Raw genomic sequence first — 106,004 nt, 5'->3', positions numbered from 1 at the left:
TGAGTGGTTAAGATACCAGTTAACAGGAACAATTAGGCTGCTTGTTTAATTACAATGTAAATGTTAAATGTCACTTGAACTCATCTGGTCTGATATTCACCCCATACTTAATTTTCGTTAAACACACCAAAATAGTAGTAACGACTACAGATGTGTCATTAAATGACTAGCTGAATGACACTGAACAGAAACGCAGCATGTGAAGCGGCTCGCCCAAGTTTCATTGGCTGAAATTAAAGATCCCTAACACTTTGCATATGAATGTTTACATCTCTGTTAGTGAGGTTATCTATTTTGTCATAATAATCCTCCCATCTGACACGTGTGGCATAATCAAGAAGTTGATCAAACATTACTATTATTACACAGCTGTACCTTTTGCTTGGGACAACAGACCTCCAATCTAAAAATCTTTTGCCAAACAACACAATGACACAATTGGCATTCTGACTGCAGAAATGTCCGTCAGAGCTGTTGCCAGATACTTCAATGTTAAATTGTCTACCATAAACCACCTCTAACAAATTACAGAATTTGGCAATTTGTACATTCAACCGGCCTCCCAACTACAAACATCCTTACCAGGGTCTTGACCTGACTGCACCAGTGGACATGCTTACCTTTGATACATTTTCGGGAATCCATTTTGGCTCAATTGCATCACGTTTATTTTAATAGATTATACAATCTTAAAATTTTTTACATGTTGCGCATATATTCTTGTTCAGTCTACATTTAGTTTACAATACCAAACTGGTGTGTCAATATACTCTAGGTAAGACTTGCACTAATTGGAAGCTATTCCCTTGTTTCTAAAGATGAGGTGTTATACTTGTGACAGGGACTATTCTGATCTCTACCTGTCTATCACTAACTGGTGTACATGCCCCTGGCTTCTGAGTCCTGGCAAGCTTCCAGCTCTCTGCTGAGGCTTTCCAAATGGACCAGCAACACTAACCTCACTCCACACTGCCCCTGTGTGGATAAAAGAGGAAACAAGAAAAACAAAAAATGTGAACTAAACCAAGTTTTCATGCATGCATCATGCATTCCAGTAGAATGGAATTGGTCCACTTAAATACATCTTACAAATAATTGATCCTTTGATCAATCAAATGCAGACCTGTTTATGAAGCCATTTGACAATACAGTGAGTGTCTCACCACTAGAGTCCCTATGCTTTTGTATCTCAGTGGCTTTATAGCAGTGGACACTTGGTGTAGATCTATCTCTCATCAGGAAGCATAACCATGCCAAGTCCATGTTGGTACTGCAGCTGATGACCCACTCTTGAGAGAATCCACTCAGCTTGGTCACATAGGTCAGGACATCCACTGAAGTGCCACAGAATGAATACAGAGCCACCAAATTAGCTACCGGTCAGCGTTAGTTAAATGTAAAAATGCTAAGTCACTACTGGCCATGTTTCATTCACAACAGAAACCCACTTTCACTAGGGGAAGGGGGTTTATGATGTAATTAATTTTGACAAGACAGCCTCAATCTGAATAAGCTACTCAAGGGGTGGAGGGAGTAAGTAATCCGGCAAGCCAACTGAGAACCAATTCTCATTTACAGTAAAATGAGGACTAGGCCAAATAAGACCAGATAAAACCCAAATACTATCAAAATGACATTGTGTAAAATGCAACAAGCAAAAGATCAATATGTTACACAGAATGATACACATAGAAAAGGTGCATATATCACCATGAGGTAATACAAATACAAATGGGATATGGTGAATTAGCTCTATTCATGGTTACAAATACAGCTGGATATGATCCAGTGATCAGCATCGACAGTTAATAAGGGAATGAAAGGGTCCAGTTGGAAAATCTTTTGCAGCTCTTTGCAAAGTTGTCTTTAGGGATGACCAGTCTTTGGAGTTCACCAGAACGCAGCGTTCGGTAGGTAGGGTGATATTCAGGCGCGCGCAGAGGTAAAGAGGGGATTTGCCCAACAGGGACTTGCAGACAAGCAGGTATCTGTGGGTAGCAAGGGCCAGTTAACCAGTGTACAGATCACAACTATGAATGTTGTAAGAGGAACTGGCGACAGAATAGATGGTATTGTGGCAAACTACATCTAATTCATTGAGGCGAATATTAGCATCAAGCCAGTAAATAATTTCGCAGTCCAGGACTGGGAGACGTCGCCTAGCTAGTTTATACGTGGTAGGGGTTAACCTACATGATTATGAAGACAATTAGCTAGCTGGCAAGCATCCTTACTTGCGAGCTATATTGTGTTCATGTCAGTATCCTTGGTAAATCAGGTCTAGCTAGTTTGCTTCCCACCACCCGTTCCGTAATTGTCATCTGCGTATTTTATGGAGCCAAACTGAGCTCAAAGGTATTGACTGTAAGAAAATAAAAACGTAACTGAAATATTAATAGTATAAAAAAAAAAAATCTCTCGTATGAAAATTTTTTATTCAAACATGGTAACAGTTCTCCAATCCTACAATTAGGTTTTGTTATTTTGGCTGTTTACCAAAACATATTTACGGTACAGTTAAATAATGAATATGGGCTTAAAGTGCAGTCTCTCAGCTTTATTTTAAAGGCATTCCCATTCAAATTGGAGGAAGGGTTTAGGAATTAAAGCTCTAATATGTAGCTCCCTATTTTTCAAGGGAAAGTAATTGGACAATAATTCAAAAGTTGTTTCATAGACAGGTATGGGCTATTTCTTTGTCACTTAAGCAGGTGAAAGGTCTGGAGTTGATTCCATGTGTGGCATTTGCATTTGGAAGCTGTTGCTGTGAACCCACAACATGTGGTCAAAGAGCTCTCAATGCAAGTGAAACAGGCCATCCTTAGACTGCAAAGAAAAATCCATCAGAGAGATAGCAGGAACATTAGGAGTGGCCAAATCAACAGTTTGGTACATTCTGAAAAAAAGGAATGCACTGGTGAGTTCTGCAACACAAAAATCCCTGGATATCTACAGAAGACAACAGTGGTAGATGATCGTAGGATCCTTTCCATGGTAAAGAAAAACCCCTTCACAACATCCAGCCAAGTGAAGAACACTCTCCAGGAGATAGGCATCTCATTATTCAAGTCTACCATAAAGAGAAGACTTCACAAAAGCAAATTCAGAAGGTTCACTACAAGTTGCAAATCATTCATAAGCCTCAAGACTAGATAGGCCAGGTTAGACTTTGCCAAAAGACATGGCCATGCATGGGTTCCAATGGCACTGGGTCACAAGTGTTTATTGATGATGTGACAGATTACAAAGTGTATAGGGATATATTGTCTGCTCAGATTCAGCCAAATTTAGTGAAGTTGATTGGACGACACTTCACTTTACAGATGGTCAATGACCCAAAACATACTGCGAACGCAACCCAGGAGTTTTTAAGGCAAAGAAGTAGAATATTCTGCAATGGCCAAGTCAGTCACCTGATCTCAGCCTGATCGAGTACGCATTTCACTTGCTGAAAACAAAACTTAAGGCAGAAAGACACACGAACAAACAACAACCGAAGACCGCTGCAGTAAAGGCCTGGCAAAGCATCACAAATGAGGAAACCCAGCGTTTGGTGATGTCCATGCGTTCCAGACTTAAAGCAGTCATTGCCTGCAAAGGATTCTCGACAATGTATCAGAATTGAACATTTTATTTATGATTGTGTTGATTTGTCCAATTATATTTGAGCCCCTGAAATAAGGGGACGTGTATGAAAACGGTTGCAATTCCTAAATGTTTCATTTGATATTTTTGTTCAATACCATAAAGGTGAAAATCTGCACTTCAGTTGCATCTCAGTTGTTTCATTTCAAATCCATGTTGGTGGCATACACAGCCAAAATTAGGAACATTCGGTCAGTGTCCAAATATTTCTGGACCTAACTTTATATGGAATTGGCTCAACATATAAAGGAGCACAAAAAAGGAACCAGTCCAGTTGCTAAAATTAACTGTGTTCTTTATACTTTTTCGGCACAAAGCCACATCAGACTATGTTTTCATCATTTAAAGGGACATTTGAGATTGGAGATCAGCCACTTCCAGATGGCCAAGTCTGTTCCATAAGAGACAGGTAATCAGTTACACAATTGTACATTCCGCAAAGAGAGAGAGCATGTTGTGTGTCAGATACTGTAAACTGTGTGTTCTATTCAGAAATATTATATTTTACTAGTATTTACTTTCTGCCTTGGGCAGAAGTCAAAAAAGTCATCACCGCAGACCTCACCTTTTCTCGATGGACTTGATGACCTGGTCCCAAGACTGTTGGAGGTGAAAAGCCACGTCTGGAAAGAAGCAGGCACTTATGAATTTGGACTGCCTTGGCAAAGATGTACAACCGTGCCCATCATTTAAACCCTATATTCAAAAGGAAATAGTAAAAAGAAAACATATCAAATGTTGAAACTGAGAAATGTTATTGTTTCTTGAAAAATAAATGCCCAATTTAAATTTGATACCAGCAACACATAAAAAAAAAATCTGTGAAAGGGGCAACAAAAGACTGGAAAGTTTGGATATTCAGTGCTCTAGGCATCTGATGAGACATTTTTATTTTCCATTTCCAGAATTGTGAGATTAAGCAAAAATTATTGCTCAGAATCCAATTTGGTAAGGATTTGAAATGAACACATGGTTTTCGATACCATTTGAAAGAATAGCACTGAGCCACTGTTGTATTCAGAGATGATCGATGAGCCAAACAGACCTTGATACTTAAAGTACAAAATGCTAGTTAATGCCATATTTTATGGGTCAATTTTTGCCAGACCACATAAGCGGAGCCGGCCAAGAAGAGAAAATGTCTCTTAGTGAGTGCATGAGTGACTGACTGACTGCCCTTTGTTAAATAGTGTAGTGGCTAGAGAAGCAGACTCATGAACTACAAGTCCCAAGTTCGTATCTCCTTGCAGGCGAAGCGAAGTACACATCATGAATTATTCCGTATAGACTGAAGCTTCACTGGCTAAAACCGTTAGTATCTACATTATAGTAAGCCTGAAATAAATCTGTTTATGGTTACGTTGCAACTGTTTCTGGTGGATTTCCAAAGTACGCATCCATGCATGCGTTTTGGTTCAGGATAGACAAACACATTTGCTGGATACAACATACAGTAATGTTATAGTAAGCCAACAAATTAAAAGCTATGAAATGCCTGTGGTTTGAATTAACAGGGTCATATTGTAAGGACAGACAAATGTTAAATGATCTTGAAATAATCTGTATGGAGAAATCCTTCCCAGTGTGTACTCTACAAACAAACAGAATAAGGCTCCGTGCCTTTATCTGGCTAGCCATAGAATACAGATTCAATACTTTTCTCCTCTCTCTGAGAAACAAGTGTTTTTCCTAACATCCCAGCAAGTGTATAATATAGCGAACAGAGATCAACAGCATGTAGGACTACCGTACAGCTAGATTAAATGTTTTGACACTAGAGGGCGGTCAATTCCTTCCTAACACTACCCATGGGAACGAACTATGTGCAGTATCACTGTGTCAATCAAGCAGTGCACACAGAAAAACAAAAACGATCGAAAAGAGTCCTGGCGTCCACTGGGGTGACGTAATGATTTGATGTAGACGTACAAAACGTTCTCTTACGTTGCAGATGGAAATACCCCAAATATCGCCTCAGCCGACGTAATTCCTTATGTCCGATCATGTCAGAGATAAGTGAAGGTTGCACATGGGATTTTTCTATCATATCTGAACTGTCCAAAACGCTGTGTACGTCATAGGTGTTGAACACTGATGGTGTGCTGGTGCGCGGTCAGCCCACGGACTACAAGCATGGATTTACGGAAAAAAATAGGACTTTATTAGGGTGTTTTTATATTTTTCTTCTATTTTATTTACAGTAACATTATATCATTTTGGAGTTCATTTTTATCACATTTCTGAATAGGCCTACTTTTTAATATCGGCATTTGAATCCCTTTTCTCCATCGCTTTACAGTAAGTCACAATCTATATTTATTTTGTTAGCTTCTAAAGAATTAACTTTAAATAAGTTTTACTGTAGTCTGTATTAAATAGCTTGAGTTACTTTTGTTTTGCGACATCGTGGAGATGGGAGAATCTTCAGTGTTTCTTAACATCATGTTGATTATAATGCAGATGATGATGATGATTATTAATGGTAATGTATCAATGTAATGTAACCTTTCCAAGAGATATTCATTACATGGGCCATTTTTTGTTTTGGTTGGCATTGCTAGAGGTTGATCAACTTTTTACATCTTTCATCTTTAGATTAACTGTTATTTTGTTATACTGTTATTTCGGGATGTCAAACAAACCGAAAAAGTAAACTATCAAAAATACATGTGAAATATAAATACGTACGTACATTATTTGAATTGTGAACAAACACATGTTCCAAATACACTTACAAATGTACATTGCCTTAAAATATTTTTTGATGCGCATACAAAATATATTACTTAGCAAATTGTCTCACATCCCAAAAAGTTACTTTATTTCCGTATATTACTATCCAACAGTCTGGATCGAACGACAGGACTACATCTCTGCATTGGGGTGATTTACTTGAATCTGAGTAACTCAAAAACATCATGCATGACAGGACTGTTATGCCCCTTCAGCTGAACCATGGTCATCAGATTTCATCATCACTGGGTTAAACCCTAACACCCTAACTAATCACCATGAGTTGGCGACCAGAGGCCCTCGGGACCCAGCCTGTACTGTCAGTCCTGTGGCCCAGTTCTCAATGCATCACCTCTGGGTTGAGGATGAAGATACAGAGCTATGGTTGACCTCGTCATCACCAGAGCGCAGGAATCCTTTGGGAGGTCTTGTATGTGATCGTTCCATTCGAGAAGTGCTGTATCCATATCGACAACTTGGGAAGGACGCAGGATATCACGTGAAGGATCTGGGATTTGCCCTCAGGGATTACTGAGTTGTAGATATTCCAGGGGTTGGGAGAAGGCTAGAGAGTGGGTGCCTGGCAGTCAGCCTGACATGGAACCACGGGCTGAGGGGAGCCAGCATCAGCACCAGAGGAGGAAGCCTGTGACACATGCACTGGAGGACCAGAAAAAGGTAAGTGGAGTCCACCGCTACGGTGTCTGTCCGTATGCTACCCAGTAATCACCATGTCAGTTGCATAACAATGGCATGAAATGATTGAGTGATGAATGGAATGATTGTAGTGAAAATGACAGTAACAAAGTAACCATATGTTTGGCTAGATTTCATGTGCATATTCCAGAGTTTATGCATCTTTTATGAGCATTATTATAGATACCGTCCCCCATCTGTTCAGGCTTTAGAGCAAGATGTTGTAAGGGGGATCCCTCCAGTAGCTGAGTTCCCGTCCCACCCTGTCCTCATGGCTGCCAGCTGGGAGAGCATAATATTGGTCACGCTTTGGTGAAGCTTCTACACTGAACTGTCTGGCTGTCTTAGGGATTAATTTGATAAGTGTGTGCGATCGCTTTTAACGATGGCCGGAGTGAAAGGCCTGTCTTTCAACAATGTAACGCTCAGTGTTTTATTACATCAGCCCCCTAATTCACGCCTTATGGCAACTAATTACCTCCTGTCTCATTGTTGGCCCTCGTTTAGCCGACCCACTTTTTTCTTTATTTAATTCAATTTTCACTTTAGTCCCAGACAAGTCGTTTTTATGATTCAGTGTTTCTGGATTTGTTAAAGGTACAGGTAGTTTGTTGCTTACTCATTACAAACCTTTAATAACCCCCCCCCCCCCACCACCCCCCATAGTGTTTTTTTTCTGACTTGATGCTTTGGTTTACCTCTGTTTTGAATTATTAATCAGGTCTAGCTGCAGCGATCTGAATAATCTCTGATTGTGATGGTTGTAACATTAATGAATGAACTTCATGCCTGCACATTAGCTGCCATATTAGTAATCCTCCAGGTACAATGGGACAATGGTTACTTAGGTTAGTATCACTGTAGCATGAATGCTGTTGCAGGTATCATTCATTTCCAAAGAGTCACATGAGGCTATTGTTTTTTTACTGTCCACCTGTTCTCCAGTTGTGACCCCCTTGATATTCTTTCCAGTCATTTCAGTAGTAAAAGATAAAGGAGAGCGTTTTGCTGAAAGAGCAGTCGGTCAGGCCTGCTTAGACCGCTGAACCAACCTAGACCACTAAATTAAAACTTATTGACATTTTTTGTCCCAACCAGGTACATATTTTATGACAATTTTGCGTATTGGTTGAAGGCTGTAATTATAAAAGACATTTAACATCTGTTTGCATGTTCCAGCCTTGGAATGCATCTAGTGTACGCTCCGCCCTGCACAGCACCATCCTGTTCATTCTGCTGGTTCTGTTAAGGACCAGTAAAGGATGGTGTGATGAAGTGAATGTGAAGTCTCATGCTCTGCCTGCTCTTCACTTTAGGAACTGGGGTCCTGTCAAGCGCATTAGCTGTAGCCAATGACATTTAACCTAATCAGTTTATGGGGCCCGGAAAGAACGGAAAATTGTCCGCAGTTATGGAGGGCCATCGAGTGATGCTGTCACAAGATGTTAGGCTCTACCCACAGCCAGTCTATCCTCAGCTCTGACTTTGACTTTACGATTGTTTTAATGAAGTCCTGCCAAAGTGTAATGTTGAGGGCTCTGTGAGCTGTTAGATGATGTCATTGAGTATTTGGAGCACTAGAGGTTTACTCCTATCTGATTAGTCTTCTTTCATATTAATATGTAGTAATATGAGTTCTATATATTTTTTTTTTCTTCCACAAACACCATTAGTAATATTTAACTTGACTAGTAGCTAGTGGTTATGGACTAAACAATCACCACATTCCTAGCCTCTCACGTGACAGGCTGGATACATTTTTTTAGCCTAATTAAACCTTTAATTGGTAAATTCCGGGCGTACTTTTGGGACATCCAAGGTCCATAATTCCAATAACTCAGAGAAGTAAGAGTACAGGGCAGGGTGAACACTAAAGCACAGTTCCTCCGCTAGTGGCTAATGTTACCTTGAGGATGCTCTTTATGACTTCACATAAAACAGGTGTGCCCAAAACCAGTATGCTAGATACCTGACAGAGGAGCCGTTTGGGAGGGACGTTGATGTTGTTTAAGATGACACTAAGCCACCCCGAAGATCGTTTCTTAACTGCAGTCGAGGTCACCCAGATTCTCTCGTTTCCTTTGGCTGTAAATCTGATTAGACATCTGTTCTTCTAGTTGGTGTCATTTTCATATTTTTCTACCATGCCCCAGGACTAATCCACCTACACACACACACCACACACACCACGCACACTTTTGTATAGCTTAAATTAGAGCCAGGCAACTCAACTCAGCTTTGAGGGCTGAAACACTTTTAGTGTGCATCCTCTCAATCAGAGACCAAAAATACAACCGTTTTTGCCCTTCAGTACTGAGGCTGTCCACCGTTGGCTGTAAACATTCTCCTCTCATGTAGAATGTGTCTGTAATATTGTCCCTGGTCCCGGGTTGTGGGCACTTGTTTTAGTTAGGTCCTCGCCTGGTCCCCAACACCATCTGCTGCTCTCTTGCTCCTCTCTGGTTTTCTCCAACTCTCACTGAATGTAGACGTGGGCTGAAGAACAGGTGGTGGCTGCCTGGCAGAGGCAGAACTGTGAAGCCAGAGGGAGAGCAGGAGTAATCCCACCACCACCATACCTGTCTTAGTACCACTGCGTCCATTTTGATTTGGGAGAACAACAGACATGTGTAAGTGTGTGCTGAGCGCTAAGTAGCCGAGAGCCTTTGATTTTGTGGCCTCTATGCTTTGTGAACTGCTTGAGTTCTGTTAGTGTTCTGTCGGTTGAATGCGAACCAGGTTATTGTGTGGCTGTGGGTGGGATGGACGGTGCTTTATTCAGAACAACACTTCTATGGGTAGATCTGTGAGACAGTGGGATGGATTTATTAGACTTTGGCCTTAATCCTACAGTAGCATCTCCTAATGGCCTGCTTTCAGACTACATTTCACTGGCACCACAAATTATTACTAAATGGGAATTATGCAAATTATATTTTGATGCACAAATTGGGATGAGAAAGCATAGATTTCTATCTTTGTTGCAGATGGATAAGATGTATAATATAAAAATGTGTTAATTTCTAGTTTTTTAAATCTTTTCTAAGGTTGGTCGGCACTCAGCAGGTGGTCATTTTGCTTGCGTTAACAGAGAGGTTGGGTGAGAACGGGTGAGACAATGGGAACATACTTGTTTCTCATAATGAATAAGATGTGGTCAAAGGTGGCTGTCTTTTCTATTATGTACGGCGCTATTCCCCTCTGGTGTTGAACTGAGGGAGAAGGGGCATTGAGACAGGATGGGGTGATCGGTTGCATACATAGGTGAACATGAGGTCATTACCCCAGACCTCAGATTACAAGAATACATACTCCATCACTGTGCTATTTCTTCTTAGTTATGTCAAATTCCGCAAAGGTCGTGAAGTAGCATTTTCATTAAATTAATAATGGTAACCGGTGTCCCTGCATTTGTGCCATCATTGAGAAATAAATAATGTTACTTTGAAGTGATTAGTGTATTTAGATGTGGTGGAGGAAGTGTGGTGTCATACTGCAGTGAGGAATTCAACTGGGACTTGGCGTTCATTATCTTAGCAACAGTCTTCCTGCACAGGATTTACTGCAGCCACATCCCATTCATAGTGATTGCAAAAGGCCTTTTTGAATGCCACTTGAGGTAAAGAGTTACATTTACAAGGGGTTACAAGGTTTAGTCTACCATTTAAAGGTCACTATGGATGAAATAAAAAAACTCAGTGTTATAAAAAGTCCTCCTTTGTAGGTACCTTTAGGTTCAAGGTAAACAAACCTTAAAACAACAATATGATATTTCCATTGGGTTGAGGGTTTCTGTTAAAATGATGTAACACTGTCTTGGATTGAGCTCCCTGATTGGTGCATTGGTCTGAGATAACTGCTGGCAAAAGCCTCTGGATGGAGAAAGCAGTGTGTACTAAGCTTGGCAAGATGTGCATCAGCAGATGTCTTGATCTTTGTCTGTCTTGCATCTGCCATGGAGTTCATGTGACAAGACAATGCCTTGTCAAGAATTGGATGTTACAAAATTGTGAGTAGAAAGACATCAGATAATGATGAAGTATTTTTTTTAATTAAATGGGCCATATGTAAGACTTATTGTGCTATTAGCATAAATACAACTATAAATGAACCGTTAATGTTTTTAAATTTATGTTTTGAATATTTGTTTCCACAGAGTTGTGCCTGAGATATTAATACATTTCTTTAATATACATGTTAATATACATGTTAGCTGACCCCTCACTCCAAGGAGTGAACAACCTCATAAAACGTAGTTAGCTCGTGAAAAATACTGTTCTCATCTCATGCCGGATTGATTGTCTCAGAGCTTGACTTTCACCAACTTAAGTGTCAATATTATCAAAAGAATCCTTCTTATCACTTAGTACAAGGGAGTTTTTGCTCAATTTCAAGATTGTGTTTGTATTCAGACGACCTGGTTTGGGTTGACACTGTTTGAAGTCCTCTCATTAGTTCCGGAAGTATTTCAGCTGGACTGGGACATCTAATGTAATAGATTCTGGGACAGTGCTTCTGTTTGAGTGAGATATTCTACGAGGGCAACACATTCACTTGTGTCCTACTTTTTGAGATTAAAGGAGTTCAAGACTTGTTTTCCTTGCACCAGTGAGATGCTGTTTTATTTCATCAAATTGCTTTTACAGCAACAACTGGGTCTTATTGTTGAACATAGTTTGCTATATCAGGTTTTGACAAGAGCCAAAAGAGCAAGTAATATAATCAGTCACTGTCATCATGGCTCTTCCACAGGGCTGGAAAAAGAGAGATTGGACCAGATAAACAATATATCTGCATCAAACAAGTTGCATTATCAAGTTACAGAAGACAGGAAAGGAATATACTTACAGAAAGCATGGCTGTGTGTCTGCACACTTTGGGAATACTTAGCTAATGTTTCATAAAGCTCAGCTAACTATTTGCAAATCTGTTTGCCAAAGCTAACATAGGATACAGCTACTCTGGGCTGGAAGATGGTTGTTGAAGTATTCTCAATATAATTCAAGTTAATAAGCCAATATATTATTTTCAGAGTTTTCAGAAATATTCTGTATCTTGCAACATATTTGGATGAGTTACCAGCTTTGGTACTGCTGTCATAACACAATAACTGCACTCCCCTATTTCTTGTTTAACCCCCTGTTTCAGCTACTGTGTATCATTTGGTAGTTATTGAAAGGAGCTTACTAAAGTCATGAACAACAACTTGTAATGAGTTGTTTTCCAATGTATAATCAAAGCTAGACTCACCTGCTGGACGATATTTAGCGTTGGTAATCGGCTTCTGAAGCTATTATTAGAAATTCTACAGTGTGGAAAGTGGCAAACATGAAGAACAATGTTGAACGTGCGATTGTTAGATTCATCTTTTACAAATATTTATATGTTTTTTTGTAAACTTTTGGTTCAGGTGAGAAATGTCTAAATTGTCCATACTAGTTGTGTGAATCAGAATGCCTAGCTGGCTGTTATTCTAGCTTTGTTTTTCACTGTACAGTGTAGTATGCCGCAGCAATGTAGCTCTGAGTTTGCTATTTCCCTGCTGACGTCTTCAGTGTGTCATTATGTCCGGAGCCAAACCCATACTTACCAGTAGTATTTATTCTTGCCCTGCATGTCAACAGAGAGGGGGCGATTTAGTACAGGTTTTTTTTCTTTGATTAATAATTGATTGCTCGAAAGGACCTATACTGTATGGATACTATTCATCATATCAAGAGCCACTTCTACGATGAGGTGGATGGATATTCTTATCCTCTACTCTGAAACTACTGTGTCAAAATACTTGAGTTTTATGAACAACCGTTGTAGCGGGTCGCTTTTCACCCACATAAGCCCTGTAAGGTTGGTGAAGTCGTTTTGAAAGTTGCATAAACACACAGTGTCATAATGATTTTACATTAGAATTGTTTATGGAAAACCCTACTGTACTTTTCTAGAGGCTGGGCAAATCTGATCATTGCAGTGTAATCAGTGTAATGTGCAGCCCCGTCAAAAGCACTTGCTCACTGCTCTTTTGGTGGTCCTTGCTGTGCTTCAACAATTTATTGGTTGTTCTTTGGGTTTTATAGTGGATTGGATATAGATTGACCAGGCTTTTTCTCATTTGGTTTTCGCTAATGTGATTAAAAATGTTTTTGTGTTATTACTTGTCAACAGTCTCTACAAAATATTTTGTAATGTGAGTGTGGAGTAATAATACAAAAAAAGTAAATCAGTGGAAAATATCCTCATTAAATGTGTTGAAATGCAGATATTTGGGAAATGTTACTGCATGTTTGACCGTGTGTTTGAAAAAGACTAGCCAGTGTGGAGGATTTTTAAATGCAGCAAGACACCGGGAGAACCAGGTAGGACTGAATGGCTCGATGTGGCCTTTGTATGGTCCTAGCCCTCTACCTGCCTCAGATTGCTATGTAATGGATTCAGATGTAGAACCGAAACCGTAATCTCTCATTGCCAGATGTTATAGAGGCAGGAGCTGGCTGGTGGACCTGTGGGCTTTAGATACCAAAGACTGATTCATCTAGCTTTCCTGACTTTCCGCTAGGTAAGAAAAACCCACAGATACTGTGGAACAAAATGACGAACATCTGTAGCCTGGAACCGATGTTCTGACAACCCTGTTCTGTTGATCCCAACTTGGTTCTTAGCAGTCTGATGAGCCCTATTCGTCTCCTAACTGTGCCTTCCTGTTGCCTGTGAACTGTTTCAGTAGAGCAGTTGTTTCAGACCACCACATACGTTACTCAGAAGTAGCAGCTAGCTACACAGTTCTTCCACTGTTGTGGTGGGGTTTAAACGCCAATAAACAATTTACAAACTATTACAAGTGGCAATTTTCACACCTTTTGTGAAAATAAAAATTTTCAGTATAGCTTTTCTTCTTTTCTTTTTTTTTTTTTTACCCCAACCGCCATCCAGAGTTAAAGTATATATATATATATTTTACCACTACACCACAAATGTCATTCCCCCCACGACTGTTAATGTCGCTTCGAGTTTCCTTGATTACTGCTTTCAGGAGAGAGGACTCTTACTACATAGCAACCGGGTGTCTGGATGACATCTTCTAATGAATATTTCAATAGGAATAGTACACTGTCTTCACATCGGGTTGCCGTAACTCTGATTGGCTGACTGCTGTGTCTCCGCTGTGGAGGTCCGAGGTCCCCGTGGAACGGCTGTGGTTTAGCTGGGAGCCGGAGAATAGTGCGAGACTGTTCATGGTTCTGTTGCAGTGTGCCAGGTTCTTGTATGCTGCCGGTGCTCACCCTTCAGTATTCCAGTGAATGTGTTGCCCTGAGAGACGGTCACCCATCTCTCTCTCAGTTCAGTTTAGCTCAATTCAAAGAGGCCCTATTGCAATGGAAAATGTGTACATTGGTCAGGCAAGTGGGAAATAATGAGGTAAACATTGGGTGCAAAGTTTCAAAGGGATAAAGTCATTTCCAGTGTTATTATTAGCTATGTTCAATTCTGTAACAACATGCAGGTAGGTCTGGTGTCCTTTGCAAGAGAAAATAAACCGATCAACTCATTTAGTCATGTTTGGCTGGTGATTAAAATGTGCTGCTCATTTTCCATTTCTTTTTTGTTTGCAAAATAGCTTGTTGTCGCTCTTGTTCTCACAGCAACCAATGGTCATTCTCCCTCGATAGCAAGGCTGTGCTCACTAATACTGTTTTCAAATATAATTTCTGTTTTATTTCTTGAAAAATAACTTAGAAATGTTCATAGGTTCCACTTATTACAAATATTTAACTTATTTTCGTAGGCATGCACATGTTATCTAGTCATTGCTGTAGACAGCAATTTTGACACAGGAGAATTTAGCACAGGCTATTCATTTGGTATTAACAATTAACGTAGCTAGCTAACCTTTCAAGCATGTTCCTGAAAATTAAGATACACAAACTTTTAATGTTAAATTTCAGCCCTGTTGGGTTGTACGTTTGCAGGTTTCTCTAATCTAAGAATAAAGCAAAGAAGTGTGGATAATTACACAATAACAATAACTATTAACCTAACTAGCTTGCTCTGTAACCCTTTTGAAAGCATGTTCTGCCCTGCCTGTTTATACAGCTAACAACATTACAGTTGTGTTTCCTGTTCACTTGTCCAGGAACGTTAACAGTGATGCTGGATGTGCATCCTCTATGTGAAACTTGGTAGTTGACCCACACAAGTGAGAGTTGTTTCGTGGGGACCTCAAAGTCAGAGCGCATCAGAGCATCGTTTGTGAAGAGTGGAGGGTCTGGAGGGATTCTACATGGATGAATGGTCTCAGATCCCTTGCTATTTGCTCCACTGCCCATCAAATATTATGGGAGAACGTAGTGCTGTTATCTTAAAAAGGGATAGGTGCGCAAAAAAGTACTACATCTTTGTTCTTTCAACAAATCTCGATTAAAGGTTAGATTTCTCTCGTATTTTTTATGTCATTGAGAGTCAACACAGCGGTCCCAGGTGATTTTCAGAAAACCTCTGAAACCTGCTACCTGTTTAAAGCGTATCAGAAAACATGCAGCCTAGATCAATGGACTTTGTAGGCCACTGTACTGACATTTAAACCGCACGCTTGCTGCTTGTTTATCTTGACTTTCCCCAAAGCCCACATTCTGTTATTTTGTACAGAACCCCTCATGCCAAACAGGGTCCAAATCAGAAGTCACAAAGCATGAAAGGAGTTTGCCTTTTATTTCTTTGTCAATCAGTGTGTTCATATACATGGTCAATCATAGTGTGAAGAAGCCAGCTTGACATTTGCTCAGAATATTGTTTTCCTTTAGGTAATGTTGCTGTCTGATGTTGGTACTGCAAGGGATTCATATAAACAGCCGTCCACGCTGATTTGCCAGGAGCTACTGGGGTAACGAGAACTTGGGTCCAAATATTATGGAATATGCTGTCTCTCTCTCCGCTCTGTCTCTCTCTCCTCTCTGTCTCTCTCTCCTCTCTGTCTCTCTCTCCTCTCTCTTTCTCTCCCTAATCTCTCTCTCTTGCCCCTATTATTATGCAAATGTTTCTTTTTTCTTCCTTGCCACAGATTAGCACAGGGGCTTGTGGCACGGTGACCAGCTGGGGTGGGTGGGGGGTTGGGGGTGTGTGTAGATGACAAGTATTCCCACAAATAAAATTAAGCACTTATATTCTCTGTCAATGGGGTAGAATTTATTTCTTGTGCTCAAATTATGTTTCATAAATAATGTATCCCGTCTCCAACACGGAGGCCTGCGATGCTCTGCGGTAGTGGACTGCTCTGGGCTGAGTCACTTCACAGTTCACTCACTAAAGGCCAGTAGGTATCAGTACCGTTCCGGCCTCGCTACTTAACCACCCTTAGGTGATGTGGCAGGTGGAAAAATAAGACGCATTCGGTTACGTTCCACTCGTTGATACAATCTAAACCGCGGGCGGCTATACCCACTCGTGGTTTTCTATTTGCACATCAACATGTCAATTCACTTGCGATTCTAGTCAGTTTAGGAGAAAATGCCATTTTTCATTCTGAATTAACTAGACCTTAATGCTGCTGCGTACCGGTCATGTTTTCATTTCCGTCTTTGTTGTGATATATTCCCGTATGGTCCAGATGGGGTGGAGCTGGGAAGACACCCACGTTAGCAGCTCAGGCCGGAGTGTCAGGAGACAGTGGATTATGGGTGTAATCTGCCTCATTGGCTCATTTACTCCCTGTAATCTGCCTTGTTGCCTCTGACCTGTCATCGAGATAACTGCCTGTGAAGGAGTTTAGCCGCCATGGGGACGCTCTCATTCACACACCTCTCTCATTTACATACCACTCTCTCATTCACACACCTTTCTCTTTGATTTACACACCGCTCTCATTCGCACACCTCTCGCTCTCATTCACACACCTCTCTCTCTCATTCACACACCTTTCTCTTTGATTTACACACCGCTCTCATTCACACACCTCTCGCTCTCATTCACACACCTCTCTCTCTCTCATTCACACACCTTTCTCTTTCATTTACACACCTCTCTCATTTACATACCACTCTCTCTCTCATTCACACACCTTTCTCTCCCTCACTCTCTGTCTCTGTTTCATTGTCGGGCAGACTCTCTCTGTCCCTTCGGCTCAGAACATGTCTAGAACAACTAAGCAGGGGTTATTCTGTTCTACCTATCAACTCTTTCTTTTCCTCTGTTTCTTGATCTGTGTCCAGTCTGGAGGCTGGAATATCTGTGAGCTCTGTGATACAAGGATGTGGTTTTGATGTGATCTGAGCAGACTGGTGGGGTTGAAGTAGCCTGGCTGTGACAAAGCAGTGCCCCTCCACAGCCCATACTCTGTGTAGTGACTTGTCTCAGGTCCTCCACAGCTCATACTCTGTGTAGTGACTTGTCTCAGGTCCTCCACAGCCCATACTCTGTGTAGTGACTTGTCTCAGGTCCTCCACCGCTCATACTCTGTGTAATGACTTGTCTCAGGTCCTCCACAGCTCATACTCTGTGTAATGACTTGTCTCAGGTCCTCCACAGCTCATACTCTGTGTAATGACTTGTCTCAGGTCCTCCACAGCCCATACTCTGTGTAGTGACTTGTCTCAGGTCCTCCACCGCTCATACTCTGTGTAGTGACTTGTCTCAGGTCCTCCACAGCCCATACTCTGTGTAGTGACTTGTTTCAGGTCCTCCACAGCTCATACTCTGTGTAGTGACTCTTCCTCCTCTTACACGTCCTCTTCCTCCTCACTCTCTGTCTCTGTTTCATTGTCGGGCAGACTCTCTCTGTCCCTTCGGCTCAGAACATGTCTAGAACAACTAAGCAGGGGTTATTCTGTTCTACCTATCAACTCTTTCTTTTCCTCTGTTTCTTGATCTGTGTCCAGTCTGGAGGCTGGAATATCTGTGAGCTCTGTGATACAAGGATGTGGTTTTGATGTGATCTGAGCAGACTGGTGGGGTTGAAGTAGCCTGGCTGTGACAAAGCAGTGCCCCTCCACAGCCCATACTCTGTGTAGTGACTTGTCTCAGGTCCTCCACAGCTCATACTCTGTGTAGTGACTTGTCTCAGGTCCTCCACAGCCCATACTCTGTGTAGTGACTTGTCTCAGGTCCTCCACCGCTCATACTCTGTGTAATGACTTGTCTCAGGTCCTCCACAGCTCATACTCTGTGTAATGACTTGTCTCAGGTCCTCCACAGCTCATACTCTGTGTAATGACTTGTCTCAGGTCCTCCACAGCCCATACTCTGTGTAGTGACTTGTCTCAGGTCCTCCACCGCTCATACTCTGTGTAGTGACTTGTCTCAGGTCCTCCACAGCCCATACTCTGTGTAGTGACTTGTTTCAGGTCCTCCACAGCTCATACTCTGTGTAGTGACTTGTCTCAGGTCCTCCACAGCTCATACTCTGTGTAATGACTTGTCTCAGGTCCTCCACAGCTCATACTCTGTGTAATGACTTGTCTCAGGTCCTCCACAGCTCATACTCTGTGTAATGACTTGTCTCAGGTCCTCCACAGCCCATACTCTGTGTAATGACTTGTCTCAGGTCCTCCACAGCTCATACTCTGTGTAATGACTTGTCTCAGGTCCTCCACAGCTCATACTCTGTGTAATGACTTGTCTCAGGTCCTCCACCGCTCATACTCTGTGTAATGACTTGTCTCAGGTCCTCCACAGCTCATACTCTGTGTAGTGACTTGTCTCAGGTCCTCCACAGCTCATACTCTGTGTAATGACTTGTCTCAGGTCCTCCACAGCTCATACTCTGTGTAATGACTTGTCTCAGGTCCTCCACAGCTCATACTCTGTGTAATGACTTGTCTCAGGTCCTCCACAGCTCATACTCTGTGTAATGACTTGTCTCAGGTCCTCCACAGCTCATACTCTGTGTAATGACTTGTCTCAGGTCCTCCACAGCTCATACTCTGTGTAATGACTTGTCTCAGGTCTCAGGTATTTTAAAGATGGCTGTTATTCACAGTTTTTTCCTTTGCTGATGGGATGCGTGGCACTGGCATAACTATCGGGGGTGCAGGGAGCGTGGCTGTACCAGGGCCTGTGATGGGTGGGGGGGGCCCAAGTGGGCCCGGCTTGACCTCTATGATACATTTTCTTTCGCATTGTTGTTTTATGTTGTGTTATTCTATGTGGCTATGTTCATCAGACGTCAGCTGGATCGGCTTCACCTTCATTTATACCACATCGTACATTTTGGTCGCGGGGGGGTTGTAAGGACATCTTACACCACTGATGCATGGTAAGCGAGTTACGCATTTAGCACGGTGAACAGGTGCGACTAACAATGCTTTAAGAATACTCCCTGCAATGCCTAGAAAGAGATGCCTCAGTCCAAACTATAACATTGAATACTGCTGAGTTGTCTGAATAGATGTTCCTCCCTGCCAAATGAATGTGGAAGGATGGTTTAGGATGAGCACATTATGCTCTTGGCTGACATCTCGGCACATCTCAAATCTGATTGGTTGAACTATTTTTATTATTCATCCAAGTGAATCAGTAATAGTTGTGGCATTGTGGCAGTTCCGGATTACCAATGAGTAACCAAACTGGAATAACTAAACAGAAACAGCTCAATTGCCCAAAACATCCCATACAATAATCAAGCTTTTACAGTTTCTTGAAAACTTCACCCATTTGCTCAAAACTCTTCCTCCTCTTACACGTCCTCTTCCTCCTCGTCCACCACCTCTTACACGCACAGGTCTGTCCATGTAACACTGTATCACAGGCCTGTCCACATAATACTTTATCACAGGTCTGTCCATGTAACACTGTATCACAGATCTGTCCACATAATACTTTATCACAGGTCTGTCCATGTAACACTGTATCACAGATCTGTCCACGTAATACTTTATCACAGGTAGGTCCATGTAACACTGTATCACAGATCTGTCCACGTAATACTTTATCACAGGTCTGTCCATGTAACACTGTATCACAGATCTGTCCACGTAATACTTTATCACAGGTTGGTCCATGTAACACTGTATCACAGATCTGTCCACGTAATACTTTATCACAGGTTGGTCCATGTAACACTGTATCACAGATCTGTCCACGTAATACTTTATCACAGGTTGGTCCATGTAACACTGTATCACAGGCCTGTCCACATAATACTTTATCACAGGTCTGTCCATGTAACACTGTATCACAGATCTGTCCACGTAATACTTTATCACAGGTTGGTCCATGTAACACTGTATCACAGATCTGTCCACGTAATACTTTATCACAGGTTGGTCCATGTAACACTGTATCACAGGCCTGTCCACATAATACTTTATCACAGGTTGGTCCATGTAATACTGTATCACAGGCCTGTCCACATAATACTTTATCACAGGTCTGTCCATGTAACACTGTATCACAGATCTGTCCACGTAATACTTTATCACAGGTTGGTCCATGTAACACTGTATCACAGATCTGTCCACGTAATACTTTATCACAGGTTGGTCCATGTAACACTGTATCACAGGCCTGTCCACATAATACTTTATCACAGGTTGGTCCATGTAATACTGTATCACAGGCCTGTCCACATAATACTTTATCACAGGTCTGTCCATGTAACACTGTATCACAGGCCTGTCCACGTAATACTTTATCACAGGTCGGTCCATGTAATACTGTATCACAGGCCTGTCCACGTAATACTTTATCACAGGTGTGTCCATGTAATACTGTATCACAGGCCTGTCCACGTAATACTTTATCACAGGTGTGTCCATGTAATACTGTATCACAGGCCTGTCCACTTAATACTGTCACAGGCCTGTCCACTTAATACTGTCACAGGTCTGTCCATGTAATACTGTATCACAGGTCTGTCCATGTAATACTGTATCACAGGCCTGTCCACTTAATACTGTCACAGGCCTGTCCACGTAATACTGTCACAGGTCTGTCCATGTAATAATGTCACAGGTCTGTCCATGTAATACTATCACAGGTCTGTCCATGTAAGACTGTCACAGGTCTGTCCATGTAATACTGTCTCAGGTCTGTCCATGTAAGACGGTCACAGGTCTGTCCATGTAATACTGTATCACAGGTCGGTCCATGTAACACTGTATCACAGGTCTGTCCATGTAACACTGTATCACAGGTCTGTCCATGTAAAACTCTATATCACAGGTCTGTCCATGTAACACTGTATCACAGGTCTGTCCATGTAACACTGTATCACAGGTCTGTCCATGTAAAACTATATATCACAGGTCTGTCCATGTAACACTGTATCACAGGTCTGTCCATGTAACACTGTATCACAGGTCTGTCCATGTAATACTGTATCACAGGTCTGTCCATGTAACACTGTATCACGGGTCTGTCCATGTAATACTGTATCACAGGTCTGTCCATGTAATACTATATATCACAGGTCTGTCCATGTAATACTATATATCACAGGTCTGACCATGTAATAAGCAGGGAGTCAGTGGATAGAAGGGGAGACGAGAGAAGACCGGAGAATGATTGGAAGACAGAACAGGGTGGTGATGTCATTACAACCTGAACGGCAGTTCCTTCTAAGAAGCTCTAGTGTGTACTGTAGTAGAAGGGATTCTTATCTCCCCCTTACCTCACGTTCAGTGTCTCCCCACCCCTCTCCTTGCCCCCCCCCCCCTTTCCCTCTCCCTTTCTCTTTCTTTCTCCCTGCTTGGGAGGTGAAAGGAGCTCAGGCTGTAGATGAATAAATGAGTGAGTGTGTGAGGAGACTACTGGCTGAGGACATCATGGTGATGTGTTTTCAAAGGGCAGCCCCCCCCCCCAGGACTTTGCAGTGCTAAATAATAGAGCAGGCCCCTGGGATGCTCCGGAACCAACAGTCTGGTGAGTCTGGGGAAGGACACCAGGTCTGGTTCTCAGACATCCAGTACTCTGACTGCATTTTACTGGCTGTCTGGCTGTCTGATCTCTGAGCTCTACAGGAGGTTGAGTGTGTGCATCTGTGTGAATGTTTTATGTGTCATTGCATTATTTAAGTTGTTATTTTAGTGGGGTGTTTTAGTGCATTATTCAAGTAGTTGTTTTAAGGGGCGCTAGAATGAAAGCCAGGAAGGGTGATTGAAAAACCTGGTTAACCAAAGTGTACTTAAACACTGAAACTGTATTCCTCCAGCAGTAGTGCAGTGAATGGGACCTTTGTGTAAAACCAGCCCTGTGTGGAATTGCTGTTTAACCCAAGGAACCGGTCAGTCCTACTCACTTAACATCACGCAAGGACGTTAACGGGCACACAGCCTGGTGAAGAACCAGGTGTACACTGGTCTATCCTTCGCAACCAGCTGGATTCTAACACAAGGAACCAAAAACAGAGTTACATTTTTGTCACATGTATCAACTTATCAGGCCATTTTAACGTAGATATGTAGAACATGGAGATAGAAATAGCAGTTTACTGGGGGGGGGGGGGGTAATAGGAGTACTGCCCCTTCCTTTCAACCCGGTACACATTTGGGCTTACTGTTGGCTGTGGATCTGATTATTTCAGGACCGTGTCCGTCACGTTCAACGGTCCACGCCACCAGGAACAGTGCACTGTAGTCCAGGCCACTGTTCACCATCCGCTGGGAAAACATGTTTACTGTGCATCATTCAAAAGGACACTGTAAGCACGCACGTTTATTTACATGGCGCAATTCATACATAGAAGCAAGTCAATGTGCTTTACAAAGAATACAAATATAAATAGGAAAAAAACACAAAATAGAATAAAACATACTTGAATGAAAACACATCAAATAGAATAACATTGAAGTGGTGCCCAAGCTTCAGAGCTCAATCACAGGCACGCAAAAAGAGAAGTGCTTTTAACCTGGATTTAAATATTGATATGTTTGGGGCACGTCTACGATCGTCTGGAAACGTATTCCAGCTGTATGCAGCATAACTGCTAAACGCAGCTTCACCATGTTTAGTTTGGACTCTGGGCTCTACTAGTTGACCTGAGCCAATGGATCTAAGAGCCTTACTCAGTGTACTGTAGGCAACTTCCTACACCTAATGCAGTGATGTTTCTTACAGTGCTCTTACACTCTTCAGTCATTCTGTTAGGATTATGTACAATAGTGTGATCATAATCAGTTTAACAAAGTATAACAAAATAATAAAAAAAAAAAGAATAAACACATAGCAGAATGAGGACTTTTATTCAAAAGTCGGACAGAAAAACCAAAGATCCCTAAAAGGTTGGATCGGCAGCCAACGACCAATCCAGTAAAGAAAGAGTGTCACCGACCTGGCAATGTTGCCCACTTCTCTGGCCAGGGGAAGGATTAGTGGATGCTGCCCCCTTCTGGGGTTTTTAGGTAGTGTAGTCATGACAGTGATGACCGATAGTTGTGAAAAACAGTCAGCCTCACCGTGTCACCTGGAGGACCTGGCAACTGGAGCGCCTTGACTGGGTAAAGCAGTTAGACAAGTTCGCTCAGCAGCCAGAGTTGCGTGGCGGGAGTATGCAAATGTATCCACACACTACTTGAAGCCTTTTGGAAAACAGCTTCGGTTGAATTATGTTCATGTAAATGCCCTGTTCTTACTTGACCTCTAGAATATATTTTAAGCACTGCCCATTTCATAACAGCCTGATGTGTCACCATGGTCGTGGTCTAACTGACCACCAACTGAATCGCTGAACGACTCCTCGTCATCTTTTCCTGCCAAATTTGGTCTTCTTGTAAAAGAGGCACACCACAGTCCGAGCATACCGAGTTAGCTCAACATTATTACGTATTACCTAGTCGATTTTTGGATGATGACAGAAGATATTCTCAGATCTGTGTAATATCTGTCCAACCAATGATATTTTATGTTTTGTGTGTTTCCTGCCATTACTGTTATGACCGGTTTTAGTAGTGACTGTGGTGAGTGCATGTTGGAGATGATGGACGACAACTTCCAGGTTTCTGAACAGCATCGGTGAATACTCTGGAACGTTCCCGGCCTTTGGGCGACTATGAAAATCGTGTCTTTTACAGTTGACCGGTTTTACCTTATGTGTTCCTGGTCTTTAACATCTTTCACAGTCCACGTGAATGACCCAAAGCTAGCCTGGGTACCAGTATGCTTCTCCCATCGTTCTGTGCGCTATGTGTGTCTTGCGTGGATTAAACAAGAGCACAACCAGATTTGAGACCAGGCCAGCTCAACCTACCTCTGCCCTGTTGTCCTCATCAAAAAGCTTCCCTGTGTTTCATGACAGCGGGTGAGTTGTAAGGTTTACCAGAAGCGGTGATATCTGATTCTGTAGCTGTCCTCACACCTCTACCTCCTGTTGCCCCGTGGCCTCTCTCACACCACCTCCGTCACCTCCTGGTTTATTTATATACCCGTGATATCAACAGGACATTGACGACACTCCTCACCGTAGAAGCTTTCCTGGCTGGTGTTTTGATCGGAACCAGTCCGGGAAGGAGTCCAGACCTAAATGCACTGGTCTCTGGGGTGTGAAACCTGGTGTGGGGAAGTTATTTGTGTAACATGTCAGTCACCTGCGTCAAACTAATCCAAGATAACCCACAAAGGTGTCGTTTCAGTGGCCGGTGAATCCAAGTGGGCAGAATCTAGGAAAGGAGGTGGACAAAGCCATGCACAAGCCGGCAAGATCCTATTGGGTTATATTGGTTCCATGTTCTAGCATGTTTCTGTTCAGGAAACACCTGCTCTGTGAAGTGTGATAGTGTAAAAAGTAAAACAGTTCACCCTGCCCTGAACAAAGCACTCCTCTCTGTTCGTAACAGATTCATAGGACAAGACAACTGTTTTGATATCAGATCTTTGATAGATCTGAAGAAAGTGGAAATGGCCCAAATGTCAGCCCTGTTCCACCTTGCTTCAACCACTGGGCTGTCTTCTAGTCTAAAATGAAATACTTGCTTAGCAGTGCGTTTGTCAACTTCTCATAGGTTGCTCAGTCTGGTTCAGAGCTACAACTAGACGGGAAAGCATCTGAGAACCACAGCCGAATTCCTGTGGCGGGTCTTCACCGTCTCGGCCTTGGCCACGTGTGTGTGTGCGTGCGTGTGCGTGCTTGCACGCGTGCGCGACCACTGTAAGTGGATTGGGGTGTTGGAGGATGCAGGACAGGTGGTGCACGGGACCTGTCCGTGTCACTTACTGCACCGAGCTCCATCCATTCAGACATTAATCTCTCATGTTATTCCACTCTGCCTCAGAGATTGTCTCTGTCACACTATCAGAGTGGCCCGTTTCTGTTCGCTGATCTACATCCGAAGCAGTCTCCTGTATGAACACTGAAGGCTTCTCTTGAAAGATCCCCCTCCAGACCCTGCCAATGCCCTGGACCTTGGCCAGACGAGGACAGATGTATCCCTGGCTCTATCTAGTTAGTTCTCAAACGCCATCAGTTTGTCAGACTTATTGGTGCTAAATAACATGCTGTGTGCCAGAGGGAAGGGCAGTATGGGATTACACTACACATGGGGTCCCGTGCTTCCTCCTTAATGTGGTTATACGGAAACACAGCCGTAGTAGCTTAATCAGCAGCTCTCTTCGACCTCAGACACTCACAGTGGAAGAGCAGGGGGCATAACCGCGTCTTCTCTTTCAGCACTGGCTCTCTCTCTCTCCAAAAATGTCACCTCTCGCCTGTCTCCGTGCCTGGAGAAAATATCTTTACAAACCAAAAGATGATTATCACCCGCCATCCTCATGATCTGTGGGGATACTTGATGGTTTGGTGGTTAAAACATCATATAGCCCTTCTTGTTAGAGCTCCTGACGCCGAGCAGGCCTGCAGATTAGCCAAGACGACAGAACAATTACGGCGCGACAGGGTACCGGTGAATAGAAGGCCATCAGAGAGGAGCTGAGCTACGGAGGCGACACCGAGCCCTGAGCGACTGATCCAGTGGTGGTAGCACCATCCGGCCCTGCTGCCCTCTGAGCCGCTAAGGGGATTTGACTGCTGACTGGGCACTCATCTGGTAATCTAATCATGGGATTTTCATGAAAGTGGAATAAACAGTGTTGTCAGTGTGCCTTTAGATGCCTTATGCCACATTCCAAACCCCAAATGCCCTGGGTCAGACTGGATGGTGACCTCTGACTTATGATGTCGTTTTAGTGATGGTGGCATTCTCTCTGTTAGATTGTGGTTATTTATGTTCTGATGTAGGAGGCTTAGGCCACCACATTCACAGAGTCAGATGTAATCAATGTACTATAAATCGGCAGACATTAGCAGGCAGCATGTGTGTTTAACTCAGAACAGACTGCTGGCGTGGAGATGTCCTCCAGGATTAGTACATCCCTCCATGTGTTGCTCCCTGCCAGAGACGAGGGTTCAAAACCCTCTCCACCTATCACTTCTGTGTTTCTACATACCCTGTCTAACTCTGATTCAATAAAATCTGAAAATCATTTCTGATTTTAAGCATTTTATTTGATGGTGAAGCTAGGGATATACTACATTTTCTATTGCTATAAATACACGTATCTCATAGGCTTGAATGTATGATGAAATATTAAATTAACGTTATCCATTCCCCTCAAAGGCCAAATATCAACTAAGGCCAAATATCTAGAAAATGTTTGACGTTCAATGACATTGAGCTTGTATAATCTGAACACCGATAACTGGCCTATGAGTCCCATTTACTATTTCAGGAGTTTGTGGTTATCCCAATTGATCAGTGGATGAGCCTGTGGTTTCTTCATGTTAGAGGACTTGTGGAGAACTGTGACTTTTGCTCTTTCAGGCAGGGAGGACAGAGTGTCTGTACAGAGGCCCATGAAAAAGGCTTTGTGTTGACACGTGGCCAAAGGGAGTTGTGTTTGACTTGCACCGGCAGGGATTACAGGTTTCAGCCCACCGGCCGGAGGAACTGCTGGCCACAGCACTATTTGAAACCTCACAAAGCTTCTGCCGGGGCCCTGAATAATAACCCACATCCCAGTCTCGGTCTGCTGAATAAAGTTTATTTGACATTGACAAATAGCTGTACAGACTGACAAAAAAACAACATAGAAAAGCACCTGACAAGCTCATATTTATTATAACGCTCATTTGTATCAAAGTTATTGGTGCTCGGTCTATTTGCTGGTCTGGCACAGTTGAGTTCAAGCTGTGGGGAGCATAATATAAAACCTGGATGGGGGGGGGGGGGGGGGGGGGGGGGGGGGGGGGGGGGGGGGGGGGGGGGGGGCATTAGAACTGGAGCCCCTCCTTTACTGCATAGATCAGCAGAACTCTGATCTCCCTTATACAGCAGCCAGGGCATTGGGCCAATTAGAACAACATGCTCATAGTGTCAGGGCCCCTCTCTCCCACTTCACATTATCAATGTGCACTTATTAGAGAGAGAGAGAGAGAGGGCAGAAAGAGAGAGAGAGAGTGAGTGTTGGTGATACTGTGTCATGTGATGATTGCATTGGACTGCCAGACTGTCTGGCCATTGACTCCCTGACAAGCTGAGGAAGAGATAGGACCGTATGTCCCTCCAAGCTGCCACCCAATGGAATTTAGTCTTTAGAGTCTATAAGACCCATCCAATGACTGCCTGCCTGCCTTGCCCAGCAGAGCTGTAATCTCTTCGAGCTACTTGTGGCATCCAGAGCTGTTCCTTCACCGTGCTTCTGACGTCTTCCTCTCTGTGTTACTCGACCTGTTCTGAGACTTGGCTTTCATTCACCATTTGGCTAATGAAGCACTCGTCCTGTGGTCACTAATGAAGCAGGCATCCAAGGTCCGCTATTGAAGTAGGCATCCAGGATGGACTAATGAAGCAGTCGTGAATGAGGGCCTAATGAAGCAAGTGTCCAGGGGCACTAATGAAGCAGTCATCCTGCGGTCACTAATGAAGCAGACTTCCAGGGGGACTAATTAAGGTTTCCTGAGGACCTAATGATGTAAGCATCCAGGGGTCACTAATGAAGCAGGAGGGACTAATGAAGCAGGCTCCCGGGGGGACTAATGAAGCAGGCTCCCAGGGGGGACTAATGAAGCAGTTATCCAGGGGGGAATAAAGGATCAGGCGTCCAAGGGGGATTAATGAAGCAGCCGTCCAGTGAGAACTGATGAAGCAGGCGTCCAGGGGTAGGACTGAAGCAGGCATCCACAGGGAGCAGTGAAGCCGGTGTCCACGAGGAGCAGTGAAGCAGGTGTCCAGGGGTAGCAGTGAAGCAGGTGTCTGCTCTACTGTATGGAACGCGTTGGGATGGATGGTTCCAGAATCTTGTTAAATCCCCAAAAATGATATGACTTGGCAGCTTGTCAGAGGGAGTCGTTCTCATCGAGTGGTTTGCTTTTGGACCTATGCGTGTGCTGAGTGCAGTACCACACAAACCTTTTTGCAGTATACATGCAGGAGGCTGAGCTAGCCAGCTGTGGAGCCTCTGTGTGACTGGTGCTTTGGCCAACCCTCTTAGAAAAGCATTTGACAGGGAGGGAAAGACAGGGAGCGATTCAGAGAGACGGAGGGAGTTTGTGTGTGGAGTGGTTTCGGGAGAAGTGCTCTGAAAGCGGAAGATGCCAGGCATTCTGGTCGCCTCTAAGATGAAGTCCGGATTACCCAAACCAGTGCACAGCGCCTTGCCCATTCCTCAGCTACAAAACCACGCCGGGTCAAGGACCTCCAGCCCTCACAGGGCTAGCCACCTCCGACACATCCCCCTGAAAGCCACTCATCGGCAGGGAGAGGAAAAGGGAACCCTGACCCCCACCAAAAGCCTCTCAACTACTGAGGAGAGAAGCCAACAGGATCCTCAGGTTAGCCAACTGCTTTTCTCTTTACACGTCTCTATTATGTACTAAAACCACGACTGGAGTAGGGAGTTACACCATAATCTCTGCACCTGTTCTGTACCCAGTAAACGGTATTGGCATTTGAGCTGTGAAACTGTCGTTGTGTGCAGTTAATCAGCAGCAGGTGCTGTTTATGCTGGTGTACATAAGCTAATGGATCTGAGATGTAATGGTTAATGGCGTGCCCTTGGTGCTGTGAACATATGCCACAGGTTAACGCATCAATCAAATGTTGTCGTGCTAGGGAAAGAGGAGGCGTTAATTCTCTAATCAGATGGTAATTCGGAAAGCTATCCTAGTGGAAGCTATCGTGTGGAGTTGAATACACATAGGTGTTTCATTGTGAGGCATTTGTCTTTTCTTAAATGATCCTTTCAGGCATTCTATGCTCTATAGGACAGGAGAGTGGTGACTGATAGATCACAGAGTTTTACTGAAAGAGCAGCGGGTGGGATTTGAACCCATGCTGCAGCAGGACGTGTGGCCCGGGGGGCAGCGGATCAGACTGCTGGAACACCCTGGGACACGTGGGGCTTTTTCTTTTTTCAATAGTTAGAAATGTGTGAGGATTGAATGCTCTGCATGTCTGAGTCTTTCAAACTCCCTAGTTAGAAGGTAGCATACTGAGGCTGCAGTGAAAATAGAAAACCACTGCTGACTTTGGACATAATGGCAATTGCTGGTTTGGGTCTTTCTGGTGGTTTAGTGCTGGATAGGAAAGAGAGAGCACGGGGGATGGAGAGACAGAACGGGAGACAGAAAGACAGATAGAGAGAGAGAGAGAGAGAGAAAGAAAGAAGTGCAAGAGGAGTCTAATTCCCCTTACGTTTGCCCATGTGAGATAAAGATAGATGGGCTTACAAATCTCTTCACACCTGCTCTGGTTGATTTCTTTGAGGTGCAGTAGGCTTATACTATTTGAAAAGGCTTGGATTAAACACATACATAGAATATATCCAGGGGCGGACTGGGTCATGAATAATCAGCCCTGGCACTTTAGCCAGACCAGTCCACATCACCCCGCCCACTCAACCACATCCCGCCATCTCAAGATTTAGCGTTAAAAATGTTAGTTTTCTTTTATTTACTAAGATTTCATTTCATTTCTTTTATGACCTAACATTCTACATGATTATTGCAAACAATCATAAAATGATTTCCTTTGTGCTTGTAGCATTTTAATGGTCATCAGTGCATTTAAATATATATATATACTTTGTATCTACTTTTGTTTGGTCTTGTTAGTCTTGTTTCAAGGAGTTACAAATAGTTCTTGTTGTAGAATTTAACTACTTTGTAGGATTTGTCAACTTTGACACTAAAGGCATCAAATAACATAAACCTTAACTAAAACATGCTTTCTAAAAAGCTTTTCACTGAGATACTAGTTTACTAGTTCCTCTGTAATATCGATTCAAATGTAATTTTTTCTTCAGTTGTTCATGCAGCTCGCCTTTGAACATAATGTGATCTTTTTAACTTCTTCAAAGTACGATTTTCCCATACTTTAGCCCCCTCATACTCTGAACCTTGAAGCCACTTCCACTATGTTTCTTCATTGCAACACTCTAATCAGGGACATATTTAGAGCTGGGACACCAGTTGGGTGCATCATATGAATTATTATTTTCCTTCACAGGTAGGGTAAATACTTTTTCACATTACTGTACTAGGAGGTGGGTAGACTGTGTCACTAAATTGACAAAAAAAAAAAAAATTCACGCAGAGTTGCCAGACTGTGTATTTTATAAGTATATTTAGGTATTAAAGTAGAGTTCTAAGGTATCCTCTTACTTTTAAACCTGAAGGTTCAGGCTCAGTTCAGTTGAAATACTAGAAAAAACTGAATAAAAAGACTAACAAGGGATTCAAACACAAGTCGATATTTTACAATGTTACTAAGCATCAGTGATGATTCAGTCAGTTGTATTTAACTGCATTAAAACTAAATTCCAGGGTATTTCTCAAATATCACAATTGCATCAATTGTATTCCTCTGCATAAATAATCAAACTCTGAGCAAACATCAATGGCCACGCACAGGTGATAATATTATAACATTTACATGAATTATAAGAATACAATTTTGTATTGATATCAGTGATGTAGTGGTTAAAGAAGATAGGTAGTTTGTCAAGTGTGTCGCTGTGTTGTTAGCGTTTTCTATGCATTTTAATGTGGATATAAATCTATATTTATTGATAAGATTAGTAAAAGCTTTTGTCTAGTGAACCCACATCAGCTCAAGCCCCATGTTTGGGAACCACTGTCCTAACCATTCTCTCTGCTTATTCTTTTTCAACCTCAGCTTCACAACTCTTGGTAGCATGCTGAAGTCCGACTCCATTCACGTTCTTCGTCAAAATTCTAGCTGGCCAATATAGCCAGAGACTTTCATAGAATTACTGCAATAGAAACCTTTGTCAGCAAATAAGCTAAGCAGATGACTGATTGACATGTACACTGAACACAAATATAAATTGTTGCAATATGCAACTATTTCTAGGATTTTACTGAGTTCTAGTTCTTATATGGGTATTAGTGAAAACAAGGCCATAATCTAGGAAAAACAATTAAAGCATTTTGCAGTTGCTCACTGGTCAGAAAGCGGTTCTGCACCAATGCCTGATAGAGAAGTTCCGAATAATAAGAAGAAAAATAGAATTACTTGTTCCCAAAAAATAGCTAAATCAGAGACTTCTTACCTATTCTAATGTTAGCTTATGGTTCCTGGTTGCTAGCTATATATAACTAGTCCAAGTCTTCTTTCGCTTCTTTGCAGTTTTTGTAGTGTGTGCTGTAGTAGACAAGGGAGGAATTGGCAGTTTGTCTCTAGCTGGTCTCTAGCTGCCATTATATTTTCTTACAGTAAGCAACATTTGCTCCCTATGGCATACCTATACTATATACACCAATCAGGCATAACATTATGACCATCTGCCTAATATTGTGTAGGTCCCCCTTTTGTTGCCAAAACAGCATGGACCCATCCAGGCATGGACTCCACCAGACCTCTGAAGGTGTGCTGTGGTATCTGGCACCAAGACGTTAGCAGCAGACCCTTTAAGTCCTGTAAGTTACGAGGTGGGGCCTCCAAAGATCAGACCTTTATCCATCACATCCCACAGATGCTCGATTGGATTGAGATCTGGGGAATCAACACCTTGAACTTGTTGCTCATCTGTTGGATCAGACCAAACGGGCCAGCCTTCACTCTCCACGTGCATCAGTGAGCCTTGGCCTCCCATGACGCCGGTTCACTGCTTTTCCTTCCTTGGACCACTTTTGATAGGTACTGACCAGTGCAGACCGGGAACACCCCACAAGGGCTGCAGTTCTGGAGATGCTCTGACCCAGTCATCTAGTCATTACATTTGGCACTTGTCAAAGTCGCTCATATCCTTACGCTTGCCCATTTCTCATGCTCAACTTTGAGGACATAATGTTCACTTGCTGCCTATTATATCCGACCCACTGACAGGTGCCATGATTACGAGATTATCAATGTTGTTCACTTCACCTGTCAGTGGTCATAATGCTATGGCTGAGGTAAAATGCACTTTCGCAAAAAAACCAAAGGAGGAAGGCCCGCCTTGCAGAAGGCGATTGGCTGTAACGCCCGTCTCACAAAAGGTGATTGGCTGGAACAGGATTGCTGAAACAGAAATGGCTGGAAAGTAGTGGCCACTCAAAAATGATATATCGACATTCCACTGGCACTGAACGGTCAGTGTTGCTAAACAACTAGAAGGCCTCATTAGCTTACACAACATGTTGATAGTGGATAAAAAACCATGTTCTAGTGAAGAAACCTAGAGAGGACCCAGGCTCAGAGGGGTGACCAGTCCTCTTCTGGCTGTGCCGGGTGAGATATTAAGAGTCCAATTGGAATAATTAATACATTTCTCTGGGCTAAATCCAGAGGCTATTTGATTTTAGACTAGGTCAGAAGTATGACCAGGTGGACAAGGACAGGGACAGCAACGGGCCCCCCAAACCAGGTACTCCGCAGGTGTGGACCAGGACCTCATCTCCTCCTAAAATTTAAAACTGTAGGAAACTGAGAAAAGTTACAAGTGCATTCCTCATATCCCCCAGCACAATAATATAGCAGCGTAACACCTTGGAACTGAGACGGGGGGGGTCCAGCAACACTGTGGCCCTACCCGGGGGAGGCCCCGGACAGGGCCCAACAGGCAGGAAATCAATCCACCCACATTGCCAGGGATCAACCAAAGGGACACCCACCAACCGCAACCCCACTGAATATTTCTAGTCTTTTATTTCAGCTCATAAAACATTTTACAAACACTTTACAAGATGTGTCTATATTTTTGTTCAGTATATACAGTGCATTCAGAAAGTATTCAGACCCCTTCACTTTTTCAAAATGTTGTTACATTACCACCTAATTCTAAAATGTATTAAAATAAATAAAAAATATTGTATCAATCTATACTCAAAACCCCATATTGACTTAATATGCTTGGTCATTACAGGATAGAGTGTAAATAGAAGAAAATCTATTAAACAATTTTAGAATAAGGTAGTGATGTAACAAGGTGGAGATAGTGAAGGGGTCTGAATACTTTACAAATGCCTGTATTTACAGAACTGTACCGAGATGTACATTTACATTTGTTTCATTAGCTGAGGCTTTTATCCAAACTCCACACTAAGCAAAATTATCTGAAATTCAACATCTTTTCAACCAGAAATATTCATTTTCAATGTCCTGTTCTTAAAGGTTAAGCCTCTTACATCAGTGACTGTATACAATCCTGTTTACTGTCCCATCTGAAAGACAGCGCCCCTGTGCAAGGGAATGTCCCCTTCACCGCCCTGGGATTTGATCTTTAGACCAGAGGGAAGAGTGTCCCACACTGTCCCTTCAACTCCACTTCCAGCAGCCACCAGGCACTGACCAGGACCGACCCTGCTGGGCTTCAGAGGAGAGCAAGCGGAGGGGCTTCGGGGTGCAATGGTGCTGGCCACTCGGTTTCAGTTGAATGGTCACACAAACAACAGTGCCTGTTTAAAGCTGCGCGTCCGTTTAGCTGGCTCGTGCCGTGTGTAGCTTACAGTCGTAGTTCTCAATGTCAGGCCTCCAGACCAGGAGTCCTGCTGGTTTTCATTTTAGCCCTCTAATAAGTGACTAGTTTTGACAAGGCAATTGCAGTTGTCTACTAGTCAGAATAGAAAACTAAAAGTGTTTGTGGTCCCCAGGTATGGAGTGGAGGCCCCCTGGCCTATACCATAATGTACTGTATGTAGTCGGCTTAACCCACTGTCCCAGCAGACAGGCTGCAGTAGCTGATATTCTCCTTCATGTGGTCGGGAGGATTTAATGCACGGCTGCGTGGCCTCTCATTACACTGTTAGTGAGCAGCGGCCAGGGGTTTTTCTCCAGTGCTTTATTTGGAGGAGCTGTGCTGCTCTGTGGCTCAGTGTGCCCCACACTTCAATCCACTTCTCAGTAGAGTGCACAGTTTGCGGAGCTGTGGGCCAGGTGGAGAGAAGAGAAGAGGAAATGGGAACACACAGGCATAGATTCATATTGTCTTATTTCCTGTTTCTTGGCATACCCTAATGTTGTACATATGGTGAAAGGGTAGAAAGAATAGACCCCTTTGTGGGGTTAGTAAATCATGGAATAATGAAGAGTTAGCCTAGCCAGTGTGGTATTTTGTGGTGGAGAAATATGGCTTCTGCAATGAGGTGAGGTAAATGGTATTGGACGTTTGCAATTGGGGTGGGTAAATGTTTTACATATTGCGAAATGTTGGACAAACGGCTGCCAGATCATAGTCATGAACATCCCAGATATTTTCTGACTGAAAGCACACAATGTAGATCAGGAAAACTGAATATTTTTTGCGATGATTACATACACAACACCAAAGGTTTGAAATGGTGAGTAATGCTTTGCAAAATTATTTTTTTTAAATGCACGATCAATTGTAACCTCTCTCTCTCTCTCATACTGGCTGGATACAACAAACACCAGAGATGCTTTTATAAATCAGTTACCAATGCAATTACAACTGTAAACATAGTTTCATACTATTCATTCATGGTTTCAAAGCTCTCGCTTTATAATCTTGAATAACAATGACTCTATTTCAGAATGGAGCGGTCATTATTTTAGATACTTTTTAAAAAGTAGGTGTCGGAGGTTTTTCGGACAATGGGCTGGAACTCAGCTGTCCCCGTATCAAGGGGAGGCTGACTCCACCATTGGGGTAGTGTCGTGGTAAATGCTGTAGCTGTGTTTCGTTAGTCATAGTCAGAGCAGGGTTTTATCTACTGAAGTCAGCCTGAGGTGTTAGTGTCAAACTCTTAACACTCAGCATTTCTATGCAAATCCCACTACAGCAACTTACTGCTGATCGGAGAAAACATTAAAGCAACCTGTGCTGTCCTTCACAAATACACCCTTGCTGTTGTTTATCTTTATGACCTTAAATGGTGTCCATTTCTCCAAACCATCTTTCTCTGCCAGGCTACATTCCATTGTTCACACTGAGCACTACACTACACGAGTCACCTGTTGTGTTTTGTCATTCAAACCCACCGATTATCTTACAGGGATTTTCTGCCCGATTTAAGCTCTTTCTTTGGTCTTTAACCCTCTAACGACTCCCTCTAAACCCCTGCTTCTAAAAGCACGAAGACCCTCTGTGGATCTGGATAATCTTGCTATAACCATGATAATCTCATAAACATTTGGGGTGAACAGTTCACTGTTTGCAGTCAGTCAGACAGACTAAATCTATATGACTGAGGTTTTAAAATGTATGTGCCTGATGACTCAAATGGAGATCTTGCACTGCCCGACTATTCACTAAAATGTCAGTCCGAGATTACTTCTTCCATTGCAGTTATTTTGGAATTGCCATACTGAATGGGTATTTATACAAAACAATGTGATTTCCAGTGGTTCTAAACGGGACCCGTACGTTGGCAGGAATAGGAGATGACGCTTCCCTATTTAGACAATGCCCATCTGTTTTCACTGACAAGAAAGTACAGATGAGTGGAAATCTGACAGGCATAGGGAGACATTAGTCAATTTGCACACTACATGGGCATATGACTACCGACCAAAATCCATCTGTTCTATTTTGGTTTCCGTTCTGTGTGGCTGTGGTCTTACCTTCACGTTTCTGAAATCACATACAGGGTTTGGTCGTTTTTACATCAAGATCAAATTCAGGGGTCGTATTCACAAAACATTTTATCTTACCACTAGGAGAACTCCTAAACTAAAAGATCCTAGCTAAGGGCTTCCTCTTAAAACCGATTCACTACCAACTTTTACTAAGGAATGGGGAGAAGACTTAAGCTAAGAGAAAGGGCGGGGTTGACCCCGTTGCTATGGATGATGTCGTGTTCCTTGAACAAGCTTACTTACTATGCCCCACAATGATTGGCTGATAGGGGTGGGATCTCTGTCAGTGAATTCATCATAGCAATACGTAGAAGGATGTGCCATGTAGCCATATATTGAAATAAATAAATAAAAATAAAAATGTAGGGTGTCACTGATTAAACATGAAACCAAAAATTCATATACTAACTAGTCAAGACATGTTCAGCTAATTGTCAGCTTTCTTACATGTCTGGCAGCTCGTCAAGAAATGCGTTAATCTTTTAATGGTGCAATAATTCAAAAAACAATTATGTCCCATATATAGCACCAACTACACCGGGTGGCCGAGCTATTGCCATGAAGTCGGCTTTGTTTTTTTTTGTAGTTGGCCAACATCGTTTGGAAACCGAATGATTTTTCGGACGATATGGGGTCTGGGGAGGGCATTTATTGTTTGATGTAATCTACTGACAGATGACAGATATACCTAGTTCGTCTGCGGGGCATAGCAGTATTTTACCTGTAGCCAAGTAGTGTAGAGTTGTCACAACCTTGATGTCCGATGTTATTGGGTTGTTTCTGTTTTTTGGTGAAGTATGCATCCCTGACTATCTCTTCTATGATCATAATACCCTTGCGATTAAGGCGACACCTTGTTAAAAGCTCAGTCCTAAATCCTAAAAGGGCTGCTTGCCGGTGTTTTGCCAAAAACATCCCCCGGCCCATTGCTGCGACTTGTTTGCTTGTTGAGAGGACAGTTCATCCTACATATTTCACTGATATTCGTAGCAAAAATCTAAACGCAGCCTAACATGTTCATCATAGGCTGCGTTTCATAAGATTTTTTAAGGCAGGTTGATCGCGTGGGAAGGCACTGTCTGCAGTTTTCTGTTGGCTATTTGTTTCTAGTGTATTACTATAAACAAATCGTTGGCAAAATCGGTAATATCTCCCATTTTTTATTCCAATAGCGTTTTCTGAAGTGTAAGGGTAATAATTCAGCCGTCATTGCTCTAAAATGTTTATTTCATTTTATAAATTATATTTATAATGTGCTCCTATTGCAACTGTAGAGTCAAATTAGGATAAGACTTATTCTTGCCTGCTCTGTAGTATCACAAAAAGTATTTGACTGTAGTCACAATTTGAAGCCAGTTGGGGTGTAATTTCGGCAAAGCCATTATATTGCCTGCCGAAATAAATCCCCCACCCCCAAACTGTCTTAAAATTGTGACTACAGTCAAATACTTTTTGTGGGATACTAGGTGGTCAACATGAGCTACCAAAATGAGAATTGAGGCAATTGAATGGCCTTGCCGAAATTACCCCCATCTACTTGTGGCCTTAAGATGTTTTGTGAATATGGCCCCAGACTTGTTGCTGAGAAGAAAAAAAACATCTGTGGGTGTGGCTTTGCGATTGGCCAGAGTGAGTTGCCCAACACAAGTGAAAAATGGACATCTGCAAATTGTTCTGAATCTATAAAAGATATAAAACAGAAAACAATTCATTGCATAAGTATTTTTTGTTTATGTATTTCCCCCCTTTATTCAATATTTGGTGTAGGAACCATTGGCAGCAATTAGAGCGATGAGTCTGACTGAATAGGTCTCTTCCATCTTTGCACATCAGGACATATGTCAATTTCTTCATCAAGTTGGATGGGAACCTGTGGTGAACAGCAACTCTTTTCACATAATCTCAGTTGAATTAAGGTCCAGCCTTTGACTGGGCCACTCAAGGACATTCACAGACTTGTCCCAAAGCCACACCATTTATTGTCTTGGCAGTAATTGAAGGTCTGTGTGATTATGCAAATTGGTTGTAATTTCTGTCACTTGCATTTCTTCGTAATATCTGTTGAGCAGATTTACACAGACTGGGCCAACCATTATTTAGTGAAGTCAGGCCACAAGCGACTGATCAAGGACTTGCAGCAAGATTTGACAGATGGGGTGCTGCTGGCTGAGATCATACAGGTTGTCGGTAAGGACTCTGCAATTCCATAAATATATTTCATGTTTCTGCATTCATGTATTTGTTTTTATTTCCTTTTCCCATGACAATGCAATGACGACACCAAACCTGTCTTTTCTGTGTAATAACTACTATTATATATAGTTATAATACAGTATCGCCTAATATTACCATGATATCGTTAATATGATGTTACAGTGCCCTCTGTCTTCTTTGGTCTCTGAATCATTGGCCCCCATGGACAACTTAATGGAGAGAGTTGGAGGGATCTTTAGGTTAGAAGGGGGGCTTTTTAATCAGTTTTTCCTGCTTTGAAAGTCAGGAACTATATTCCATCTCTGCTTTTAGCTTCCAGGGTGAATGAGCGGTTGAGCGGCGAAAGCCTGTCATTATTTCCTGTGTGTCTATACTGTACATCATGTTTAAGTGGAGTGAATAAATGTAAGGTGTGGTTAGTTGAAGCTAAATGGGGATCGTTGTGGTGATATTTGACTGGGACGGTATCAGGTGCAAAATACGTCTGGTTCCCGTGGTTATGCTAAATCCTTACTGTTTTTGATAGAGACTGGCATCTTCTATCTGATTTATTACTGTCCCGGGATAAAATAGGATGTGCTACTTCAGCACAAAAATATTTCACTTAATTTTCTTTCTCTTTGAATTTTTCCTTTCCAGCAAACGAGAAGATAGAAGACATCAATGGCTTTCCAAAGAGTCGGACTCAAATGGTGAGGTCTCTGTGTTTAGCCCTGTAACACAGGAGAACCAGTCTTCACCCGCTGAAACGGTGACCCCTACACATTATCATAGTCTAGATAATGACCTGTCACGTGTGATTATTGTGAAAACACCACCAGCTCACCCTTCCTAAATCTGAAATCTTCAAGATGAGTGAAAGCCCCCCGGTGGCATCTGGTTCTTTCTCCAGTATTTCCTGTAAGAGAATGGCCAGGCCTTTCTGATCATGCCCTGCTAACACAGTGGGAAGGCTGTGGATAGGCACTAAATACCCTGGTATCCCACCAAGGGCCATCTGCCACCCAAACAAACCTCTTGCCTACTTTAGACTGAACCAATCTTGCCTGTATCCACATACCAATCCATGGATCTATGTGTTAAACATCTGCTCACATGGATCTTGGCCTAGTTGAAATAATTCTGATGGTCCAAGCAAATTCTAATAGGATTGGATTAATCTATTTTAGTAATTCTGTAGCCCATCTCTTTCTCTTTCACGGTTGGTTGCTTTCAGGGGAAGTCTAATCTGTAATCTGTATTTGTACAGTATGTGAAAATTTTCAGGAAATGAAGCCATTTTTCCGTTACCAAACTTAACATTTTGAAACTACAGTATATCTACCTCTCCTCTGACTCTACCTGACTCACCACTCAGTATAATATATCTTCCTCTCCTCTGACTCTACCTGACTCACCACTCAGTATAATATATCTTCCTCTCCTCTGACTCTACCTGACTCACACCTCAGTATAATACAGTATATATACCTCTCCTCTGACTCTACCTGACTCACACCTAAGTATAATACAGTATATCTACCTCTCCTCTGACTCTACCTGACTCACACCTCAGTATAATACAGTATATCTACCTCTCCTCTGACTCTACCTGACTCACACCTCAGTATAATACAGTATATCTACCTCTCTGACTCCAGCTGACACACTTCCCAGTGTAATACATTATATCCATCAATCCTCTGACTCCAGCTGACTCTACCACCGGCTCACTACCACCCACCTACGGTTAACAACAGACTCAATATTTGTACAGTGGTTTTTCTCTTGTGGTGGGCCAGCAACTGAGAAAAAGTGGTTATTATGTCCATAATGAGTAGTTCTGTGAATGGCAGTCTTTCAGTAAGCCATGTTAGCTCAAACACAACTTTCTGTAATGAAACACATTGCTTTTAGTGAGATGTAATGTGATGTGAATCAGTTTCGACTAAGATTATTCTATTGGTCAAGGTCTTTCTGTTGAATAATCATTGGCTGGTAAGTCTTTCTGTCCTTTGGTTAATGTATGACCCTAACTGCGTCGCTCATAGTTCCTTTCCCCCCAGGTTGAGAACATCGATACCTGCCTTGGTTTCCTGGCAGCCAAAGGTGTGAACATTCAGGGGCTCTGTGCAGAGGGTAGGTCAAGACATTGGCCCCGTATCTGCTGCTCGCAGGACAGCATGAAACATGTCCATGTTAGATGAAGCTGTGGAGGGGAAAACTGTCCCAAGGTACCAACCACCTCTTCGCTCCTCTCTTTGCAGAGATCCGTAATGGAAACCTGAAGGCCATCCTGGGTCTGTTCTTCAGCTTGTCCCGTTACAAGCAGCAGCAGCAGAAGGTCCTGAAGCAGCAGGTCTCTCACCCAGAGCACAGCCCCCAGCCTGGACATAGCCCCCATGGGTCCCCGGCCCCTGGAAATAGTCCCCATGGGTCCTTGGCCCCTGGACATATTCCCCATGGGTCCCCGGCTCCTGGAAATAGTCCCCATGGGTCCCTGGCCCCTGGACATATTCCCCATGGGTCCCTGGCCCCTCTTCACACCCACAGCTCCATGGCACCAGTACATAAGACAGCGTCAGATGTACTGTCCAGGTACAGTACCGTGTAGCAAATCAACCGTCAGTTTCAGTACATAGCAAGAGATCCCTTGGGTGGAGGAACTTAGATTTAGTGGTTATTTAGGAGTAACCAGTCGCCCCTTTTAACAGTCTCTTCTAATATGCACATTTGAATATGAATATATCGTTCATACCGGTTGCTTCTCAAAGTTTGAATTTATGTGGCCATCTTCATCCCAAGTCTGTGATTTTCTTTGCTTTCCATACCTTATTAAAGTTTCTGTTATCCTCTTGGTCTCATTACAGCTACTTCCTGACCTTTGTCTAACATTATTTCTACCTATCTTTCACTTTTTCCTTCATGCAGTCTATCATCCAAGGCCTCGTCTTCTACTCAAAGTAGAGGGCTGAAGTTCTCTGTGGCTCACAGAAAGTCCTCTAGGTCAGCTGTCATGCTGCATGTCTCAAACTCTCCTTCTCCCATTTGATCTTTCTCTTGTTTCTCTCACTTCTTGTTGTTTAGTTTTTCTCCCTGTTTCTTGCTCTTTCACTGTCGTTCTCAGTGTCCCTCTCACTCACCCTCCCTCTAAATCACAGTCACTGCATGCTGCAATCCACTCACACTGTAGATCGGCAAGTTCTCCCAAATGAATGTCATGTGGTGTGTTCCTCTGACTACTTTTACGCATCACCACTTTAGTCTGGTGTGTCTGCTGTGTGCATGGTTTACTAGACTGGAGCTGCGTACTTACTGAAAGCCTTGTTTGACTGTATGTGTGGCATTTTATCGGTTAGAAACGTTTTCAGCCTTACTCGGCTTAAGGAAACACAGTAGCACCACCTTCTGGAATAAGTGTGCAACCACAGGAGTCTTTCTGAGATTGTTTTCCAAATTTTACCTGTACATAGTGTATGTTTAAGACTGACTCACCAAGTCCTGCAAACCCAGAGTCAGTCAGTATTATGTGTGTTCTCTAACAGCAGCTGTCATGCCTTGTCCCATCCACTGGGAAGGGAGTATCTGTGTAATGTGTCTGTGCTACATTACGCGTAGTGAACTAGTATAATCAGTGTTTGTCACGCAAGTATGATTGTTATTTAGGTTCTGGCCTTCGGTGGTATTTAAGGGTTCCCTGGCAACGAACACAGAGAGTGTCAGACTTGTAGTCATCCAATAACAGTTTCAAACCGCCGGTCACTGTTTTCTTTAGATAGTCAAGAGTACCATCTGTAGATGCTCTACAAATGAAGTCTCCCCAAAATGCATGCCTGTTGAATACACCTGTGGCAAAGAAATGGGTAAACCCTAACCCACGGTCTACTGCCTATCAATAACATTTCAGTTAACTATTTACTAAAACTAACCCTAACTTTACACCACATCCTATCCCTAACCACAACAATTTCCCTAAACCTTATCCCTAACACATATCGTAAACCTAACCTTAACCTTAGCAAATATTCCCTTCGTTTTGAGTAGTTTGTTGACAGTATGAATATCGGTAGAGCATGTGCAGATGGTACTGTTTGATTGGCCACAGAATGAACCTGCCGACAGTTTTAAACAAATACGCTGACAGCTCCTTGAAATATTATTTAGTTCCCTTAAAAACACTGGTATTTAGAGTGTTTGTGTGGTTGAGTGCTAACCGATCCTGTCGCTGTTCCCCTGTGGCCCCTAGGCTGCCTGGGCCCCCCATGCGGGCCCCTGCGTCAGGCAGCGAGGGAAAGAACCCCAGGGTCTCCAGCAGCAACCGCCGCAGCCAGAGCTTCAACCACCATGACAAGCCCAAGCCCTCCAACGGTGACCGGGGTAAGTGACCGTGCACAAGGGGCTAAAGCATGTGGTCCTGGAGGCAGAATTCGTTCAGAAATCAGTGTGTGGTTACAACAGAGAAATATAGGACCACTTTTCTACTGGATTCAGAGCAGTTGTGACTGTCACGCAGACCGATGTCTGTGTGCACTGCTTGACTTGGGCCAGTATGGTCCGGAACACCGGTTCAGGTACTTCTAGTTTTAGATAAACAGCGTTCTGGTTCCTTTTTTAAGCAAAAGAGCTGTCTGGGACGTCTGAGATAGGCTACTTTAATGGATCAAGCATACATTTTGATGAACATAGTTTTGTCAGTTCCTGCACTTATTTTATCCCAAGTAAAGCCCTGGTTGCAGGTAGGGTAGTGTTTGTTATCTCCTCTTGGCTGGCAGTGTTGTTTGGGAAGTGGCTGTCAGCCAGTAGAAAAATATTTGTCCACCTCTTTGACTGGAACATTTCCACCGTCAGAGGTTCATGAACAGGGCTCGACCCCCGGGAGTTAAGATGACAGGGTTTCCTAAACCTGGAACACACACATGGATAGAAAGGAAACGGTTATCCTAGATCACACACACAGATATGGAACCGACAGTTACAGTAGAACACACACACCGATATGGAACTGACAGTTACAGTAGAACACACACACAGATATGGAACTGACAGTTACAGTAGAACACACACCGATATGGAACCGACAGTTACAGTAGAACACACACCGATATGGAACCGACAGTTACAGTAGAACACACACACTGATATGGCACCGACAGTTACAGTAGAACACACACACCGATATGGAACCGACAGTTACAATAGAACACACACCGATATGGAACCGACAGTTACAGTAGAACACACACACCGATATGGAACCGACAGTTACAGTAGAACACACACACTGATATGGAACAGACAGTTACAGTAGATCACACACCCTGATATGGAATCGACAGTTACAGTAAAACACACACACCGATATGGAACCAACAGTTACAGTAGATCACACACACTGATATGGAACCAACAGTTACAGTAGATCACACACACTGATATGGAACCAACAGTTACAGTAGATCACACACACTGATATGGAACCGACAGTTACAGTAGAACACACACACCTATATGGAACCGACAGTTACAGTAGAACACACACACTCATATGGAACCGACAGTTACAGTAGATCACACACACCGATATGGAACCGACAGTTACAGTAGATCACACACACCGATATGGAACCGACAGTTACAGTAGAACACACACTCATATGGAACCGACAGTTACAGTAGAACACACACACCTATATGGAACCGACAGTTACAGTAGATCACACACACCGATATGGAACCGACAGTTACAGTAGAACACACACACCGATATGGAACCGACAGTTACAGTAGACCACACACACTGATATGGAACCAACATTTATCATAGAACACACACAGAGAGCGAAAATCTCTATGTGCATGCTTTGTATTTTGTCTTTGTCTGTGGTGTTAGAGAAGCAGGTAATTATTTTACAGCATGGGAGTCGTTAAGGTGAACTATCAATCATTTACATTTAGTCAAATGTTACACAAAATGAAAGATTTAAATGATGTAATTGTCATTGTACATAATGTCTTAACTACAGGTTTTAAATGCATCTCAGACAACCTTTAAGTCATAGACGTTTCTTTCTGGGAAGTGAACAGCTATTTTCGCACCCCAACACCTGTAATTTATTTTGGCTTTGCTCTGAATACCTCTCATTTTTACGACATTGGTTATGTGTGTATTGCAATGTGTTACATTTGGCCTTACAAATGTGCTACTTCCTCTCCTTTGTCAAGTCTATATTTACTGTGTTCCTGTCTGTGTTTAATTATAGTCTGGTGGACATCACGTCACACCCTGGCTTTAGGACTGCAGTGGTGTAAATAAATCTGTCTGAAAACATAGCCTTGTTTGACTTTAAATTATATGTCTGATTACGAATCCCGACTGTACATCTTATTTCTAGATTGAGAGTCTAAATCCTCAATTGTGTAAAGCCAATCAGAACAGACCAGAGCAGGCCTGGCGCCAGGACGTTGTGACTGGGGGGGGGGGGGGGGGGGGGTGGTTGGGTTGGGGGGGCCTTGACGTTTGGCCTACAGCGGGGTCAGACTGGTCCACAATCAGCATGTGTCATGTCGCTTCTGTGTGACAACGGATTCCCTGGGCATTGATTGAACTTGAATTAGTGTCAATGTGGTACAGAGAGGGAGGGAATGGCCGAGAGGGAGGGAATGACCGAGAGGGAGGGAAAGAGGGAATGTCAGGGGGGGGGGGGGCGGAGGGAGAGAGAACGAGGGAACAAGAAATAATCCGAGAGGAAAGGGGTAGAAAGAAAGTGTGGCAGAGAGGGCTGTGAGTGTCATCACTGTGAGAGTCTGGTGAGGAGAAATGGAGAGCTCATTGGGTGTATAGTTAAGGTAAAACAGACACACTGGAGGCTAAAGGAATTGCAAACGTTTAGTGTTTACCTCTTTTAGAGAAATCAAGCATGTTTGGAACTGTACAATGAGCACTCTTATTACTGACCTGTCAATCAAGAGTCATCTGGAAAGGTGAGTGTCTGTGAGCAGCTATTCTGTGGTGGCACAGCAGTGATTCCATTGCCATTGCCATGGCAGCAGTTCTGATGTAGCTGCAGGGGGTGTTTTATAGATTTTTCCTAGGGAAATATGGAAGGATGCTAGTTTAACAATCAAATCTGGATCTAAACTTTGGGTTGTTTATGCATCTGTCTCTCTTTAGCTCTACAAAGGTACAGTTAGTTAAAGTTACAGTAGTGTTCAGTAGAAGTCTCAAGTGATGCTATGGTGAGGTGAAGTTGCAGTGGTTCCCTCTGCATTCAAAATACATATATTTTGGATTTCAGTTCTATGTGATGCCCGAAAACAAATGATTCCGAATTTGGTAGATACTCAGTAGCACGCCATTAAAATATATATTTCAAGTTACAACGGCAGGTAGAACACTGCTATGTAGCAGTGATTGACTGAGGTGGAATGTTGAAGTGTTCCCACACAAACACTATAACCCTAGTCTAGTGAATAGGTGTGTTAACATTTTCTGCCTGCACTTGGCTTTTAGTCCCTGTAGCAGCTGCCCGGTCTGCAGTTAGCAAACCATTACACAGCACAGGGCGTGTTGAGTGTCTAAAGCTGTACTGTGTATGTTGTAACTAACTGGGTGCTAAGTGTTTTGGGCGAACACTTCTCTGTTGCTCTTACTAAATGCCCTGCTACTGGGTCTATGGTTGGGGGAATACAGTAAATATGTTGTGAGTTTACCAGGTGAGGCTGATCATCTAAAATCCTGTCAGTTCTGTATTTGAAGTATAACTCGACTTCAGTTAGTTTTGTTTATGAGCTCAGGTGTGTGTGAGCGCTGTATGTGGCTGACGGTCAGTGTTGAGCTGGCAAGAACAGACCTGCTTTCATGATTGGCTGCCCCTCCCGGGCCCTCTCCCTCTGAAGCTCTGGAAACTGTACACAACCCAACGCCAAAGTTTGGGTTTGAAATTCAAACGTCCGCTAGCTGTGGCATTTCTTTTTTTTTTTAAACCGTTTGGCTTCCATTCTCCACCTCCCTACAGTGATGATAAGAGGAGAGGTTTGTGCCTGGGCTTTAACCGTAGCTGTTCCTGCTTACAGTTTTGTATCGTCTGCAACGGTTTCCCAGCTGGTTGCCATGCAGCCTTACTGGACCTAGAGGTAGGTCAGATATCCATAAAACATTGACGATTGATTTTGTTCTTAATTGATCATTCAGTATCTGAATGTTAATGAATTGTCAGCTGAAGTACTCTGAATTGTGTAGAGAATGATGAACAGTAAAATCTTTTGAAATAAAAGTGTCTTTCTGTTTTGGTGTATTTGATGACTTGCTGTTAACAAATTGTGGAGTATGTTTACTCAGCATGTAATTCACGGTTATACACTGTGATACCCAGTGTAGCCATGGAGGCTAGCATGAGTGAACAGCTAACTAATTTCCTTGGGACAGATCTATGTAAACTGGTGCCGCTGAATCTGTCGGGAAGGAATGGGATGTGTGGAATGACAATCCGCAGTTATTTAAGTGTTGGGGCTAATCATAATATTGCAAGTGTTAACATTGGTTTGGATCATTGGATTCTGGAAGCGTAGGGGACATTTGGCCCCGGACAGAATGTGAAGCTTTTCTTGGTCCCTTCATAAGTTGTGTGGATCCAGAACATTACCCCGTGACGTAAAGTAGTGGTGCGTTCCCTATCGTACTGTTCCCGCATTAAGACGGAGATCTCATTCTACACCCAATGCTCTTCCTTCTCTCGTCTCTGCTTGACTCCACAGAGAGAAGCACCGCGGCCTCTCCTGCCATGATGGAACACTGTGTTTCTCCGGGGCCCAATGGGTCCGTTCTGTCATCCATCGGCCAGCCCAATGCAGGCAACGGCAGCAAGCCTTGGAGGAGTAAGTCTCTGAACGCCAAGCACAGTGCCACCTCCCCTATGCTGTCCGTCAAACAGGACCCGCCCACCAGGCAGTCTTCAGCCGTGCACCCAGAGGTCCCACCCAAGGTCATTGCCCAAAAGTCCATGCTGGAAAAACTCAAGCTCTTCAATAGCAAAGGAGGCTCCAAGGCAGTTGGGGTCCTGACTGACATTCCGACAGGACATGTGAAGGAGGTGACGGAGGTGCACTCCCCCACTGTGGACCGCCTGGAGGAGACAGAGGGGAACTGCCGACCACCCGGCCCCAAGCTGGCCCTGAAGGGCATCGCCCAGCGCACCCTCAGTCGGGCCCTCACCCCTAGGAAGAGTTCTCAGGAGAAAGACAAGGCCCGGCCCGCCGAGAGGGACAAGACCCGTGAGGGTGGCTCCAAGCCGGGGTCCGTCACAGAGCAGGAGGAACCCGGGGACGAGTCCAGGCACGAGGGATTCGGTTCAGACGCAGCAGAGCCAAAGAGGAACACCAAAACCACAAGCCTCATCCCAAAAGGAGGCAAGGCTGGCAGGAAGGAGAGCTCGGCCTCCACCGCACACAGCGGAATACCAAAGCCAGGGTCCAAGCCCGGGAAAACCCCTTCCGGCCAGGACGGGGAGAGGCCCCGGAGTCTGAGGGCCGGGGGGGGCGGGGGCCTCTCGATCCACAAGGGACAGCTGGACCACCGAAGCTCCTGCTCCAGCCTGGCCTCCTCTGAAGGAAGGTGTCACCATGACCATGCCCAGGCAGCGCCACCGGTGGGCCCCACAGCCAGCAACACCTCTAGTGTCCAGCTGCCTCAGCCCCAGCAGCAGTACAGCCACCCCAACACGGCCACCGTGGCACCATTCATGTACAGGTACTTTACCGCAACGTAGATCATTCTTACGAATAACGTCATACGCGTTTCCTGGGGACGGGTGTTACTGTGCTGCCCGTGACTAATGGAGGGGGCTGACCTGGGAGAGATGTCTTCTCCTCATTGTTTTGTCACCCTGTAGGTCTCAGCCAGATGTGACTGGAGGAGACGTGACGATGGAGGCAGCAGGGCCAGCGGAGAGTGGCAGAGAGACTGCAGCCTTCAATAAGTCAGCGCACAGCTCTCTGGAGGACCTGACAGGTAAATAACGTAGTTTCTCTGTCTTAGTTGGGAAGTTTATTTGAAACTGTCGCCCTGCAAAAAAAGATATATACTGTGTAAGGTTCAATGCTTGCTACAAAACAACCAAAATGTGTTTTTTGGGCCAATACCAATTGTCTTTTTTCAAGGTGGTAAATGTGGCTGAAGACCAATATTTAATGCTGATATTCAGTACAATTACAGTACAATCTATAATTTACATCTTTAATATTCCTCATGGAATATTTCTATTTCCTTATTCAATCTATTATTGTTATGACGAGTTTTACATTTCTCTCTTTCTTTGATTAAATGTTTTATTATTATTTTGTTGTTATTCCATTTTTATTTTTCAATTTTCAATTTCTGTAATGCAAGTTCTGGTGCTATCAGTGGAATAACCTCTGTGTAAATGTAACAATCTGCTGATGACGGATAATTCAAGCTCTTGTGCTGCTGTATAGATATTGATGTAGGCTAATATCTCACAAAAGGACTGACGAGTTCATCCAAGCGCTGGAGCGCAAATATTGAGATACAGGGCTGGCTCAGTAAACAGTTCTGGGAACTGTAATTCAGTGAGGATGAATACTATATCCATGTACAGACATGGCATACATGTCCCCCTGGGGACGGCCGGGTAAGACATGGATGCAGACGTTCTCTCACAAAGGCACCGATGGGTTCATCCTAGCGCTGGAGTGCGAGGGCTGAGGTACCGGGGTGGAGAGTCCCCCTGGAGGGTGGTTAGAGAATTGTACCAATCTGAAACGTTTATATTTTTCTTTTCATTGTAAAGCACATTGAATTGCTTCTATGTATGAATAGTGCTATATAAATAAACGTGTTTGCTATAATGCCAATTAGACCTTATATTAGAACATGTATTCACAGATGCTTATGGAAGCAGTTTCTTAGTTGACAGGATGGTACTCTAACAACTCAAATTTTCTACACATCTATAACCTCATTGACAAAACTTCCAGAACAAAATTCAAAACTAGCTATATGTAGCCTATATCAAGAAATTAGCTAGTTGTTACTTAATCAAAACCAGTTATGAGGATAAATTGAGGCTGTGACTTTAACACCTTGTTTGTTTCACCTTTTCTGAATGATAATCAGCAAGCTGTCATTTTAGCTCTCTGATGTCCTAGCACCACCACTTAGCGTCACACATTAAATGGGTTGGGTTAGTCATCGTAGTTTTCAGAGTCAACACTAGAGGGTGCAACTGGATGTGTTATACAGGGACTGTCAGAGAAACTGAAAGAACATGACAGGATGTGTCATACTTGGACTGTCAGAGAGACTGATAGAACACAACTGGATGTGTCATACTGGGACTGTCAGAGAGACTGATAGACCATAACTGGATGTGTCATACTGGGACTTTTAGAGAGACTGATAGAACACAACTGGATGTGTCATACTGGGACTATCAGAGAGACTGATAGAACACGGCCAATGGCTGACAGACCAGAAAAGTCTACACACCCCTGTTAAAATGCCAGGTTCTTGTGATGTAAAATATTGAGAAAAAGAGAAATCATGTCAGAACATTTTCCACCTTTAATGTGATCTATAACCTGAACAATTCAATTAAAAAACAAACTCAAATCTTTGAGGGGAAAAATTTTTAAATAAAAAACTCAATAACCTAGTTGCATAATTGTGTACACCCTTAAACTAATACTTTGTTGAAGCACCTTTTGATTTTATTACAGCACTCAGTCTTTTTGAGTAGGAGTCTATTAGCATGGCACATCTTGACATGGCAATATTTGCCCACTCTTCTTTGCAAAAGCACTCCAAATCTGTCAGATTGCGAGGACATGTCCTGTGCACAGCCCTCTTCAGATCACCCCACAGACGTTCAATTGGATTCAGGTCTGGGCTCTGGCTGGGCCATTCTAAAACCTTAATCTTCTTCTGGTGAAGCCATGCTTTTGTGGATTTGGATGTCTGCTTTGGGTTGTTTTCGTGCTGAAAGGTGAAGTTCCTCTTCATCTTCAGCTTTCTAACGGACGCCTGAAGGCTTTGTGCCAAAATTGCCTGGTATTTGCAACTGTTCATAATTCCCTCCACCCTGACTGAGGACCCGGTTCCAGCTGAAGAAAAACAGACCCAAAGCATGACACTGCCCCCACCATGTTTCACTGTGGGTATGGTGTCCTTTGGGAATTATAGCCAAAAAGTTCAACCTTGGTTTCATCAGACCATAACACATTTTCCCACATGCATTTGGGGGACTTGATGTTTGTTTTTGCAAACTTCAGCCAGGCTTGGTTGTTTTTCTTTGTAAGAAAAGGCTTCCGTCTTTCAAACCTACCCCATACCCCATTCATATGAAGAATACATGAGATTGTTGTCACATAGCACACTGCCAGTACTTACCAGAAATTCCTGCAGTTCCTTTTATGTTGCTGTAGGCCTCTTGGAAGCCTCCCTGACCAGTTTTCTTCTGGTCTTTTCATCAATTTTGAATGTGATTGGTTAATTCTGAACACAGCCACATCCCCAGTTATAAGAGGTGTGTACACTTATGCAATGAGATTATTGTAAGGTTTTTATTTTTCCCCCTCAAAGATTTCAGTTTGTTTTTCAATTGAATTGTTCACATTATAGGTCACAGTGGAAAAAGTTAAAAGTGGGGAAAAAGTGGGTTAAAAGTGGAAAAAGTTCTGACTTGATTTATCTTTGTCTCATTCTTTTACATTACAAAAACCTGGCCTTTTAACAGGGGTGTGTAGACTTTTTATATCCACTGTGTGGTCTGTTCTTCCTTTCAAAAAACCATGCTTGAAGGTGTAAATGAAGAGACGCGGCAGAAAGGAAATGTTCAAACTGTGTTATGAGGAGTCTTCCTTGTGTGTTCTGCTTTCTGAAAATGGTTAAACCAAAACACGGTTTGGCACAGAGATGCAGTGAACTGGGTCATGGATCACCACACCTACAGAAAAGTAAAGACCCGCAAATCCCTGTCTTAAATACTGTCCTGTTTTGGAGGTTTGGGAGAGGACTCTGACAGCTATCATATCCCTACGCAACTAAGCATTAGCAAACAGAATAAATTGTTTCTTCATAAAAAACAATTATTCATAAAACCAAACATGAAATTGTAATTTACAAATCCCTCCTGTAGAAGAAATAAACAAATACCATAAAAGATTGAACATTTAACCAAGAACATTTTGCGTCAAGTCTCATAATCAGACATAAACAAGACGTTGCAAATGGTGGGCCCAGGGTGGAGTGGAGGACGGAGGGGTTTGTTTGGGATTTACTAAGTCATTACAAAGGACAGTTTCGGTTTCTGTACCCAACTGACCCTCAGGCTGGGTTCAACCCTTGGTCCCAGATTCTGTCACAGTATGTACATTTGCCAAGGAATATTTCCAAACAATGTTTAATTAAATTACAACTTCAACTGGATATCTCACTGTTAAATGGCATACTTTCCAAAGAATACAAATATTTTTTTTCTCACACATTGGACAAATTCTCAGATTTTCTGAAAATCTTTTTTAAATTAAAGGGATAGTTCGCCTAAAAATCATATTTATCAAAAAAAATCACTTACCAAAAGTTAGTCCAGAATGGACGTAGAGTAATTATTCAGCTCTGTCCCCGGCTGTAATTAGCGTTCTTAGCATCGGCCAAATTTATGAATGATAACTGTGTGTCCCACTACTGGAAAGCTCCATTGCAAGCGGAAAACTACTCCAAAACACTCCAAACTAAGAATTGTGGTGTTGTTTAACTCAAAGAACATGATGATGTTGTATTCCTCGAAAAAAGTTTCGCGATATATTTGTAATTTCAAATAAACAGGATCTTCCTGTGTTTACCAGTCAGTTTTGTTCTCAATTGGAAGAGGTGTATATGTCACGAAGAGGTGTATATGTCACAATAAACAAAAGGTATTGCTAGCTAGGAAGCAAGTTACCTGTTTCGTCAATGATATTCACCAAAGGACAGTCAACGTTTACCTGCTTGAGCGACAAAGGAAAATACATTAATACGACCAGGAAGAATACTTTTTCCGTGGGATAGAACCTTACTTGTTCGAACAAGAATACATAGAGGATAAATTGACCGAACTAGAATGGCTAGAAGACCAGCAGCTGACGATGGTGAACCAGTTTATCCTTAACCCTTACCCAGAATGTCCGGAGGATGGTGGTATAGCTGTGGATAGTGCAATCTAATGCCAACCGAAATGGAATGCTTTTGTTGCAACGAATGGGAACTATTGATTCCAGTGCTGGAGACCATGAATGACCCGGTCCCTGAAGCTGAACTCATTTCAAGATGTGTGGTTGATCATCCGGATTACGCCCCCATCATAACTCCTGGGGTGCTAGAGCCTTTTTTTTTACATTCCAAAAATTAACTGGAAAAAACGTTCTAGGCCAGAGAGACCCAATGGCCAGCTCTCAAAATAGTAAGTAGCTACCTAACATTAGCAACCAAGTGTATAAGACACTGCTATTTGTTTGGATAGTATATTCCATACACATGCTTTATATTTTTATGCTCAAAAATAAAACTAAATCAGCATACTAAAAACTACACCAAAGCACACAAGCCCATGGGAGTGGCTGTAGGAAATAATTCGCTAGTGCTGGTTTGGATTGGCCAAATTCCGCCAGTTGTCTGGTCATTGTACAGTTTATAAAAATTGATTCTCTCACGACAGTAGTTTTCCACTTGCAATGCAGCTTTGCTGTAGTGGGACGCACAGTTTCCATTCATAAATTTGGACACTGTTAAGAATGTTAATTACAGAGCTGAATAATGGATGGTGGGAAAAAATTACTATGTCCTTTCCGGACTAAATTTGATAAGTGATTTTTTGGATCAATATGATTTTTAGACCAACAACCAAATACTAGACCAAATACCTTTTATGTTTTTTTTGCTTTGGGTTTTTCTCTCACTGTTCCAATGAATCACAGTACTGAAGAAGATTATTGTGAATTGTGAAGCATAAAATTAACTGGATGTTCTGGGAAACCTCATTGTTCCCCATCACAAATGTGGGTCTCTCTTCCCATCTACACATGTCAATACTTTCTAGCGAGGAATAAATTAAAATTCCGCCATGGAGGGCAAAAGCCCCAGTGTCCTGTGGATTCTTATTGAGCCTCTCAGCAATAGATCAGAGATATTGCCTCAAAGTTCACAATGATTTGGCAGGCCCACACAAAGCCTGTCTGAATGCACTCATCAGCACTGTACCGCTGCACTCAGAGGGAGTGGAGAAATGCTCTTGGAAACTCAGATTTTCTCCGCTGGGATGAAAGTGTGTAGCCATTGTTTGCTACTGAGCTACGCTGCCTCTGCCTTACAGGAAACACACTGAAAATACTGAGCTTTGTGAACTGTTAGACAAGTTCAGTGAGTGTGGAGAGAGAGGCTGGTTCTGACTCCGGAACTGACTGGTGGAGTGATGGAGTTTTGTCCTGAGGCAGCCCCGACCCAGGCTCTGTATCTGTGTGTCCTCCCGGGCCGTCAGGAGGGGAGAACGGGCCAGAGTCTGACTGAATTGAACTCCAAGAGCTCATCTGCATGTTAAAGGATGTCTATGTCATGGAGTTACCAAGGCTCCTGACCACACACAAGATGTTTTTGTCTGTGTGTGTGTGCGTACGCGTGCGTGCGTGCGTACACGCCTGTGAGAGTGTGTATGTGTCTGTTTGTGGGTGTGTGGGTTGTGCATGGCTGTAGAGGTCTTTGTGTGAGGAAGGAAGAACCAGTCAGAACAGGGAGACTGGGCAGCTCTGGGGCGGGTTAGGGTTAGTTACATCACTCTCATTACCACTTTGGGGCTGGCGGATTAAACAACATAAAAACAAGCATCTACTCACGCCCTCAGCCGACCCCGATCGTAACGCGTCATGGAGAGACACAGCTGCCACACACACCAGGATGGTCCTACACCTGGAGCGTCTGGTCTGGACTACATGGAGGGAGAAGAAATTATTCCTCACAGTAAGAGTGGTGACAACTGGGATTCTTCACCCAGCACAGCCAGGTTTGGGGAGCCATCACACAGTGGAGCTGAACCCACTATCAGGACCACTGCCTCTCCGGGAGGCTCCAAGCATCTGCCACGCGCCATCTCCACCAGATCGGCCCCAGACAAAACGAGACAGGCAGCCGCAGAGCCCAACACCTCTGAGGAGGCGCCGGGGAACCCAGGGACTTGTGACCCTGTGACCCTGAACTGGACAGCCCCGAGATTGGAGGCCAGAGCCAAACATTTGAACCGGGAGCAGGACTCCCTGGAGGTGTCCAGTCACAGGCAGAGTCGGCTCTTCCAGGTGCACCTGCAGCAGTCCTGTGTCTGGGACGGAATCGCTCAAATCAACCAGGAGATCCTCCTCACTATGCTGGACATGTATGAGAAGCATGATAGTAAGTGTGTGTGTGTTTATAGTGGGGTTGTTTGTGTGTGTATGCGCCCCCTCCACAGCCCTCTGCGTTTTATTTGGCTGCTGCTTACCTTCAAATGTCCCAGAACTGCTGGACTAGACATGCCTTCTTTCAGCTGCAGAACAGTCTGTTAATGCTTTTGAGGCATTCAGGGTATGTTTCCCTTTTACCGCTCGCTAAGCGCCGTCAGCTCTCAATGTTACATCGGCAGGGAAAGTGACACGAATTGGGACTTCCTCGAGGGTGGTCAGCTTTAAAATGGGAGAAACGTTATACAAATGCTCCATCAAAGAGCTGCTCTTAAAGTCTTCCTTGTGAGCTGCCTATAAGGATTTAGTGGTGTTGTAAAGGGCAGGTTTAGCCCTGTGAATGGGCTCATTTGTGCTCCCTTCAAGTCCTGGTGGAATGCCTTGACAGGGAGTGCTGCTCAGCTCTCTTGCCCACATTTCTCTGACGGCTGTGTGTGTGTGTATATGTGCTTTGAGACCCCCTGGCCCCTTCTGATCATAGTAGACAAACAATTTTAATCTGCTCAGCAAAATCCTCACTCACCTACTGTATGACTGGTCTTTATTTGGAAAAAGGCTTTGGTTGAATTAGCAGCCCCGGTTTTCTCCTTCCCAGCACTTCTACTGTACAGCATCAGGAAGGAAACTGACATTAATGGAATCACAAAGCATTTCCTTCAAAGCAATACTAATTAATATAAATACTGTTTTGTATAGTTCTGGTTTGGGTTCTGATTGTCTTTGAGTCATTGTGTGTTATGTTGTATTTAGGAATCTGTGAATTTCTTTGAGTCATTGTGTGTTATGTTGTATTTAGGAATCTGTGAATTTCTTTGGGTCATCACGAGTGTTAATGGATTCCTTTGCCGGTTGAAATCTTCACATTTTGAGGATGTCCTGACAAGCCTGTGCCACGTGTGTTGTTTGACGAAGCAGCTGTTTCTGGATCCTAACCCAGCCAACCCCTCCTGCTGCAGGTGAAGGGCCAGAGGCCAGGCGCTTGCGGACGGTGAGGAACATTGCAGATCTGAGACAGAACCTGGAAGAGACCATGTCCAGCCTGAGAGGAACACAAATCAGCCACAGGTTGGTCCTGGACCTTCTCCACTCTCCACGTCCCTCTGTCTGTCTGTCCCTCTGTCTGTCTGTCTCTCTGACGTCTGTCTCTCTGACGTCTGTCTCTCTGATATCTGTCTCTCTGACTTCTGTCTGTCTCTCCGACGTCTGTCACTCTGACGTCTGTCTCTCTGATATCTGTCTGTCTGACTTCTGTCTATCTCTCTGACATCTGTCTCTCTGACATCTGTCTGTCTGACGTATGTCTCTCTGATATCTGTCTGTCTGACTTCTGTCTATCTCTCTGACATCTGTCTCTCTGATATCTGTCTGTCTGTCTGTCTGTTTCTCTGACGTCTGTCTCTCTGACTTCTGTCTCTCTCTCATCTGTCTCCCTGACATCTGTCTCTCTCTCTGACACCTGTCTGTCCATCTGTGTGTCTCTCTGTCTGTACATAGAGAGATTCTGTTGTATTCATTGCTATATTGGAAGATGTTTGAGTGGCTTGGCTCAATACTAATAGGTGAGCGTGTAACACTTTGCGAAGTAATAAACAACATCTAGTAAAACTAAGGCGTTTCCAAGGATTAAGAAATGGATCAAGATGTTGTCATGAATATTTTCTAAATCTAACAACCTGTGGTAACAGAATCAGGATATTACCATGTATATTATGTAAATGTGACATTCCATTGCTGACAGCGGTGGATATAGTCCTGTAACTGTACATTTTTGTGCATTGATCATCTTTATTGCAAAAATAAATATAGTTCATTAGAAAAACAAGTGGTTTTGTGCTCATGTCAATATTACACTGGTAGCTAATGGTTACAGACCATGGAATCAGATCAGGAATGCAGACAGGCAATATACCTCTATATCAGTTTAGGTGGTTTTCTACCATACCGCCTCTTATGTTGGGTAGCAACTGACTTAAAAAGATGTTATGAAACCTATTTCACAATGACATGAGTTGGTTTGAAGAAATACTGGCAGGCAGGCTACCTGTTTATAAAAAGAAAAATCCTGAGTCAAACAAGCTTGGTGGTGGTGCAAGTGTACAATCTATATATTTTTTTGTTTCAACGTCATAAAGAAAGCTTTTGAAGTCTGTGGAATTGGACAGAGTTTTAGTGCACAGTATGTGGGAAGCAGGCAAGGAGGACAGACCGTCCAGTTCACATTACTTCAGGAGCAGTGCCTCTTAGCAGGATGAGTTTGGATTCTAAGCTATTCACCGACACATTGCTGGAATTACAACACAGGCCAGTTCCAAGTCCTGTGACACCCTGGCAGAGCATGGGTGAAGTTAGCATCTGTGGTGCTTGGGGGGGATTTTCCTTTTTGCCCTGAAATGAAAGCGTGATATTTATTTAGATCGATGTGGGGAGGGCCGAGTCGCATGAGGCGAATTATGTCTGGTATGTGAACCATTCGAATCCCAGCTTGTCTACATGACAGCGTCTTCCAAGGCCTGCAGAGGCATCAGCCTTTTAATGACAAGTGGGAGCGGACGGTCACATGTTGGTCTTGACATCCTCTTTTGTTCCCGGGCCTGATGTGCCGCCTGGTGCCGTGGTCTTGAGCCCAGCCGTGACATCAGCTCCGAGACCCCTGGGGTCGGCCATCACCGCGTTAAAAGCTGCTTTTGTCTCCCAGGTCGATTTAAAAAACATTGAGAAACCGTGAAAAGCACTCCTGGTGGGCTGTTCTGCAATACCAAAAGTGTTTCTAGACTCTGTATGTGGGAGAAGAGAAAAATGCGTATTGTTTGGTCTGAACGCACATCTTCCTCTATGTTGTTGGGTGGTTGGATTTACGGTCTCTCTGGAGGTGTTAACGCATTTGGCTTTTCATGTCGGGGTGGCTGTTCCCGTGGCGTGGACGAAGAATACACACCCCAGCTGTCCTTGTGCATGTTGAGTGCGTCGCTTTGGGTTTTGGGTAATATCTCTAGATTGTTGTCAGACTTAGAAGGCAGTGGTGAATACCGACCTACTCACCCCCGACCCCCGACCCCCCCCCCCCCCCCACTACACACTGATTTGATTGACAGCCGTTGCCCTGGAAAGAGACTTGTTCAGTTTCTGGCTCCTGTCTTAAGCAGCGGGGGTGTTTTTTGTGTTTGACCTTTTGGCATTCCCATGTTTGACCCTGAATGTCCCCCCCCCCCCAACCCCTCCCCTGTCCAGCGCCCTGGAGACCACCTTCGACAGCATCGTCACCACAGAGGTCACCGGAAGAGGCCCACTGAACCTGTGTACCCGCCCCGACCCAGCGCTGGCCTGGCGGCTGGCCCCTCCCAGCCCCCGCCTTCAGGCCGGGGACGCCCCGTCCACCGGGGACGGGTACGCTGCGGCGTCGCGGGCCCCTGCCGGTCGCGCGGCGAGCCCAGAGGGCGGGCTCTACGGCCGCTGCAGGCAGGCGTCCGGTCAGGAGGGCACGGCCGTCTGTGACCTGGACCTGACGGACAAGATGGATGAGCTGGACGGTGTCGCCGTGGAGACCGCGGGGTACATCAGCGACGGAGATGTCCTGGGGAGTGACCTCCGCTTGGAAAATGTCTCCAAGGGGTGGGTGTCCGCAGACGGGGGGTCTAGTGTGGGGGCTGTATCTAAACCCGAAAAACACACAGGATTGCTGGTTAGTTTGTGGTGAACATTAGGTAGCCTTGATCACTGCTTTTCACCCTTTAGCGGTTGTGCGTTTTTTTTTGTATGCAGCTGTAAAGAAGTTGCCTACTTTGAAAGGAGAAACCTCGTTTTGAGTTGAACCGAGTGTCTGCAATTTAGCGATAATTTCAGCTTTTGATGGCTTTCCGACTACTTGTTTCTATTTAGTTTGGCTGCAAACGAGAGTTGTGGAAGCTGCATGGAACCGAGGTCACATCTACACACAGGCACTGAATTACTGGAAAGTGTCGAACTGGCATCAAATGAATAGCCGGTTCTCACTGAAAACCTGTTGCCCACTGAATGGACCACCTCGGATTTCTGTTGTTGTGCCACTAGATGGCAGTGTTGCCATCTTCCCTTGTAATTGTCTGCACTACCGTACACTTGTAGAACGGTGGCCAGGTGTAGCCCATTTGTCTGTGGTACTGACAGATTCCTAGAGACAGCAGTCAACATATTTAATTTCGATGGTAGCTTGATAATGTGCTTGTCTTATTTGGAAAGCGCACACAGAAATATCAGGCTATTAGCTCATAAAGACTCTTCAAATGGGCTTTCACATGCAGAATTATTCTGATTATACTCTATTTATCTATCATCTTATTTATTTTGAACACAAAAATGTTGTCCCCTCCCAATATTGCAATTCTGTCCACAGCAGTCGCGGGTTAGTCAAAACTCACCACCAGGACATTCGCAAAGATCAGGATGTCCCTAAAAGTTTGATGACATGGCATAGAGAATGTTCATCAGGGGAGGCTAACGAATGGCCAAATGCAACAAAAAAGAACGTCCAAACCTGCATATATTTTGCAAGAAGACATAAGGAAACACTGCTGGACACTTCCAGCAAGACACCCGATAGAGTGGCCAACCAAAAGCAAACATCATGCACACTATCCAAACAGGCTATTTACTTGGTATCATGTTCCTTTTTTCTTTGCATTGGTAACTTATGAAACGTAGAAATGATTTCTGGCGAAACAAATACGATGTTTAGATGAACCGCCTCGTACGGGTTATAATGTCAGTCTCTAACATTGTCCGCGCTGTGAATAAAACCTTGAAGACGTGGCGTGTAATGCACAGAGCCACTGTTTTTCGCTCAGAAATAGTTATAGTTAGGTATGAAGCGAAGTTCACAGCAATCAGTTGGTTTGTTTGCATAACCGAGACATTGGACAATCTTTGTCCACGTTTAGCATGCAGAATTGGGAATGGATTCTCCATAGTTATTCTCTTGTGGGACTATGATGATTGTGTGTCAATGGCCCGGCCTAGATTAGGGTGAAGTTAAATCGAGTTTGACTTAAAAATAATCTGCCCTTTGTGCTCTAGTGACAAAGAAGGTCATGGGAAATATTCTCCTCAGCCTTTCCGATGGCTTGAGACAGTAAGAGCTCTCAGAGTGTGAGTCAATATTCATGCAATGTGAATGCTGGTCCAGCGCTGATTTTATGCTCCTCTTTTACTTGGCCTCCAAAGGTCTGTGGTAACACACATTTTCCCATTTACACAGAGTCGACCAAGTCTTACTGCACGCTGAGGTGAATCATGTGACACGGAGCAGGTCAGGATATGTCTGTAGATGATATGATTACTGGTATGATGTGTTTCATCTCACTGGAATTGAAGCAAACAAGATGTTTACTTTTCCGTCATCTCCTGGTCAGGTTTGAACTGGCTCCGGAGGCTACAGATATTGTGTATTGTTCACCACATTAATCTTTATTACGAAATGTCTTCTTGGACCCAGTAGGATGTTGGTGGTAAAATTGTCATTTTTTTACTTTGGAAAGGATTCTTTGAAAAACTTTGACTTGGTCATACTATAGCAAAGTGTGTGAGGGAACACATAGACCTACTGGTAATTCAACTTCTGGATCACTCAAACCAATGCCTCACGTGATCATGAATTCAGTGATTAATGGGAGCTTGTAATGTTACTGTAAAAAAACTGTCTCTGCCCTAACCCCGGCTCTGTTGTTCAGTAACCAGCAGGCATGCAGCACTCAACACAAATGTTGGCTGGGACTCAAACGGGACCTTCAACTGACCAATCTATTACAGTTTGAAGAGAAAGTGACATTTCATGGTTACTTTGAAACGTTTAGTTTAGTTACAGAAATACAGAGGAAATAATACACTTCCCTTTGAAGGCTGAATACGTATTATATACATTACAGCAAGGTAGGAGTGAATTTGACCATGCGCGGGGGCACATTTGATAATTTTCACCAAGTGGTCTTTTTATTGGGACAGGACCACCTGACCTGCTTCTAACATTAGGGGGTTGGGCGTGCCACCCCCTGCTCTTACGCCCCGACTGTAGAATTGACCTACTTTGAAATGGTGTACTGTAGGATATAATTTTTTGCACTGAATTATATATTTTTAAATAATATATATATAATAATTTATAATTTTATAAAGGGGCACTTCACCCTGGTGGGCCCTCAGGTGGTGAGAGTCATGTCTGAGGTATTTTCGAGGTCAGTGAGGTGTGTTTCACACATAATTGGACAGATTTTTTTATTTTAGGTGCGCCAAAAAGCATGTACTATTTTGTCACTGTGTGCGTTGAAGTACGTGCAAGATCTGAAAAATGAACGTTTTGTTTCACTATTTGAAGTTGTGCATTCTTAGCTATTTCTACTGGTGAACCTGTATTTACGTATGTTCGCGTTTTGCCAAGTAATCATAAAAAGGTACGGAATTAGCTTATCAAAAGCAGATTATCAATGGAAACAGTCATTTCTACTGGTAAATATTTGTTGGTGTAAATTGTTGTTTGTTTGTTCTTTAAGTGATGTAAAACGTGAATGTGACCGGTGAGATCTGTTGTAGTTACTTATGGGATCTGTTGTAGTTACTTATGGGATCTGTTGTAGTTACTTATGGGATCTGTTGTAGTTACTTATGGGATCTGTTGTAGTTACTTATGGGATCTGTTGTAGTTATGGAAGACGAAGGAGAATTTTTGTGTTGGCTTTTAATTACTACAGACAGCCACATAACGTGATCAGTGTTGGTGTTGGAAATATATCAATTGTTTAAAGGTGTATTTTTCATCTTCTATAAATGATCATTGTCTCCATTTGCCTTTTTATTGAGGAGCTGTAATCTATATCCACTATAAATACGGGAACTGGTATTTTATATTGGAACTGGTATTTTATAAACAAACCAATACAAAGGAAGTTCATTCCACCGTGAAATACACATTTGCTCGGTCTAGATTGTGTTGAGGATATCCAATGTTTTTATAGCACAAATGTATTATTGCCAACATTAGTAATTGGTGCATTAAGAAGTTGTGTTGTGTCGAAATGCCCCTTTAATAACTCTTAATGAGACAGTTAATGAGTCATTCACTGTGGCGCGTCACATTGCGCAATAAGGTTAATATTTTCCCAATCTGGATGATGAAGTTTGTTCGCAGGAAAGCATTGGGCTACTCCCTTCTTTGACAAAGATTAGGGCTTACCTGTCCAGCATGTTAGTCATCAACTAGTCTGACTCAGCTTTAATGGCTGCCTAGAGAGACAGTCACATCAGTCACCAAACACTCCAAAGAGTTAATCCTAGGAAATGTGGCTGCTATTAAGGGCTTTTGCTTATCAGAGGAAATCAGGCCTTTTTGTTTATGGTAGTGCTGCCAGGGCACTTCTGTACATGAAAGGTGACTGGTAATTAAGGTTGGTGAGTGACTGACTCTAGTTGTCAAAACAGTTGTCAAAATGGATGAAAGCTCAAAAATATAGTTTTAATGTAACACCTGTACTATATTAATAATGGTGACTGTATTATAACACAAACTATGGCATAATGGGGTACCGAATGTCGATGGGATAGAGACATTTTGGTGGGACGGCTGGCCACCTGAACTTGTCGGGGATGACAGTGGTACTGTAGAGAGAGACAAAAAATTATCTCTTTTTCTGTCCCTATGTCTTCTCAGTGTAACAGAAGGTCAATATTGACCAGTATGTCTCCTATATACAGTTTTGAAACGTTAATGATTAGCAAGTTATTCTTAATTCCGTATAACACATTTGTAATTATTTGTATTTTGGGGGTTGTAGTGCCTTCAGTTTAAGACCTTGGTTAAGACGGGTATGCTAATACTAATAGTTACCTCAAACGGGTATGCTAATACTAGTAGTGACCTCAGATGGGTATGCTAACACTAGTAGTGACCTCCGATAGGTATGCTAACACTAGTAGTGACCTCAGATGGGTATGCTAACACTAGTATTGACCTCAGATGGGTATGCTAACACTAGTAGTTACCACAGATGGGTATGCTAACACTAGTATTGACCTCCGATAGGTATGCTAATACTAGTAGTGACCTCAGACGGGTATGCTAACACTAGTAGTGACCTCAGATGGGTATGCTAACACTAGTAGTGACCTCAGATGGGTATGCTAACACTAGTAGTGACCTCAGATGGGTATGCTAACACTAGTAGTGACCTCAGATGGGTATGCTAACACTAGTATTGACCTCAGATGGGTATGCTAACACTAGTAGTGACCTCAGATGGGTATGCTAATACTAGTAGTGACCTCAGACGGGTATGCTAACACTAGTAGTGACCTCAGATGGGTATGCTAACACTAGTAGTGACCTCAGATGGGTATGCTAATACTAGTAGTGACCTCAGATGGGTATGCTAACACTAGTAGTGACCTCAGATGGGTATGCTAACACTAGTATTGACCTCAGATGGGTATGCTAACACTAGTAGTTACCACAGATGGGTATGCTAACACTAGTAGTGACCACAGATGGGTATGCTAACACTAGTAGTTGCGGTTGGTGGGTGTCCCTTTGGTTGATGCCTGGCAATGTGGGTGGATTGATTTCCTGCCTGTTGGGCCCTGTCCGGGGCCTCCCCCGGGTAAGGCCACAGTGTCACCGGACCCCCCGTCTCAGTTCCAAGGTGTTACGCTGCTATATTATTGTGCTGGGGGATATGAGGAATGCACTACTAACTTTTCTCAGTCTCCTCCAGTTTTACATTTTAGGAGGAGATGAGGTCTTGGTCCACACCTGCGGATTACATGGTTTGGGGGGCCCGTTGCTGTCCCTGTCCACCTGGTCATACTTCTGACCTAGTCTAAAATCAAATAGACTCTGGATTTAGCCCAGAGAAATTTATTTATTATTCCAATTGGAGTCTTAATATCTCACCCAGCACAGCCAGAAGAGGACTGGTCACCCCTCTGAGCCTGGGTCCTCTCTAGGTTTCTTCCTAAAATTCGACCTTCTTAGGGAGTTTTTCCTAGCCACTGAAATTCAACACTACTGTTGTTTGCTCCTTGGGGTTTAAGGCTGGGTGTCTCTGTAAAGCACTTTGTGACAACTGCTGTCGTAAAAAGGGCTTTATAAATAAATTTGATTGATTGATTGATAGTGACCTCAGACGGGTATGCTAACACTAGTAGTGACCACAGATGGGTATGCTAACACTAGTAGTGACCACAGATGGGTATGCTAACACTAGTAGTGACCACAGATGGGTATGCTAACACTAATAGTGACCACAGATGGGTATGCTAACACTAATAGTGACCTCAGACGGGTATGCTAACACTAGTAGTGACTGCAGATGGTTCTGGTTACTCCAGTCATGACTTTCAAAACGTCCAAACAAAACCAAGACCAACCCATGTTAATCAGATGTCACAGTAACCTGTTGCTGTGCTTAAGCTTGAAATTCTGATAGTGACGGCTGTACTTGCCAAAGCCATAAATAGACATGCATAAATAAATGTCTCTAATCCAGGCATCAAAATGTAAACATAAAGCGTCTGCACTTTCTGTAAAAAAATAATAATAATTAAAACTCACATGAGAGTTATTTATAGAAAATGCTTAGTGAGTACTTTTATATGCTTGGTAAACAGTCTGTGTTTTATGACTGGTAGTTTAAACTGAGATGTGAACTTCCTGTCACACTTTAAGACAAGCTGACTCTCCTTGTGTCGTCTGGATTAATATGAGACACGTGCTGGGGATTTGGTGGAGTCACTGGGATGACAGTAAAGCCGTAAATTCAATGAATTCATCTCACCCTGAGCTGGTAAGTCTGTGGTGTTGCTATGGGCAAAAACCCAGACAATGGTCCCGTAAATGGGATCAAAACTGATAAGGAGGGTGTATTTAGGTAGTGTTGACTGAGGATGTTTATCTAGCCCTCATCATACAATGCTGAGTTGACTGTGGCACGTTTTGTTGTCTTATATGCTGTCATTCCTTTAGCCTACAAGCCAGCTTTAGTCTGGGAAGAATTGTAGGGATGGTGTGACCATTCTGAATACTGTGCCGTATTTTCAGTATATGTTGACAGGAGATATTTTATTGGTTCTTACTTTTTGATCTTATTAGCATTGACGTCACATGCATAACTTGCAGTAAAGCTAGTGTAAGGAGAGATTTCGACTGAGAAACTTATAAACCCTCAACAATTGTTGTTTATGTTATGAACCAAATTATTTTCTCAGATTCTGCAGTTTTTAGATTACAAACATTATGGTCATCCTGGGGGTCAGGAGGTCCAACACATTATGAAGTACATGACGGGATTGTTTGGGGCTCTAATCCTGTCAGTGAAGTGGATCTGTAAAGCTTGCAATGTTGTGGCCAAGCAGAGGACAGACAGACAGACAGGGGCAGAGACTCAGACAGGAACTGAAATCTTCACTGCCCAACTGCCTCTGTCATTGACAGACCTATTTTATTGTCGGTCTGCAGACACATGACTGATGGCGGGCCGAGCGTGTGCACGGGGCGCCTCAATCGCCTACCAGTCCGGGAGACACTCCATCGCAAAACTTCAAAGGGCCAAGGGGATGCCACCGACAGGTAGGCCACTACCCAACACCCCCGTGCCCTTACCTCACTCCCACCTGCAGGGTCCGTGTCAGACAAGGCTTCCGTACACATCGCCACGGGAGAACCATGGGCCAAACTGAGAGGTTCATCGGAACTTTTGGCCTGGTTCTGATTGGTTGTTGAATTAGATCTGTGCTCCTGCCAGAGGAATGCTGTAGACTGTTGAAATATCTATGGGTCGGATCAGTCTGGAAGCAACAGAAGTGCCATTGTTGGGAGGCAGGCTGACTGGAAACACTGATTGCTTTCCTTGGTGCCACAGGCTATAGATGAGTGTTTGATGGGTTCAAGGCAGACAGTCACAGCCCTTGGTGTCTTCAGCCTGCCAAGGGAAGTGTAGTATAGTCATTTCTCTTCTTTGTGACTGTTACAGGCCTAGGCTGAGTCTCAAATCGCATACTACCTACTACATACTGCAAGTACATACTTCATGGGTGATGGTGAAGTATGTACTGTTTAGTTTAAAGTAAGCTCGTATGCCAGTATTGAGACCGATTGGGACATACTACCTCGTCATAAAATTGCATCTCATTAGATCACTTTGTCAACATTAATGTCACAACAAGTTTGAATATGTAGCTAGTACACACCATTAAGCATTGTGTTAAATTGACCACAAAAAAGTATTAATAATTTACTTCCACTACAGATAGCATCTATGATCTGTATGGCTTTTGCCACTGGCCATTATAATATCTTACAAACCAGTAATACTAATGTCTTACTACTTGGAATAGTTCTAAGAGTTGAGCTCATGCAAGTGAATCTAAACACAATCCTTACGCTACCGAAGCTATTTAATTTCATGGCACACCAACGTTCGTTTTTCTTTCCTATGTGAATGACATTCAGGCAATAACCATCAATATAGGTGGCGATAACTGACTTTTTTGTCTATTGAAAAGACGAGAGAATCATGGTAACCCCTCCTCTTTTACTGCACAAGGAGTTGTGGTCTATATTAACCCAAAAAGCATGCACAGAGACATCTAGAATCTCTAGCTCAGGTCTTCTCATTCTCTCTTTTCCCTGTGCCGTCTCAGGTCTTCTCATTCTCTCATTTCCCTGTGCCGTCTCAGGTCTTCTGTCATTCTCTCATTTCCCTGTGCCGTCTCAGGACCTAATGGAGCCAGTAGGACGGACACACAAAGGAGACCCAGCTGTCTTCCGACACAAAGCGAATCAACAGGGGTCTCCTGAGTTATTAATGATGGCGTCGACAGTTTTGAACAACAGTTTTCACTGGAGAGAGCAACGATACATAGTGTAGGGCCATCCGTTTCTGGCCTACACTTTACATGTGCATCTGGACGATAGAGTCTGGTATGCTACAGATACTGTCTAAAAGCTTACGTTTCCTGGTTGAGAAACTGTATTCTGCCAGTAAACAGATGCATTGTGTTTGTCCTAAGTGGGGGGAGGGGTTATTAATTAATTAACTACATTTACATAACGCAGACTGCCGGACCGCCTTTCCAGTGAAGGTTCCAAACAGCTATCGCATCTAATACAGGATGAGTATCTGAGCTCAAACTGGCACGAATAACAAGCATGAAAACACTGTTGGTAGCATTGGTAATTACACTGACGTGACTGGTGTGTGTCTGGATGCTCGGTGCCAGTGGATCTTGGGGACTGTCCTATTGACAGCCGTCTCCTGCCTGGGGGCAGTCTGAAAGAGACGAGGGGGAACTCAGCACCCTGTCTTGTTACGTGTGTTTCTTGCCCCCCAGCTTTACTGCCGTGTCATCTTTTTTTTTTTAGATGCTGACAACTGCCTAAAAGCAGCGGGCTTGTGGGTTCTGACTATGATTGATGCTCCACTCAACCCGCTGTGTTGGATATATTATTCAGTGTTGATAATATTTTATAGATCATACATACCAGATAAGGATTTGGATCCCTTAAAAGCTCTTTACAAGCAGCCTGTTGAGCTTGTCCACCCACACATTTCAAGTGAGAATCCATCCCTTCAAAGGTACACAGGCAGTGCACTTTGAGAGGGAGGAGTGGAGTGGTAGATTGGGCTCCTGGACAAAAATGCATTAATATTCAGAGGATTTGCCATTAAAGAGACATCCACAACATTAAATGGGGGGGGGGGGGGGGTCGCTACTGTTAAACACCAGATCGTATTAAGGTACCTACTAATGGAAAACACTGGGTAGTATTATGGTTCCACCACTGTTCAACACCGGACAGTATTAAAGTAACACTGTTGTTGAACACAGGATAGTATTAAAGTAACACTGTTGTTGAACACAGGCGAGGACTGAGGTAACACTATTGTTGAACACAGGCGAGGACTGAGGTAACACTATTGTTGAACACAGGCGAGGACTGAGGTAACACTATTGTTGAACACAGGCGAGGACTGAGGTAACACTATTATTGAACGCAGGCGAGGACTGAGGTAACACAATTGTTGAACGCAGGCGAGGACCGAGGTAACACTATTGTTGAACGCAGGCGAGGACCGAGGTAACACTATTGTTGAACGCAGGCGAGGACTGAGGTAACACTATTGTTGAACGCAGGCGAGGACTGAAGTAACACTATTGTTGAACACAGGCGAGGACTGAGATAACACTATTGTTGAACACAGGCGAGGACTGAGGTAACACTACTGTGAGTACAGTAGCAGAGTGAGCAGGAGGTGTTTGAATTTCATGAAAAGGAAAACCAGAGGGGAGCATTATCAATGTCTCACTGCTGTAGCCCATCGACACACATACACACACACACACACCTCAACCACAGAGGGATTTGGCCGGGAGAGGACTTCACTCCAGCCTTTGGAGGGAACACAATGCTGCTAGCATAGACCAGAACACAGAGTCCTCTGGCTTTGTCTTGGTTGTGCTGTGGGCTGATAGTGATCAGATAGCCCAGGTCTGTCTGTCTGTCTGTCTGAGAGAGGGCTGTAGTTGATCAGATAGCCCAGGTCTGTCTGTCTGTCTGTCTGAGAGAGGGCTGTAGTTGATCAGATAGCCCAGGTCTGTCTGTCTTTCTGAGAGAGGGCTGTAGTTGCCACCATGTTGACTGTCTGCCAGGCTGCTTACTTGATCAGCTGTAGGTTGTGTGGTCTCTGACTCTGCTTTGACCTGACCACAGTGGGAATGTGTCTGCTACACATACAGACAAACTGGATGAAGGTATGAACACGCCGTGGAGATGTGGACACTTTTTAGCTGTGAATTTACAGTAAGTTCCTTTAAACCAAGAGGTCCACCGCTTTTGTGTTTTGTTTTGAATGTGATATGCAGGAAAAGTGCTCCGGGTTGGTGTGGCCATCAGTCAGACAGCCAGTCTGTTTTGTATTCACGACTTCCTGCCTTGTGTAATATGATCAATGTGAGTCATTCATTACAATCTCAGGGTGGTCCACTTAATAATGGTGCAATCAAAAAGCGTGAAAGCATTCTGACAGCATGAGCATTTTGTCGGTTCATGGGATTTGGCCCGTTGAGGAAGTGAAGAACATCACATTCCTCTGCACTCTGTGGAAGATATAATGTAGCTGCAACATAACAGCTGCTACACAAGGAGGACGACCTCGTGTGGGATTCACATCAGTAGCTCCTGAAATGAAACCATTCCCTGACACCTTTAAAAGAGTTGTAAGGATACAGGGGACACTGTGTAATATTGACTAAAGTCCAGCAAATCGCTGTATGCTGTGTGAAAACAAAAATAATATCGTTCCATTTTGTAGGAGTTAAAACAGAATGAGCTAGAGGAGCACAGAGTGTCATGAAGGTGGATTAACCTAGCCTAGCAGTGGGTAGCTGGCTGGGTTTCGTGCCCATCCCCCCGGAGCTGTGTCTGGTCTGCTGAGTTTTGGCTATGAGGAGGCTTAGCTAATACACCAATAGGGACCCCTCTGCAAACACAGCGTCTGACAGAGAGAAAAAGATATGGAACACCTCGTTATCTGGTCATCTAGTCAAGGAAGCCACCACTTCCCAGAGCAAAACAAACGATGCTTCAGTATCAGTGAGCACAATGTTTTTGACAGTGGAATGCGGGGCCGATACAATTCAATTATTTGACTGTTATTAAGACACGGTTTGACGTCCAAGCTTATAAGACAAAACAAATCAAGGGTTTAAAATCCATTTTGTAGGGTTTTCTTTGTATTGTCGTTCATCCATCTCAGTTCCGGCCACTTGACCTCATGCGGAAGGGAAGAGAGGCCTTTTCAAACTCCCTGTCCAACTGCTGTGAAATGGAATTACATTTGGCCCTCCATTGTAGGGTTTGAATAGAGGCGTTTCACACCCCAAATAGGGGTAATTAAGTGCTTCAGACAATAGTCTTATTTCTCTTGAGTGGAATAACACCCTGAAGCCGATTGGCATGCAAATTAGCCAGTGAAACAAAACTCTGTTCTGCCACCTCCTTTTCCCTACACCTCAGTATTGACTGGGTTGCCCCAGGAATGACTGATGGTAGTAAATGAAGTGCTCTGTTAATTTCCCTCCATTATTTTTATCTCTCCATAGAACCAATGGAAGACTCAGCGAATGATAACAGAAGAACACAATGCTAAAATGACCATTTCCGTGTTTGCTGTTGTCATATGTCTGAGATGTTAGTCGGTGCGCTGCCTTTGGGTTTTTTCCAGGTTGTGGGTATGTGTGTTCCGGCTCACGTTGTTTTGCCTAAGTGTGTGTGGCGCGCAGGTGTCTGTGTGTGCTGAAAACCACTCTGCGCTTTAACCTGCTAATCCAGAGTTCATCTTCAGCTCACACAGTCTCAGCAGAAAACAAAGAAAGCTTGACTTGGGTTCACGTCAGGCACTGGTTCAAATGTTTTTGCGGAGAGCAGCCAAAAGCGTGCAACCTGAATTTGGGCTACTTGAATGTTCTGCCTGTGCGCACGTGGAGAACAACTTGAATGGGCTAATTCCGTTTTGGTCGGCTTCTCCATTTTTTTTTTCTTTCATTGTTTTCCAGGAGAACATAAATCAGTGGAAATGGTGTGATTTCTCTGCTGCGTGTGTGCTCCACTTGTTTGTTAGACAGCCATTTGCGTGTCGAGGAGAGAGAATCCATAGATATTGTTCTGCTGAATTCCTGACAGTCTTCTGGCTTTACGGCTGCCATGTCATTACACAAGACTGGGTTTCGGCTGCTGGCTGGCTAGCCAGGAAGGTGTCCATCAGACTTGCTCTAAATGCGGATTCTGAATGTATAGCTGTCTGGCTTTATAATGCCAGACAGCAATGCTTTAAATACATCTGCTGGGTTTTCATATGTAAAGCCTGTTTGCTTTAAACAGCTTTCAGGTTTGGCACCATGTTTTGTGGTGCTATACTGTATAAGTAATAGATTTCTGCTCATTAATTGATTTTACATTTTTTTTTGGGGGGGGGGGGGGGGGTTCCATCCGAAGGTACTGCCAGCCTTCCAGTCATTCTGGTGATCTTTACAAAATGCTTGTCACTGGAATTGTCAGTTGGAGAGGTATGTGCATGACCCAGAGGTTAGTTTGGCTTCGTTGCTTAATGTTAATGTTTTTCCCAGAGTTAGCGAGTCAGCCTGGTAAAGAGCCCTGACCCTGGGGACATGACCCTGAACAATCCTTTTTAGGCAAAGCAGGGAAAGCAAGTGAGCCTGGCTGGAATGTACAAATGAGATTGGAATTAGCTCATGAAAACCCAGCAACATGCGTCCCCCTGGCCTTGTTGTTTTTACCCGCACCCCCTAGCGTCCAACACACCGTCCCCCTGGCGGAATAAGGCCAACTGGAAACACTTGGTTTATGCAAATATGGCTTTAGAGCTTCTTTGAGTAGCTTTTTCTCAGATCATGTTTGACTTCTGAGGATTACCTGTGTTTAAAGGGCGCACACAGGTTCAGGTCTGTTTTACCAGCTCTGACTTGGAGGGTGACTCAGAAGCTGAAGTGGTGTATGAAGTGCTTCCCAGGTTAACTCTCTACTCCCCTCCTTGGCTGTTCTGTGGGTGTGGGTGTTTGAGGCCGCACCCCTCAGTGCGCGCGCGTGTGTGTGTGTGTGTGTGTGCGTGCGTGCGTGGCTGGGTAGAGATCAGTCAGCTTCGTCAGTGTACTCAGGCAGAGCACTGAGCAGTACGAGGGAAGCTTACACATGAGGCTCTCCGCTGGTCGCTCCGATTTCAGCGGCTTCCCTCCGAATGCTCCCAGCAGCCCCTGCTGCAGAGAGACAGCACCGTTGGCTGCTGCAGGTACCCGCTCTCTCAGGTACGCACAGACTGGCCGACAGACACATCAGGAGGGGGTTCTAGAGGGTCAGTGGGTTCTAGAGGGTTAGGGGGTTCTAGAGTGCGGAATCTCTGCTCATTCACTGGCTTCTGTTCCCTATCGTTTTATTGTTTGTGTCAGATCGAGATTAGAGAGTGTTTTTGTGAGGTTGTATATAGCTTGTGTGTGTTCGTTCAAATTTTGGTTAAATGTAAAGCAGTTTCAGTTTTTGTTTTTTATTGTTTTTTTGTGACTGAAACCCGTACAGGAGCTCCTAAAAGGGCTTTTCATTGTGATCAAATCTAATGTTGTGCATTGCTTAATATTAGGGGCGCTTGATTTTATTCATGCATGCAAATTGCACTTAAACAGTGGTGCTTCTTCTGAGTGATATTTTATTAATGCAGGCACGTCTTTGTTGAGTGCTGTACAGACAGTGTTTGTAGAGAGCTTGGTTTTGGCCTCAGGGGTGTTTTATCTTCCCTAATCCTCCTCCGTCTGCTCTTGTGGACTGTCAAACCAGCTTTTTATGTCAGCAATCAGCCGTTCTACCAAAGAAGAATCCTCGGTTGTATTTGTCTTTCTATAAAAAACATTTTGTTTGTTTGTAGATTTTTAGCTGTAGTGTGGTTTTATTCTGATAAAATAAAGTCATGCTTGTGCGGCACCAATTTGTCTTCGGGCTAATGACTTGAGCAGCTTGGAGTTAGGTGTTCATTGCTTGGCAACAGCTTTGAATATATTACATAGAGGTGAAAAGTCTAGTGAAAACGAATGGATTGCCACCCTGACCGAAGCAGACGGAAAGGTCCAACAGACAGGCAGGCGTCATTTCCTGCCCTAGAGACTGTCCCATGGTTCTCTGGGGTTCTGCCTGTGTATTGCTACATCAACGACACACAGACAGTAAATGTCTGGGCTTCCTGCTGTGCTCCACTCAACAGACACTCTAGTCTCTGCAATCTAACAAACACGACTGGCTACATGATATTCACATTATCTATTTTATCTTGGAGTTAAGAATGATCCCAACAGAAATTAGTTCAATTAAATTTTTGTTGTTTTAAATGGTCCCCCCTGGGAATTGAACCCACATGTCTGGTGTTGTAATAGCCTTGCTCTACCATACGAGCCACTTGGGGCCCGTGACGTCGGCCCTACACCATGAGGAGCTGTAGAGAGGAGGGGAGGATATAACCTATATGTACAGCTCTCCTCCCCATGCCCTAGAGGAGCTGTCAGTCAACCTCTGAAGGAGGACTGAGAGCTCACTCTACAACCTTGCAACCTCTGACTCCAAACCTAGATAACCCTCAGGTGATCCCCTCCTCCATTTACCAAATAATCAAGTTTGATAGCATAGCAAAGGCTCAACCATAACCTGTCTGAACCTCTGCCCCCAGTCCTGTTCTGGATAGATAGAAGGAAATATGGATTGTTTTGACAACTTTACCTCCCACAGCCCAGTAAAACTGTCCTTATGCTTCCTTGCCAAACCTGTTCGTGCATATATTATGTCAACATTTGGTTCACTTGTCTTTTAAAAAATGTTTTGGTTTTGCCAAAGTCCATGTCACTCACTGTGATTGGTCAAAAACAGTACAGTCGTAGTAGGAGTGGGATCTATGAACAGTATTTTTCAGATAATTTTTGTTTGTAATCAGGTGGGCGACAACTTGTTTTTAGATGAATGTTGCACCAAACATCTTAGTTAATGAGCAGCAGTTAATCTACACAGTCTGACTAGTAACCGAAAGGTGGCTAGATTGAAACCCTGAACAGGATAGATCAAAAATATTTTGTTGTGTCTGAGAGCAAGGCAATTATGGCTAATTTCTCCCAGATTGTTGCTATAAATAAGAATATGTTCTCAGTCCACCTGCAAGGGTATGAAATAAAACAATTACATTAATTACAGATTTCTTGATTTTAATTAAAGTTGATTGTAGTTGTTATGGTTTCCCAAGCGGGAGTGGGACACAGTATTGTTGCCTTATTTGTCTTTATTCAAGTGCTTTTTTTTTTTTAACTATGCGAGACACAGGTGATTCCTAAAAGCTAACTACTCTACCTCATACTGTACTGACGGGTACAGTAGAACTCTCCCGAGCTAAAACCGAACAAAAGGAGACATTTTGAATACTCAGTGTGTGTCTTTGTCTCTCTCTGTGTGTGTGTGTGTGTGTGTGTGTGTGTGGACCTTTTCCAGCTATGCCGCCCCTCCAGCCCTTGGCCTTGTCTTGCATGATTCAGCCCTGGCTTAGTGAAAAGATGGATTGTTTTAAGTGTGGCTGTGTAGATTGAGTTGTGTTGTGTGGGTGTGAAGACCAGTACAGGGAGACAGGCTAGATGTGGCAGCAGAGCATGACTGGGTACCGTGCAGGCAGCTGGCTTCACAATGTGTCTGGCCAGACCTCTGTCACCTACTGGTTTGCCTGGAACCTTCTTCTGGGACAATAAACCTCAAACGGGCCTCAGCGGCCACTTAGCGCAGGCATTCTGTTGATTTCAGTTTGTTAGTGGTTGTCGTTCTGGAGTCAGGGTTAATTTTTGGTACAGTGGTTCGATTAAATGTGAACAGCTACTGTAGTTCTTTTTTATTATTTTTATTTTGGCAAATGCACACTAACCCAGGAATAGATGAGCAACAATTTCCCTATTCCTTTTTTAAAAATGTTTTGTTTAGAGACATTATAAATATAGATACTAAAGGGGGTTAGAATGTCCCACAACGCTTTGACTCCACAGCCATCTTCTTGGTACCTTTGTATAGCTTAAAATGCTGAGCTTCCTGCAGTCTCTCAGACAGTGGACAAAGCTTAGCAGCAGCACGTTGATCTTGGGTCCAGAAGTCCACTAAAAAGCTTACACCACACATTGGGAAATATGGTATATACCCTTAAGCTTAGACATTTTCCCGGTTACAAAACGTTTCTGTAGCGTAGTGGTTTGACACAAATCATAACCAGTAGACAATGATGCCAGATATACATATAGACTACTTTGTAGTGAACTTAAATAAGAACATTGCAACTAGTTTTCATAATCAATAAAAAGCAACTTACATCCATGTCCCTGCATACACCTCTGAGTAGTGATTCCTTATATATATATATTTATATATTTAAATATATGGGAAGTAAATACGTTTTCACATGACATTCTGGAGGTTATGGGGTGTATTTTACATATACACACCGCTCCAAAAAATGAATGGAACACTTAAATCACGCATTGGGTCTTGATGAAAGAAATATATTGAAGATCCAAATCTTTACTGTACGTTGTGTAATACATTGAGAACAAAATGACGTAACAACAGTCAGTGGAAACCAGAATCACCAACCGATTGAGGGCTGGATTCAAACTCACACACAGAAAGTCAAAGGAAACAATTGAAATCACAGGCAGTTCCAACTTCAGTGAATTTCATCACAGCAAATCATAATGTGACTCAGTAGTATGTATGGCCCCCACGTGCCTGTATGCACTCCTGACAATGTCTGGGCATGCTCCTGATGAGACGGTGGATGGTGCCCTGGGGGATCCCCTCCCAGACCTGAGTCAGGGCATCGGTGAGTTCCTTCCCAGTACCTAACAGCAGTCAGGGTACCGTTGGCTAGCACGTAGAGGTCTGTGTGACCATCCTAAGGATATGCCTCCCCGGACCATCACTGACCCACCGCTGAACCCGTCATGCTGGGTGATGTTGCAGGCAGCATAACGTTCACCACGGCATCTCCAGACCTGGTCATGTGCTCAGTGTGAACCTGCTCTCATCTGTGAAGAGAACGGTGTGCCAATGGATGCCCTCCCTCCAATGCCTTTCGGGGGAAGAGTCACTGGCTTGTTGTTGACTCTCTGTTGCGCACTTGTGCAATTGGGCTGTACGCTGCTGGCAATGCTCGGCCCTCATTCAGGGGGGTTGCGGTTGGTGGGTGTCCCTTTGGTTGATGCCTGGCAATGGGGGTGGATTGATTTCCTGCCTGTTGGGCCCTGTCCGGGGCCTCCCCCGGGTAGGGCCACAGTGTCGCTGGACCCCCCTGTCTGAGTTCCAAGGTGTTACGCTGCTATATTATTGTGCTGGGGGATATGAGGAATGCACTTTCTAACTTTTCTCAGTCTCCTCCAGTTTAAAAATTTAGGAGGAGATGAGGTCCTGGTCCACACCTGCGGATTACCTGGTTTGGGGGGCCCGTTGCTGTCCCTGTGCGTGTCCACCTGGTCACTCTTTTAACCTAGTCTAAAATCAAATAGACTCTGGATTTAGCCCAGAGAAATTTATAAATTTGTCCAATTGGACTCTTAATATCTCACCCGGCACAGCCAGAAGAGGACTGGTCACCCCTCTGAGCCTGGGTCCTCTCTAGGTTTCTTCCTAAAATTCGGAGTTTTTCCTAGCCACTGAAATCCGACACTACTGTTGTTTGCTCCTTGGGGTTTAAGGCCGGGTGTCTCTGTAAAGCACTTTTTGACAACTGCTGTTGTAAAAAGGGCTTTATAAATAAATGTGATTGATTGATTGACTTCGCAGTTAGATGTGTCATTGAGTGACCAGGATTAGAATCCTGTTTGTGGGGTGTTACATGGGTGTTACAAAGGGCGGTGCAAATGCATAGTACTGGTTTGGGGGTGTTGTTCATCAGATATGCTTGCCTTGCCTCATCGCCCTCTAGCCACTCCTTGTAGCAACTTGGACCCCTGCTAAATCAAACGTATAAAGCTTCCCATCATTCGTGTGTAGATGCCGATATTAACATCCTGATTGAGCGAGCAGTGTGTACCCATCGCCAATTGAATATGACTAAATTGGGGAGAGTGACAGGAACAAACAAACAAGATGGGGTTTTGCCTTCAGTCGTGAGCCGAAATTCTCTCATGAATGGCTTTGTCTCTACTGCATCCCTTATTAATGAGTCTGTCTGTATAGAATCTCTTATTTATCTATTTGTACAGCGTCTCACTTTTTAATGGCTCTCTGTTTCTCTACTCTCTCACTTCTCTTAGTTCTGTCTTATGTATTCCCCTTCGGTCTCATCATGTTCACTCTCAACTCATAGTCTGTCACTGTGGTCTCCACCTCCAGCTGGGACGACAGCAGCTCAGTCAGCAGTGGGATCAGTGACACAGATGACATCAACACCAGCTCTTCCATCAGCTCCTATGTCAACACCCCGTCGGTCATCTGCAAGGACCTAGAGGGACAGGTAGGTTCAGCCCTAACCACATCACTGCAGGGACCTAGAGGGACAGGTAGGTTCAGCCCTAACCACATCACTGCAGGGACCTAGAGGGACAGGTAGGGTCAGTCCTAACCACATCACTGCAGGGACCTAGAGGGACAGGTAGGTTCAGCCCTAACCACATCACTGCAGGGACCTAGAGGGACAGGTAGGGTCAGTCCTAACCACATCACTGCAGGGACCTAGAGGGACAGGTAGGTTCAGTCCTAACCACATCACTGCAGGGACCTAGAGGGACAGGTAGGTTCAGTCCTAACCACATCACTGCAGGGACCTAGAGGGACAGGTAGGGTCAGTCCTAACCACATCACTGCAGGGACCTAGAGGGACAGGTAGGTTCAGTCCTAACCACATCACTGCAGGGACCTAGAGGGACAGGTAGGGTCAGTCCTAACCACATCACTGCAGGGACCTAGAGGGACAGGTAGGGTCAGTCCTAACCACATCACTGCAGGGACCTAGAGGGACAGGTAGGTTCAGTCCTAACCACATCACTGCAGGGACCTAGAGGGACAGGTAGGGTCAGTCCTAACCACATCACTGCAGGGACCTAGAGGGACAGGTAGGGTCAGTCCTAACCACATCACTGCAGGGACCTAGAGGGACATGTAGGTTCAGCCCTAACCACATGTAATACACCAGGGACTCCCATGTAATACACCAGGGACTCCCATGTAATACACCAGGGACTCCCATGTAATACACCAGGAACTCCCATGTAATTCACCAGGGACTCCTATGTAATACACCAAGGACTCCTATGTAATACACCAGAAATGTACTTTTTTCACCTTTACCTAATTCTTTTGCATCAGTCTGAACACTGCGCTAGGGGCTGAACACTGCGCTAGGGGCTGAACACTGCGCTAGGGGCTGAACACTGCGCTAGGGGCTGAACACTGCGCTAGGGGCTGAACACTACGCTAGGGGCTGAACACGGCGCGAAGGGCTGAAGACGCCGCTAGGGGCTGAACTGCATGCACTGGCACTGCACTTTCAAATGCAGAGGGAAAGAATGAGCAGAGTGAAATATATTACATATGTTTCTGATTTGCAGTATATGTTGATGTGGTTGCTTCAGAGTGTTGATTTATATCTCAGCCAAGCATACGTCATTACCACCCAGTTCAGAGTTAGCTTTGCCCTGACACTTCAACCAGTAGGTACTTATTCTCAAGTATACATCTGCATCTTTAAGAACAGGGATGGGTGCATTTTATTGAAATGGAGGCCACAAAAAATATCAGATTGTTAATTTTTGTATATCAGCCCTTTCTTCTAGCCCAGACTTGGATGGCTACTTGTCAAGTAAGGTGTACCTGCTGTTACTAGGTTGTGGTTGCCCCACCTAGCAATCTTGAATGCACTAACTGTATACTGTCTGATGAATGACTTGAAATGTCATAATGTGAGTAGCAGTTTCTTGGGGTATCCCACATGTTGCTGGCTGTATATGTTAACCGCTAGACTTGCTTACTAACTGAAAACCTTTTTGCTGACGTAGGCTAATTGAGTGACTGTCAGCCAAAACCTGGGACTTGGGAGAAGACTCATCAAATAGTTGAAGATTGCTGTTTACCAAAAGTCCCTATCCAACCTGACAGAGCTTGTGCAATTCTGCACAAGAATAATGGGCAAAAAAATTCTGTGTCCAGATGTGCACTGTTTCTAGAAACTTAACCTAATTGACTCATGGGTGTTATTGCTGCCATGTCCTGGCATGGCAGGCCTGTCGTGCCAGTGGAATCCAATGCCCTCTCTTCTTCATTTGGAGTGCAGTCTCCTATTTGTCTTTATTTACTCCACCTGTGTTCCTCATCTCTGTCCCTGTTTTAGTTCCTCCTTCCCTAGTGTTTGTTGTCAGTTTGGTTTTCGTATCACTCTGACGTTGTTTCTGTTTTTGTTACCTTTTTGTTCCTTGTTGGAAGTCCTCAGTTCTCCCTCTGCCTGGCTCGTGCCTACAGCGTTACAATTGCTGCCAAAGTTGTCTCTACCAGATTTTGAGTCAAGGAAAACAGATTTTATGTTTTGTATTTGTGATTGATTTTGCTTTTCACATTATAGACTTTATGTGTTGATTAGTGGCAAATCCATTTTGCTTTCATGTTGTAACAATAAAATGTGGAAGAGCCAAAGGGGTTGAATAGTTTTGAGGGCCACAGTATGATGCAATCCTTTTTTGGTAGTTCTGTAATCTAAACCAGCTATATCGGATTTTTTAACCTCAAACATCTTTCTGTAGCCTTTGATTCAGGACTCTGTCCTTATATGGGCCGATCACTGAGAGAGCTGTAAGGTGAAAGAAATGCACCTAATTAAAAGTAGGCCTGACCCATGACCTCATCAGACACACTCACTCCCTCACAAACATACATATGTCATTGCTTAAGTTAAAGGCTGTGTGATAGGCTGTGTATTATTTACAGCCAGTTATGGCAGTTCAGGTTACACAAAGTTCCGTACACACTTACAGATTGTTTCTGTTGCATACCCACAACTTGAGTTGTACCTGAAATGTCCCTGATTGCTTCTCATGAAAGAAAATAGAAACTCTTAAATTAATCTGAATTGAGTAGAATATTTCAGTAAAAAAAAATGTGGCTCCACGTTTTAATACCCAAAATCTAATAATTTTACCACAAAAAGAGACAGTGCCTTCTGCCTGAAACACACCATGAACAGCACTGAGTAGGTTTCCTCAGAAATAAAGCTGTTGACACGGTTGTGGTGTAGAAGACTGCAGCAAGATTATTTCTGGTCAATAAGTACATTGTGTAGACAAGAAGAACAACTGTAGCTTTGAAACACTTTTCACTTTTGATTCTCTACTGTTTTTCACTGCATTCTTCCATGCCAACAACTTAACAAGTTAGTGGGCTTTAACTACCAACAGTTGAATGAAGTCGGACCCCAAAACCAGTACTTCATGCCAAAAATCAGTCACAAAGTCTCCTCCCATTTTCTTTGTAATGCTATTGCCTTTTATAGAATGGCTTTGTGTTGCATTTTTCTGCTGCTCTGTAGAATATGGTTTGGATTTATTATTGCGGTTATGGAGATAACAGTGTTTGGGATTCAGGCTGATAAAAACGAAGACCATTAACATTCTTTCCCCAGCAATCATTTTTTATTGGTATTTTCAGTAGCTAGTAGAACAATGACCGGGGCTGATGTAAGCTTGGCTAGTGCTGTGAAAACACACAACTGCACTCCGAACACATTGTTTATTTGTAGGGTGGGTGTAATGGTCTGGCTCTCTTGTCCATGTTTGTCTCTCCCCACTCCCCAAATATTAGATATTTCATTTTGAAGTGGTAATGTCAGTCTTGGCAGGTTTCCGGGAGACCCCCACACCCCCCCCCCCCCCCCCCGCCCCCCAAAGGCCTCCCCTGTAGTCCGCCGCTTGCCCTCCTTATCATGGCCTCGTTCATTAAGCCCCAAACCAAGTGACTGATACAGAGAGAAGCGACCTAGGCTGATTCAGTAAACACAGCTTTTAGTTTTCTGTTCCTTGTCTTAAAGAACGTGAGCCATGTTTGTCAAGGGATTCCTCCACTTGCTACATATATAAAAATAAAAAAACACAGACAGGTTGCCTGGGCGGCATTGACATCAGCCAGTGTTAATGTTCAACTGCACCCCGCGTCACTTCTAAGGTGACAACAGAAGGTACCAAAATTAGACTGCAATCCCCATCATTGTCAAGCACCTGAAAAGCTGTCGTTTTCATTGGTGTTTGACCTGCTCATAATATTTGTATTAAGTATTAAGTGACTTGACGAGCGTCCTGGTGTTGACTGTGTGTTTTCCGACCAGGGCTGCAAATGAGTCATAGAGACACACGGAATTTGAATGTTTACCGTGTCTACAGCGTTTGAATAAACAGAAGTAACACGCTTGAATTTCGTTTCCGCTCAGCTCCAGACGGATATGGAGAAGCACTGTGCCATCGAGCAGAACTCCGCGTGGTCCGGGAGCGACGTGCTCAAGAGGTCAGACGGGGGTTCGGACAGCGGGGTCAAAATGCAGTTGAGCTCCAAGTGGTGCCGCCACCCATCGGACATGTCGGACGAGTCGGACAGGAGCTCCTCGGGTCGCAAAACGCCCTCCGTGTCGCACACAGGCTCCTGGAGGAGGGGGATGAGTGCACAGGTGGGCGTAACCTCGCCCAGGACCAAGGGACCCATCCTGCCGAGCAGTGGCTCGCTAAAGACCCATGGGACAGGTACTTACGCAGCAGGGACAGACAGACACACGGCGGCCATTTTGTGTCTGTCCAGAGCCCAAACAGCCAGTCTCTGCATGGTTTTCTTGTCAGTGTGATCTCCATGTGTTCCTGTAGCAGGTAATGAGGCGGGCAGCAGTCACCCACAGAGAGGGTTTTATCTGGTGAGATCAGAGATCAGGGCCCAGGTTGCTGTGTGATTAAACCACTCTCTGGAGAGGCTTTTGAAGATTTGGCGATCCCCCACCTTTTTTTATATATTCTTTTCCACTTTTAAGTATAAGGCAGCCAGGCCTTTGAGTTCCAACGTGTTGGTACAGCCCAGCAGGATGTTTGATGCTACTGTAAAACTGTGTTGGTCCACGGTTGACAGACTGTGTCTTCACCCACAGGCAAAACAGACGACGCCAAGGTGTCTGAGAAAGGCCAACGTCATCTCTGTCCCCGGACCAGCGGCGCCGTGCTGCGCTCCCCGTCGGACACGGGCCGCTGCAGTGGGGAGGAGTCCAAGAAGCCCCCTCCCTCCTCCAGCCGTGCCCCTGCCACTAATACCTTTGGCTTCAAGAAGTATGCCGGCGTGGGTGTGAGCGTGGTGACGGCCAGCGGGGTGACCATCACCAGTGGCTCTGCCACCCTGGGAAAGATCCCCAAGTCGGTGCAGATCCACGGGGGTCGAGGCCTGGGGCGCCAGGCCAGTGTGGACGACGCCTACCTCCCTGTGAGCTCCCATTCCACCCTGCAGTACCGGAGTCTTCCACGGCCCAGCAGGGCCTCCGGCAGGGGCCGCAGCGCCAACCACTTCTCCAGCACTAGCATCGACTCCAACCTCAGCTCCAGGTCCAACAAGCTCCCTGGCCCCAAGAGCTACGGCCAAGTCCCCAAGCCCGGCGGAGCGGGGACCCCCCTGTCCGGGTCCAACCAGACGGACCGGGAGAAGGTGGGCTCCTCCGAAGCCAGTCCCACGGCTCCGGGCTCAGCGACACTGCCGCCTCAGGGAGCCAGGCTGCCCGGGGGGAAGTACCCAGATGTCTCCTCCCCTACCCTGCGCAGGTAAGGCCTTCAGAGTCGGGACACCTTCCCCTGGCCGTCAGGGACTGCCCTCACATGGTCTCCTCCGTGTTAACAAAATAAAATTTAAAAAAGTTTATTTGCCCCATTTTTCTGACCGCCCAATATCGCAATGTGAAATCGGTGATCCTTGCCTTGTCTTGTTGTGGCAATCTCCACACAGAGGGTGAACATGTTGAGAAACCGTAAAGCTTTTTATCACGCGCTACCTGCTCAACCATGACATTTCTGCCAGTTGAACGGCTTCTCCAGCTAACATCCACATTTGAGCTCGTAAGATCACAAAGAGTCGCTACGGTGCTAAGATACAAGACAGCCCAGTCAGACGTCTACACCTTGCCAGGCCGGGTTTATCTTGCCCTCTGCTGGACCCCACGTCGTTGTACAGTGAGGCAGTCAAGAGAAATGCACCCATTTTGATGGAGGATTGTGACACCCACAACATCCACTGTGCTAGTTTCCCCGTTCCATTTCACCTGTTTATTAAGCACACGTGTTTGCCATTTATAGGCACCCCTTGTCGGTAAATACACACCACCACCACTTGTCCAGTCTTGTTTTTCGTTGTGAGTCCGGACATGTGTTACCATTTACCTGGTGGATTTTTCTAGGTTTTGGTTTTTAATTTAAGTAAACATTGAGCACTTGCTTCCTAAATTCCTGCGTCAAGTGTCCTGAATCGTTACAAGAATGCAGTGATCCGTTGCCTGCTTAAACTGCTGCCTGTAGTAAAGCTCAGTGTACTATGATGAACTCCAACTAACAGCTTTATTGAACTTGTATTATGCAGGTCTGTTTATTTAGATGATGTCACCATAGTCTGGGACCTGCAGGAACATCACCTGAATAATCATCTTTTGACTGAATAATCACCTGAATATTCATCTTTTGACTGAATAATCACCTGAATATTAATCTTTTAATTGAACAGTCACCTGAATATTCATCTTGTAACTGAATAATCACCTGAATATTCATCTTTTAAATACTTAGTGAGAAGCATAAACTGTTTTTATGTAAGATGCCCATTTGTATTCTCTGTTTCTTAATTCAACCAAATGGGTTTTTCTGTCTATTCAAATGCCTAGATATTTGTAAGCATATATTAATAAGAGCACTATCCATAGTACATATGCTTTAGTCATATTAACGCTCTCAACAGAACCGCAGAGACTTTACTTATTAAATGCCATATTACTTAAAATAACACGTAGCAGCCCCTCAACCTAATTTTGCCATATGGGGGAGTATTCGTTGAAATGGAACATCCAATAGTAATCTTGCAGTCAATTAAAAACCAATTTGGCTAATAGAACATCGTCCAGACCTCTGAGGGCAGTGTGACAATGACAAGATTTTTGATGTTTGGCCACGTGAGACTATCTAAGATGAGGCTCATTCCTTGAGCCTGAAAAGCACTACCAGCGTAGCCGTATGTTTCAAGGTCGCTCTACGTCATGTACATTCAGTCACCTTGCTAACTGATTTCATTGGCATAATCATCAAATCACTATTAAAGTAACATTAAAGACAATTTGTACAGTTTTTGGCCGGTCAGGGTTTCGTTTGGTTTGTTGAGGTTTTAAGTGACTTGGAGTCTTAAGCTTGGCTTATCACTAGACTTCTAGAGGGCCTCTCTTCCCCTGTAGCCAGTAAAATAATGGCCTATCAATGCTCATTAAAAGCAAGGTGAAATGGCCCAGACTGAGGGGCCAGTGTTTTCTGTAGCTGGAAATCAGGACTGGTGCCTGGTGTGGCTTTCACCGATACTGCTGCTTGGACTTATGACTAATCGCCGAATGAGGTAATGTGAAAATAGAGCAGCTTATTCCCCCTCAGTAGCCAGTCCTCCCATTTAACCCCAGTTTATTTGATGTTATCGAAACTATGGCGTCTGCAGCCTACACTTCGCCTCATATGAATGGAAATGGCATGTCGGTAAAAGCCGCGGTAGAACATGCGTCATAGCTGATCACATTTATTTATTTGATTATAAAGTTAGTGTTATGTTGTCGTGCCAACGTTATGACGTATCAAAGACAGCTTCAGTGACTCCCTAAAGCAACATACCACGTAACTCTGCTCTCTCTCTCTGATCTCTCTCTCTTTGCTCTCTCTGTCTCTCTGCTCTCTCTGTCTCTCTGCTCTTTCTGTCTCTCTGCTCTCTCTGTCTCTCTGCTCTCTCTCTCTGCTCTCTCTGTCTCTCTCTCTGCTCTCTCTGTCTCTCTGCTCTCACTCTCTCTGCTCTCTCTCTACTCTCTCTCTGCTCTCACTCTCTCTCTGCTCTGCTCTGCTCTCTCCTATCCTATGCCGTGTCCAGACTTTTCGGAGGCAAGCAGGTCAAGCAGCAGGCCTCGGTCGCCGCTGCAGAGAACATGAAGAACTCCACGGTCATAACAAACCCTCATGCCAACTCCGGCCAGCAGGGCGGCGTGCTGGACTCCCCCTCTGCCAGCAGCGGGGGCAGTAGTCCCCTGTATGGAGGTGCAGGTCGTATGGGGCTGGAGGCCCACTCACTGTCCCCTCTGGCCTCCAGCCCTGGTTCGGCCCTGTCAACCCCCTCCCACAGTCTGGCCTGGAGCAGCTCTCTCAGCAGGGACCCCCTGAGCCCAGGCTATCCCTCCCTCAGCAGCCTGGACAGCAGTGAGTCCATCGACGTCTCCTTGGGCAGTGGAGGCCATGGCACACTGCCAGCTTGTGTCAGGAACAACGGCGTCAAAACTGGCTTCTCAGACAGGTGAGGGTGGCTTTAGAAGTTGGTTTTGGTCGACTGGCGTGTGCACATTACAGCAGACACTGGGGACCAGGTGGAGTACTTGTGTTTGGTTTAGGAACGGCCAGGTGTGGCTGTGTCTTTAGTGTCTACTGCAACACTCCGCTCCCAGGTTTTCTTATTTTGTATCTCTACCTTTGAACTGCTGTGTGCATGAGGGGTATATTATTTATTCCCTTTCCAACAAAGGTTGTTTGAGTGTCATTACTGATGATTAATGAGCTGATACCAGGCACACTCCCTAAGGTGGTGTTAGTGTGATGAAAGCACAGATTCTATCTTGATCAATGATCTCTCTGTTTCCCTCCTTTCTTTGTCCCGCTCCTCTTCATGTTTTGTCTAACCCTAACCCCCCTCAGCCTCAGCCCCCTCTCCTCTCCCTCGGCTAGTCCCAAATTTAGCCGAAACACTTTACCCCGGAAGCAGGACAGGTAAATGTAGTCACGGCTTGACGTTTAAACAGCTGTGTGTTGTGCTGTGAAGTGTGTTTTGCACCTTTTTCCTAGCATGCATAGTGCCACCTGCTGGTTATACGAGTAAGGGCAGGGCTGGAGGCTGAAGCTTGAGACATACAGTACATCAAAGCATACTGGGCAATAACACTGCTATAACACCGCTGGGAAGCTTCAGAAGATAAGAGATCTGAATCTGTGTCCTGTCTATCTTTTGTCTGAACGTTCAGAATGGCCACACACCTAGCTACACCAAAACAACAGTGGCCCCTGAGTTTAGGTTTTTGGGTGTCTGTTATTTGGCATGTAGAAAACATATTTAAGGGCAGAGCCCCTAAAATACCTCTTTGTAAATCTACCATCTTCTTAAATATTGTTCTCTGGACAGAAAGAGAGACATTGTGAGAAAAGAAGCAATCAAGTATTGTTTCCACGAACAAACAGAAACATTGACATTCCACCTGGATCCTATGATGCATGTCATTTTGGAAAGCATGCTGTGATGTACATTATAACGTAGCCCAGACGCCCTCCAGTCCATCAGTCCCCTATGTAGTGGCGGTCAACGCGTGGACGCACATTCACAGCATCCCCTGTCACCTCTCCCCAGGTACGGCCACCTGCCGCAGCTGCGTTGTCACGACGACCCTCGGGACTGGCTGCGTTCCCTCTCCGCAGGAGGTCTGCAGGAGTCGCCCGGCAGCTCGTCCTTCTCCGCCGCCCCCAACCTCACCTCGCCCTCCGGACCCCGCTTCAACTCCTCCCAGCTGGGTAGGTTGTAACCGCCTCCTTCACTCGTTGCCGTGGTGACCTTCAACTCCTCCCAGCTAGGTAGTGGTCACCCCTTTACAGGCTGCGATAGTCTCCTCTGCATTCACAACGGCATTTGGTGTCTATGCCGGCGTCTCTTTCAGGTGCTTGTGCTGATAGTAGTGGTGATGTATGAAAAATCCCATTGTATTCATGTCATATTTTGTTGTATACTGGACTTGTAATTTTCCACTCTGGGTAACAGGAGCAAGTACAGCCATAACCGAACAGTGCCATCTGTCTGTATGAAGCCAACCTTAGATCCTTTTTTCTGTGTGGCCTGTGTCCCAGCAGGCAGTCCAACCACAGCTGCACAGATCAACCTGGCCAACCTTCGCATCGGCCTGGCCAATCAAGAGGGGCCATATGACCCGAACAGTGACCCCCGTCTGAGGAACTCTTCCATGTCCCTAGAGGAGAAGAGTCGCACGATAAGCAGCTCTGGATCCTTCAAAGATGGGCTGGAGGAGGGTAAGACAGATTGAAGGACCAAGAAATACGAGTCATTTTCTGTTCATCAAGATTTTCAGGAGGTTGTTTTTACACATTACTTCAAACAATTAAACAAATAGCTTTTTTAAGGAGTGGGGTATTTCAAATCCTTTTGTAAAATGTTTGATGGAAGTGTTGGAACAGGGTTTTAAATCCCAGTGAGATGGGGCTCTGGATTTGAACCCATGTAAACCTGACGTGTGTGATGTCAGCAGATGTGGATTTGAACCCATGTAAACCTGACCTGTGATGTCAGCGGCTGTGGATTTGAACCCATGTAAACCTGACGTGTGTTGTCAGCAGCTGTGGATTTGAACCCATGTAAACCTGACGTGTGTTATGTCAGCAGCTGTGGATTTGAACCCATGTAAACCCGACGTGTGTGATGTCAGCGGCTGTGGATTTGAACCCATGTAAACCTGACGTGTGTAGTATGAGCGGCTGTGGATTTGAACCCATGTAAACCTGGCATGTGTGATGTCAGCGGCTGTGGATTTGAACCCATGTAAACCTGACGTGTGTGGTATGAGCGGCTGTGGATTTGAACCCATGTAAACCTGGCATGTGTGATGTCAGCGGCTGTGGATTTAAACCCATGTAAACCTGACGTGTGTGATGTCAGTGGCTGCTCCTAGCTACTGAAACTAATATGTAAGATTTGTGCCTATAAAAATAATACATTTTAGAAAACAAAAAGAAAAAAACTAAACTATGTCCAAAAGCCCCCTAAAAGTATGTTTGAAAGGTGAAAATAATGCATTTAAAATATATTTTGGGAGGCAATTTATGATTGTGAACAGAATTGACTGATAGTATTTTTCAAGCCTGACATACAGTACATTTGTAAATATATTTTTGGGTGTTCTTTTTTTTTGTGTCATCACACCCACACACACACGTCATAATGTTCAGAGGACCTGCTCATACTTGTTTCTGTCGGGAGTCAATGGGTTGAAATGAATCACTGACTGATTCCTCAGATGAGTGAGGAGAACAGTGTGTTTAAATGTTCAGAGGACCTGCTCATACATGTTTCTGTCGGGAGTCATTGGATTGAAATGAATCACTCAGATTCCTCAGATGAGTGAGGTGAACATTGTTTTTTTGTGTGTTTTTTTTCACTCCAGTCCACGGCTCCTCTCTCTCCCTGGTCTCCAGCTCCTCCTCTGTCTACTCCACGGTGAGCACCACTTTAATTCTTTTTTTGTTGCAGTGTCAATCACAGCAGTGACCATTTTGTTACTTTTTTTCTTAGTAAAACACCTATTTTCCCCAAACTCAAAATCCAACCCATATCCTAACTTTATCCCAAACCGTAAACGCTATATCTTATATTTTATGCCTAAACTCAACCGTCAATCCTTTACTCAAACCCTATAAAACCATTTTAGTGCAAAATGTCCAGTTTTATCTAAATTGGGGGGGAAAGTAACACACACACACATGCACACACACACAGACCAATATGTTTTATGGTGAATATGCAGTAGCATGGGTGAAAGATTTAGCGTTGTTTATTGTTTCTTGGTCTTTGGGGAGTTCTGACATTGTGTTGAAATTTGTCAGGCCACCGCCCATGCATCCTCTGACATATCTAAATGCCCTCTCTCTCCTCTCTCTCCTCTTTATCACAGCCAGAGGAGAAATCTCATTCCGAGGTAAGAATTACTTTGTGTACTTTAGTTCCAATTTGAAACCGTTTATTACCTTTGCGACTTCATACTGTACTATAGATGGACCTGTACCATATTTCGCAGTTATCACTTCCACATACACTTCATACAGTACTATAGATGGACCTGTACCATATCTCGCAGTTATCACTTCCACATACACTTCATACTGTACTATAGATGTACCTGTACCATATTTCGCAGTTATCACTTCCACATACAATTCATACTGTACTATAGATGTACCTGTACCATATTTCGCAGTTATCACTTCCACATACACTTCATACTGCACTATAGATGGACCTGTACCATATTTCGCAGTTATCACTTCCACATACACTTCATACGCCTTAACCCTTCGCTCTACGTCATGTACATAGAGCCTGATCTTTCCTGTCGGTTCTCAGATCCGTAAGCTGCGGAGAGAATTGGACGCCTCCCAAGAGAAGGTGTCTGCTCTGACCACTCAGTTGACCGCTAACGTAAGTGGACTAGTGTGGTTTCCATGCCCTGTACTGTGGTCATTGTGGTACTGGTCAATGTGATGTCTTGGCTGTTCTCAGTGGAACAGATGTTCTCCCAGTGTTGCGTGTGCCCAGCATGTCAACCATCAACCAGTCAAAGCGGTGGGATTTTTGGCTGCCTACACAGCACATTGAACGTGACACTTTCTATTGGCCCCACTGCCTCCTCCCTCTGCTCTCTGAATTGCCAGCAAACACCAAAAGGCACGGCGTGATGAAACCACCTGCTAATGCTATGAGATACATACAAAACCAGTCGTCATACTAATAGGAAAACAAGATAGGACCCTATACTGCCATGGCAACCATAGTTCATGTTTTTCCCCTTTTTACCGGTTCTGTGCCTGTTGTCAAAGGTATGTGCGTGTGAGCAAGACCTTTTCCAAAGACTTTCCTTTGTTGCCCGTTTCACCGCGTTCCCTTCAAATATGTCAGTTGAGAGCGAACAAATAACATTGTCAGTTTGTAAACGTTCCTTATGAATAACGGTTAACCGTTTGTGCGTCTGTATTCATGCAGGCTCACCTGGTGGCAGCTTTTGAACAGAGTTTAGGGAACATGACCATCAGGCTCCAGGGTTTGACCACCACCGCGGAGCAGAAGGTGAGGACTGGGGCTCTGGTCTGTTTCCTCCAAAACGTGTCTGACTCTCCCCGATATGGATCATATAGCTGAATGTGTCTTTGTAAATCGTGCTATTCCCTGGAAGGACTCTGAGCTGAACGAGCTGAGGAATACCATAGAACACCTGAAGAAGCAGAACACTGCAGCCCAGGCGGCCATCAACAATGTCATCAACCTCCCGCGGCTCACCGGCAAACGGGATAGGTCAGGTGAGACGGAACCTCCCTCGTCACCATGGAAATATCGGGACCGCTGGCTAGTGGGGGGCAGCCAACACCAGACGGGTTTCAGTTCTGTGGCGTCATGTGGTCTGTGCCTCAGCTGCTCCTGTCTTCCCCTCAGCTTCAGCCAATGAGAGCCCGCCGTCACAGCAGGACCTGCGTATCCACAGACAGCACTCCTCTGACAGTGTGTCCAGCATCACCAGTGCCACCAGTCACTCCAGCACAGGTAGCAACCTGGAGCTGGACGCCAAGAACAAGAAGAAGAGGAAGAACTGGGTAGGGCTGCTGCTCTGCATGTCTGTCACGCTGTCTGTCACGCTGTCTGTCTGTGACTCCGTCTGGCTGTCGTTCACTATGTCAGTCTGTGACTCTCTTTGTTAATCTGTCTTGAACACAGACTCTGTGTCACAATGTCTGTCTGTCTTTTCTATGTCTGTCTATGACTTTCTATCACTGTCTGTGACTCTGTCTGTTACTGTGTGTCAGTGGATCTGTCTGTCACACTGTGTTTGTGTCTCTGTGACTCTGTCTGTCACTCTGTGTCTGTCACTCTGTGTCTGTCACTCTGGGCCTGTCACCCCCTGTGTCTGTCTGTCCATCTGTCTGTCTAATCTGTAATGTGTTTTCACTTTTCCCTCCACTGCTCATTTTGCCCAGACTCCATGTGCCGGAGCAAAGGTGAATATCGTTGTGCTTATTAGCGAGCTGCACTAGGACCTAGACTTTACGGTGAGAGGTGTGTGGTGTTCTCTTATGGCACGTGAGAAACTGCAGAGAAGTTGCACGGCACTGCGAAATGCTTTGTCGTCTGCAATCTGTTAGTTTGGAGTTGCAGCCTTAAAGCAGGTAGTATGTGTACAGTTTCTGCCTGTAGAGGTGTGATGGTTCAGCAGTGCTCATGCTAACCTACCAAGTCCATTTAAAATGTTTGTGTTCTTTTGTCCTGATATAAAAATGCTATTGCGTGTGCTGGAGGAAAGGTGAAAGACGACTATGTACGCAGGCTGTCCACAGTGCTGACTAGTAGCTACATGTTGGTTAAAAGAACTAACGTGGAGTGATTGGCTGTCTGACCACCAGGGGGCAGACGAGTGTGAACGTGTTAAAACTAAGAAATCTGAGTGTTAATGGTATAGTAGTCATAGTAATTAGTAAGATGTTGTCTGTGATATCCAATATGTTTGTCGCTAGTAGCCTGGTCCTTATTCCCAAAACATACCCCCCCCCCCCCCCCCCCATCGGCTTTATTGTCTCTGATCGAAACGCTCCGACTGATCAATGATCAGGATGTTGTCTGTCTGTCTTCTCCCCACTGTGCTCTCCTACCGTACGGAAGGTTTATGAGGTAAGATGTACACAGCCTGTCAGAAAGGAATATAATTGCTTCATTAAATGGAGAAAGTGAAAGAGTAGGCGTGTATCACTGCTTTGTGATTTAAATGGATTTACTATGCACTCACGTCTGTTCTCCTCCTTCTCCCCGCTCCATGCCCTGGTCCTGGCTACAGCTGCGGAGCTCCTTCAAGCAGGCATTTGGGAAAAAGAAATCGCCAAAGTCTGCGTCCTCCCACTCAGACATTGAAGAGACGGCCGACGGTTCCCAGCCCTCCTCACCCCAGCTAACTACATATAATGGCTCCTCCACCCCCATGGTCCGGACCTCTCAGTCCAACTCTCTGTGAGTCCCTGGGCCCAGACCATTAGACAAATAGCGGAGTCAGGCCACCATCTGGGTGCCTTTTTCAGTAGTGTAACATGGTGAGAGATAAACAAATATTCTGGCATAATGGCCACATGTTGAATTTGACAAGGGATAACATGCTTGTCCATCCCCAAGGGGAATATCTAACAGTGGTCTAAGTTCATGACAGGTGGGGAGAATTACTTTAAAATTGGCAGAGATATTTTAAGTTTAAATTAAGTTTGAGTCAAGTTGACTCACTCTGCCTTGCTATTGTGAATACTGCTCTATGAGATTTTACAGGATATGCTCTAAAGCAGTGGTTCTCAAACAATGGTAGGTGTACTACTGATGGTATGCAGAGCTCCCTTTAGTGGATATATATTCAATGAAATGTTTTCTGAGGTGATACGCGGTGCTAAATGTTTTCTGAGGTGATACGCAGTGTTAAATGTTTTCTGAGGTGGTACGCAATGTTAAATATTTTCTGAGGTGATACGCGGTGTTAAATGTTTTCTGAGGTGATACGCAGTGTTAAATGTTTTCTGAGATGGTACGCAGTGTTAAATGTTTTCTGAGGTGATACGCAGTGTTAAATGTTTTCTGAGGTGGTACGCAGTGTTAAATGTTTTCTGAGGTGGTACGCAGTGTTAAATGTTTTCTGAGGTGGTACGCGGTGTTAAATGTTTTCTGAGGTGATACGCAGTGTTAAATGTTTTCTGAGGTGGTACGTGGTGTTAAACCTTTGAGGACCACTGCTAAATGACCTCCTGAACTAACCAGACGCATGTGTCTCATGTGCAGGATCTCCGAGTGCACGGACAATGAGGCGGAGGCAGTGATGGTGCTCCGTAGTGAGCTCAGAGACAAGGAGATGAAGCTGACTGACATACGTCTGGAGGCCCTGAGCTCCGCCCACCAACTGGACCAGCTCAGGGAATCCATGAACCGCATGCAGGTAAGGGCCAGGTGTTTTTTTCCTGACCTTGTGAGCTGGCACGTGACATCAGCCATCACATTTCTGGTGTGTTCCTGGTCAAGGTTTGCGAAGGAACACCCTTGAAATGTGATGGCCGATGTCATGTGGTCTTAGGTGGTCCAGCGGTCTGGTTCGCTGCCTTTGTTGGACGTATGCCCTGCGCGTGAGTCCGGCCCAACTCCTACTTTCTCTACCCACTTTCCTGTCCAATAAAGCTTAAAAAGTCAATGTGCCTCTGCTGGAGGATGCCAGAGACACATTGATATCAGTGGTAAACCGCTGTGTCCTAACCCGCTGTGTCCTGACCAGCTGTGTCCTGACCTTCTGTGTTCTAACCAGCTGTGCTCTAACCTGCTGTGTTCTGACCAGCTGTGTCCTGTCCTTCTGTGTTCTAACCAGCTGTGTCTTAACCAGCTGTGTTCTAACCTGCTGTGTTCTGACCAGCTGTGTTCTAGCCAGCTGTGTCCTGACCAGCTGTGTCCTGACCTTCTGTGTTCTAACCAGCTGTGTTCTAACCTGCTGTGTCCTGACCTGCTGTGTTCTGACCTGCTGTGTCCTGATCAGCTGTGTTCTAACCTGATGTGTTCTAACCAGCTGTGTTCTAACCTGCTGTGTTCTAACCAGCTGTGTCCTGACCAGCTGTGTCCTGACCTTCTGTGTTCTAACCAGCTGTGTTCTGACCAGCAGTGTTCTAACCTGCTGTGTTCTGACCTGCTGTGTCCTGACCAGCTGTGTTCTAACCTGCTGTGTTCTAACCTGCTGTGTTCTAACCAGCTGTGTTCTAACCAGCTGTGTCCTGACCTGCTGTGTCCTGACCAGCTGTGTTCTAACCTGATGTGTTCTAACCAGCTGTGTTCTAACCTGCTGTGTTCTAAGCAGCTGTGTTCTAACCTTCTGTGTTCTAACCAGCTGTGTCCTGACCAGATGTGTTCTGACCTGTGTCCTGACCTGCTGTGTCCTGACCTGTGTCCTGACCAGATGTGTTCTGACCTGTGTCCTGACCTGCTGTGTCCTGACCTGTGTCCTGACCAGATGTGTTCTGACCTGTGTCCTGACCTGTGTTCTGATCAGGCTGAGATGGAGAGACTGAAGTCAGAGAATGACCGTCTGAAGATGGAGAATCAGGGCAGCTGCAGCAAGGCCGCCTCCCAGCCATCAGTGATGTGTCCCTCAGCAGGCCAGCCCCAGCATGGCCTCCCTCTGACAGAGTCCACAAGCCTCGGTAAGTGGCCGTTTAAACATAGACGACTTCTCCTTGAATGAAACTTGTTTCTTTTTTCTTAATAGCTGTAGATTTCATCTTATTCCAGGCTACTGTTGCAGGTGTCTTTTTCCGTCTCCTCAGCTTTAAACTAACTATTTATGTAAAAGGCTATATTGATTCAGCATTAGTTTCTTTAGACAGAAAACACCAGTCTTCGGGATATGCTGGTGACACTCAACATAATGAATTTTTAGTAACACCAATCCTGACAGTGTACTGAAGTCCCTCCTCACTTCAGGCATGTTATCAGAACAACGTTGCACTGATCTAATTTGCAATTTGGGTGGCGGTGGCATCTCCATCAATTTGGTTCTGGGATGTCTGAACTGGATCCTGTTGGTCACGTAAACTAGGCTTATGTAAGCGAGTGTGAGAGCGTGTGTATGTATGTGTGTGTGCGCGTGCGTGCGTGCGCAGACGTGTGTGTGTGTGGCAGTAGGTAACATCTATGGCCCTTTCTCTGTAGACATGCTGTTAGAAGACAACGCGGACGGTAGCTCATGGAAAGAAGGGCGGCTTGTCAAGGTGGTCGTAACTCTAGATGAGCGCGCCAGGTGGAAAGAGGTGCGTGACTCCTTCAGGACCCCCGCCCCCCCCGGAATTACCACGGATACCAAAAATGTTTTTTAACGTCGACAATATCTCGCCGTCCATTCTTCGGCGTGTCTTATAGGCGAGTAGACCTCGACGCTTCCTGGTTGGTTGCATCGGTGTCAGTGGGAAAACCAGGTGGGACGTCCTGGACGGGGTGGTACGACGTCTCTTCAAGGTAAACCAGCACACACCGGACTGACGTCTGGGTATTGGTCACGCCGTTGGTTACCTCCTGCATCTGATGTTTGATCGGTCCGCGGCCTTTCGTCTGACATGTGTCCTGGCCCTGCAGGAGTACATTAGCCACGTGGACCCAGTGAGCCAGCTGGGTCTGAACTCAGACAGTGTCCTGGGCTACAGCATCGGGGACATCCGTCGCACCGCCGGGGCGGACACCCCTGAGCTCCTGCCCTGTGGATATCTCGTAGGGGACAGTGACACCATCTCGGTCTCCCTTAAAGGTACGAGCAGGAATGGATTGTTCTGAACTTTGGGTTGGTTAGTCAGATGTATTTTACGAGGCACTTTTGAAATCTCCGGCAGTTGTCACAGAGGCAGGGAAAGGCAGGGACCTAGGAAGAAACCTAGAGAGGAGCCGCGCTCTCTGGGTGACCAGTCCGCTTCTGGGAGTGCTGAGTGAAGATTGTAAAAACATGTTGCAATTCCAAGGCTGAATTGTTCATCCTGATATTAAAGACTCAGCTGACCAGCGGCTGAATGGACATAGGCCACGCTGAAGATATGAGGCTTTAAGTTTGAGACACAGTCTGTGTCTTTCAAGTGGATCTGCTGAACATTCCACAAAACAAATGATTCGTAGGGAACTGGCCGTCGTCCAGCTGTTTAGTTAGACGTTCTACGTAGCTTAAGGACCCCTGCGTCTTGTGACAGAAGGGTGAGCTTACTGTGGCAGGACACGTTCTGAGAGATCAATACGTAGTTTGCACTAGTTGAAGTTTGTTTAGTGCCGTAGATCTACAATAATTCGATGCCTAAAAAGTGACCCAGTCCTCTGTGTTCCTGCGCCGCCCCCTGCCTGCAGGTGAATGCGAGCACAGCCAGGACAGCTTGGTGTTTGAGACACTGATCCCCAAGGCCCTGCTGCAGAGCTACGTGTCCCAGCTCCACGAACACCGCAGGATCATCTTGTCCGGCCCCAGCGGTACCGGGAAGAGCTTCCTGGCCAGCCGATTGGCCGAACACGCCGTGTTGAGTGAGGGAAGGGAGGTGACTGCCGGGACCGTTGTCACGTTCAACATCGACCACAAGTCCAGCAAGGTCCGTCACACCGTCATGCCTTCAGTTCGTAGTGTTCCCTGGACCTGTTGGGGCACATTGTACATGGCAGTTACTGGAACATTTGAACAGCTCGACCCGTCATTAGTAATGCACCGCTGTATGGGACATGTGTGTGGCGCGCGTGGAGGTGCTCAGTTTGTTCCTCTGTTGGTTTCTGTCCAGGAGCTGCGTCAGTACCTGCTGAACCTGGCTGACCAGTGCAGCGGCGTGACTCCGGGCCGCGTCATGCCCCTGGTGGTCATCCTGGACAACCTGCACCACGTCAGCTCTTTGGGAGAGGTCTTCAATGCACTGCTGAGCTGCAAGCAACACAGCTGGTAAGATGTCAAAGATGTCACACACACACACATGAAGATGTATCACACACACACACACACCCAAACTTTGTGTTTAATTTCTTGCCTTTTGAATCCTGAATTTGTTTTCTTATTTGTTTCCAGTCCTTATATCATTGGAACAATGAACCAGGCCACATCCTCCACTCCCAGCCTGCAACTTCATCATAACTTCAGGTACGCCATGCACCAGCAGAGAGAACTCAGGTCGTTAGATTGCAACTTAAGTCGTTTGTGGTTTATTGATAATAACACTTGCATAAAAGTATCACCCTTTCTAAAACGAGTTGGTTATCATTTATATTTAATCCTCCAGAAACAACAGCTCAGACATACTGGATTGATTGATAATAAAGGACTGCTTTGGGATTTTTATTGCATTTTCATTGTTAATGTCTCTGCACAATAATGGTGAACTTATATATACATTAATCAATTATACAGTGGGGATAGAAAGTCACCAACACCTTTTCAAAATGCTCACCTTTAGTTGCGTTACAGCTTAAATTAAATCTAGCTTTATTTACACACGGTAACCCACAATAATTGTAAATGAATTCAAATTAAAACAGTAAAATACCCTATTTGAGTAGACTTTGTTTTTCACTTCATTTTGAGGATTACAGTGTGTAAATAATGCCGGAACAAATCTGATGTAATGTGCTTTTATTTCAGGCAACTAAAGTAGAACATTTTGAAAGGGACTGGTGACTTTCTGTCCCCACTGTATTTGATTAGGGTGGTCTACAGCTCCAAGAAGCTGCTTCTGATGCACAAAGCCCGGGTTAAAAACTGACCCGCTGCCCTTTCAGCTAATACTCTCTCCTCTAGATTTCCCCACTGACCCTATCCATAAAGCTTACAAATTCTAGAGGTTGTATTTTATAAATAAATATACTATTTTAACCATGTTAACTATTTTAAGTAGCTTACCTGACAAAGATACTACCTAACAAAGTGGTTGAGGAGCCACAAAATAAAACAAAGAAATAAATGTCAAATTATAATGAATCATTTTGTCATTTAGTGTCGTTGTCATGTAGCCCCCACACGAGGGCAGTATTTATACATTAATATTAAGTTTGCGTTTACGCTGAACTTTGTGTAATAATTATTTCAGCTATGAAAAAGACCACTTAATGGTAACAAAGATCAGAATTGGGAGGCCTGTTTAAACGCGGCCCCACTCTGCCTCAGCGCCATGCGAGTGGTCTATGTTCACTGATCATCTCTGTTGGGTGTGGTTCCTGTGTGGGGCGGTCCCGTCTAGGTGGGTGCTGTGTGCCAACCACACTGAGCCAGTGAAGGGCTTCCTGGGTCGGTTCCTGAGAAGGAAGCTGATGGAGACAGAGATCAGCAGCCGTCAGCGCAACGCGGAGCTGGTGAGGATCATCGATTGGATGCCTGCTGTGTGGCATCACCTCAACCACTTCCTGGAGTCGCACAGCTCCTCTGACGTTACCATTGGTGAGATCCTTTGGAAATACAATTCATTGTTTGTTTTTTTGTTCTGCATTGTGATGCCATGATTTGAAACACTGTTTGAGAGATGTCGATTCAGCGTCGGAGGTTCCTGCTTCCAGTGCATGTGCACCGTTTTAACGTGGGTTCTAATCCACTCCACTGCCTTTTCAGGAAAAAAACTCCCTCAAATGACTTTCCCCACGGTCTCTACCAAATAAACCACAGAAATGCACTCTATCATATAAAGCACAGAAATACACATATACAATATGAATGCATGTCTTTTTTTTGTACATCTGAACATTTTAAGGAAACAACAAATATAATGGACATGTTGTCTTGTCCCCCCCCCCCCAACAGGGCCTCGTCTCTTCTTGTCTTGTCCCATGGATGTGGAAGGCTCCAGAGTGTGGTTCACAGACCTGTGGAACTACTCCATCATTCCTTACGTGCTGGAGGCGGTCCGAGAGGGCTTGCAGGTACAATGAGGAAGCTGAAATGTTTCATGAATATACATTTGCAGTACGACAAGTCCTTAGAACATTTGTAATTGAACAAGGCCTTGGAACACATGTGGTAGGACAAGGCCTTAAAATATTGTATGTTTATAGTTTACAGTTTTTAAGGAAAATCACTGAGTGGTTAGCCTTGTTCTAACCGAGCCGTCCGTCCATCTGTCTGTCTGCCTGTCTCTTCGCTTGTCTCTTCGCCTGTCTCTCTGCCTGTCTGTCTCTCCACCTGTCTGTCCGTCCGTCCGTCTGCCTGTCTCCCCATCCGTCCGTCTGTCCGTCCGGCCGGCATTCTAGCTGTATGGGAGAAGAGCTCCGTGGGAGGACCCAGCGCGGTGGGTGATGGAGAGCTACCCCTGGGCAGCCAGCCCCCTGCAGCAGGAACGGCCACAACTGCTGCAACTCCGGCCTGTCGACGTGGGGTTGGACGGGCACTGCCTCTCTAAAGACGGACACCCTGGCCAGCAGCTTCCCCAGGGAGACACTGACACAGATCCCCTGGTTAGTTGACCTGAGGCATATACGGTTCGCCCTGTAAACTTTGGTCAGGGCAGCCAATTTCCCATTTTGAATATCATGGGCTCCACGACTTGCAGGGATGTTTGGGAGTTCATCAACTAAGGAAGTTAGTCCGTTTTGAAGCATGTTTCGGCCTGTGTTCCATATATTACACATGTTAAGGTCTATGACTTGGGTTGGGGGAAAAACTACAGATCACAGGTCAGGATATTCAGAATGATTTAATAGTGGAATACTTGGAGAAGTTCTTTTAACAATGATCTACTCTCCTTGGAAGGGCTTTATGAGTGTATGTGTGTGTACGTGTGCATGTGTGCGCGTGCGTGTGTGTGGGGCTCAACCTAACTGACCTGGATCATCTCCACAGATGAACATGCTGATGAGGCTGAAGGAGGCGGCCCACTGCTCCGGCAGGGCTCAGAGTTACCACAGCGACTCAAACAGCAATCATGATCACCATGACGACACCATTCTGGACTCATCACTGGAGTCCACATTATGAGTCTCCCTCTGTCCAGTGACACGTATCCTAACTGGAGATACCTTTGATTGCCCAGTCATGTGAATGGAAAACTAATACTATGTCCTTTGTGCAATTATGAATGTACACGTAAGAAAATAGAACTCTGTGACTTCAAATGTTTAGGTTGTCAGAACTTGATTAAATAGCTCCAGCTAACTGCTTAACGCTGGGTTATAATGGCAGAAATGGGTGCTGGTAGCCCAAGATGCGTATCATCGTAAACGTTACGCTACCTGAATAGATTCAAATCGGTCAATTTTCTCTTTTCCGTTTTTTAAGGCTTTGTTTACAATCTCATGCGAAGACAGACAGCCAACCATAGAAACGAATGACGTAATATGTGACACATTACAGTATGTGATATCAAACAAGTTGCCTTGACTGTGAACGGACACAGGCTATAGCTAATGTAGTCAAAACTACATTGACTCAGTTGTACAGAGCTCCGCCTGGGTGTGCATTTCCTCAGTGTAAAGACACAAATCATTTAAGGTGCTTAACTTTCAAAGGATGCCTTGCTACTTTTGTATCAGTGGTGGTGACATGCATTGACAATGCCTTTGATTTACACATTTGCTATAGAGGATGTGTAGTGTTCAGGTGCTTCTATCTTCTTCAGACTTTGAAGGATATATTTCCACATCAATGACAACATTTTCAAGGCGTTTGTTAAGGATTTCTTTGTAGTCAGTGTTACTTTTTAGATTTCTGGTGCTCTGCAGATTAAAATTTGAACTTATTGACAGTAAATGTTTTTTTGTACGACCACATGAGGATTTCAGAAAGTGTCCCAACCGTGCTGACCTATTGTTTGGCTCTAGACAGACCTCCGTCTCAGCATGGAATGTTCCAACCCAGTGTTTCTATGCATAGAGGCAATTTAGACATGTGGACCCACATCTGAAAGGTCCCAACCTAGAAAGGGATCAGAGCGAACGCATGGCTTTCAGGCGGCAGGCTGGCGTGTCCAGTCCTCCTCTCCGGAGAATTAGCACAGGGTCCATTTGCATCAAGTGTTAATGGGACTTTCAGTGTTGCTGTATTGGAGTGACTAGGCTTTATTTCCTCATAAGATGGAGTGTTCTCAGAGTGGCTCGAGCAACGACGAGGTACCACTTTGGGTGCTCCCTCTCACAATGTACCCATTATATACTGTTTATCCTCTGAGTGTTCTCGGTAACACTTTCTATGCAACATTCATTTAGAACTTCACAATGAAACCAAAAAAATATATAATGTGCTTGTATTTCTAAGTATTGCCAAGATTTGTATTGCAGGTGCATTCGTCTGTAAATGTTTTTTGCAGGGTTTTCATTTTCAGGATCATATCTTAAATTTTAAAGGGTGATTGAAGTAGAAATCTAAATGTTTGTCTCTTCTTGGCCCCATAGTTTGGATGTTGGAATGTTGTGAAAAGGAGTTTTATTGAATCTAGTTGTTTAAAAGTGATGAATAATTATTTGATATGTGAATTTTCCGTGTGTAAAAAAAAATGTATTTGTATGTAAAGATGTAAATATATGATCCAAATCCACATTTTGAAAACATTTTATAGAGCTCTTTTGCAGAACTAGACAGTAGGTCATTTGTGTAGTCGGGTTTTCTCCATACAGTGTTGGATTGTTCTTTTGATTTTTATTTGATGTGAGAATGAGATTAACTCTGTTCACAAAACTGTGCTTTTTATCTTTAGAGAAATCAATAAAACAGTGGAAATTTTGTACGCTTTATTTGACCTCCATTTTATTTGTTTTAGATATTGTTCAACAACATTGTGTTACTTTCCCATCAAAGTAGTATCATTGTTGGAAATTGTTTAGTCTTTTGTAAATAATATTTACTATGGTGTTTTGCCCTGTTTTAATGTGAAACCAGGATGGAGGGATAGTTACTGCATGTTATTGTCAGTTCTAAGGCAATAGAAGACTCAGCACTCTTTATACTCAGTGAAAAGCAATGTGTTTTTCAGTTGTTATTTTTTTTTGATCAATTTCAAGTAAGCAAGTTTTCTTCGGTTTCTATTTTTATTTGAAAAAATACTCTCAAAGTACAAACAATTAAACAAAGCATACAAATAATATATGTATTTTTAAGTTATACATTTAACATCTACATAGATTAAAGACATTGCATCTAATGTAAGTCAGGTATAATCATCTTGGTATGAAAATGTCTCTTAAAAAATATGGTACAAAATATAGTACAAAGAGCAAAAGCTGTAAAAATACAGCAAATTTAAATGAATCCCTTAACAAGTACTATTATCTCTTCCACAACCAATACGACTACCTACGTTTACATATACAGTAGGAGGATTGGTTACATCACAGACAATATGAGCTCAAATTAAAGAATGCATGGGTCTCATTTGGATAATGTCAATATATAATATATGTTCAAACAACGTTATACAAAGATAATTTATGTATTATTTACACCTAAGACACGGTAATCTCTTCATCATCTGACTCGGAGAAATCGGAGTGCTTGCTTGAGTTGCAGGGCGAAGAGAGATGAGACTCCACACTGTTCAAAAGTTCGCGCTCTGATGGTGAGTGACAAAATGCCGCGAGCGGGCTGCCCCGGTACGCGTCCACCTCCTCGCAGGACTTCTTGCCCACGTCACTGAGGTCCGGATGAGGATTCGTTTTAGTTGGGAGCGTTTGCTCCCTGCAACCTCCCGACGATAACAACTCCCTCTCTTTTGAATTTCGCCATTTCATTCTTCGGTTCTGGAACCATATTTTCACCTTGGAGGATACATTTATTATAAGGATACATCTAACAATGTTTGACTGTTGTAGCATTATTTTGCATCTCATGTCATTAAAACTATAAAATAGGCTATATTAAGATTACACTTGATTGGAACCCCTAAACGTATGCATTTATTATATTCTACATATATAGGCTACATATACATATATATTTATATACGCCTATATACACCCAAACATATATATATATATATATATATATATATATATATATATATATATATATATATATATGCCTATATACACCCAAACAACAATATTTAGGCTTTACCTGTGAGTCTTTAAGACCAAGTTTTGCTGCCAGCTTTTTTCGGTCTGGTTTGCTGATGTATTTCTGTTTCTGAAACATTTTCTCAAGGGCTTTGCGCTGGACATCAGAGAACACAGCCCGTCGTAACATCCCCCTCCTGGGTTTTCCTCTTGCTGCCAGCGGCCATGAAAAGGTACCCGGGATAGGAACCACTGAAGACGATGCTACAGTAAAACGGAAAACAAAGGTTACGATTAGCATTATATTGTCAATCAAGGAAATGCACACATAGGCAAGTGGTACACTAGTCTTCTTTTTAAAGGTTGTGGGTGTTTAAATGTGTATTAAAGCAACTTATTTTGCAATCTAAAGCAGAGTCTGTACAAGTCTATAAATATTAACAGTTTTATTTTATTTGAATTTTTTGTTCTTTAATGAAATCCGCTTGAATTGCTTCGATGCAGCTAATTAGCACATTGCTTGGTCCCTTATAGCATTGGTATGGTAAAAAGGCAGAGTGGGCCTATCCCTCTCGAAAGCACCAATGAAAGATAGAGGAGCTAATGAGGCGTGAACGGTAATTGTCTAGTAATGAACTAACAGAAAAAAGGCTTAGGACAGGCCGCTAAAGCCATATATTACTGCAACAAAGGAGATTTACACTTTCAAACTAAACACAACTGAATGCCAAGATCATTTTGAGAACAGGCAACTAATGTCTGGGCCCTTTTTCTGCCCCCACATCATTTTTCGTTAAATGAACACGGAAGTTATTCAGGCGGAATTTGGGTTGCTCCCAAAAGAAGCCGTTTTAACCTAGATTATCTGCAATTTATACCATTGCCGTTTTAGATTAATATCACCACGATCTTGTTATGATGTATACAAAGTATGTTTTCATTTGTATTAAATAATATCTAAACATCTTGAAATTTGCCGCATATATTGCGTCATTAGGATGCTCTAAATCTATCATGAATTTGAATCGCATGACTCCAGGCTGCTATGCTATGTTTGCTAACTTTTATCACAACAGAACTATCCATAAACACGCATAACACTATGAGGTCTTGTGAGAATATTGAAAAAGTGAATAGCCCCTAATGGAAAATTAGTCCATGACTGGTAAATGCCTATCAGCAGCATGGTTAAGTCAACGTCGGGTCTGTGTGTGGCTGCCCGAAGGGAGCTGACCAATTGGTCATGGTGCTGAAAGCTTTGTAAGTTATCAGTAGCTAAGTGCACTGGCTCGGTGGGAAAAAGAAGCAGTGAAGAGAGCCAGCAGCTTCCTTGTGAGAGGGGATCCGCCTCAAATTTAGACCATGACAATTCCGGCTAATTTGTAGATTAGGGGAACCGATGCAAAATGTCAGCAGTCACTGCCTCTGCTAAATAGGGCTTCAAATTGGCGAGACTGATTCCACGATGTTCTACGGCTTCCAACCTCTGAACTGTTGGTTGTATTCCCCCTAGGTTCACCAATAAAGGCAGATTGTTCTTAGGCACCACAACACCCGCTGAATACATGACAAATGGTTAAGCGGGTTTACCTGGAAAATATGAAGCTCTGATGAAGGGTTGAAACGATCCATCAAAATACGGCAGAGGGAAGGCTTTTGCGTGCATGGCATGATGCATCGACGGTGGAGACGATACTGTGATTCAAAATAAAACAATACAATACATTGGTTGAATGTTATTTTGTTTTTGATATCCCATAAACAAAAGAATAAAGAGAATAGATCTAAAATATTGACTTAATTGTCATAATGTCCACCATCGCATGCAGCCATGTAACACACGTCCTGTTTATAAATCTAGGCTACTGCGTTAACTTCAGCGTGTAATTTCCTAGCTTACCGTTTCTCGTTGATGGTGCTAGGATGGCATTTACTCCAAACTTAAGGTAGTTGGGATCGTTGTTGATATAGAGTGAGGTCTGAGGAGAACCCGTTCTGGTCTGTGTTGAAGTGATGTCAGCGTGGTTACTGCTGGTCAGCGTGGTGGCTCCGGATGCGGGAGGAGACACGCTGGGTGACGGAATCGTTCGGTGCAAGTAGCTGACTGGCCGGCTGATCCGCAACAGGTCCTCCACCAAAAAGCTCGAGTGAGCAGCAAATGCTGAATGTAAGGACTGTGGCAGAGAGAGAGGAGGCGGCGGTCGACGTAGACTAGGGTACATAGCGTGAGGCGCAAGTGCACTGGGGAACATCATCGCTCCGTTTAGGTGTTAAGGAAAGTTTATTGTAAAGACCCGTTTAATCTAAATGGGTTCGCCTATATGATCCAAGTGGAAAGATTCAGTTCTCTTCTGGCCCTTCCCTCTAGAAGAAGGGTTTTATAGTGGACCGTTAGCAAAGCCCTTTCGAAACTGACAGCCTAACAATGAAGTTCAACAAAGTTCTCGACGTGAGTTTCTTTCATAGGAAATTCAGTGCCCCCTGATTGGTCCGAAGAAGCAATTTATGATTGGATTAGACTTCATAAGCAAGCGCCAGACAATGTCCTTTTAACAAAGAAAGTGTAGTCATCAATTTTGCATACTGACCACTCTTTGGTAGTTCATTGCTTTTAATGTGATAACGGTTGCAACACATACAGGCTAATTAAAAGGCTATTTTTTTTTCTGCCAACGTTGGATTGTCAATAGAGGGGTAATAAATGGAATCTATCAGATGAATTTAAGCTCGGACTTTTGAGAGTAACTGAGCATATGCCGATTCCTTCATTTCTAAGGACGTGTCGCAGGGTGTTTACTTAACCATAAAAGTTTATTGTATTGAGTGATGTAATTATGCTGTTTAGCAATAGATTGCCCATTCCGCAATCTCTTGTATTCAAATATTGTTGTTTTTGGACCATTGGTTTATTATTAGACAATTATGGTTATTTGTAAGATTATATGCCTATTACTGTGTCTGCTTTATATGACCCTTTTCTCTCGTAGTCTTAAAGCTGAGTAGCCTATAAATATTTAGCGAGATTTTATAACCACAATATGCCGTCGTTAACAATTTGTTTCTCTCAGTGAAAAATCTGACAGTTTTCTTGTCAGAGCATATTAAAAGTGTGTTAAAACTTTGAATCTGAGAGATCCCAATTCATGTCGATCGTCCCTGCGCTGAAAATAGTGCAGCACTGGCGGTAGGGCTCTATCCTCTTATCCATGAAGGAGGCCAACTGTCACCCTCTCAACTTCTTTTTCTTTTCTTTCCTTGACACAAATCTTTCTGAAAAATCGTATTATTAAACTTGATTTGAATAGACTGTTAGCCTTTAATGGAAGTGCATTTGTGCAGTGACACAATAGATGAAACGGTTTTAAATTTAATGGCTGAATTTATTATGTAAGTTATAAAACAAAGAACGCTGTGTTCTGTTTCCAAGCTCAAAACGGAAGGCATAAATGATTACTGCGCTTACTTGCAATTTAGTGGGGTTAATTTATTTTATTATAAGTTATATAAATAATGATGAAATTAACCCTTTCTGTATGATAAATATTTTCTAAGCTCGAGGGCCTTAATTTCAATTTAGAATGTATGACAGTTACAGGCGTTGTCATAAATCACCAAAAACAGATCTTTTTGATATAACAGCTAGTTTATCTTGTTATTCGGTTATTATATATTTAAATGATTGATTTAAATAAAAAATTGTAAAAGAACAAATCATATCGAAAAGTCCAATAAAAATAATCTCGGACTCTTCCAAAACATTCTAGGAAATCCTATAGGCCTACTATTTTTTATTGGAATCCTAAAGATATTATCGACTAGGTTGCTTCTGTGAGTATTTGTATTTCTTTCTTTTTATAACTGCTTTTTTTAAAAGAGAGCGACAGGCATGCGTTGTTTAGGTAGGTCAGAACCATGCTGTGCAACACGTGGGTTCATTTAATAGTATGTGGGTTGTTCTTCAAAGGGAAATAAGTGCATGTAATATTCTCGATGGACAATAACATTTGGCTGGGAAAAAAACATGTTTTTTAACTGGAGGGAATGTCCAGTGTTCCTGTACATCTTTGTAATCAATTATTTTCCAGGCAGTAAAATGACAAGACTAAAAAAAATACTACTAAAAAAATATACTATTTTATTTTAGAAATGTCATTATCTCACGTTTGTCCAAGGAGATAAACATATGGACGAATGCTAACGTCTATGGG

General features: G+C 44.0%; 2 protein-coding genes and 1 long non-coding RNA gene across 12 annotated transcripts; 1 reads left to right on the top strand and 2 right to left on the bottom strand.

Annotated features, from left to right (window-relative positions):
• The first annotated feature begins 5,650 nt into the window (after nucleotides 1-5,650).
• On the top strand, nucleotides 5,651-100,537 carry nav2b (neuron navigator 2b). Of its 9 annotated transcripts, XM_034288501.1 has the most exons (42): nucleotides 5,651-5,943; nucleotides 6,492-7,056; nucleotides 38,093-38,210; nucleotides 38,877-38,929; nucleotides 40,283-40,355; nucleotides 40,484-40,814; nucleotides 41,148-41,222; nucleotides 42,463-42,593; nucleotides 46,971-47,961; nucleotides 48,104-48,222; nucleotides 55,649-55,757; nucleotides 57,921-58,301; nucleotides 65,167-65,277; nucleotides 76,618-76,738; nucleotides 80,693-80,999; nucleotides 81,392-82,049; nucleotides 84,388-84,804; nucleotides 85,200-85,271; nucleotides 85,903-86,063; nucleotides 86,394-86,573; nucleotides 87,722-87,774; nucleotides 88,229-88,252; nucleotides 88,678-88,752; nucleotides 89,314-89,397; nucleotides 89,504-89,627; nucleotides 89,761-89,918; nucleotides 90,300-90,320; nucleotides 90,623-90,637; nucleotides 90,979-90,987; nucleotides 91,151-91,320; nucleotides 92,128-92,281; nucleotides 93,374-93,524; nucleotides 94,033-94,130; nucleotides 94,240-94,335; nucleotides 94,453-94,621; nucleotides 95,203-95,438; nucleotides 95,622-95,776; nucleotides 95,900-95,971; nucleotides 97,065-97,261; nucleotides 97,619-97,737; nucleotides 98,065-98,268; nucleotides 98,654-100,537. In XM_034288501.1, exons 2-42 carry the CDS (start codon nucleotides 6,976-6,978, stop codon nucleotides 98,786-98,788), a joined length of 7,008 nt encoding a protein of 2,335 aa, XP_034144392.1. In that variant the 5' UTR covers nucleotides 5,651-5,943; nucleotides 6,492-6,975; the 3' UTR covers nucleotides 98,789-100,537. The 9 variants fall into 9 exon arrangements, with proteins under 9 accessions (XP_034144392.1, XP_034144388.1, XP_034144391.1 ...); XM_034288497.1 differs by lacking the exons at nucleotides 5,651-5,943; nucleotides 6,492-7,056 and adding an exon at nucleotides 27,374-28,816; XM_034288498.1 differs by lacking the exons at nucleotides 5,651-5,943; nucleotides 6,492-7,056 and adding an exon at nucleotides 27,376-28,816 and having other exon boundaries at nucleotides 86,397-86,573.
• LOC109614683 lies at nucleotides 42,946-52,503 on the bottom strand. 2 transcript variants are annotated; one of them, XR_002195617.2, is made up of 4 exons: nucleotides 52,386-52,503; nucleotides 52,172-52,214; nucleotides 45,172-45,304; nucleotides 42,946-43,119 (listed from the first exon to the last, which is right to left on the bottom strand). It is a non-coding gene; the product is annotated as an uncharacterized LOC109614683 (long non-coding RNA). The 2 variants fall into 2 exon arrangements; XR_002195616.2 differs by lacking the exon at nucleotides 52,386-52,503 and having other exon boundaries at nucleotides 52,172-52,286.
• A 397-nt stretch (nucleotides 100,538-100,934) lies between the features above and the next one.
• dbx1b (developing brain homeobox 1b) lies at nucleotides 100,935-104,250 on the bottom strand. The gene is made up of 4 exons (XM_010883202.3): nucleotides 103,697-104,250; nucleotides 103,387-103,491; nucleotides 101,858-102,060; nucleotides 100,935-101,559 (listed from the first exon to the last, which is right to left on the bottom strand). The coding sequence occupies exons 1-4, from the start codon at nucleotides 104,049-104,051 to the stop codon at nucleotides 101,248-101,250; spliced, it is 975 nt and encodes a 324-aa protein (XP_010881504.2). The 5' UTR covers nucleotides 104,052-104,250; the 3' UTR covers nucleotides 100,935-101,247.
• Nucleotides 104,251-106,004: the final 1,754 nt, after the last annotated feature.

The sequence above is a fragment of the Esox lucius genome, chromosome 19 (genome assembly GCF_011004845.1).
Source record: "Esox lucius isolate fEsoLuc1 chromosome 19, fEsoLuc1.pri, whole genome shotgun sequence".
NCBI lineage: Eukaryota > Metazoa > Chordata > Actinopteri > Esociformes > Esocidae > Esox > Esox lucius.
This window is presented reverse-complemented; position numbering and strand designations above follow the sequence as displayed.

Coding starts and splice junctions, on each gene's coding strand:
- dbx1b (XM_010883202.3), bottom strand. CDS start 104,051: ATGATGTTCCCCAGTGCACTTGCGCCTCACGCTATGTACCCTAGTCTA. Junction 103,492..103,696: donor AGCACCATCAACGAGAAACG/GTAAGCTAGGAA, acceptor TTTGAATCACAG/TATCGTCTCCACCGTCGATG. Junction 102,061..103,386: donor CAGAGCTTCATATTTTCCAG/GTAAACCCGCTT, acceptor GTTTTACTGTAG/CATCGTCTTCAGTGGTTCCT.
- nav2b (XM_034288497.1), top strand. CDS start 28,577: ATGCCAGGCATTCTGGTCGCCTCTAAGATGAAGTCCGGATTACCCAAA. Junction 85,272..85,902: donor TTACCCCGGAAGCAGGACAG/GTAAATGTAGTC, acceptor ACCTCTCCCCAG/GTACGGCCACCTGCCGCAGC. Junction 91,321..92,127: donor ACCTCTCAGTCCAACTCTCT/GTGAGTCCCTGG, acceptor TCTCATGTGCAG/GATCTCCGAGTGCACGGACA.